The sequence below is a fragment of the Hippocampus guttulatus genome, chromosome 15 (genome assembly GCF_054856545.1).
Source record: "Hippocampus guttulatus isolate MCC_2025c chromosome 15, RoL_Hgut_1.0, whole genome shotgun sequence".
Lineage (NCBI taxonomy): Eukaryota > Metazoa > Chordata > Actinopteri > Syngnathiformes > Syngnathidae > Hippocampus > Hippocampus guttulatus.
Window position 1 is genome coordinate 7,524,350 of NC_141275.1, and position 143,361 is coordinate 7,667,710.

General features: G+C 41.8%; 9 protein-coding genes and 1 long non-coding RNA gene across 17 annotated transcripts; 2 read left to right on the forward strand and 8 right to left on the reverse strand.

Moving 5' to 3' along the window:
- Positions 1–372: 372 nt before the first annotated feature.
- LOC147193641 (uncharacterized) lies at positions 373–34,907 on the reverse strand. Its single transcript, XR_015103081.1, has 3 exons — positions 34,881–34,907; positions 13,038–13,156; positions 373–1,052 (listed from the first exon to the last, which is right to left on the reverse strand). It is a non-coding gene; the product is annotated as an uncharacterized LOC147193641 (long non-coding RNA).
- On the forward strand, positions 8,651–34,610 carry fgf11b (fibroblast growth factor 11b). 2 transcript variants are annotated; one of them, XM_086131208.1, is made up of 6 exons: positions 8,651–8,877; positions 9,156–9,584; positions 21,086–21,196; positions 21,904–22,007; positions 27,385–27,583; positions 28,276–34,610. In XM_086131208.1, exons 2-6 carry the CDS (start codon positions 9,392–9,394, stop codon positions 28,410–28,412), a joined length of 744 nt encoding a protein of 247 aa, XP_085987334.1. In that variant the 5' UTR covers positions 8,651–8,877; positions 9,156–9,391; the 3' UTR covers positions 28,413–34,610. The 2 variants fall into 2 exon arrangements, with proteins under 2 accessions (XP_085987334.1, XP_085987333.1); XM_086131207.1 differs by having other exon boundaries at positions 8,651–9,584.
- A 3,037-nt stretch (positions 34,908–37,944) lies between the features above and the next one.
- Positions 37,945–41,068, forward strand: LOC147193643 (claudin-7-B-like). Its single transcript, XM_086130885.1, has 4 exons — positions 37,945–38,426; positions 39,668–39,832; positions 39,909–39,993; positions 40,144–41,068. Exons 1-4 carry the CDS (start codon positions 38,204–38,206, stop codon positions 40,295–40,297), a joined length of 627 nt encoding a protein of 208 aa, XP_085987011.1. The 5' UTR covers positions 37,945–38,203; the 3' UTR covers positions 40,298–41,068.
- A 1,352-nt stretch (positions 41,069–42,420) lies between these two features.
- On the reverse strand, positions 42,421–46,552 carry npm1a (nucleophosmin 1a). The gene is made up of 11 exons (XM_086130884.1): positions 46,385–46,552; positions 45,312–45,391; positions 45,093–45,212; positions 44,706–44,799; positions 44,472–44,608; positions 44,255–44,307; positions 43,802–43,850; positions 43,667–43,735; positions 43,343–43,453; positions 43,178–43,252; positions 42,421–43,086 (listed from the first exon to the last, which is right to left on the reverse strand). Exons 1-11 carry the CDS (start codon positions 46,440–46,442, stop codon positions 43,036–43,038), a joined length of 897 nt encoding a protein of 298 aa, XP_085987010.1. The 5' UTR covers positions 46,443–46,552; the 3' UTR covers positions 42,421–43,035.
- Positions 46,553–47,443: 891 nt separating this feature from the next.
- kcnip1b (Kv channel interacting protein 1 b) lies at positions 47,444–62,096 on the reverse strand. Of its 3 annotated transcripts, none has more exons than XM_086131640.1 (8): positions 61,955–62,096; positions 51,384–51,508; positions 51,223–51,292; positions 51,087–51,157; positions 50,883–50,990; positions 49,353–49,457; positions 48,771–48,833; positions 47,444–48,407 (listed from the first exon to the last, which is right to left on the reverse strand). In XM_086131640.1, the coding sequence occupies exons 1-8, from the start codon at positions 61,971–61,973 to the stop codon at positions 48,360–48,362; spliced, it is 609 nt and encodes a 202-aa protein (XP_085987766.1). In that variant the 5' UTR covers positions 61,974–62,096; the 3' UTR covers positions 47,444–48,359. The 3 variants fall into 3 exon arrangements, with proteins under 3 accessions (XP_085987766.1, XP_085987764.1, XP_085987765.1); XM_086131638.1 differs by lacking the exon at positions 61,955–62,096 and adding an exon at positions 61,373–61,939; XM_086131639.1 differs by lacking the exon at positions 61,955–62,096 and adding an exon at positions 54,220–54,596.
- A 1,749-nt stretch (positions 62,097–63,845) lies between these two features.
- Positions 63,846–68,659, reverse strand: hrh2b (histamine receptor H2b). The gene is made up of 3 exons (XM_086131077.1): positions 68,538–68,659; positions 66,281–67,070; positions 63,846–65,387 (listed from the first exon to the last, which is right to left on the reverse strand). The coding sequence occupies exons 2-3, from the start codon at positions 66,974–66,976 to the stop codon at positions 64,914–64,916; spliced, it is 1,170 nt and encodes a 389-aa protein (XP_085987203.1). The 5' UTR covers positions 66,977–67,070; positions 68,538–68,659; the 3' UTR covers positions 63,846–64,913.
- A 1,526-nt stretch (positions 68,660–70,185) lies between these two features.
- LOC147193647 (uncharacterized) lies at positions 70,186–75,934 on the reverse strand. Its single transcript, XM_086131151.1, has 3 exons — positions 72,984–75,934; positions 71,951–72,025; positions 70,186–71,294 (listed from the first exon to the last, which is right to left on the reverse strand). The coding sequence occupies exons 1-3, from the start codon at positions 75,932–75,934 to the stop codon at positions 71,030–71,032; spliced, it is 3,291 nt and encodes a 1,096-aa protein (XP_085987277.1). The 3' UTR covers positions 70,186–71,029.
- Positions 75,935–82,538: 6,604 nt separating this feature from the next.
- LOC147193648 (protocadherin alpha-C2-like) lies at positions 82,539–98,978 on the reverse strand. Of its 2 annotated transcripts, XM_086131631.1 has the most exons (5): positions 96,195–98,978; positions 94,126–94,184; positions 91,203–91,288; positions 90,208–90,286; positions 85,879–86,026 (listed from the first exon to the last, which is right to left on the reverse strand). In XM_086131631.1, the coding sequence occupies exons 1-4, from the start codon at positions 98,742–98,744 to the stop codon at positions 90,222–90,224; spliced, it is 2,760 nt and encodes a 919-aa protein (XP_085987757.1). In that variant the 5' UTR covers positions 98,745–98,978; the 3' UTR covers positions 85,879–86,026; positions 90,208–90,221. The 2 variants fall into 2 exon arrangements, with proteins under 2 accessions (XP_085987756.1, XP_085987757.1); XM_086131630.1 differs by lacking the exon at positions 90,208–90,286 and having other exon boundaries at positions 82,539–86,026.
- Positions 98,979–104,011: 5,033 nt separating this feature from the next.
- On the reverse strand, positions 104,012–111,177 carry LOC147193649 (protocadherin alpha-C2-like). Of its 4 annotated transcripts, none has more exons than XR_015103107.1 (3): positions 110,559–110,702; positions 107,382–107,418; positions 104,012–106,750 (listed from the first exon to the last, which is right to left on the reverse strand). XR_015103107.1 is itself a non-coding variant. In XM_086131764.1 (3 exons), exons 1-2 carry the CDS (start codon positions 111,001–111,003, stop codon positions 107,407–107,409), a joined length of 2,445 nt encoding a protein of 814 aa, XP_085987890.1. In that variant the 5' UTR covers positions 111,004–111,177; the 3' UTR covers positions 104,012–106,747; positions 107,382–107,406. The 4 variants fall into 4 exon arrangements, 3 of the variants coding, with proteins under 3 accessions (XP_085987890.1, XP_085987889.1, XP_085987888.1); XM_086131764.1 differs by having other exon boundaries at positions 104,012–106,747; positions 108,571–111,177; XM_086131763.1 differs by having other exon boundaries at positions 108,571–111,177.
- Positions 111,178–113,808: 2,631 nt separating this feature from the next.
- On the reverse strand, positions 113,809–119,548 carry LOC147193650 (protocadherin-10-like). The gene is made up of 4 exons (XM_086130220.1): positions 116,873–119,548; positions 115,016–115,077; positions 114,817–114,929; positions 113,809–114,729 (listed from the first exon to the last, which is right to left on the reverse strand). Exons 1-4 carry the CDS (start codon positions 119,399–119,401, stop codon positions 114,419–114,421), a joined length of 3,015 nt encoding a protein of 1,004 aa, XP_085986346.1. The 5' UTR covers positions 119,402–119,548; the 3' UTR covers positions 113,809–114,418.
- Positions 119,549–143,361: the final 23,813 nt, after the last annotated feature.

The following is a 143,361-nucleotide window of genomic DNA, read 5'->3' on the forward strand; positions in this document are numbered from 1 at the left end:
TTGCTTTGATTTTTTAAAAATGAGGCATAGTTGAGAATACTGTACCTTCATTCAAATGGCCCGTACATAGTTAGATGAGGATGTACAGTAAATCATAACTGATATCGCTTGTGTACTGGCATCATCATATTAGCATTGTCAGTTGGAAAACAAGAACCTCTCACCAAGTCAAACAGACTACAGTATTGCATTATCAGCAATTTCCATCATTCATTAGCAGCAAGCAGCAGCAGCATCGCCATTATCGCATAACTACAAACTATTTAGATTCTCACATCCACTATAAATTTGAAGAAATAGGTCAACTTGTACAAAAAAAAATAGACCAAAGGAAAAATGTCATAGTAAATAAGCAATTTTCCAAAGTAAATATAAATTCATTGTCACTTTAATAACACTGCTCTCCACTGCTAAATGTTTACATCATATAACAAACAAACAAGCTGAAAAATTAAGGGAACTGAGAGAGAGAGAGAGAGAGAGAGAGAGAGAGAGAGACCAAACTCCATATTTTATCCATTCTCAAAATTTCTAAATAGCCTCATCAAAACATCACAATAAACAAAATATGTCATTATTATAAAGACATTACAGTTGGGGTGATAATACCACTTCATAGGTTGATTACATTGATTTCATGACCCGTTAGAGCTCTCCACATCTGTACAGGTCATGTTGGTGTCACTGAAGATCTTGAGCTTTTTAAGGCGTTCATGGCACTCGGCCGTACCATAATCCTGTCTGCACCGTCTCGGTGTAAACACATTATGTCTCCGGCTGTAATCAGACTAAAAATGTCCAATGGCTTAAAACTCACTCTTCATAAAAAGCTCCCAATGCATTTTGACTGAAAGGGGGGCTGTGGGAGGGGCACATAAACACTTAGATAAATCCTACCCATACCCCCCCCCCCCCCCCACCTTCTCCTGTCCTATGCCTGCAGCTGTGAACGTGAGTAGGGACCTTTGGTAGGGGGGCGAGGGGGCGGGGGAACTGTCACTGCACCCTGGTACGACCGCCTGGTAGGTCTGACAGCTGCAAATAGATGACACCTATAAAAAGAAAAGCATGCAATATAAATGTATATATTTTGTGCACCTCATAAGGAGGTGAGCGTTGACAAATCAACCATTGTCAAGAGTGAAACAGACCGAACCATGCAGAAGACCACATGCTAAGTTTCTCCATGAGTCAAGACCTTATTGACAACAATATACATTTTCACAAGCAAAGTCATCTTTGTCAAGGGTACAGTCTGTATCTACTGGAGTGAACGTGTGTAACAGAAATGTCATAGGCACTAATTCATTCAGGCCCTGGTAAACAACTGACAATATAATGTAAGATGTAAGAGTAACCGCGGACTTGGTTCCATTGAGATATCTCTCACAATGTTTGGTTTTGAGGTACAGTGTTCCCTCGCTAGGTCGTGGTTTTATCTCGCTATTTTCCGGATTTTCTTGCTATTTTCTTCCTTCTGATTTGGACAAGTCAAGAAATGTGGATTGATTGATTTTTAAGGAGAAATCTGTTTTAAATTTGATTTGTGTTCAAACCGAGCCCATGAACATGAGGGTCGCAGCAGCGGAAATTCACTTTGCCGCCAGTGCACTGCAGAGCACGCTGCCCTCTCATTGATTTCTGAACGCAGCCTATGTTCGAAACCAATCAATTGAACTGTTTCCATCTGGACTGCCTGACTAGTTGGAGTGTCGAGAGCGCACCCTGAGCCCCCCCCCCCCCTCATTCCCTAAAATAAAATGAAAAATAAATACCCCAAAAAATTGTTGAAACTCAACCCCTAGTTTGTGAAAATTAACCTTTTAGAGGTGCTTGGACCATATCACCCGTGAAAAGTGAGGGAACACTGTAGAGTGAGAACATTGAAAGGCAGACAAATGTTCCAAATGTTTTTCACATTTCATCTTATATGAGAACAGATGGAACTTGTGAGTGTCTATTAATTGATTCATTGAGCCACATCTAGCAGTTGTCATGGGATTTCATGGAATGGATGTTGAAGTGTTGATGACGTCACCCTATGGTAATTGAGCGGAAATGATCATTAGCGATCGTTTTTTTTGGGGGGGGGGGGGGGTTCTTTCTTTTTACAACAGACAACAACGGCAGTGGGCAGGAATGAACGAGAATGGGAATAATCAAGCAGGATGTTTGGCAACCAAGACTCCAGCATGCACAACATGAAAAAAATATATACAGGTATATTGAGAAGTTCCTAACTGATAATATGGAGATTTGCCGCTCAGCTTTTGTTTTTTAATGCGATGTACTAGGTCATTCTAAAGGTATGCTTTCAAGTTCTTCCACAAGAAACTCATCCTATCATGCCTTTCCGTACTGGGGCAGAACCAGCCTGGGACAGAAAATTGCCCCTATCAAACTGTTTCTGTGATATTGGCAGCATGGGATTATGGAAAATAATTACAATTAATGAGATGTAAATATCAAGAGTCAAGTAAAACCCTTGAATTAATTTTGTTTGGGTTCAGTGAGAAATTATTGTAACTAAACCTTTAAAAATAAAGAATTTGCATTCCAAAACAAACCCTGCCTCAAAAATATTACTCTTGCATCAATCTACGAACACTAAAAAGTTTTCAGTAATGTTACAGAGGAATCAATGAAACAAAACAAAACAAAACAATCAAGAATGAAATAACAGGCTCAGGGTCAACACACAGTTGTGGAGTTAAAGGAAATCTAGCGGTAGTTTTGATGTCAGAAGCTAGCTTTCAGCCTTCTGGAGATGTTACGATGTTAAATCAGCAGACCATCTGTGATGGGAGGCGCTCATCTGATCTCCCCAAAGAATCCTCAGCTTTCAGCTACAGAACCTCTTCTACCACCCAAATCTGCATTTCTTCTTTACCTCTGTTCACCCTCAATTGGGACGTTCTTCGCAGCGAGCGGGTTGAAGATCAACCAAATGGTTCATCAAAAAAGATATTTCTCTCAACTCAACTCAATGGTATTTCTAGAGCACGTTATGACAACCACCGTTGTATACAAAGTGCTGTACATGGAGCAAAAATTATTCATCCAACAAAAAAAACAAGAAATTCATGACAAAGACAGTAATTGAGATTAAATAGAGAGTAAAGGTGCCAGAAGACAAACCAGGACTTGACAAATTCCTCCAGACCGTGCCACACAACTTTCAAAGTCATTCAGTTACTGTATCATTCACAAGTGGCTGTCTTTTAATTTGTATACAGAACTCACAACCAAAAATGTTCTTGATCAGTTAACTTAAATCATGATGTAATTCTTCATGAAGCCCTTTCTTGCATCGCAATCAAGCCACTAAGTACTCTCAAGCTGACAACTGACTATCGGATACTTCACCTTGCTCAAGCCATTGTTCATGTGCAATTTTCTAGACGTTCTAGATTCTACTTGTTTTTTCTCATTCCTTGTTTATTGCTCTGCATTTTATTCTAAGTAGCCATTTAGTTTGGTACGTTATTCTCGGTTGGTATTTGTCATGATTTGATTTTCTAGTCCTTTTGAGACAGGCAATTTCCGTATTTATTTTCCTAGCCTTTTCGCAAGAGCCTTTTGTTCCTCTCGTTTTATCCTGTTGTGTTGACCAGCATTATTTGTACTTTGTCGGTCTTGTGTTTTGGTAATCAACCTTTTTGTACCACAATCTTATCCTAGTCTACGTTTGGTGGGATCCACCTCTACCCGGATAATATCGGAACGTGACAGAATGAGTGAATGAGGTTTATTGTGTTAGTCAAAGGCGCAAAATAAGAGGGGGGAGGGCGGGATGCATCACATGCGGCAAGAAATTATCATGTTTAAAACGAATGACCATATAATGATCCGAATCAACCAAAATAAAGAGGAAAATGGAGACCGTTATGTACAGCTCAGAGCTAATGAGCAACCCACCCATGGGTCAAGGACATTGAAAATATCATTTCTGCATGCAAGAAGCAAGCTTCAAATTCCACATGGATGCATAATGGAGGGGGATTAGCAAAGAATGCCTCCTGTCATCTACGGACGGCGTGATGAGCTGAGGAGTGGGGGATTGAAGGAGAGAAAGAGCGATAACGGGAGGAGGGAGACAAAGACAGAACTAGGCCAATTGTTTTGATGCGCTTAACTCTTTCTGGCTTTGCGTGTGTGTTTGTGCATGCATTTGTATTCTTATGTAAACATACTTATACGTCACCACGGCTATTGTGTTTCATAGAACAAAGCAACGGGATGCTCATTATCCAGCTCTATGAGCTCGAGTGACATGTACAAGAATTATATATGGAAATGAATCGCTCTCAATTGTTAAATCTGCCAATTATTTCCATTAACTTGATGATGAGAATTATCGAAAATCCTCACAAACACCACACCACGTAGGTTAAGGAGGCATCTTTTGTCCTCTGTACTAAATATAATTTAGGCAGGATTGCCACTGTGGGGGTCCATTTATGTCGACAGGCACATGTGCTCTAGGCTATTACACCCCCCCCCCCTACACACACACACACACACCCCTCGGCGCACCCAACAATATGATGTCAAAAAGTAGACTAGACCTTAGACCAACTATAAACAGGTCTAAGTTGTGGTGCAGAATTGATCAAATGTGACAGATTCTGCACTGCACAGAAAGAAAACTCCAGCCAAGCGCGCAGTTAGACTGCACTTCAGGTTTGACTTGTGTTGGGCATTAAAACAGGCCCCCATATGACCAATTCCTATTTAGTGCCCAATTCCAGTTTATATGTACTTGCAGGTGACCCATATCTTTAGGGATGGGAATCAAAAACTTTTTGAGGAGCTGTTCTCAGTAATTACTGTAGATTCCTGCAGTATCTTTTTGCTGAACTGACAATTCTGCTTCTCAATTCATCGCGAATGAATAACGATGTCACTTGTCAGGAATTAATTTTGGTTCTTAACCATTCCAACGTAGCGCACGTAAAATCCTTCAACTAGTACACTATATTATTACCGGTACTCTGTTGATACATTTTCATATAGCCTCTGAGAGGGAAACATAACAGTCATTTGTCTATGAAGTCATCTCACTCTCAGCCTTACTCTCCAGGCGGACCGATCAACTCACACTTAATCCAACTGTTTCATTCGTGTAACTGTTATGTTCGTGTAACAGATGGATTAAGAGTAAATAAATCAAGTAAAAAAGTATGTATATTTTCAAAATCAGTATCAAAAATATGTTATTGGGACACCAACTCATGTCTGATGAAGATTTGAGACTGACCAGTGTTAAACAATTATCATCTCAAATCTACTATAACATCTGAGACTATTTTTACACATTTCCAACCAGATAAGACCCAGTCATCAAATAAAAGAAATAACTTTTTTGGCCAAGATATGAATAATCTTTGGCTTGCACATCCACTGCAAAAAAAATGGTGTGTTGAATTCACTCCATTTTATTTTGTCAAGTGGTTGCACAAAATAAAATCATCTGGATCCAGATACTAAAGTTGATCTTTAGTCTCAGATTCATATTTTGATGTCAAAACACAGTTCGGTCTGCAACCAAAAACAAAGGGATTGGTTTCTCTGTTCCAACACTTTTGAAGGTATCCATATGTGTTTCCAAAACTATGAACCCAGCAGCGCGAGTCGATCTAGGTTACTGAGTCTTTACCAGTGATAATAATAGATGAGCTGCACCTTCTGGCCTACTGGGAAGTGTTTGCTCCTTCTGAGTCACTACAAGGACATTGATAACTATTAGAAATGGGCCATTTCATGGACTGATACTATCCAAACGTGCTACATTTGTTGGCTGAAGATTTGCTCTTCATAAACGCTTGAAAACGAATGGATTGCTAAAATTCACAAAAGGTAGCGGACATTGACAAATGTACAGCAATTACGTTTTGGAAAGAAAACAACTAGTAAAAAAGAAATGTGATAAACAATGGCAATAACGCACACAAATAAGAATTTAAATGGGGGGAGTCTTAAATCCCCGTAGCGAGGCGGTGACTTGACATTTAAGATGCTGACATAAGAGCACATCATTTCATCAATTACAGAGTTCCATAAAAATTGAATATTTTCATAACCTCGAGAAAGGAAACCATCCCAAGAATACACAGGAAGGCTTTTTTTCTGGAAGTAGTGACACAAGCAACACACACACTAACCTTTGGCAACAACCATCGTATCCATTAGGAGATTGATTCTTAACCCAGAATACAAAAGTGCATTTCAGAATAGGGGGAATATTTTAGGAATGAGAAGAAAATGTTGACTTCTCTTGACTTGTCAATACAAACTACATTATCTTATCTGTGCTTCCGCCGCGCCGTGCCCTTGTCCCTCCAACCGAGACCAAACACCCGCTGTCAGTTGTCAATCATGTCGTGACGGACGATGACCTTGCACGGTGTTGTTTGAAACGATTTGAATTGACCTTGCCTTTTGCTTCTCCTCCTGGTTTCCTGGGAAAATTGGCTTGCAAAAAAGGTGCCAAAAAATGGCAAGATTGATTAGCCCTCAGATCAGTTGCTTTCATGGAATCCAAACCTGCAGGTTCCAGGAATATTTTCGTAGGATTTCGATGTTCGATCACAGCTTAGCATGATGGTGTTTGACTATGAATTAGCCATTTGCATCACGCGCATGTTGTTCTTCAACCACCTAAAACATTTATTTCCAAAAACGATTTTCCTACGTACACAATCAAAAATGTAATACACGCTAATTTCTGTTTATGAGAAAGAAAGAAAGAACACGTTTGATTTTCGCAAAAGTAATGAATATCATATTAATCCAAATATAATATTTGCCTTCCAACAGACTGTTTTACAAAGTGAAATAAATCAAATATCTTATTTAAAATCACAGCAGCTACTGCCTCTCAGCATATTTCAAATTAACTTGGACTTAATTGAATGAAAGATCTGGAGCACCTGGCCCACTGGCAGGAATTGAGACATGAAATAAAATCTGTACATGCTCGCCAGCCTTTCAGTCTGGACATCTTTAACTCTTCTGTGAACTGTTGGTGGGAATTTTTGTCCACTCATCCAGAACATTTGTGAGGTTAGAAGTCACTGATGTTGGGTGAGATGGCCTGTCTCGCAATCTCTGCTGTCGTTGATCCCAAAAGTGTATGATGGGGTTGGGGTCAGGACAATGATTGGCACTAACAAGATCTTCAGCATCGGATTTCTCAGAATGGGGGCGAGAACTCCAGGGCCGGAATTAGATGTATATGACATAATTTCCGGTGCACCTCGACCGCACTCCATTGGTCTTCATATTTTCAGAGGTTGATGTGAGCAGAAGTAGAGATGTCAACATAATCTGATTGTAGTTTACGCATATTGGGCATTGTTTAGTTTCCGACATTATGCTTTCGACCCGGGCTCAATCACTCCATGGCAAGTGAGGAGGGACATATTACATTAGTCTCGCCAAGTAAAGAGCCATTTGAAGCCGTAACAATTAATTAAACTGAAGATCAATTTTCTTTTAATTTTTTTTCTTTTCATTTCCCATGCAGACACCAATGAGGTGGTCCGTTAAAAGCGATATGTCAGCGCATTAGCCATATTCGATGTGCCACAAAAACCGGCAAATAATATTTGTAAAATTGAGTTAAAATGCAGTGAGTTCTTGCTTGACGATACTTTATACATCTACAAGGAGCAAGCGAATGAGGCATCTTCACAATGAGCTTCACTTTGCCACATCCAATACGGCTGCGGCGTCGACTTACTCAAGATGGCGTAGATGTACTGTAAATGTTGTCTAAGATAATACTTGCCAGTGGTTGTTGGAAAGGGCACCATTCAACCCGATTGACTGGGAGCCGCACTGATACATGAATATATCCAAATATATGGAGTAAGTGCTGCCTGGAGGACATTAATAATTGACCCCCCCCCCCCACCCCACCACACCCTCCCCCCAATGAATTTCATGTGCCCCCCTTAACGCCGGGCTCTGGCGACAGGTCTGATGCCAGTATCAGTAAAACATTTTTGAATCGTAATATGTATTTATTGCTTTAATTTTGGGTTCGAGATGAATGAGATAAATCACAAGTGGAGCGGCAATAATGACTTGATTAGGAGGTTCTTGCTGTGGGAGCAGAGTACTGACAGAGACACAGCAGCAGGGAAGTCTCCACTACAAAACAACCGATGTGTGTGTGTGTGTGTGTGTAAGGTTAGACATGGTAATTTTGTTCTTCCAAAAGAGATGGCAAACTGCCATAATCTGTTCCTTTCACCATCAATTCTACTCAACAATGATTCCAACCACCCCCCCCCCCCAAAAAAAAAAGAACATTAACAAAGAGACAACCAGCAGCCTCTTCAAAGCTGTGAGTTTCTGAATTGGTCACTTACAGTGTTTTTAAATTGATTTATTTTTTGGCAGACAATTTCATTCTCACACATCGCAGCTTCGCACTCACTACCCCCCCCCCCCCACCCTCCGCACTCACTCACTCACTCTCTCTCTCTCTCTTTCTCTCTCTCTCATGAATGTCACCTCTACTGATGGTGGCTGCCGGAATTCACACACACATCCTCTCAAAACCACTCGCTGACTTTGGATGAGGAGGAGGAAGAAGCGGGCAAAGGAGAGAGAGGGGGAGCCGGGGGGGGGGGGGGGGGATTCGGTGAGGACTGTGGGAACAGAGCAATGCCATCCAGAGGCAGAAGAGGAGCCTCTATCTTTCTGAGTCCATGTCTCTTCACTGTTCCCACAAGCGTCGTCAACGTGCTGCCTGCTGTTCTACCTCTGGATTTAAATCCGCCGGATTACCACTCGGACTCCCGCATCATTGTTGGAGGCTGCCACGTTTAAATGGGAGGCAAAGTTCCCCCGTGGACCGCACAAATGGTGACAAACACATTGATTTTTCTTCCTTTTTTAATATCTTCCTAGCATTAAAAATGATTTCAGTTTTCCCGAGTGAAAGTCTTTTTATATGTGGAATCATTTTTTTGTAATGCGTGAAAGTAGTCGACTAGTTTTTGGCGACATTAGAGTTTGAGCTTGTCTATGGAGGGATTGGCATTCAAGATGTGTGAAGAAAAGCATTTTCACCCTTTTCCAATGCCATCCTTGCTTAATATGATCACAACATGACTGTTCCCTTTCTGATATATTTGTGCCAGTGTGGAGAGCGTACATTGGACTGCAGGTGAACTTGCATCTCTCCTCGTTCCTCCATCTCAAAGGGAACCCTCCCGCTAAACTGTTCCCTGTTAACCCATTTAGGGTTCCCCTGTGGGGACTTCTCTACAACCTTTTGTCCTACTCCAGATTTTGCGCAAAGCAAAAGCTACAACAGTAAAAGGGGCACCTGGGCAGGAAGACACCCCCCTCCCAAAGTTGAGAGGGGGGTGGGAAGATGGCAGCTCTTGCTAGCTCACTCATCAGACAGAAACGTGCTGTCAAGGACGACCAAACCAATCGACCGGTAGCCAACAAGCGTAAGCCCTGTCCAAAGAGCAACAAGTCTTTGTGCCAGAAACAGATCCTGGTTCTCATCTCCAAAGTAAGACTGTGTGGGGGTCGCAAAGGTCGCAACGAGAAGAGACCAGGTGAGTCATTGCCACCATAAAACTAATATACTGTGCATAACATTAACATTTTATGTGGCATTTTATTTGCCTCTGTTTGCCATGAATTTGGTTTATATAGATTGTGAAAAAATATGAGTGTTTTGCCCCCCACTAAATTCCATTCTATTTTGTTTCCAGCCCAAATAACAGATCTGCATTGGATCAATGAACTGTTCCTCGGAGAACAAGGATTTATATACGCGCAAATGTATATAGTCTCCTATTTATAAGGCTACTAAACTCAGCATGAAATATAATTAATGACCGCAAAGCTCAACAGAAACATGTGGTAGGAAGTCTGCCTGTATGGATATATCAATGCTCAGTTTGTTTTGACACTGAACAAGATTTAACAGTTGATGCTGGCGTCCTTTAAGAGATTAATTATAATACGTATTTTGCTACTGAAGTTTATTCTGTTTGTAAAGGCCAAATTCACAACGCAGCTCGTGTATTCGATGTCATGACGTGCAGGAGTACTGAATCGTCTTGGTGTGTCTGACATGAGCTAAAATTGCTGATGCAAAAAACAGAGATGGGAAAGAATGATTAATCGGTTTGAATGTTCTTGTTTGAATGATTCACGCAGAGTTGTTCATGTGCCTGATTTAACGATGTTTTGTAACCATTTTGCGGAGATTTAGGGTACATTTGCATGAGAAAAATGTCATAAAAAATAGAAGTTTTTGTTCTCGGCATTGGTGAAAAGTTCTGCTGAATTGACAATGAGCTGCAGAACTGCCAGAGGACACAAAGATTTGCATCCGGCGCATGCGCACCGGGTGCTCGTCCTCCCTCTATTGTCCAACAGCATGTTTGACTTGAGAATTTATGGGAGTACCGTTTCGCCTCTGGCCAAAGAAAAGCTACACTTTGCTACAGCAGTTTCATCAAGCTCATTATCTTGAGCTACACACGCACACACCCACATCAGTCCTGTCTGCTGACATTCTTGAAGCAATGTGATGTCCGCATCCTCATGATCGTGAAATGTTTTTTCAAGTTGGCGTTTTTGCCGTTCAACATGCTGTCATAAACAGAAACGGGCAAGACAATGTCATTGGAATCTGTTGTGATATTGAAAGTGGCTCCTGTAGAGTGCTCCGCAATAATTGTCATAATAACATGTTTCGGTTGCTCTTCGGATGCCAAATTGAATGGAAAATTACCCAATCGGTGATGCTTTCTTGGTATTTGCAAGCGCAAAACAAGCACAGACGGAAAAAAAATGTAAGCTGTGAAACAGTCAGTTTCTTTGATCATCTTTCACTTTGAAATTCCCTGAATGATAGACATAATCCTCAGCAACTTATCAATGAAAAAGACAAAAATGCAACTGAATAAAACTAAGTGGTCAAATTCTACTTTTTTTTAATAACTATGTATATTATAGTCGACTCACTAAATCCATATTTCGCTTTTTTGCTTTCGTCACATACGTTTTGAAAGGACATTCAGTGATCATTTTACAGTGTGAGCCCTGCGAGTCCCAGGGACTCGCTGATCAGAAACTTATGAGTCCCGTTATGCATTTAGAGAGTCCCAAATTTCGAATTCTGAAATGGTCTACTTATTCAATTGCATATGATAATAACACAAACAATGACAATATACAATGATACTAAGTTTATTTCTTATAAACAAATGCTGCAAAAATGTAAATAATTCAGGCATACAAGATTTGCTGAGAAATAGGTTCTTATTTCATCCCATTGTTCAGTCTTTGAGTTCATAATTTCTCCTCTCTTTACTCTGCTTCTAATGATGCAAGGCTTTCTCAAAGTCAACTTATTATCGCAAAAAACTATTCAACTTTAGCTGCTTCCTCTGTGATATCTCCGCAATAAACTTTCGCAACACTTGTTCGCAACGCTAGTTTTAACGTTGCACAACTTGGCAATCGTCTGCCGATCTCGCCAATCTCGTCTTGCGAGAACGGAAATCTCGTCACGCGAGATCAAAACAACAATGGTGGCGATTGTCAAACTGCGATCGTTGCTGGGGAAAAAAAAGATGTACCGTAGGTTTTTGTTTTGACTGAGAAATTTCCTTGCGTCCCAAAAACGCACATTATTTGGAACTGTGCGTCCCGCGGGAAAATTATGCGTCTAGGACGCGGGACGCAGAGGTAGCGAGATGGCTGACATTCCTGTATTCCATCATGTTGAGAGAGACAATAAAAAAATAGTTCAATTATTATAATTCTCCTACAGTGATATTTTCCATTCAATTGTCTTGCTTAATAACTGAGCCACAATAACTATGCCCAAGCTTCACAACGCAACTTGTAGACATGCTGCTGATCATGTCCTCCGTGACGAGGCCACATACCGTCGCAGTTGATTGGAGAAGACAGTGATCGTTTGAGTGTTTGTTTGCCTGCAGCGCCAAAGGCTGTTTCGGAGCAGATTTATTGTGGCGCATGAGGAGCAATTATGATGAGGACTTTCTACATTATGTCTGCAGCATTTGATTTCCAAATCCGAGAAGTTTGTTTGATGATCACAAAACTGCCGCGCAGCAGATCGTTGATGACAGTGTCAAGTCATTGTATATTTTCACCCAATGCGGTGATCGTCCACGCAGTCGTAACATCATAATACGGTAACACGCTGCAAGATTACAGCTTTGCGGATATTGTGCTCTTTATTTCTTTTGCGCAGCCTGGACAAAACAACCCAAACCAAAACAACAGCGACAAAAAAAAATATTAGGATACCAGATTTGTCCTATGGATGACGGTGTCGCGACAAAAAGGTGAAACGGAGACGGAGAAGATTCTTTTTCTTGCCCAGATTTGTAATTAGCATTTTGACTGCCTGAGCCACTGCTCATCTTCCCCGCATGCTGTTGAAGAAATGCTGCTCTGTGTGACACGCAAAGGCTTCGAAGGAGTCTTATGGAAATGCACTTGTCAAGACTTTTGGGGACTAGAATATTGTAATTCGCCGGCGACCGGTCCAGGCTGTACCCCGCCTCTCGCTCAAAGTCAACTGGGATAGGCTCCAGTTTCATCGCGGCTCTAATGAGGACGAGTGCCATACAACATGGATGGATTGAAATGTCGTATGGAGGAGCTGCAAGTATGTGTGCAATTCACATGAAAGGCCTTTCAAGCATCGTTTTGTGTATTCAATATATGGACAGATATGAACCACTTTTCTAGGAATTCATGGCACAAAAAAGCAAGCATTAACACCAATGCTGCTGTATGTGAGAAATATATTTTCCCGATTCATAGTGCTTCATTTAGTAACAACGTCGCTCAAATCAACAGCTGATAAAGAAATGGGGAGCTCATTCATGGCTGAATTTTTGTAAATATTTCTTAGCCCAAATGGCTATTATGGTCAAAATATTGACGTTTTTCCATCTGGGAATAGCTCTGATATGCTGCGATGGATTAAATAAGCACTGAGTTAATTCCTTTACCTGCAAGAGTTGCTCATCCTGACAGTAGGTTGGCACTTCCATCCACAAGCAGTTGGATGACACCGAGGAGGATTTCCTTCTATCTTGATGTCTTGGGGCAGCGTGGAGCCATACAGTATCTAGTGACAAAGAATACAGTTTAACTAAACAGGTGGAGGACTTTTTTACAATTTACATGCTGCAGCGCAGATCTATTCGTCATTTAATCCTGATTATAATTAGCATTTGTTCTACTGTACTTTATTTCACATAGTTTGGCCGAACAACGCTGGACTCAAAGTCTCCGACAATCAATTGCGTGTTGGCAGGATATGTTGACTTTACAATATCCTGTGGGTGGGAAAACTGATTCAAGATTAACCTCCTACATTTATACAACTCAACTCCATGTCATTTGCACACACAATAGTTTCCCCGTTTGCACGGGGCTCGAAGTAGAGCTGCGTTTCCACAAAACAACCAGGGGCACTGTGGATTATTTGATCTCCTCTCTAATCTCAAAGCCTCTCATCTTTTTCCAAGAGGGGGAGGGTTGTCTCTACAATTGATCAAACCAAGCATCACATTTTCCCACACGTGGGCGTGAAAAACAAACATAAGGGAAATCAGCGATCGATCAATCGATCGATCGATCGATCGATAATTCTCTGACAAGTGCCGACTTGTCAAAATTCAAAATGCACAAATACAATTGAGACTTTTCGCGGCCGTTCGCAGGGAGGAGCAATGCAGTTGAGGAAGTACCCGAGGACCCTTTGAGCACAAATGTTAGGCCGCAGCTGGGGAGCAGCAGACCGAGTTACAAGGAGAGCTTTGGCCGAGGATGGCATTAAGCTGACCCCAAGAGATCAGGGCCGGGCAAAGTCGCTTACTCGACAACACCTGATCAGACGATGCAGTGTTGGGTAGCTTCTCATCAGAACTTTACTGAGTGTGACAGGGGTCAGAGCGAGTCAGAGGGAAAGCGGACGAGACGGGGAGGTGGGGAGGAGGAGTCTGGCGAAGGTAAACAGATACTAATAGGAGAAAAGTCAAGATCTTAGCGATGGGAGAAAAAAGATTGTGTTTCTAAGTGGGGGCTGGATGGGAACGCTAAGCAAAGAGACAGATAAAGGGGGTAATCAAACATGCAGGAAGAGGAGTAAAGAAAGATAGCAGAGGAGATTAAAGCAAGGTGGGTGGAAGTGAAAAGAGCTGTGAATCAGCCCGCCGAACAGAAAATGTGAGATAGGAAACCACGAGGCTGGATATTAACTGTCACTGCAGAAAGCTCTCATCTACATGAACTTTTCACTTGTACCTTTTTTTTCATTGTTATTTTTTACTCTCCAAAAGTTGGAAGTAAGGCTCACGTGATTGCCTGAAAATTACAGATTGTCCCGGAAACTGTGATGACATGCACAAAAAAAATAAATTTAAAAAACTGCCAGCAAACGCAGTGAAAAAAATGGTGTGTTGAATTTATTCAATTTTATTTTGTCAAATGGTTGCATGAAAAATTGCATGAAAAAATGTGTAGGAGCAAAGGCCATGTGAGTCTCATGTGGGCAAGACAGAGAAACATGGTTTCAAACCAACACGTTTACCGAGGCTTGTCTGCGACTTGTGTGACAAGTCCCAAGAACAACAATCATCAACGTGTTTGAACGATGAACCTCAACGATGAACATCAGAAGACTCAAATTATCTGGAACCAAATGGTGTGAAATGACATGGAGTGATGATGTCAAAACTCCGTCATCTATTCTATCCTTTAAAATGTCATCAGATTAGAGCCAAGCAAAGCAACAACGTTTCCAACCCTAATCTTTTAGGTCGTTCTTCATAAAAGTAGGAAATCTGCACAAGATTAAGAGTTTTATTTATGCATTTTACTTTCATTTCATGGCTTATCTACTTCCTCGTCTCTTGATTGCAGAAGCTTCTCATCACTTGGTGGGGGGGGGGGGGGGGGGGGATGGACATGAGCGGATTGTCTGTGCGGCTTTCTGAATTGAGAGTGGGCTTGATATTTAGCTGTGGAGAAGCTGTTGACAAAGCTCTTAAGTCGTATTTAAAAGTGAGGCAGCTGAGGGATGCGTATGCATGGAGCATTCGTTTGTTTTCCGTCGTCCTGAAGGTAGCACCTTAACCTCCCACGCGTACTTGCTAAGTGGAATCAGTGGGCGCTTTGATGAAACCTGACAGGGACAGACTGAACTTGCCTCCAACAAAAGAAAGTCGGTGAAGGTGGAGGACACCGATTGGGGTGCTGATGAGCAGACAAGGAAGTGGGAAGAAAAGGGGGAATAAATAAGCATGAAGTCCTAGAAGTAACCAATAAAAGCTCTCAAACGACCAGAGTTATGTAACGTGTCTGGTGTGCACTTACATGAATAGTTCATGAATGCAAATATAAACAGAATAATAACATCTGATTCAACTACTGTAATATATCCCTTGGCAGTGTTCACACGGGGTGTGTTTGCTTACTACTATGCAGAGCACACAGGATGAAGTTTTCAAAGAAAATTAGCTAATAAATGCATCGATACATTTAGATTCAAGGGAATCTGAGCGCAAAGTGCAACGTTGGCTCTCACGCGGGATCACAGACGATGTTTGGCTGAAAGCTATCATAGATGCACTCGGCGCATCCTGTGCCAATCTGCTCTTAAGACACTCTCCCGCCATATAGTTTTCTTTTCTTGGGAGAAAGGGACTATTTCAACAGGTGCGCTGGCTGCGACCATGGCCAAAAGATCCATTTAGTACAATGGCAGGACAAGTGGACCTGGGAAGCTTTAGGCGGAAACAGACCAAGTATGACCACACCCCGAACTCAGCTTTGTCTGTAAACTACACACAACCATATTGTAAACTAATGACTGCACATTCGCACCACTTACCGTGTTTTTCGGATTATAAATTGCTCCCGATTATAAATCGCACCAGCCAAAAAATGTATAATTAAGGAAAAAAAACCATATATAAGTTGCACTGGAGTATAAATCGCACTTTTGTGGGAAATGTATTTGATAAAATCCAACACCAAAAACATACATGTCATCTTGAAAGGGAATTTAAAATAAAAATAAAATGGAGAACAACAGGCCGAATAAGTGTACGGTATACTAACATTACATGACTGACATGCCTGGTAATGTCAGTAACGACGTGACATATGAAGAGTTATTCAGATAACTCTAGCACGAAGAACATGCTAACAAGTTTACCAAGCTATCAGTTTCACTCCAAATCACGAAATCCAATGAAATCTTCATGCTCGGTGTCACTTTTAAACAACTCCCCCAACTCGGGAGGTAGACGATGCGCCGCTTCCTCTTCTACGTCGCTTACGTCAGACTCATCGTCGATTTATCAACACAGACCGAGAGCGCCCTCTCGTGTTTTAATGTGAAAATAAGATAAGATATCCTTTATTTGTCCCACACTGGGGAAATTTACAAATTTACAATAACAAACAACATGTGAAATGACATAATCATGTGTTAATAATTTCACACATAAGTCGCTCCAGAGTATAAGTCGCACCCCCGGCCAAACTATGAAAAAAACTGCGACTTATAGTCCGGAAAATACGGTACTGTATGTACACGCCAGAAATAACTACACCAGGAAAAACAAAGTGACAGTATCAATCATAAATTAAGCACTCCAAGCCACAAAGTCCAAATCAGTCAAATCTGGGAGACATTTGAAGGATAATTCAGCCCTGGCAGAGGACTGTGCTCTTGTGAATTTCTTATAATTAACTCGGAAGGGGGTGGGGGGTATTTGATAGATGTATTTGATCTCCGTACATGTGCACGTACGGCGGGAAAGAATAAGAAAGGAGGTGTGGGGAACAGAGACGTAATCGCCAAGGAGGTGAGAAAGTGTAGGTCTTGAAAATATAAGTCAAGGAAAACCCCCATTGTTTGATTCGGTCAGAGACAGCGATCAAATGTCCTTGGCTGCTCTGTCATGCAGCTCCAAGTAATTACCTCCAGCCCTCTCAATAGAAACTCAGCTATTAGCAAGCAACATATTGAACTTGAATCAAGCCAGATAAATATATTAATGCAATGATAACTAACACGCACCTAACACTGATTAGTGATAAACCTCAACTAGTGCTTATTTTGCAGAGCAATTACATCGCAGGGAAGGGTTTAAGCATCCTTGATGGCTGCAGTGATGCGCGAAGTGATTGCCTTGGCGTCGGATGCGCATTGAACTCATTTGTACAGACGCACATCTAATTGCTTGGTGAATGGTGGTACTATTAGGACGAGGCCTCATTCCTCCCACGGGGTTTTCAATACGAGTATTGGTGTTGAATGTAAATTGATGAGGGGCGTCCCTGCATGCGTAGACGGCGAAATGGCTATCGCCGAGGTGTAAGACACGCTCAGGTTAATCAACGAAATATTCTCGACGCTCTATTTACTTGGATGGTAGTGATTTATTTATTTATTTTTATTGTTGTCGCAGTGAATCTTATCAAGCATTTCCATTTGAAGAAAGCAGCAACTTGCATGTTTTTCTTCCTGTCAACTGCTATTGTTGTTTCCGTTCATATGTGATGAAGGTCGCTCGGGAAACGGGTCCGCTGAGGAGTCGACATGTTGTGTGTACCACTTGCGCCAGTGATGTACACAAACAGACAGGGAGGTCTCTTTTGTGACCCACACTCCACTGACCTGGATCGGCTAATGTTTTCTGTCACTCAAGCCCCACATGGGTCTTGTGAGTGATGAGCGACATCATACACAGCCCCTGCATGGGAAATATCCACATGTCCGGGACAGCAGAATGTGCCTCGGGCATATTTATCTAAAATTTTACAAGAGAGATGTATGTGCTGAAAGATATCATGCTGCTGCAACCAAATCAAAATGTGTACAATATTTAGATTTATGAAAGACAAACTACATTTTTTAACAAAACAAAAAAAGATTTTCAGGTGACTTACACAAAAAGAGAGATAGAGCGCTGATGGTCTTTTCATGTGAAAGTGAAAGCTCCCTAAAACAATAGTGAATGATGAATCTAGTGAGTCTGGAAAGCTCCGCAAAGGATGAGATATCATTTAAATGTAAGTGAAAAGTCAAAAGTATTGTACTTTCAAGCAATTACGGCTGGGATGACAGCGTCCCGGTATACAGTGGACACGAGTACACTAGTGTTCAAGGTTGTCACTTATAAACTGCGTGTCGATCGATAAATCCATGCATTTTCTATCCACTCGCCCTCATTAGAATGGCGGGTCTAACTGGAGACTTCTCCTAGGTGACTTACACAAAAGACTGGTTGCCAGCCAATGGCAATGTTATTATGCTAACAAAAATTTAAAAAAGTTTTATTTTAAGTTTTCTCGCTTGCAAAGGGAGAGAGCGTGGATACCTTTGCGTTTGCTGTTGGAATACATCTGTAATACCCAAAACACAGAAGAGTCACTTTCTTTTCTGGATAGTCATCCTCTTTTTTACCTACAGTCTGCGGTGCAACCCGGGCTACATTTGCATCGCTGTGACAGAAACACAGCCTTTCTGCTCATGTAAACAAATGTGCGTTTTGCTAATCCGACGGGAGGTAGACTGCTGTCACAACATGTTACTTTCCGTCAGTGCGTGCACTTCTCCAGGACCTTTGGGAGCAGTAGGGGGTATGACAGTCAGCAGGACACAAGCCATTAAAGCTGGAGTTCAGCATTCTTTGAAAAAGGAGCGTTACATAAGGATGTTGCATGCTTGCAAGGTACGTGCAGACTAGAAACAATTAGTATTGTTGAGTAAAAAGACCGTAAAACAAGTTGGGAATCTCGCTAGTGTCTATTGTCATGTTGCATTGAAACCAGGAATAGCACTCAGTATTGCAGACGTTCGCCAAGTTTGCGATTTGAACTTTTTTTTTTTTAACATCGCACCAGTCAAAAAATACATCATGAAGAAGAAAAAAAAATTGGTGTGAGGAAGTGAATTCCGAATGCACGCCTCTGTGTTGACAGCAGCAAATGAGTACCTGTTGGATGAAATTTCCACTTCAAACGAAAAGTTTTTCTTTTTAGTTTAAAATGGCTTACGCAAACAAGATGTCATAAATGTCATATTGTGGCCAAAGGTAGAATCCTGGTGCCCGTGCCTTTTGGTGCTATTAAGCCTAAATTATTGTGTGTAAATTGCAATACATGCTTGGCACTGGTTTTACCAACCATCAATCTTTATTCCAGACGCTGTAAAGCTGTTGATGTGTTTGTTTTGCTATTTTGGGGAGGGGGGTTACAGAGTATGTTCGTACTGGCTTGGAATTTATTGTCCATTGTAGGTGGAATGGCTTGAAACTTGATCCGTAGAGGCATGCTCAGCGAAACGAAATATTAGTAAAAGTGTTTCTGTGACTAACATGGATATCTTAATTGTAGCACGACTACCATGAGCTTAAGTCTGCTTTTGTTTGTGGTGCACAGAGCTGCCATTCTGAACAAACTGACATCTTCATTGCATGTCGCAGCGATCTCTCTATCTATCCCGTGCCTCCTTAATTCCCCTATTTTGTTATCTCCCCTTTTTTCATCCCTCACTTTGACATTTATTGAGTGCTCTGATTGGATTGTATGTCATGTTGTTGGAGGTTCAACTCAAGTACAGTATATTATTCAAAAATATATAAATGAAATAAATGGGCAGGAGGGTATGGGGGGTGTAAGGAAGATGGTGTATTTGAACTAGCAGATGCGAAAGATACGATGGGGCCGGGTCGCAATTTCAATGATGCTTCGACCCTGGAACATTTCCTGAGGGAAACGGTAATTCAGATCTCATCACTGCATCATCGTCGTGCCAGTTTGTTGCCCCCTGTACTAGTCACCAGAAGACAAGACATATTGCACAGTTTACCAGGACACTCCTCGAGGGCTGTGCACGAGGGCATAGGAGGAGTTTGGAGGAAGAGCAACACCCACACGACTCCCTGATCCTGCTCCTTCATCCGTGTTCACCTCTCTCATTTGACATACATTGAAAAGGAATGGTGAGATAAATAAATGTGAGCAGTGAAAAGAAAAAAAAATGAGATGAGTCACAGAGGACCTGCAGGGTTCTCCTTACTGTTTGAATTACCAAGAAACAGGAGGTGAGGTTATGTCTGTTTCTTAAATTAAAATGAGCTGCGGGGTGTTCGCTCATTAAACATTCACTCTTTTCACCCCATCCCTTCCTGTTCTCCACCACCAAGGTTCCTGATTGCATCTTTTATGTTGCTAACTCTCCAACTAGCTTTCTAAATTTAGCCTCTGATGACCCCAGCTATAGCTAAAAATGCATGTGACAGCAAACCATCGCATTAATACGGAGGCTAAAACAAAGTGTATTATTCATCACCTGGTGTGTCTTACAAGGGTTTTGGGGATGAGTGTGAAATGCACCTCGGGCTATTCTTTAATTAACTGAGAGTCGCTAAAACTTAAGCGTTTATGCTGAATAACTGTTTGCAATGAGACTTCTCTGGAGAGGGCAGCTGTTAACTACATATTTTTTACTCACCATAATATGACAATGTGAATGAGAGTTTCGAAAAAAAGGCGGGAGTTTCTTTCCGCTACAACATCATTTGTGTGTGACCCCTTTTGAATGCCGCATATTTGAATGGGAGAGCAAAGCGCCGTGAGTGATTCTGTCGGGCACAAACAAGCGAAATATTTATGTCAGCTTGTTAACACGCTCGCAGAACTGCTGACATGCTGATGTTTATTTGCCACAGCGATTCTTATAGCTGATTTATTAGCAGGTTAAAGGTATGAAACAAAACAAACCGTTGAGCGATATGACAGCGTGTCTTGAAATGATGACATGATCAATTCAGTTGCCGCAGTTTGATCTGAAAGGAAACTGACTTGAAAAGGCATGTTAAGGGAAGAATCGTGGCAAACCATACAATTAGAATTGTAGTAGTGTCATTGCACGGTAAGCAGAGATGAAACTTTGTATCCTAAAACTCCTTGAATTTGTGTTCTGAGATTATTGCTAAATAAACTAATGGAGATGTTACCTTGTGTTCATTTGCAGAGCCGCAACTAAAAGGCATTGTATCCCGCCTGTATAGCCAACATGGATACTACCTTCAAATGCAACCCGATGGCACCATTGACAGTACAAGAGATGAGAGCAGTTTATTTTGTAAGTGCGTGTGCGTGTGTGTGCGTGTGCGTGTGTGTGTGTGCGCGCACGGTTCAGTTTAATCTGTTGCGACGTTTAAGTCAATCATACGTCTGAGGGAAGTCTATTACCTTCATAGCTACAACGTTGATAATTCTAATTCCTGCTGCTGACATGATGTGAATATTATCCGAACCCCCAGAAGTCTAATTTTATCTTTTCAGCCCCAAATTATGCAATTTATCCTGCAGGTAGAATTGAATTTGGAGGTTTTGACCCTCGGCACAAAGGCGTATACTCACACTGCAGTCGCAGTTGATTCAGCCAATTTGGAAGAAATGTTCCCCATCTCGCCTTTTTTCTTCTGTCTTAGCTTTGAAACAGTGCACTGCTCGGGTGCTGTGTCGAACTATCCACTTTTAGCTCAGCTCCAAGCCCCATTTGCTGAGGTAGAGCATCCCGCTCTTATTCAGTTTTAGAGGATGCGTTAAGCTTAGTGAAGGTGACACGGTGTAGAGTTTGCTGCAACATAAACTCTGAGAGGTCACGGCATTTGGGTAAAAAGGGAGCATGCAGTAGAGAGACTGCAGCCTCCAAGACTGCGACAATGCAGAAAGAGAATGCAGAGGTTTTTAGCCGTGTGTAAGTTTGCCGTTTGAATTCAGAGTTGTCTGACTTTCTATTTTCTCTCCTTCTCTATCTTCCCTAAACTGTTTTATCCAATTTAGCGCAGTTTAACCTAATTCCTGTGGGACTGCGGATTGTGGCAATCCAGGGTGCAAAGACGGGGCTGTACCTTGCCATGAATAGCGACGGATACCTCTATACTTCGGTAAGTATGCTGTGCAGATCAGTCTATGAAAGCCCAAAATATTGCTGCACGAGTTTGTGACTTTGAGAGGTAAGCTTCGCACCCCGCTCCGCATGATCCTGATCACTCCAAAGCTTTTTAGTGGCTACCGATAAGCGGTTCTCTGTGTAATCATATGAACAGAGGCAATACACGAAAAGCCTTTATCACTACTGTCATTTTGGATTTAGAGATTCACTCTGCCACTTGGCAGTTACACGTTTCGTATTGGTCTTTTGTCTAAACTGATTCAAATGTTGGATTTCCGGATAGAAACTGTCAATAATAAAACTCATTTTAGCCTTTTTTTTAAAAAATATGTGTGGGAATTGTGGCATACAGTATGTATTGACTAAAAACATGAGGCCCCACATTTCTGTCAAAATTCACTTTCAATGTTAAATGACACCTGACTTGGGAAAATTTTACTGTGTGACTTTGACCACGAAAGGTGATCCTGATGAAAGGGGTTGTTTTACTATATTTCGGCATTGCTGTGCCTCAAGGGAAGATGTGCGGCCCGTTACGTCTGGGGTAAAAAAAGGCTCGGCGTTTGAGGAAAAGAACATCATGCCAACAGTGAAGCATGGTGGCGGCTGTCTAATGGTCTGTGGCTGCTTTGCTCATCCAGGACCGAGACAACTTGCTGTGATATTAAAATTGGTTGGATGAAATTTTGTGTGTGATAAAATGCAAAGAACACAGAATTCAGGAACGGCGCAAATACTTTTTCACGGCATTGTTGTTCTGTACTTTTGCTCTAACGTGTAGCAGATCGAATTATTTCTGGATGAAAAAACCCTGGCGGTAATCAGGCCAGGATACGGCCATCTGTCCAAAAACTAAAACTGTGGTTAATCACAATTCTTCTTCTTTTACGTTTTACTTACTTCTTCACATATGGGGCATATACTTTTTTTATTAGACATTTTTGTCTGAACTTCATTTTATATTTATTGTTAAAAAACTAAACTTAAAAAATCAGGACTAGGGAAAATAATCACGACACGGTCGATGCACAGTATTTTGTGACCAGACATGGTTTGTTCTTATGTGTTGGTTTTAGTGCAGGATAGAACAATTATGTGCAAACGCATGTGGAATATGGCAAAGGCACAAGCTCTCATTATCCTCTGAGCTGCACTGGTTATTATGCTTTTCCTCCACGAACAGTGTGGGGATTTCCTCTGCTGCAGTCAATAGCTGTAGTGCAGCCCACATTTTTTTTTTCCCAGAGAAACACACATTTACATACACGCATGCACGCACACACTCCTATCTAGGTGCTTTACAACCGAACACCTGTCTTTTGGTATAATATCATGCATATTTGATTTTATGACCCCATATTTTCCTCTCGAGTGTGTCTAACGTTCCGATTTAACGGTGCAGGAATGGATTGAAGGTAGAACGCCACAGTGCATATATTTCCGCTCAAAGGCCACGCTCTGCTGTGCTTTGCTTTTCCATTCAAAAGAATCCCAAGAGAGTGAAAACATTTTCGTCTGACACATTTTCTTCCACAAGCTCATCACTGACCCACTCGGAGAGGCGACAAACAAATGTTTTCTTGGCAAATGTCTTCATCCCCTTACACAGTGAATACTACCTCTTCTATTGTGAATATCGCCAGCATTCTATTCGATTGACAGGATTGGTCTATGCACACGTACATAAGACCAAGGGTTATTTGTAGTACCTAGCCGTAGTCATTTGCACAGGTATAAAATGCCTCTAGCAAAAATGATACACCCAAACTTTGTTTCCTGGGTAGCGTGGATAATTAAAAAGCTGAGTGATTACTAAAGGCAGCAGGTGTCACAGAAGGTTGGAGAGAGAATGGAAGCTGCTCCTCCCCTCTCAGCGACGTACCAATCTGCCAATCAGAAGGCCACGGGACACAAATCATCACATTATCATCCGCATGCTTTATGTATGTTACCGTAAAGCTTCCGAGGCAGTATTGACTGTCTCATGTGCGGATAAACCTTTTTAATATGCACAACCATGTCCGACTGACTTACGTAACACGGTGCGCCAAAGAGCAGCTGCATCTGGCCTCAAAACAACATGCTGGCTTTGCATCCTTTTTTGTGCATCCTTTACATGCACGCGTCGGTTTGCGCCATAAAGAAAAATGCTGTGATAATTTGGTTTCCATGACATGGGTTTTATGTGAAGTGGGTTTGCTGCGGTGGTATTATGGAAACGTGGTGAATTGGGATGTTTCGGAGGGTGGGCAAACTCATGCTTTCAGGGTATGCCCACGAAGCTGATGGGATAGTCAATAAGCACAGAGAGCCCGTACGATACTGTGACCCATGTTGTCTAAAAAGGAGAATGCGACTAATTGCATGTCGGATTTGCAGCCAGAACATCTTGAAGATTCGAGAAGCGCGTCTACGTTAGCAAGGTATCGGTTAATTCCACACATGAGGAAAAAAGTGCAAATAAGACATTTGAAATTAGGGATCAATATTCATTCTGTTCTTGATTATATGCACCGTGACTATCCAGTTTTGGACGTTTTGCCCCGTGAGTTTAAATATGTTTAACACTTGTCCTGTTTGGACATACAAGAGCAAGCAAGTCTGATGGCAAGGAGAGTTAAGCGTTCTGAAGGAGGTAGGGGAGACGTAATCAGAAATGAGGGTTGTGTATTGGCGGGGATGAGGAGGCGCGTGCATTTCTTCATCAGAAAATGGTTTGGTCGTATCTTGTCGATTCTCAGCACGGACGCCACATTGTACCTCTCTCATCTGATTTCATTTAAATTCATTTTGGCATGGGACGCATGAGGGAGGCACCGTCTGGCATTCACATATGGAAGGGCAAACACATTTTTTTATTGAACTTTCAATTAAATAAATATACATATAAACAATACGGGGCTAACAATTCATATGTTGGCATAGTCTCTTTTCACTTGTGTAAATGTGTACTGTGAACAATAACTACAACAGAAATAGAATATGTCCTCAGTAGTAATCTGTCTACATGGTTTAATTTGGTGAGGAAGTAAGTACCCGCTGGTTGGGTTCTGTTCAGCGTGGATCTAGAGAATACTTCAAGGGGGTTTCAAAAATAAATGTAATAACATGACAACAAATTTTGACCCTTTCTGCTAAATGGCCATGAAAAATTAACAATGATTGCATAATCATGCCTGGATTTTTGTTTTTATCAACTAATGACAAATATTGCTTTTGGGATTACATGAATGAAAGGCAGCTGATGTGGTTTCTAAAGGTTGGTTATTTTCAGCGAAATGATTATGAAGGGTAATTAAGGGGATTACTTGCAAGAGGGGGGTTATCCCCGGTGTTTCTTTTATTTCAGAGGTTGAACCGAAGGGCATTTTGTTAGAATGATGGTTTCTTTATGGAGAGAGCCGTCTTTGTCAGATCAAGGGGCATAGAATTTGTCAGCCCAAAAATATTCATTTTTCGCACTCAGGCGAGACTGCCTACTTGTCTGTGTTCTTATCTTCTACTTTCTTCATTACTTTCCCAACTTTCCCCCTTTTTTTGTCTTAGACATCTCCTGCCCTCTGCTCTCTGATCGGATTAATAATAAATGAAGCACATCGCCAATCGATCCTCTCCTCTTTGCATTAGACAAAGCAGAGGGTATCAAACCTGTCAGGGGCTCCTAAAATAGCTCCATGCTGTGGTGGTCATAGTAGTGGTATAGGTGGTTGAATGAGAAAAGCCGGGGCTTGTTTTGCTCTGTTCAGGGAGCAGGCCTTAAATGGGCATAAACTCCTGGAGCAGCAGAGTGGACAGAGAAAGGTCACCAAGTCCTGAATTGCCTTGTCAGCTAAAGGATGATGCTTCCCAGAGAAGGAGAAAGGTGATGATCTATGATAAGTGTGAAACCGGAGGTCTTGTATCACATCTCTCTCTACCGTTGGCTCTTCGCTAACGGTTTGTTTATGCCAGGTGGTGGCCCTCGAGGACTTCTCTTTCTCCCCAAAGTCTTGTAGAAACTCACCACCATTTCTGCAATGTTGACGGCAATTAATCAATTCACCAGATTGGCTTTGCTGTCTGACAGGAGAAGGACCCTGACAAGACTGATAGAGACTAAGGAAGATGTATATCTGTCTCGACTGCTTAATATCAGCAGTCAACGTGATACAAGGTTCAGATGTCCTGATAGAGGAGAGAGAACACACCCGTGGGGGAAACGGTGTGGTGTGGATTTGGGGCTGGGAGGGGGAAATGATCATTTGTGACGATTGGTTGAATGGAAGGATTGGATTCGAGTTTTGCTCCTTTGATTTTATGATGGTCATAAAGATGGAGCAAGCTATGCTTCATTGACAAAATATCCAAGATGCCATAAGTAGTCTTTAGGATGGTGGAATGTACGGTGGAGGGTTGAGTCAAACATAATTTGAAGGTATTTGTAGTTTTACCATGTGCTTCTCCTTATCCATCAGTGAAGATGACGAATAGCAAATCAGTGCCGGTCTCGACTGACCTCGACAGAATATCCAAAGTCAGGCAGGTCAGGGAGTGAGACAAGCCCAAGACTTTTGAAAGTGAAGTCCGAGACCGACCAAGACTTTCAAAATCTGGTCTTGACGCCGGTCTCGAAACCAAATACTTGAAAAACACATTTGTCAAGTCAAGGCTCAGAAAGGCTCCTTGGAAGTATCTTGAGTGTTACAACAGTGATTTTGCAATGCTTGCTTCTGAACCAAATGTAACTAAATAAGACATGATATTTTTATGACCTCATCATCATTCTGCTGCACACAAGATTTATTTGATGACCTTCACTTCAGAGGTTATATTTTCATTGGCTCGGGTTTGTTTGTCTGTTTGCGTGCTATTACTGTCAACAACATATCGTCTTGAAGTTGTTTTTCCTCCTAAATCTTATCCAGATGTCATGCTGATTTCTTGATTTGGCAGCAATGTGCATTAAAATTCGATGCAACATGTTCGGGATTTGATATTTCAGTCAAACTGTCAGATGGGGTTGTTACTTTCATAGTATTTTATTTATCACTGTTCTTTTAGATCCAGATGAAAATTCTTTATTTGTATCAAAAAAATCTGTGTTCATTGTATAATGGTTGTTGCGCGTATCCTAAGATTCCCTGTGGGAGGTTTAATGATCAATAGAGATGTTCATGTTGTTTTGCCATGTACGGCATGAATGTTCATGTTTTTATACCCCAAGGATAAGGATGTCCATGCTTTCAAACGTGCTCTCTTTTTGCATGTTCAAAGACTCCAATGATGCTTCTCTGATCTCATGACAATTGCCCGTAATTTGGCTTCCCTTGCAATCGTTGCTAATGTGAATGCACCTCTGCCCCGTTCTCCCTTTTCATGTTTATTTCTAGGATCACTTCACTCCGGAGTGTAAGTTCAAGGAGAGTGTGTTTGAGAACTACTACGTCACATACTCCTCAATGCTCTATCGGCAGACCCAGTCTGGCCGCGCTTGGTATATCGGTATCAACCGTGACGGCCAGGTCATGAAGGGCAACCGGGTAAAGAAGAACAAAGGAGCCGCGCACTTCCTGCCTAAAGTTATCGAGGGTCAGTTTCCATTTTTGTGAGCCTTGTCTGTAATTCGGGATGGGCATTTGAATACACTAAATAAACAACGGCAGGTAGAATTATTGATCCGATCTTTTTAGTTTCATTTTTGTGAGCCTAGTCCGCTGTGTGCTTGTCTACTGACCCAAAGAACAAGCTGCTGAACCACTAAAGAAGAACGCACGTCGGCACTTTGTGCGTGTGGCATTCGTATGCTGAATGAAAGAGTGCCTTAACTTTGTAACCAGTTGCCTCTGTGCAATAAGATATGACGTAAATTAACTCAACACCATTGGATAGAGAAATGGTGTAGAAGCAATGACGTGCTAGCTCTGGTGTTAGCAGGCTCCAACCCTCGGCCATCACGCGAAATCTACAATCAGGTACACTAAGTTTCCCTGCCGCGTTGAGCAAATTAATCATCTCCAATGACTAGTGCGTGTGCACAGGGAGACCGTCATGTTAATTTTCAATCCTGTCTTGAGCCAGCAAACTTGACACTGAAAGGATGGACGGCAGTTTTGCCTCTTGTTTGAGATATTAATGACTGCACAAGATGCCGATAAAAAAAATGTTATCTCATGTCCCAAATTGTCAACACCTGATTTGTGCATTTTTAATGCCCATCCCTTCAATATATAACAATGTCAATATTTGTCGGTAATTATGGGCATTATTTCCTTGCTGTACAGTTGCAATGTATAAGGAGCCATCACTACATGAGCTCACGAGTGAGCCTGTGAGTCCTCCACGGAAGACAACCAAAACATCAGATTCCCCGTCCTTAAAAAATGGACGGAAAGAAGCCCCCAAGGCTGATGCCTCATAGCACAGGAGACGGAGGGTGGGTCAGAGGGCAACAGTGACACTTGGAACAAAGTCAGCCATCATGCTCGGAGGATGGCCGGGTGAATGTCTCTCATGGTCCAGAAGTGCACGATATGATGCTGAGGGATGAAGGGTGAGCAGTCCATCAGCAGACAACACAATGAGAGAGGAATCTTCCCTCCCCGCCCTTGTCACCACAGAATGACAGACCTGGACCCTGGCCGCAGCAACTTTCAACCGCCATCCCAAATGTTTGTCTCCACTGAGCCCCTTCGAATTTCCTGATACACAGGCTCATTAATTTCTCTGTTATCATCATGCTTCATGGTCACCGTGACACTTTTGTCTTTTCTCCCGCGCCTGTGCAGCGTTTGCGCTATTGCATTGTGATATTCACCATCCGCACGTTTACAAAGCAGTCTCGACTTCATAATCCTCACCCATGAGCCCACTCTTGATCCCTAAAGTTGGTGACTGTGCCGCCCAGCCGGCTTTCCCCACACCATCTGCCGACCAGCTCGGCTAATCATCAAGGTCAGCTAAAGCTCAACATGAGATGAAGCAGCTCAAAAGAGTCAAGATGGCAACTGGAATCCTGGGTCAAATCAAGTCAGATGAGGATCAGGGAGAAAGTGATGACACAATCTCACAAATACGATTCCTTCGGCCACGCAATAGCCATCAATACTTCTTGGCCATTGTTTAGAGAAAATCGAAATGAATTCCGCGATTTGAAATCTGCGACGGCGGCACGGTGGTCAGCTGATTAGCACGTTGGTCTCACAGTGCAGAGGTGCAGGGTTCGATTTTGGCTCCGGCCTTCCTGTGTGAGTTTGCATGTTCTCCCCGTGCCTGTGTGGATTTTCTACGGATACTCCGCTTTCCTCCCACATTCCAAAAACATCCATGACAGGTTAATGGAAGACTCTAAATTGTCCCTAGGTGTGATTGTGAACACAGATGGGCGTTCGTCTAAGTGTGCCCTGTGATTGGCCGGCAACCAGTTCAGGGTGTACCCCGCGTACTGCTCGAAGACAGCTGGGATAGGCTCCAGCAAGCCCGCCACCTTTGTGAGGATAAGCGGATTAGAAAATGGATGGATGGAAATCTGCGACTTCACAGTTTTTTGAAATAATGAAATATTTCCTGAAAAAAATAAACAGATACTAAAATACAGCAAAAGCATTCACTAATCTTCCATATACTACCCATGAGATCTTAAATCCGAGTCCTATTTGGGCATTAACTCAGTATCATCAAAAAATGACTGAGGCACAGAAAGAGAATAAGTGACATTCTCTTTCCAGCCTTTCTACCCATCAGGTGATCACTTATCATTAGAGAGCTAGCTCAAAAGCTACACACCAACAACTGGGTCATATTTTCAATGCAGTGTGGATCAGAACCTAGTCATCTAAAAAAAAAAACGAGCCGAGGTGTATACTTCACTCAGCATCTGCTGTCAGCATAAAGCAGAGTTTGAAGGCAAACATCAAAGCCAGAGGAGCCTCGGAGCAGGAGCACTTGTTATTCTGACGATGTCTAGCAGCTTATCCACCCGCTCGCTTTATCAAATCACCTTGGAAGAATCACCCTCAAAAACGTAGCCGTCCTAGTGGATGTCTTGGTGGGACTGTGCCGTCACCCCTGTGTATTGACGTCTGACTCCGACGATACACTTGATGCTCGTGGATGAGTGTCGGTGCAAGGGAAAGAGATACTGCAGGTAACCTTAACCATGTCATTCGGAAAAGAACGCAACGCTGTCTGTAGGAGGATAAGAGTCTTTTATGAACCGAGTCACAAAGACGGTGATCCGCTCGTATCCTGTTTTCAGGTTTTATATTTGGCTCTCTAAAAAATAAAGAAATAGAGACAATTTTACAACCGATATGCAATGACCTCGCGTCAATCTGGAATTCCAAGAGGGAACGTCACTCATGCAATCTACCTTGGGACAAAAGATAGCTACAACGTTTCATCATGCGCTTGGATATCACCAGCAAACATGCACCACATTGTAGAGAGAAATGTAAATGGCAATATAATCATGGCTAAATACGCAAAAAATACAGAAACGACTCAGTAAATAAATATAAAAAAAATAAATAACATTTGCGGTTGTCCTAACAAAAATTCAGTTGAGTTCTATACAAAAAGCAGTGTGCCACATTTTTTATTTTTATTTTTTTTTAGCTAATTTGAGTTTCCTCTTGGAAATAACGGCAATAGACTCCTGTGACTTTCTGTGGCAATAGATATTTGTATGCATTGTAAAATATATTTAACACATTTGCAGATTGGGCGATGGCAAACCTTGACATTGTTTTTGTGTAATGGTCTCCTAGATTTTGTTGCAATTAGGGCCGATAATCTTTTACAGAAAGTCAATTGGAGGCCTTAACAATTGTTATGTACACAGTCTGGAATTGAATGCTGGACTGTAAAAAACAGGATGGAAAAAATACATATAGATGCTTACATACAGTAGATGCATAACGTAAGCTGTTGACGACGAAAGGCCACAGATTCTTGAGGAATCCTGATATAGAATTTCTATCGTAAGGTATGCAAGATGTTTGCCAGGGACATATGAGGCATGTTGATATGATAATGGAGCACGCTTGGCACAGTGAGTTATTTATGACACGAAGGCTATGGATGGAATGAATTGCATATTTTAATGAAGTCCTCTGTTTTTTGTGTGTGTGTGTGCGTGAGTTTCAAGGGCAATTTGTGTCCCCAAACGTGTGCTTTGTCATCGGTGCGGAATAGAAAAGGAAAACGCAAATGATCCCTACTGAGTCCCCGCGTAGCAATAATTTTAAGCACTGTATGATTTCAAGGTGAGAATAGGGAGTATGGAATAGGTTTATTTAGCTGTCATCCGAACAAAGATGGCAAACTTTATGACTTTCTATTTCAAAATATCAGACTTTCATACCCCTACCCTCTTTATAAAGCACTTAAATAAGCCCCTAGTGCTGCTCATCGTGCTGAAGAATGCCCACGCAAGTTGTCAAGACAGCAATACAACATGTAGACAGACAGGAAAAAAAGAATGTTAAAAAAAAGGCAGTTTTTGAATGTGAAGTAAAGAATGACTTTGTTTGGAAGTAAGAATGTAAAAAAAAAGAAAAGAAAACAGTAAGTTGTAAGAATGTGGAGCAATTCAGGAAAAAAACGCTTAAACACGTGTTTGTAACGTGTGTGCATGCACGCCGTTGATTAAGAATTGGGCAGGACAAGACAGAGCGGAGGAGCGAAACAAAGGGCATGGGAAACAATGATCGATAGACTCGATGAATCACAAACAAGAGACTTGTGATGGTTGCAAAAATTACTTGAAGGTCTGGCAGAGACAGCAAAATCCATTGGTTCACAAACAACTCAGAGGCCAGCTGTGTGGAAAACACACTTTCTTGTTTCCGCAGAGCAATTAGAAAGACACTCCTGTCCTGCCGACCTGTATCCTCTGGTTAAGAAAAAAAAAAAAAGCATGGCCAGACAGACTAGACTCTCTTTTAGGAATTACATATAAGTTGAGGCAAAATTCTTCGAACAAACCACCTCCGCCCACTCGGATCCCTTTTTAGAGGAATTGACTATACAAGGCCTGGACATTGCTTGAAACATTAAACCATTAACCGACTGGCTCAAAGGACGACAACCCACAAACTCACTAGGCTTACGGACAATAAAGAATATGAAACTGCTTGTCCCAGTAGTTGTGAGGAACTATTCAGTTGATGGACTTTTCAACTGCTGTGGTCAATTCAAATCACTGCATTTTCCACTATAAAGGAGACAAATAAGATTTTCATCGGAGGACCTGGATTGCTCTCACTAATCACAGCGTTTTTTAAAAAAATCACAGCAGGGATTAAATCCATTCCAAGATACAATACATCTTTATTAATATAGTGCTTTCGCAACAGCCGCAGCTGTAACAAAGCGCTTTACAAAACAAATATAAAAACAAAAAAAAACTAACTCACAACAAGAAGGCGTTTGAGTCACATCGCGCTCTCGCTATTACGCTCCAAAACACAAAATGTCTCTTTTGCCTCAGTTCATTGCAAAAGCAGGCAGAATATCAGCACCAACATTGCAGTATCTGCATGTTCTTTTGGTTTGCAACGCATGCATGTTGAAAACATTGACATCAGATTAGGGGAACATTTGTGTACTACTAGCTCCCTCTATTGGAAATCGTTATTTGCTTCCAAAGCCACTACTTCAGTTGGTGTTCAAAACTGCGCTATGATGTGATTTCGGAATCTTGGATCAAATGTGAATGAATGAATGATTATTTGAACGCGAAGAAAAACCAAAACAGCAAAAGTAAAAATGAAAATAATACCAACGGCAACAAACAAGCAAAATTAGCCCAAGTGCACCTCACAAAATTGTTCATGCTAAAAGCGGAGTGGGAAGAACTCGACTTATTAAATTTGAAAATAGCATTTGCATTTCATTTTCAATTGATTTATGCTTGATTGCCTGTGATAGCCTTTTCAACATATTATTTCAATACAGTACTCCAAAATAATTTCTCTTTTACACCCCCACGGAATAATTTGTCACTTACAACACATAGGCTATTTACTTGCACTTGACAGTCAGTATGTTTAAGAGTAACTTTTACATATGCATTACATGCAAACTGGAAACTTCAGAACGACTGACTGAGGTATAAATTCAATTCATCAACCAAGTGACAAAATGATCATTCTGTTTGAGAAGGAGGTTGATTTATTTTGAGTGATTTTTACGTCAAGGTTCCACAAAGAAGTTTTGTTTTCCCAAATTTATGCAAATGGTAAGGATGAGTCACAAATTCTATTCACTGCGGTGGGAAAGCAGAATATGAACACGGATTATGACTGTTGATACTAACAACTCTTCATCATTTTCCCAGGCTTCCTAACTTGAAATGAACCATTTTTATTTAAAAAAAAAAAAAAAAAGCTTTGCCGCCCTTGATCTCACACTTGCAGTTTTGCAAATTTTCTTCAGAGTCATTCTGACAACAAATGGAGAGATTCTATGTGGTCTTTATAAGCTATTTAGCCGCGTGCTTTACTATAAAAATGTGACTGTGTCAGAGTTCTATCATACGTAACGTATGCTATGTCGATTATACATATGAATAGTGTACTATATGTCAAGTCCTTTTTATTCTGTTTATAGCTCTCAATGCATGTTGTCCGTTTTTGATTAGTTGTGTTTAATTTCCAATGCAAAGTCCTCAAACAAAGCAGAGCGGTTCTCCCTCTTCAAATATGATCTCTTTTGGGTCTGTTTTTGGCTTTTGTTAGCACTGCTGCATCTTTTTAAAGATGTGCCCGCCTCCCTCGTGTGATCTTCATCCCAGCTGAATTCTACTATGTTACTAAGTTATGTGTTTGGTTTGTGAAAGATGTACTCAAGTGAAAACACAGAGAGGGGGAAAAAAAACGACCAAAGCTCACATGTGCTCTGTCAAAAAAGAACTATGACCTTTGTGGGCTCACAGTTCTGGTCACGCACGTCTTCCAAAAAGTTCCCTCAAACGACTTAAACCCCCCCCCCCCCACCCTACCCCGAACTCTGGGTGTCTGACTCTCAAGTCAGTCTTCTTGTCTTCCAGAAATTAAAAACAACAACAACAAAACTGACGTTTTCAGAAAAAGAAGAGCTGATTAAAAGCCATAAAGGAACATGGGCATTGGGACTGAGTGGCCAAAGAGAGATGGTCTGGATCTGCAGGCATCTATGGATTTAGACACGTAGTGGACTCCAAAAGAGCCAAATTAACAAAAACTGGCTTTTTTTTTTTAACAATTCCATAGGAATGAAAACCAGCAATATGCAATGGAACCTTTTACCCGTTTGAAATCAAGGACATGAAAAATTCAACAGGGGACTGAACTGCAATGGATTTGCTATGTATGGCAATCTGCAATCTTATCTGCAATAATAATTACTAAATGTCGAAAATGATGAATGATTTTTTAAATGTTTTTTTTGGTTTAACAACTCTGGGGATGCCTCCCTCTCAGTATCAACAGACACAAGCCCTCGATTTACCCTCTCCAGTAACCTGATGTTCCATCACACCTGTGCATATTTCTACAACTCCTATTCCTGAATTGAGAGGAGATCTGCTATTCTGGAATAATATTCAATAAAACATAATATATTTGTATTGTTGTAAGCAGTGCTGTTAGTTTTTTTGTCATTAACACCACACCCCGCCCCCGCACCACAAACATACATTACAAACAAACACATACACACAAATCACACAAGCACGCACAACACATGCAATCTTGTCTTTCCGCTTGGCATGAACGCTTTCGTGTCGTACCATGCGTAACATATTCATGTTACCAAACGATGTGCAAATCGTGCATTTGAGAGTAAATTGTAGAAGCGCTGTCGCAATAATAAACAGTCAATTCAAACTAAAGTTTATGTAGCCTACCTGAACTTGGACAGAGACGTCAGCCATCTTGTTGACTCTATGACTGCAATGTGCATCAACTTCCACAAGGTGGCAGAAAAAACAATCCTCCACTGGTTCCAACTTGAGCAAACCCACAACCCTGATGAAGAAGCAATACAATGGATGGATGGATGGATGGATGGATGGATGGATGGATGGATGGATGGATGGATAACCAACCTACAATGCACGCAATCTCAAGTCCACATGACAGGAGGGCCTGAGCCAAGATTTGGACATGACTGTGTAGCAAATGTGTTAAATTGCCAACCACCACTTCACCATGAGGCCAACGTTCAATTTCATCTGCCTTATTTTCCAAACCAACTCCATATCGTGTGTCACAAAAGCCTCAGTTGTAGATCTCATATTTCTTCAACAGGTGTATAGTACAGCATGGAATGAGTACCGTGGCATGTTGAAAGTGGAAACATAAAATCAAACCTCTGCTTTCAAAGCATCTATCTGTAGCCAAGTCAACTGTCTTTTTAAAGAGCCAGGATTAACCCAGAATGTATCAGATGGATGAATAGATGCAATTACAACTAGTTCACAGCCCAGCAGTCGATTAGGCAGTAAAATGTCAGAATGATTACCATGCTAAATGGATAGCTCATGTAGCACGGATTAGACTAATTAACTTACAACTCATATTCATGATCAAGCTGAGCAGCATCCGATGCGGTAGATTACTGTGCATGGGTTCCACATTGACACTAGCTTTCAAAAGACATTCCCCTTTCAGATGTCCCTAACTAAAGTCAGAGTTGAATTAAAAACAATAACAATTTTTTATTTTATAAATTATAATAATAAAAAAAAACCACTTTCTCTTTACGACTCTGATCCCTCAAGCCAGAGCATCTCAAATCTCAACATTAGCGTGGTTCTACAGTAGCAATAAGATATAATTCCCAGTTAAAAGTGTGTAAAGCAAAGCAGTCTGAGCTCAGACAGAATACAGCTATTCATAAGGATTAAAGAGTTTGGCCAAATATAGCTCTCAAATTCACAAATTTTCAACTGATGTGAGGAAGAATAAATGTTTTTTGGGCACTATGATACATTTAATTTTTTTACTTATGCTGAGCTTTCTGTTTGAGACTCAGATTTAACTTGGTCAGTGTTTTGTTGTATTTATAAGTCCAACACTTAATGCCACTGTACTTAAAAGCTTTTTGCTCCAGTTCAGATCCAGATATAACCTCTTCATTCAGATTCCTGAAGATTCATTCAGGTGATGAGTCATTGACAGATGAGTGAATCTTTATTACAAAACCTTTGCCCAGTATTAGCAGAATTATCTTTGATACTTAAGCCAATTCGCGTCATCACCCCCTCCCTCATACATTCCCTTGTTTCACCGTCTTCATTGTTTATGTCTTGTGACCTGTTGTAACTGTCATATGCTTGTGCAGGAGTTTTTTGCCTCACTCAAATTATCCTCAAATGAGGGTAGTTCGAGCGTGGGGGTTTTTTTCTCCCCCTCTCCCTCCCTTGTTTCTTTCTGACTTTCGGGTTGAGTGAACGCTGGCGCGTTTTGGCTGCCGCTGCTCAACCCGTATTGTTTTGTGTTTTTTGTTATTGTAAAGTGTCCTTGGGTGTCTTGAAAGGCGCTTATAAATAAAATCTATTATTATTATTATTATTATTATTTTGGAACATTTGTGCTGGGAAATGCTTTGATGTTCAAATTATATGCCAAAGAGGGTGAATCATTTCATGAAAAATTAAATATTCAGCATACATTAATCTTAATAGAGTTAATTGCCACTACAGTAATCAGAATAGCAGCAGCACCCAGACCGTAGACCTAGAAAAGTCACAACCCTTGAAATAGTAAACAGTCCGATCATCCACTTTGTAATGGTTTCAGTTGTTTCTCTTCAGGTGAGTAATTCTGTTCGTCATCATAGTTATGACGGTTGACAAACAAAATTATAGCCCGCCTCTGACTCAGAGAGCCAGTGGGAAAAGTCTCGTAGTCAGTATCAATGTAGACAGACTAGGCCAAAATTCCAATGCCTTTTTGCCTGTGTTGTGTTTAAAACCCTCTCAGGCTCAAATTAAGTTCTTGTTACAGGTAAAGTAAAGGTATTTGGTTGTTACAAATCTGCACCACCTGCCCTAAGAGGGTTAACTTTGAAATAAATACAAATTGAATGACACAAGTTTGCGGAGGAAATACAAAGTAAATGACAGAAATGTGGTCTTTCACGTGAAGATGTCAAATAAGGTCCCCAATTAAATGAATGATTATTACCTTAAATATCGTTATCTGCATATCAAAGATGCCCATGTCGTTTTTCAATATTTTGGGAAAACAAGAAAAAAAAGACAATATTTAGAACACAAGTTGGGTTTTTTTTTTGATTGACATTGTAACACAGATGGCGGCCCGGTAGTCCAGTGGTTAGCACGTCGACTTCACAGTGCAGAGGTACCGGGTTCAATTCCAGCTCCGGCCTCCCTGTGTGGAGTTTGCATGTTCTCCCCGGGCCTGCGTGGGTTTTCTCCGGGTACTCCGGTTTCCTCCCACATTCCAAAAACATGCATGGCAGGCTGATTGAACTCTCTAGAATTGTCCCTAGGTGTGAATGTGAGCGTTGATGGTTGTTTGTCTCTGTGTGCCCTGCGATTGGCTGGCAACCGATTCAGGGTGTCCCCCGCCTACTGCCCGAAGACAGCTGGGATAGGCTCCAGCATCCCCCGCGACCCTAGTGAGGATTAAGCGGTTCGGAAAATGGATGGATGGATTGTAACACAGACTTCAACCAGATTGATGAACAAGCAAGCGAAAGGGAAAATAATGAATAAAAAATACCAAGGTGATTAGTTAAAAAATTGTTGGGTTTTTTGTTGTTGTTTTTTAAAATATATATTAACCCCCCCCCCCCCAGAAACTCGGCGTGCACTGCAGTATCGCGTTTGTCTTGTCGCGGGTGTAGCAAGATTTTCCCGGAAATGCTTACGTCATGAAACTAAAGGCGTGCGCGTGCCCGCCCACCGGCAACAGAAACTGCCTAAAAGCTCGCTTCCGTTTTCCCCTCCCCATCAAAGGTGCGGCAAAGCAACAGGTGCTCAAGGTGCAATCGCCGGCTGAAGCAATACCGCCATTGGAAACATTTTATTAACACTTTTTAAGTGTTAATAAATAGTTTTTACATAATTTAAAATAAAACAGGATTACTATTTTTTATTCTTTTACCTTTCGATTTAGACTTAGTGTGAGATTTTGAACAGGTGGACGTCGCCTCCCCCATTTTAGAAGTCAGGTCGTCGTCGAAGAGGAAGAAGAGAAAATGGCCAACTCCGGGTTGCAGATGTTGGGATTCGTGCTGGCGCTTCTGGGCTTAATTGGCTTGGTAGTGGGCACAATTCTGCCCCAGTGGAAGATGTCGGCCTATGTCGGGGACAACATCATCACAGCAGTGGCAATGTACGAAGGCCTTTGGATGTCTTGTGCCTTCCAAAGCACAGGCCAGATCCAATGCAAAGTCTACGACTCCATCCTCCAGCTCAACAGTAAGTCATACAACTCGTTACTGAGTGTTATTCCGCCGCTATTCATACTTAATACACTTTTTAAAATGAAATACTCTTCCATTCGATGAGACATTTGTCTCGGCGAAACTGATTTTATAAGCCAGCTAATTTGACTTAAATGTGACCATACGAGGAACCGGAACAAAAGCAAATGAACCACACCTGTAATGGGGAAGTCACCGACCGAGTCCTTAAAGCCACCGTTATACCTGCTCCCTGTTTTTACCACTGCACTCTGGTTCCTGTTGCTCGTCCTAACCGGTTTAGTCACTTATTGACTCTGCTCCCCGGCGAAAGAATAAGAATGCCGTTTAAAAAGAAAAAGCTTCTTCCCCTCACCAATACTAATTGGTGTACTGTACAGGGTTCATGACATAGCAGAGATTTGAATGTTAAACATTTGTTCAGCTTCTGTTGTCTTGAACCGTATTTCTAAACCCTCTATTCACTACCGCACGCATGTTGTTTTAAAATGGTTCCTAGTCATCTGGTTGGCCTCACTTTGCTGTAGCAGTCAGTTCAAGGAAGTGGCTATGCATGCATGTACAATGTGAAACAAGGTGCATTGAAATTGGCTCCGTTAACTGCGTTTTATGGTTGTTATCTGTCTGACGGTGTTTTAAAAACGGGGGCTAAATGGGTCAGTTATTTTATTGCTCGTCATTGTACCGTTGCAGGGCCTGTTCACCATAGTTTCCCACATTTTCCCAATCTTTACAAATATGTGCATCCACCTTTGATAAACATTGGTCGAGTAAAGTTCGGCTCTGAAATCAATTGGTGAGTCAATAATGATGTTCAAAAATACCAACTCAAAGAGCTAGATGCAGAAACACTGCATGCCTGAATGCACAGAGAGGCTCTTTGTTTACAGAGGTCACAAGCCGAAAATGTTAACCTGTAGCCAGTATGTGAAATTCAGAGTGTCCTCCATGATGCAACCTGAAACCTGGTCAGACCTGTTTGAGTTGCGCTTGCACACCTGAGGTCCACCCTCCTCCCCACTCCTGTATGGGTTGGCGGGAGCAAGCAACTGAAGTCAATTTGTTTGCTTGAATACCTTTTCCTGCAGCTGGAACAAAAAAAAATCGAATCCACAAATTAGGAAAGGTCATCACATGGGCTTTGAATTTGACTATCCTTTTTTTTTTTTTAAACAGGCATTGTGGATATCAATGGATACACTTAACCCCTAAAACAATCTTGTCCTTTTGACTCAGGTGCCCTTCAGGCAACACGCGCACTCATGATTGTGAGCATTATCGTAACGCTGGCCGGCCTGGGCGCAGCCTGCATGGGGATGAAGTGCACCAACTGTGGCGGAGATGATAAAACACGCAAGTCTCGCATTGCCATGACAGGCGGCATTATCTTACTGATTGGAGGTAAGGGGTTATACGCACATGCATGTACACACACATATACAAAACCTTGTTGACTGCATTCTTTGGTTACCCACAGCTTTGTGCGCCATTATTGCCTGCTCTTGGTATGCTCACGATATCATCCAAGCCTTCTACAACCCTTTCACTCCAGTCAACACCAAGTGAGTACATGCCAATTCAGGATAATTGTAATTTGGTTTCCTCAGTTCATGTTTAAAATCTAATCATGTGATAATCTGATTGAGAGGTGTGTGGGGGAGGGGTCACATACTCTGCTTCCCCTTCGTGACGAGTTTGTGTTCTTTTTGAAGGTATGAGTTTGGGTCGGCCGTCTTCATTGCCTGGGCTGGAGCCTTTTTGGTTGTAATCGGGGGTGGCATGCTGGCAGCTTCTTGCCCAAGAGGCAAATCTACACCAAAGTATCCCATCTCCAGACCTCCTAGCAGCACCAAGGAATATGTTTGAGCAAGATGAGAATGAAAGATAATGACTTTAGGAACCCTTTACAAGCAGCATAATTAATCTCGGAACTAGTCAAAAAGACATCCGTATTTTCATAACTTCAGGGCAATGTTTAAATGTTACTGCAACATTTTTAAAAGTGTGTTAAAGTTGTTAGTGACTCAAGAGACCACATCAACATTTACTGTCTGAATTTATGCACTCAAATCTTAGATTTGTATAATCTTAATCTTGGGCACACAATTTTTGAATGAATGAAGGCCAAAACCCTCTATCCCATTCGGCATGCTTAAAACTAGATGCCATGTTACGCTGTGTACTTGGACCAGTGCTTTATAATGTAGGCGTTATAGAGAAAGAGAGTAATGAGGACATATCGAGCAGCAAAGATTCAAAACGTTTCACAACTGCCAGGCTGCTTACAAATCAATCATCTGGCACCTGAGAAGCAAGATTACGAATTTCCTTTGTTTGGGCTTTTTATTTATATGAACAAGAACAATGATTTACGACCACAGTTGACTACTTTAATCAAGTGCCAGAGTGAAGTTATTAATTTCCAATGTTGTTTTCGTTCAGCAAGTTTGCCAATCGTATTTGCTCAGTCACAACAGCACATCAGTGTTGTTGTTCAGTGAGATAATTACTGTGTATGTTCATGGCTTTTCACTTGTATTCCTGTTTTTAGGTATGGATGTTGCACTCCTTTTTTTAAATGCCTTTTTTTATTTGTTAAAATTTGTGTTGTACATAAAGTGGAAATAACAAAAAGAATTGTCTCTTCACTGTTACTTGACAAAGCCAGCAGCCAAAGCATGAAAACAGCCACAATATACATGCCTCATATCTTTTTCACACAACTGATACAAGCCGTGTGTAAAATTAAATATTGTATTACTGGGATATTTAAGTACAATGTTGTAGTTTTGCAGAACTGCAACAGCATTTCACAGTTAATCAACCATAAAACATTGAAAATCTGTTTCGGAGTAGGTAAGGGAATAACTATTTGATCACAACTTTAACATATGAAACATGCACAAGCAGGAAAAGGTTTGTGGTATGAAACTTAACCATCATGACTCAGGAATTAGTGTGGACCAAATCAATAAAAAAATGTTAGACGGGATGAGAAGAAAGGGCAGGGGGATATATGTCGAGTAGGTTATGTAGAATTGTGCACAAATGGAAGAACAAAACATCCCATGGGAGGGGATGTGTATGACCTTTGGACTGCAATTAGTGAATCATTTATCTTAAGAAATGGTGAAGTGGTAGCATCTGTAGTATAAATGTTTTAATTTATTCTTACTCATTTTCCGACTAGCAGTAGCGATACGTTTTAGTATGGGGATGCTCAGGACCTCACTTTCCAGTTAAGAGGCAGTCTTCTCACACAACAAGAGCAACGGTCGATAGATTTGATTTTACTGCCACCACGTGGTACAATAAACTTACGACAGCTATGCGTTCGACTGCGCATAAACTGGACGAAATATGCCTCCGTAAAATATAGCCAGTTGACAAGGTGTTGCAAATCTAAAAAGAGAGGGTCACTATCGTGGAACAGTTTTGGTGGCTCATTCTACTCAACAATCACATGATGAATTTGCGCTGTCCAATCATTCACTTCAATTTGTCGTTTTGTGTATTGGGATTATAGGAAACGACTCAACACTTATTTGCTTTTCCATGCAGTCCTATATTTTAGAACCACGACGTCTTTAAATATATATAATGACTATTGTTACTGCTATTCTGGACATTCCACCTGGAATGCATATGTCGGCTCAGGGAACTTTGCCTTGTCATTCATTAAATGTAGGCCATATCCCAGAATGCACCGGATTTATGAATTATTCACGACTGAACGAAAAGAAAAAAAAGTCTACAGATGAAATAACACATTGCTGAAAATGACATCTGTCATGCCTATACCTATTTTGTGACTGACACGGTTATGTTTTGTGCTATCACCTGCATGTTAGTATCACTAATTACAATATGTGTAGTGTTTTGTTGCAGCTGTAGCTCTTGTGAAATGCACTGAAGTTGTATAAAACTATTTTTAACACCCACAGGCATTTTTAATTGTCTCAATAAAATCAAAAGTTGACAGAAACCCATCATTAGCCAACCAACTTTATTGAGAATCTGGAATGGCCTTCACTTTAACTGGCCTTGTGCATACCTTTCAAACCGTTGAAATACAAGTGGTGCAAATGCGGTCAAATGACTAAAATGCATCAGAGATACATGCACAAGGCAACATCATTTGCTGAAGTGTGTTTTCCTTTGCGAGTGAATGAAACTGTGTTGCTAAAGAAGGGCCAGAAAGAAACAAAGACAACTTGAGCTACAAATCCAAAATCAAAACACAAGACCTTACAAAAATCACGTTTCCAAACAACCACAATTCGTCTGTGAGCCAACATCAAGGTAGACTAACTTTTACATTTTGTTACACTGCATGATATTGTTCTTCCGCATATTTAACTCCTTGGTATCACAGCTTCTGGTATCAATCTACAGGGTGTTATATTTACATTTCTGGACGGTCACAAGCCAGTCCCTGATGACTTATTCATTAATTCCAGTATGATTGCGCAAAAGGTGGGAGTGAAAACGTGTAACCTCTTAATAATTGATGACACTTAATGAGAGAGAACAAGGGTTGAGGCACAGAGGGATTTTGGGTACAATTAAAAAAAAAAAAAAAAAAAAAAAGACTAAAAACTGGTTTATTTTGGGTCCACAACAGTTTGTCTCCACTTCCAGAGCTCAGCAACAACCTGAGGATGGACACAAAACAACCAAAATACTAATCAAGTCGACTTAAGAGGCCACGTTAACAATAATTATTTACATGCCGGCGACGCATACCTTAGTATCAGAGACTCTAAAAGAATTCTTCACAAAGTTCTCAAATTTGGCCTGGACTTTGGGCAGCGTTACTCCCTAAAACAGAGCCAAAATGATTTACAGGACCAAGACATTGGCTGAAGGTATTATAGAAAATTGAGCAAACATCAGAGTGACATCACCAACCTTCTTCACTGCTTCAGTCATCTTTGCTTGGATTTCAGGAAGTGGCAGAGTTTCCTTGGGGGTCGTTGGGGATTTTGGTGATTTTGCCACTTTTTGTTTGGGGGTCTTCACCTTTACAGAGCAATGGACGACAATTAAGTAATGAATTGAGCTTTCCTGTAAATTTGCTCATCTTTTTTAATTTGGTTGAATTTCAAAGGATTCAACAATATGAATAACCGCATAGATGTAGGAAAAGGTATACTCTATGCTAATGAGGCTAAGTGGCAATTCCTTTTTTTCTTTAAATCCCTTGAGAAAAATGAAAGACTAAACACCAGTTACCTGCTTTGGGGTGGGAGGATTGGCTTTTGGGCTTTTGCCGTTCTGACTGGATTTTCGTACGGGCTTGGCCTGTTGAATGCAGACTCGTTAGACAACTGTAACATCAGGCCTCGCTCAAATATTCTAAAAGTTCACCTTAACAGGGGTTTCTTTCTCCTCACCGTCGTCGTCATCATCATCACCGCTAAGCAAAAGAAAAAAGGTCCTCATGAAACTATGGCACATGCAAAAGCTTGTTTTTCCATTTTAAGATAAGAAGTTAAGAAAACCTTTATTAGTCTCACAATGGAGAAATTCCCGATTCACAGCAGCAAAGTTATGAAAGGAAGAAGTAGAACAACAAAATATAGGAGCTGCTGGAAAGGCAGCCACTCACGCGGCGCCATTTTGAAGTCAAAATAACAAAAATAACACAACACATAGGACACAGACAGTCGTGCAATCTTCACCACTTTTCTGCATACACTTTGTTGTCTGAAGCAGTTATAGAGGAGAGGATCAAAGTGTCCTTTCACCAGTGGATCATACAATTTAAACTTCACTCAAAGAGAAAGTGAGTAATGCAATACAAATTTGATGAATACGCACTCGTCATCATCATCAACGTCTTCATCCATATGAACGTCCATCTTCATTTTTTTCTGCACAGAGTGTTCAATGCGAATGAGAGCCCGTTTCATTAAAGCGTCAAAGCACAGAACATATAAAACATTCCATTGTACAGGGCGGAGTGAAAATAATCAAGCCAGCCGAGTCCACACAACAGGAGTGCGTAGCATAGTCGTTAATGTCATAATAAACAAACCTGAGACTTGGAAGCAGGAGAGGCGGCAGGTCTTTTCTTGGAAACGTTGACATCTTCTTCTTCCTCTTCCTCCTCCTCCTCTTCTTCACCATCATCATCATCATCATCATCATCACGCAACTGATTGTAATCCATTGCTGCAGCGGGAATTCAGAAGAGTTCAAGAAATAACGCGCTTTTGGTATTTGATGAAACACACAAAAAAAAATTCGGAGCATGTACAAACACACTTACAGACAACATACTGCCCACTGATGTGGATGGGACCGGCGCCACACTTGAGACGGAGAACTGCGGGCGGTGGAATGGAGAAACCTCCAAGGGACACCTGAGAAAAATGTCACAATCAGAAAATAGACCTGGAAAAAAGAACAACTTCAATCTTGTGTTTGCAATTAAATGAAGTTCCAAGTTAGGACATCCTTTCAGCTATTTTGGATAGACGTTACGCATACATATTTCCCATTATCGCCACGTTGCGATTCAATTATATAGAAGTTCTAAGGAAAATTTAATGTTCTCACATCATCTTTGAAAACCTAATTCAATACATGCTTGCGTGTTTAATGTGCTGGCTCAAGTCTCATTAAACACGGAACCCGTCTTGGGGTGGAAACTCACACTTGGCAGGGTGGAAGGCTTCAGAGAAGCCAGTGTCGCTGTCACCTTCTGACCATTACAGTCTTTTCCTTCCACCTCCACAAGATGAAGCTCATCTTTTGTAGCCGGGTCAGTACACGCCTGAAAAGATCAAAATTCAGCTCAGTTTCGAACTTTAAATCAGCTGTTGTCTCTTAGAAAACCCGCAATTATGTTATAAGCAAATATATGCATGGTTACCATCCGCAGATCCAGCAGATGGTCAAAGCCATCGTCCGTAGGACAGAATTTCACTTCCTTTCCAGATTCAAGCACACAACCTAATGAAGCAAAGCTCATATGAGTCAAGACACAAAGAACCCATTTCAACCTTCATTTAAATACAGTATAAAGAAATTCCGGTTCGGTATATCAGTTATCCTCGCTGGACAGGTTGCTAATGGTTGTTATCAAGATACGGGATTTTATGATTGCAAAGAGTTTGCTATTAACTAGTTTCCATAGCGGGGCAAAAAATCGATCATGCAACTCAAGCTAGCATGTTCAGTGTGCACTTCCGTTACCGATTTTCATATTTTATGGGTAACAAATGATTACTCGACAAGTATTTAAATTATAACAGATGCATTTGGTGTTTTTTGTGAATATCTCAGACTATAAAAACTGTTGTTCTTTTCTCTGGCCTTCGTTCGTTCAATGAAAAGAAAACCTCGCGTGAACACGTGGGTGCGCCACAGTACCAACGTGGATATTTCCACATGGCCTGGGCCTTACCTTTACCGATGAGGAAACGTTCCATCCAATATGAAAACGAATTTGGGAAAGTAAAGCATCCTCACTCAGTAAGCATACTTAAAAATACCGTACAAAATAAATCGGCAAGAAGAACAATTAATATACGACACTGCGAGCACAGTCTTTGTGTTGAGTACATAGACCACTACGATACGTATAAAGACAACATCAACGTCGTCACCGGGTTATTGGATGTTTACATCAGATGGTGGGGGAAAGTTAATATCAAGAAGGGGCTAAATACAAGTCAAGAGATGACACGTTTTAATAGGAATACTTCTCGTGGAAATAAGGGAGACGCCATGCTTTGAGGCCGAACACGTGTGTAGCAAAATTGTATGTGACAAACGTACACTCACCTATTTGGGCAAAACGTTTTTGCTCAACATGTTATCATTTCACGATATACAATGATGCGTATGAAAGCGAAGTATTTTTTTCATTTTCCTTTGTCTACCACTCTTGCACGAAGAGAACACACGACATTTTTCGCATTTACATCAATTAAAGTGACTTACCGTAAATAAACATTTGCGGTGGCACTGTTTCGTCGTCTAAAACCTTTAAACCGTTCATTTTGTAAAATTAGGAGACAACTGCAAGGAGCTGAAAAGTGGAGGAAAAATTTGATGCTGGAGAGAGACGCGAAGCTTCTGCACGAGTGAGCTAACTGACGTGTAACTCCACCTCCTTCCTCACTTCTTCTTTTGCTGTTTGCGACGGTTTGTGGACTAAATCAGCGCCTTACCGCCCCCACAGATCTGTATTAATTACTGCTATGGTTTAATTCGTTCAACTTGTTTAGATTCTCAACACTTCTTTAAATTTGACAGGATAAATAAAAAGTACACAAAGACAGCTTTGAATCCACTGTGCTCAATCGTGCATTCATAAATACATAGATCATTAAAATACACAGTATCAACGCTAAATGGGAACACAACTGTGAAGGGAACAAAAACCATGTGGTATTTTAAACATTTTGTGAGAAATAATTGACTGAAAAGTGGGCCGTGCAATATTTTCGGCCACTTGACTGTCAGTGCAGCCAACTCATTCCAGAAGTTCCCAGAATTTCAGAATGATCCAATGTTGACCGAAATGACCCATGATGATAAATTTGGTATCCATGATGATAAATTTGCCCATCCATCCATTTTCCGATCCGCTATATTCTCACAAGGGCCGCGGGGGTGCTGGAACCTATCCCAGCCGTCTTCGGGCAGTAGGTGGGGTGACACCCTGGACCGGTTGCCAGCCAATCGCAGCGCACACAAAGACAAACAACCATCCGCACTCACACTCACACGTAGGGACAATTTAGAGTGTTCAATCAGCCTGCCGTGCATGTTTTTCCATTGTGAGAGGAAACCGGAGTACCCGGAGAAAACCCAAGCAGGCCCGGGGTGAACATGCAAACACCACACAGGAAGGCCAGACCCAGGATCCAACCCACAACCTCTGCATTGTGAGGTCGACGCGCAAATCACTGGACCACCGGGTCACCCAATTTAGTATGTCTTTTCGTTTTTTTTTTATTTATTATGAGACAAACTTTTTAAATAAAACACATTACATTGAAGAATTTACATTTTTATTTGTATGGCTTAGAAATTTATTTGTGACAATCAGACAAATCAATTGCAAAGTAAGACCTGAGGCTCGGACATCCCACTGATACTGTACGTGAAGGAGCAAAAAGCTGCATTGCCTGTAAAAACAACCATGATTAATATTTCAGTGCTCCACCCACTATGGCCTGTGCATTTCCAATGACAGTAGCATTTTTAACACCACAACAGACTAAAATTGCGGGCAAGTGGAGAAATCGCCATACTCGATGTTTGCATTGTTTACATTTTTGAAACACACTAAAATCAGCGATGGAAAAAATATAGTATTTAAAGAATGTAATTCTCATATAGACATTGGGACCAGCATGTAAAAATAAATAAACAAATAAATAAAAAACGAACACGACTCGAAGACCCAAATACTCTTCCCAAGACAGTTTCGCTTTACACTGCAAGCTTTACATTGACACACACAAAGCGTATAACAGATTCGCCAAGCACATTACAGCCAGAGATACACAAAGAATGAAACATTTTACAAACATTCGGACAAATATTTGCAGATAAACCCAGATCTTTTGGAGAATCATACATTTTGAAAGCATCTTTGGCCAACAGTAATAAATAAGCATAAGCAATTACTCATGTCATTTTCTTTGACTGGCCCAACTGAAAAACGCAAGACTGTTGTACTACCATGCCTTTCTCAGGGGTTACTTCGGGACACCCAAAACGCTGCAACAAGAATTCCAGTCCATTACTAACATCCAAGTCTTTGCGGGGAACATGTCTGCACTCGGTTCACAGCTTGATACAATGACCAGAGGAGAGACTGGAGCCACTGCTCAGATGCATCCACACATATTAACTAACAAATAGCCCTCTGAATTTGAGTATGGCAATATCATCACCTCCTGCCCTACATCACATTCTCAAAAAGCTGCATTGATTTCATCATGATTTCATCCTGTGAGGAGAGAGAGAAAACAAATGACCATTGTGAAGGATTGAAATGCAATACTGTGCATCGATATGTAACAGTCACCCACAACATTGGCATAACTGGAACTTATGAAGAGAAATTATTTTTTATTTGGGTCGTAGTTTACAGTGGCGTAGACGTCTATTGCATCATACTGAGAGGCATCAATGTGAATACCTACAACCTCATTCATTTTTATACAGTATACAGTATATTATGATTCTGTGACAGTGTTTAATTCACTAGAAGTTTACTGCATATGAATTTTGGACATACAGCTCTTGTCATGAGGTCAAATGTGTGTACGACTATAAAAGAAAAGAAGATTCCCAGTGGGAAAGCACATACCTCCTGGCAGGCTATTACAAATTCCTCTAAAGTCACCACTCCATCTTTATTTTTGTCCATTTTCTGTGGTAAAAATACATAATGTTGGTGAGTAAACATAAGAAAGTTTGTGCTCACACTCACACCTAGGGACAATTTAATGCGCTCCATTAACCTGCCATGCATATTTTTGGAATGTGGGAGGAAACCGGAGTACCCCGGAGAAAACCCACGCAGGCACGGGGAAAGCATGCAAACTCCATACAAGAAGGCCGGAGCCGGAACTGAACTCTGGATCTCTGCACTGTGGCGCGGACATACTAATCCTCCGACCACCGTACCGCCTTTAATAAAGCCATAATGAGAAAAATGATTCGCTTCAGTATATAAAATAAAAGCTCTGTTTAAAAACTACAGACGCAGAATATCCTGATGATCCTGGAGACTTTACTCCTTTCCAACTGTCTCATCTTGTGTCCCCATTTTTATACTATCTTGCTTGCTCTATGTTTTTACTGCTCTCTTTTTTTTTATCTACCACTGCTGACTATTGAAATTGTCCAATATGAACTCTTCTCCTCGGAAATTGATTGCTGAACTCACTTGAAAAAAAGCATCCACATGCTGCTGTGGCACATCTCCCTTCATCGCAGGGTGAGTGTACTTTCCCATCATGTCGTAAATGGCCTTCACAATCTCTGTCATTTCCTAAAAGAAAAAAAAAACATGCAGAGATTGACTTTGAATCACAGGAACTGAATTTTTCCTTCCTCAATTACTGATAAGATGAATCGTGTATTTCCTTTTTTAAACATAAATAAATGGGGAAGTGGGGGAGTAGGGTGTTCTCAATATTATGTTTAAAAGTGAAATAATCCACAAACGTCCACAAAATTTATGTCCATATATTTTTGGTGACTCCAAAAGCATGTTTTTTTTCTTGGACTATTTTCATTGCAAAAACATTTCGGTCACAACACTTGATGTTGCTGCCACCCCATGGGACAAAGCACTGACCCTGTATTGAGTGACTACTCTGTTTCAACGATATTTCTTTGTCCAAGACGTGACCAAATTATACCTAAATCCAACACAAATGGCTCCTGCAACAATGTAGACAAGACACCAGACAGTTGAGCACTTTGACACTGGTTCTCCATTCCATGAAAAAAAAGAAAAACAACCCAAAAAGATTCAAAGATCTTCTGCAGAACTTATAGTAACCGTGCCCCAAAAATGCAAACACTTTAAATGAAGTCTCTTTTATCTTTATGTTGTCTAAAACTAACGTGCTGTGGAAAACATCAGACAAATGGAGAGGGGAAAAAAAACATGCAAAGGGGCGAAGACTTGGGATTTTTGTTGGTCTTTCGAACACCTAGAGCAGAACAAAGAGTAATTTATAGTACCTATACAATTGACCAATCTGATCACCCGCAGAATGCGTCTATGCCGTATAAACTTTGCACCACCTGTGTGATATCGAATCTTTCGAAGCAGCGACGCTCACCTGACCTGGACTCCATGACATGTCATAACACATCACCCATGAAGAGGCTCGCTCCCCCTGCCCTGACCTGCTGTCATCCCAATGGTGATATGATAGAGGTATGAAAATAAAAATACCTATCAGGACTATATAACACAGCAAGGTTACTCTAGGGAAGGACACAGACTAGCTGACAACATATAACTCTGTCGCTGATACTTTGCCTTTTCCATTGAGGAGCCATCTGAGTTGGTTCATGGAAAGAAAATAGACACACTGAAGAATAGATTAGACCAGTGTTGCTTCGTCATTTTTCGGGGTAGTTGCTGAAGGCGAACTTATTTGTTGCTAAAAGTTGCCAAATGTCACTTTGTACGATAGAAAGTTATAAATAGATTGCATAGAGCCGTGCCTCAAACGGACCAGCCATCCAATCCCCCCAACACACACACACACACACACACGCACACGCACACGCACACGCACACGCACACACACACACACGCGCGCACACACACACACACACACACACACACACACACACAAAAGATGAGACATTTGTTCACTTACGGTACATTAGTTTGTTCAACATCACACATTTTTATTTAAACTCCCCAATGAGCACAAAGTTGTACAAAACTCACCTCCCTGTTTATGTAGCCATCTCTGTTAATGTCATAAAGGTGAAACGTCCATTCAAGTTTTTCTCTCAAGGTTCCCCTCAGCAGGATAGACAAGCCCATCACAAAGTCCTGACAAGCGAGAGGACAAAATGTCAGTGCACCCATGGGACATCCTAGTAACCTATCTTGTGCCCCATAACGTTGCACGTCTTTTGCGGCCCTTACCTTAAACTTAATGGAGCCATTGTTAGTCGTGTCAAAAGCATTAAAAAGATAATGTGCGTACATGCTTGCGTCTGCAACACAGGAAGCAAAACCATATGAGATTTTGAAATACACGAGCGATGACGCAAAAATTTACCTCCGTGGGGAAAAAACTGTGCGTAGATATGTTTAAACGTCTCCTCGTTTACGATTCCGCTTGGACATTCCTGTAAAACCAAACAAAACAAAACAAAAGTAAAATAACCGCTTTAAAGATGCGCGGAAGCCTCTGAATTTGTGGACGTAAGATATGATTACATTCTTGAAACCACGATAGAGGATCTGGAGCTCCTGCTTGCAGAAGTTAGTTTGGGATTCCAGTTGTTCGAGAGCCTCTGGCCTGTGACACACCATCGTCATCTCCAGCTCATCATCGGTTTTATCTGCAGAGAATAACGGCAAGCGTTGACGGCAATTCAGGACGAACTGTCTCCATGTTACGCTTTCAAGAAATTGTAGAACCGTGGAAATTATAATACATGTTACAGATATGGCTCTGTGAACACACATTAAATCTGATTTGGCTGCAGAAGAGAATGCTTATTGAGGGGGGGGGGGGAAATACCATGGAGTCACACTGCACGTACTTGACAAATTTGATTCCCTCTTCAGAGTTGAGGGAATTTTATGAAGGGTAGCAAGGTTCTCAGTGTCTGCGATACTGTTGCGAAAGACGGCGGTTAATATTATGAAGACAAGATGGCTAAGGCCTGCCTGTGGGTAAATGTCAGTGGACGTCTCCAGCGGAAAAAAAAACAACAACATCTAGACATCCGTCAGCCGTATTATTCACACGTAAATACATTTGCACACCCGAACAAATACCCAGAGGAAAGCAACTACATTAAGTGTTATTTGTGGCCTCTTTCTTTGTGTTTCACACACAGAGCGATGAGAGAATAATACTATTTGGGTTGCAGCGGAATATTTTGGGCAAGCAACAATCAAAACACAAACAAAAGAATCCCTCTGCAATATGTTTGTGAAATAAACACTTTAGTGTTTGACTTGAGCAATGATTGCCTTGCATTCATTTTAGCAGTTAAATGTTATGCTTGATTGGTGTATTCCCTTTGCTCAGTAATTCACCCGTGCGAACACAACCGTGTGATTAGAAAATAAAAAATGGTGAGAATTGAAATTGGCAGGTGTTGATAAAAATGAGGGTGACACGGAGTGTGAGGAAAACGCATAGCGGCTTGAAGGTCGCGTGACAAACCGTCTGTTGACGTCAGAAGCATGATGAGTTATTTTCTGTCAAACCGCCTGGAGGATGCGTCTTGAAATAACTTCCTTTGCCAAAAGCCAAAATTGAAAAAAAAAAATCACAATATCCATTTCTTGTCGAGAGAGTCTGACTGCTCACATTCACAAAGGAGCATGTGCCCGAGCACATGCTCGATAATTCGCGGCCCAGAAGAAACGAGATCACTTGTTAATGACAACAGCGCACGTTGACACAAACAATCATGTCGTTTGTGTCAACGTGCGCTGTTGTCCGAGTGTTTGCCCGAGTGCCGGCTGCTCGCTCCCATTGGTCCAACTACGAGGTCCGCTAATGTTGTCTTCTGACTGCCGCCACTTGTAAACCACATGAAACAGGTGGACAGCCATCCACTGAGGCAAACCAAGCAAGAAAAGGCTTCTTTATCTACGTTACATCTTTTGACAATAGAATAGCAATTCAATTTTAAGAAATAGATGCGATTGTGTCGCTGCAAAGATAATGCTTCACACTTTCATTGTTATAATCCGAAAGGTTGTAAACTACAAAAGTATGCCTCTATGGTGTATGAAGTGTTCCCATGACAGTTTAGTAGATAATAATCACACCAAAAAAAACCCCCAAATCATGTGTATAATTTCAATATCCATCCATTCTCTGTTGTACTTATCCTCTCTGGGGTTGCTTGTGTGAGCCTCTCTCAGGTGAGTTTGGGCGAGAGGCGGCGTACACCCTGACCCTGACCCCTAACTCTCTGCATTACTTTCGATCTTGTAAAATTGCATAATATAGTAGTGCAGAACTGCATTCCGTGAATATTGACGATCGAGTTGATCTCCGGAGTACAACGTGCGTAGTTCAAATGCAACACAACTGCAAATGACCATCACAATAATACAAATGAATTCAAGAAGTTCCTTTTTTTTTTAAACATTGACATCATCAACCAAAATCTTTGTTAACGCGTCCATGGCTCATAGGAAAATGACTTCATTGTTGACGGACTGCTGTCCGAACACTTTCGTATTTTTCAAATGGATGTTTCACAATAAACTCTATTCGTAACATTCCATCTCTTCGGTGTAAACAAACACACTGCATGTGTTAGATTCAAATCAGTGTTGTCAGTGAACATCCTAACATCTCTTTCTGGTACACAGTTCCAAATATATCATTCATCCTGATTCCTGACAGATTGTTGTTCACTTTCTCATGCCCCTTCAACCCAGTCTCCATGACAACAGGCTTCTCATGCATGACGATGGGAGAGAGGTAAGATATGTGAGCTGGGTGTTAATTCACATGCAGCGCTTGTTTCTCTCTTTCGCGACCTTCTAAGTGGAGGAGCCCATGAGTACACTTGCCCCCCCCCCTTCCCCGTGCACATATTTGAGGGTCAGTGACAGTGATTTTGCTCTCTACTTATCTACGAGGACAGTCTACTTGACGGCACACTGTCATCTCTCTCTCTCTCTCGTAACCATGGCACATGAGCTACGACTCTCGTTCCAGTATCAGCCAGAGTGGCTCGTCATGGAGTTGCTCGATTCTGTTCATTTGACTGAACATTGTTCTGATTTTCCTGTACAAGGAACAGGGTGCTATTAGCATATCTCCTATGTAAATATATTTGGTTGATTATCATAGCGTCCAGTAAATAGAAAAAACTGTTGCGGTGTTGTTTTTGTATTTTCACAGAAATAGAGTACACACATGCACACGCACACGCACAGAAAGACAATGAATGTGTACATTATTATTGATCTATTCAGTCAGCACATGTTGCGCTTTGTGCGGCAAAAAAACAAGAGCCTGACTTCCATAAATTTCTCTCCCCTCTCACTTTTGGTTGGACGAATGTTGACATACCTCTTGACGGTCTTCTCTGCTTGGTTTGCATGGTCAAAGTTCCCACCACTGCACCCATGTTGCCACAGTGGTAACCAGCCTGGCCAACCACAGCCCGGATTTGTTGTCGTCCTTTTATTTCTGGGACTCACTCACTCTTTGCCTCCTTTCGCAGCAATGGATCTTAAAAGGGATTTCCTCTCGCAGGTTTTCTCTGAGAGTCGATTCTCCCTGGCGTGATGATTCCCTTGGATTTCTGAGCTCATTCTCAAAGACGCACATGAGCTGCTCCTGCCTTTCCAGCACCACTCCCTCTTTTCTGTGGCTCCCTTCGCTCTGTCCTCCCCTCTTTCCAGTTCCCTGCCTCCTCGTGGTCTTGTGTTGTTGTGGCATGCTGCTATACTAATGCAGTGCTCACGAATAACACTACTGGTAAGTGAATGGCATCGGGTGAACGACAACTGAAGCCGATACAGATGAATGTTCAGGGCTGGTCATCGTAAACTGTCCGACTATCCGTATGTGTGCAAGAGAATGACTGCAGACACCGTCAGCCATGGAATTCATTTTGTACAAAATAAATCCACTTTGTTTTGGTGCTGCATGTTGTTGCTCACAGGATGAGAGGGCCATTAATGACGTTCATGTTACACATCATTCATTTCATTCAAATGTGAACTGCTTTGAGGGAAGGAAAGCTGTGAGTGATCCTGAGCTTTCTAGAATCCATCTTTTTTTCTATACCGCCTATCCTCATATTGATTGTGGATGACCTCAAGTCTAACCCAGCCGACTTTGGGTGAGAGGCATTTTACATCCTTGACGGGTCGCGATACAATCACAGTTTTTTTCCCCTAGAAAAAGCGGCCACTTATAGAATAGTCCTGCTTATGTGATAGAATACGGAACAATCTCATTTTCTTAAGACTTGAGACATGTTTATTTAAGAAATGCAAAGCATAAAATGATACCACTGTGGGGTTCTGTGCATGCCCGTGGTTAGCCGAAGCCCCCCCCCCCCACCCAGTAATAGAAAACAGACCTGAGATAAGAATCACATAAATTGTGTATGCATGACGTTGTTTTCTCGACATTTCTATAGCTTCTGTCTGTTGCTCTGGAGGGAAATCCAGTTCTGCATTCACAAGCCTACAGCCGTGACCTGCGCAATTCCCTTGACAGATGTTTGCTATCTCCAACTGCATTACCCCCTGCACAGTGATGTGCCAAGGTTGCTGCACTGCAATCTATAACTTCATTATCTTTTCATTAGCTTCTCAACAACTCACAAGCTGCAACACAGCACTAACACACAGGCGACCTCGTCACTATTTCTTCCTCAGAAGCACTAAGTAAATGTTGCAGGTACATAAGAATCAGGGCAAGTACACTGAAAAAAAACAACAACTCTTTATTGAATTTAGCTGATTATATTTCATGAACTGGTTGCACGAAATAAAATCATCTGGATCCGGAAAAAAAATGTATCTATATCCAAGTGATTTTATTTTGTGCAACAACTTGGTAGAATAAAATTGAGTAAATTCAGGGCACCATTTTTACAGTGTAGATCAACACTGCACACAGTATCAACCGTGGTACTGCAATAATTGATAACTTCTGGTCTGTTATTTATACTTTTATACATTTTTTTGTACTGAGCATGCAGTATTTTGTGTGTGTGTGTGTGTGTGTGTAGTATTCATCATATTTTGGGAGCAATGATCTGTTTTCGCTGTCACCCATGGGACCTCTTGCGGGAGATGTGTGCATAAGTGTTGATCAGAAAAATCTGTGCTATTTCAAAGATGCAATTCAATGCTTTGGAAAGACTGAATTGCCGTATTTAAGAGAAGCAAAAATATATTGTTGAATCCTAGAATACTTGTAAGATTTAACATGCATTGATTTTCACTACGATTATGGAGTTAGCCGAAGGCTTTTTAAGCAAGCAAATAAAGACGTGCAGAGAAGCGACTCCATACGTTGTTGTGTATACTATTTAGGAATTTTTACACGAAATGTCATGTGGCGGTGTATTGACCGTCATGCCTTTCACTGGAAATGTCCAGAAAATGCACGTGCATCTGGACCAGTGGTTCTTAACCTGGGTTCAATCGAACCGTAGGGGTACGGTGAATCGGTCTCAGGGGTTCGACGGAGGGTCTGCAATACAGGTTCAGACACACCCGACTCAACAGGTCAATTAGTTATGACACGCCCACTTGGCCATCATTGGCTGCAGATGATCACATTACATTGCTTGCCCAATCAGTGCTGCAGGAAATTTGGTTCGCTCAGTTATCAAAGTGTGACTGTTGCGATAGTACGACATGCTTGGTTCATTTTGTGCTCAATTAAAAAAAACTTATACTTATGTCTAGAAATGTAACTGACTTTTTTCAGTTTTTAATAAATACGTTTTTTATGTGTTGAATTTATAAAATATCTTATTCTTCTATTTTTTACTCATGAAGGTTTCGATGAATGTGCTTATGAACTGGTTGGGTTCAGCACTTCTAACGAGGTTAAGAACCACTGATCTGGACCAACATATTCCTTGCTCAAAGCCTTCCTACCAAAGCTTGGCTGGAGCTAACAAAGGTGTGCCTCAACTGAATGGTTCTCCTCAACCGGTAATGGGAGGTTGGCGTTATGGGCCATGCTTTTGGCATTTGTAGCAAAAGTTATTGCTGATCCCCACACAGATATGGACATGAGAGGACATGACTCAGACATGACAGTCCATCGTGAATGCCATTGACTCACAAGAAGATCTTGATGGTCACCAAGTTCAGCACTGTATTTTTGATACTTGATATGCAGTTCAAAGCCAGAACGTTTTGCGAGGGGTCAGTCTTGTCTAGCTGTCCGTTGAATTGTTTCCACAAAAAAGGTTATTGACACGAGTGATGACAAATCGATGCAGTGGGCGTTGCAGGGGAGTCAAGGAATGCTGAAGCCAATGTCGGGGTAATTGTCAGGGTGATAAAGCACAAGGCAACTGATGGTAATGGAGCGACTGCTGGCAAGTCTGATGTCACAGCACCACATAGGAGGAATACACGCGGGAAATCACAGACAGCAAAAAAGCACTCGTCATCTCATCGCCTCTTGCATTGTAGAAGCAAATAATGACACACGAAAAGAGTTTAATATCTGAACCAGAGACTCTTAAGGTCCTGTGCTGGAAAAAAATCTTAAATTCTACACTTACATTTATCTCAGTCGTATAAAAGTTCTATTAAGAGAAAGTTCCAAAGCGAGCATGTGCACCAAAGTGTGCAGAGGCCTGTGCATGGACTTCCACTACCCCCATCACATCCATCCATCCATCCATTTTCCGAACCGCTTGATCCTCACTAGGGTCGCGGGGGATGCTGGAGCCTATCCCAGCTGTCTTCGGGCAGTAGGCGGGGGACACCCTGAATCGGTTGCCAGTCAATCGCAGGGCACACAGAGACGAACAACCATCCGCGCTCACATTCACACCTAGGGACAATTTAGAGCGTCCAATCAGCCTGCCATGCATGTTTTTTTGGAATGTGGGAGGAAACCGGAGTACCCGGAGAAAACCCACGCAGGCCCGGGGAGAACATGCAAACTCCACACAGGGAGGCCGGAGCTGGAATTGAACCCGGTACCTCTGCACTGTGAAGTCGACATGCTAACCACTGGACTACCGGGCCGCCACCCCCATCACACCAAAGAGAAAAACAAATACAATAAAAAAGAGAAAAAAAACATTAATAATGAATAAAGAGAAAGAAAAGTCCAGCAACCGATCACTTTATTTGAGGTTTAATTTGCACTAGGGATTCAAATACCCACAGAAGGCAATTAAGCGGTTCACGCCGACCAAAGCAGTCGGCAAGTGTCCCTTGAAAAGAGGCCGGGGGCTCAGTCAAAATGATCATAGGCCAGCGTAATGTGCCCCGAGTGGCGATGAAACGTGGCTCCATAAAGTGGGGGAAAAACGCACGGTAACCGCCGTATACAAGAGAGTACCGCAGAGCTTATTTAGTCCACACGAGACATCAATCCAAGAAAGCTTTTCATTTGCCTGCATGCATTTGTACCTCAATTTGAAGAAGAACAAAAGACATTTTAGGAATCCTTGCTTTTCAGCCACCTCATGCACATGATATTGTGGCATAGTTTTGAAATAAAATCTTCCATCAACCCTAACCCAAATGATAAGACAAACAAAGACGGGCAGAGAAAACTTAAAGGCAAACATTTAAGCAGTAGACGGATTTGTACAACTTAAATTTGACAGAGTATAAATAACACACTGAATTTACAATTGTTTCATGACACATCTTGTCATTATTTCATGAGCTATACACAAACATGGTCTGGGGCTTCAAATAAACAATGTATGTTGTGTATTGTACGTGGTTTCTCCAACGGGAGATCAAATAAAAGTCAAATTCAAATTCAAATTCATACATGGAGTTACTGGACAAGAGTTGGCATTACTCTACTGTGTGAACAGTAGGTGACAGCAGAGTAGGAGGTACTGGACAAGATTTGGCGTTACTCTACTGTGTGAACAGTAGGTGGCAGCAGAATACCGCATCATACTGAGATGTGCGCATACACTTCAAGAAGATACATTGTCATACTGCAGATATTTCTCAAGGTCCCTAGTATGATGCAGCGCCCTTTGACCCAACTACAAAAGAAAAATGATCATTGTAAAAGATTATGCTTCATTCAAATGTTAAGATGGCGCTTACATTGTGGCAGGAGTGTACGATGAACAATAAGATGACATGCAACGCATTCAAATGAACATTTCAGAAAGGAGGAAGAGGAGACCGGGCTGTTAGCGAAGAATGCCAGGGAGTGAGAAAAGGCACAGATAAAAATACATCTCGATGTCAGTTACATAAAAGGAGGCACAGAGGTGATGTAAAAAATTAAAAGCTGTGAGACACTACAGCGCCAGTTCACTGCCTTCGCAACCAGAGCGAGGAAGACAAGAAAAAAGAATGAGAATAAAATGATAAAGAGTGCAATACAGACTCTAAAATAACCTTAGGCTTGATGCAAAAACACAGGCCAGTGAGTCGCATTGTTTTTAAACAGCCTTCATTTTGAGAAATGTTTATTTAGTGTCCTTGGCTCCCTTGAAAGGTGCTCTATAAATCGAAGTTATTATTGCAAATAGGTTTTTACTGTGTGAGTTCTACTGTCCTCTTTGTACCCACTAATGCTTAGTTCTGCCCGGTGGCGTGTTTATTGTTTGCTAAGAACGAAGAATCCATCTCCAGTGGACATAAAGATACGAGGTTCAGCACAAACAGGACACAAATGGTTCTTATCCCGCCAAGGGATCAATGAGGCATGGATAAAACGTTTTCTGGACAATCTACCGTTTCTTTAGGAGGATGCGTGGAAACAGCACAAGCATGTACTTACATTAAATTGTGTATCATTCCCAAATATTAGTTGGTAAGAAGCACAACGAGTACAAAACATTTTACAAGACATTGCATGGTGTTGCATATATAACGTGCAGGTTCAATTTCAGGGTCTGTGAGAGTATCAGCGACATGAATTTTACACAATGCTATTTAATCACCAGAGATTTGATCATATCCCCAAATAAACGTTATAATCTGTCAAATCTCGTATTCTTTCCTGACTAATCCACCTTTACGGCAACATTTTTTGTGGGTTTCAGCACAAGTATTGTTCACCATGTTTGAAGCGTGTGACGCTACTTCATGACTCATCACTGTTGGAGTTCAGTGTTGTGGGATTTGCACATGCACACTGAGCTCAGCCGTAATGTTCTTGTTATTAAACAGGGTCTGTTATAAAACACCAGCAACCAGGTGCAGGTTTTGCAAACTGTTGTGGCCTAAGTTTTTGGGGGAAGTGGATTAAGAGCAGTGTCGCTTGGTTTTGGTGGGTTATATAGTATAGCGGCCAGGTACAGTAGAGTAATCCGTATAAACTCAGTTCCGAGTCTTATACTGTACGTTGTTGAACACGTTCCCCCCCCCCCCCCCCCTCTGCAATTTCAGTCAAAAACGAAAATGACACTGTGTTCTAATTTTTGGGATCAGTCTAGCTGGGTCTCAAGTCTTGTCTCTGAATCAAGACATTTTTACTCGGTCTATGTCGTATTTGTATCATTTGTACTATTTCAAAAAAACAACAAACCAAAAAAAAAACAGTTTGCTGTGATGGATAGAAGCTCGTATGAATAGTAAAAATAAATGACACGTGACAAACATTACAACGCGTTGAAAAGTAAATCCAAGCAACGTGTTAAAGTAAGTGGGATGTCCTTACACATCAAGCCTACAAAAATTATTTGGGCTCTTTGCCATGGCATATTGACATATAATGTATTGAACGCAACACTTTCAAAGCTTCATTGGGGCCCCGCCCACAAACAGGGCAACATTGAAACAGGAGTGTAAAATAGAGATGAGGCTTTCAGGGTCATGAATTGCAGTCTATCAGCGAGACAATCTCCCTCAGCCCAGCTCTTTTTAGCCATGAATGTTTAAATGATGAAGATGAATATGGATGCTGCTGCATTTGCAAGTGGAGCATTTTAAAGGTGACTAAGCTGAGTATCATGGTTCACGACACTGCATGTTCATAATGTGGAATGGCCCAAGGGATAAAAAATGAAAAAAAAAAGGATGAAATGAACACGATGTGTGAGTCTTTACATTTTATAGTCTGCCTGACGTGTTTGCGTGCATGAAGCTACATTTGCGTGAGCAATGTATTCATGTTTTCCTCCATGCATATTCTAGTATAGAAATGCAGAGGCTTGCACTAAAAGATGATCACGGGCGAATTGTTCAAAGATGTTCAATATGGAACAGGACAACAGACAACACACCTCGGCACCTCACCACCAATTAGCTTGCTGTGGTCACTTGTCACACCTTTTACATGACATTTTTTTTATACTGCAAATGCGAAAAATATTCTAATATCCTGGGAAACTCATCGTCACTTCACAATCATAATATGAAGTGATTCAGAATTGCTTGTACAATTATTAAAGGTATTGGTGATTAAATGTTGGTGACAAGTTGGCATCTTGATGGATTTATTGATGCAATTCATTTGCTTATTTTTTCTATTGAAAAATAAGCTTTGCATTGTATCCAGTAAAAAGTCACAAAAGTCGCAGTACCTTTTGTAAGGCTTCCTGAAAGCAATCTCTGAACAGACTGGATCAACTTGAGCACCCCCTGTCGACAGCGAGTGCCGCAGCCAGCCATCTTTGGATCGAAGCAGATGGGCTTGAGGATTGTCTGGAAAAGATCCGTTTCCTCCACTGTACCTCAAAAAGGATATGGGCTGGCGCAGCCTTTTTTTAAAAGATAATATTTCAAGGCGTGCGCTCGAGAGGAATCTACTTCAGTAGTTGTTCCAGTATACACTCCAAAGGGATCATCGTCATTCCACGTTCAAGGAAAAATGAACCAAAAACTGTTTCTGTGCAAATCCAACACCACTTTCAAATGCACTCAAGAAGTTGCAATGCTTTTCCTTTTGAAGTTCCATCTATGAAGTTCAAAAACACGGCGGAGAAAGTTGCGAAGAAAAAAAAAACTAAACGGAAAAATGAAAAATATCCACCTGCTCAGAAGAAATGATGAAAAACTTACTTGAAACCTTAATGTCCCCAGCAGCTCATTAGACAGAGATAAAAAGTTATATTTTTCAGTCAGTTCTGCTCTAAGGGAGAGAACAAAAAATCGGTTCTACTCACATTCTTGCAGATTTATCATAAGTTTTCTCTCCTGAGGTACCCGTTTATCCTCAGGCTATTTGAACGGTAGCGCGGGGCTCAGATGAGCCTCGATGGAGGTCTGTGGAACATCTCTCCTGTGGTGCATGTCACACATTCGGACTTGAGAGTGCCAACAACACTTAACCACCCCCACTACCACAACATGCTCCCTCCTCCTCCCTTACATCTGAGCTTCCTGCCTCCATTTGGTCATGTCCAAACTTAAAGGTCTGTTTTTATCATACCCAGTATCCATGAAGTTATTCAAGATAATATTGATCACGGTGGGTTTTCAACATGCAGATTTAGAAGACAGTGTGGGCCAATCATGCTCCTGTGGCGGCGCGTCACAAAATAACCCAAGAAGGCAGTTGCGATCAATGGAGTAAAATACGGAAGGCATCAACATCAAGAAGTTGGGCATAGATCAACATCTGAAAGAAGCGCCAGAAAAATATGACCAAAGTGTCAACGGTGTTCAAACTAAACTGAGCATTTATGATCACAACATTTTTTATGAAGATTTTTTCATTTTTCTTGTACTCGAAGCCATTCGATTGTGTGGGTGTACCGAAAGTTGCGACTGGGAAAGTGCTAAATTGAAGTGAGCATAAACACAGTCTGTTCTATCAGGGAGCTATTCCAAGACAGGTTATGTAATCTTGCAGGTTGCTTGTGGAGACAGGAGAGTTTTTCTCTCTCCCTCTCTCCAATCAAGTGAGAAATCTTAAGGGACACTTGGACACTCCCTGTATTTCTTTCCTCTTCTTACTATAAGTTGTTTTTATTCAATGGTTTTAGATTGCCACTGTGGTGATTTTTGTTGTTGCTTTTTTTTTTGGTGGAGGGAAGGGGGCAGGCGGGGGGGGGGGGGTGGGGGGGGGGGGTAAGGTCCGCACCAGAGAACCCTACAGATGAGTCATTGTGATAGGATGGGCGAAAACAAAGGAACTTGTCAACACAGGCTTCTTTGGTTGCTTTTTGTGAATGTAATATGTATTTCATATTGTGCTGGATGAATTTCGTTTCAGAAACATGCATACTTTCAACAACCTCTGGTACTTAATGCTCATATTGGTGCCTATCTGGCCACATTCTGTCTTCGTTATAAACATGAAGGGGGAATTAGTATTATCCTTGACAATTCCTATCATGTGTGCTTTGCTTGGGCTCCACAAGCACGAGAGTCAACTTTTTTTCAAACACAGCTGGGCAGTATTTACACGTTCCGTTTGCACCCAAAATAGCTGCAGAGAAATTAAGAACTTTTTTTTTCTCGTCCTCACTACCTCCACAAATACGCCTACTATAAATGGTTGCATAATATGTGAATGTATTTCAACACATGGATACCATTTGCAGCGCATAAACATAAACTGACGAAGGTGGTATGAAGATTCAACTATTTTCGAAAATGTAATACATGTATTCACTTTTTTTTCAACTTAAAAATATTTTTGGGTGACGGAATTGATTTTCCCTTTGGTCTTTGTGCTAGAGAATGTTTGCCAATTATCAATATTTTCTTGAAAAAAGCAATAACACCCCCCTCCCCCCTTCCCCTTTTTTAAAACATGTTCTGCGTTGAAAAGAGTTGTTTTGCAAAAGCATTCAATGGTTGGCTGGATGTGACAAACGGCAATTTTTTTACTCAGCATCTGTTATCGCCATCTAGTGGACAGATAGACAGTAAACCGTGTTGATCATTTCATTAATTTGGTTTCCTTCTCGGTCTCCAGTCAAAGGAAATAGTCATAATTGTCAATGTTAAATCGGGATCTGATAATGCGCAGTTCTATTAAGCATCTGGGATTTTAAAATTTCCCTGAAAGTATACTTAGTATTTTATTGAAACATTTTTCAGCCCAACATGATATTTGTGGTCACACTTTTGTTAAAACGTAATCATAGGCAGTTTTTCTTTTAAAAATAAGAGTGAAGTATTTCATTATTCAGTCATTTACGACAGTGGTGAATAAATAGTGAACATTTTAACTATTTTTAATTGCAGCTAATCCCTTCAGTCATTCATACCGTCTTTCTGAAGTCAGGCACTTGAATACCACACATTAAAACAACTTGTTGGTCAATCATTCACTTTCACTGGCAGAGTTGAGGAAAGAAGAGATCAAAGTTGCAAACTTTGAACTGCTCCTGTCTCCAAGTAGCCTGCTTGTCAAACAACTACAGTTATCAATTAATTCCTGTTGTCTTTGCTATCGCTGCTGTGCCTGCAATTGACGTGTTGCAAATTGCTTTTGAGCACAAGCACCCAATTTTGAAAATGGTGCTCCTTCTGGGAGAATTTACAATACATTCAAATTGTATTGTCATTAATTTTGGGTTCAAGCCTGGGTTGTATTCCTATTTAGCAAAGTAAACGTGAGTGTGAATTTCTGTCTCATTTTGTTCGATGAACGTCATCTGTTGCCTTTTGCCAGAATCATTTGGGACTGGTATAATTCACTGATGGAGAACACAATAGACACGGATCTTTCACAACAAGTGCAATGGTAGGAGACCCAAAAAGCAGGCAGGCAGGAGAAGCTAAGTGGACTGAACAAAATATATCAACAAAAAAACACATGCAGGGGTACGCTTAAAAAAAAAAAAAAAAAAAAGAAAAAAACCCACAAAATCAAAAACACAAAGTCATGGAAGCCACATGAAAACAAATTAGCAAACAATCAAAAACCTTATGACAGAATCAAAACAACATGACAGGAACACAACGATCTGACAAAGACTTGAGTGGACGCAGGGAACTAAATACAAGCGAACTGACGACACAACAAGAAACACCTGGACGTGACACGAAGGTTTGATGGAGCTGATTGGTTAACACAAGGGACCCGGATGACGAGAACAGGTGGTGACAAAAAAAAAAGACACATGATGCAACAAAACCAAATGTAATCTAAACCAAAACACAAACTGGTTAGCAAATCTGGAGCTGTGGGCAACGAAGCAGAGATTCGTTGGGTACCGCTTTCTTGCTATTCAAGTTCTTCATCTGAGTTTCTTGAACTGTGTCACCAGACAATCGGGAATGCCTTTTTCCATTCGAGAGGGTCGATCTTTTGTGCCCTCGCAGTTTTCTGCGTGACGATCCCCTACATAAGAGCAGCTCCGCATACGATTTTCTAAAGTCTCTGTTCAAAGCGGGATACAGGATGGGATTGAGGACTGAGTTAAAGTAGCCAAGCCACAGGAGGACAGAGTGAAGTGTCGTCGGGGGGTTCATCTGTTCTTTGAGTCCCGTTCGGGTGAAGAAGGTGAAATAAGGGAACCAGCAGATGATGAAGGCCCCCAGCACGGCGGCCAGTGTTACGGTAGCTTTGTGCTCTTTGGCTGTGGCCGCAGTTGATGCCATGCGGGCGAACGACGGAGTGGCCGCACGGATTCGTTGCACCTGAGAAAATCAATCAAAATTAGACTTTCATTTCAACCGCAAGTTGGTTGATCATACTGAAAGATTCATTTTTTTTTTTAAAATAAATTACTTTTTTTTTTTTTAATGAGGTACCCAGGCAGCAAAAGGCTTGCATGTCGACCTGCATTTTCAGGACACTACAACATCTGCAGAAGATGGAGCAATACTTCTCTTTTGTTATGTTCCTTTGATGCCTAAAAACAAGCCAATAGATGGCAGAAGCCCAAAAAAATTTTTTTTTCTCAGCGCTGGACAAACTGTATGCTCACTAGCTATAACATAAGGTACACTATGTAAACATAAGCTAAACAAAAGGGCAAAATCAAGATGTTTTTATTTTTTACAGTCTATCCAGTGGCAGCTCTGGATATTTTGGGGCACTTACAACATTGACACCTCAGGAAATATTCAAGATTTAAAATTTTTGTTTGGTGGTGTGCCGTGTGGTTTTCAAATTTAAAATATGTGCCTTGGCTCAGTCAAGATTGGGAATTACTGCTCGAAATGACAACATAGTTTCGAGACTAAAACAGCAACATCAATTCAGTCAAACAACTAAAGCAACATCAGACAAACTTACAATTGTGATGTGGTGTCTTCATTTTTTTTCCCCTCAAACTATAATGCAGCCTTTGGGATCCGTAAAACGGGAGAAGAAACCGATGATTATTTTTTGATTTTTAAAAGTGGCTTAAGTCGCAGATTTCGATCATCATTAAATTCAGATGATCAGATTGACACTATGATATGGTAGCAATTTTTAAAATCTTTTGTTTTTGTTGTTGTAATTTACCCAGACATGAATTGCACCACGACTGTAACTTCAGGCCACTGGATTTTAAGGAATCCACTCAACCTCTCCAAATACTCACCTGTTGGCGTGCCACTCTGAATATGCAGAGGTACATGGCGCACATAATCATCAGAGGAAGGTAGAAGGAGCACAAGACATAAAAAACGATGTAGTTGTTATTCCATTCAAACTGGCAATAGCGTCCCTCCTCGTGGTCTCGCCCCATGTGCCAGTCCGAGTGCTGCACCCTGTAGTCGACTGTGTTCCAGCCTAGGTGAATGGGCACAAAAGACACGGCCAGCGACAAGGCCCAGATGCCGACGATGGCCAGCGTCACCCTCGGAGGGGTGATTCTCAAGGAGTAACTGAGGGGCGCCGAGATGGCAAGGTATCGGTCCACGCTGATGGCCAACAGGCTCAGGATGGAAGCGGCACACAGCATGACATCCAATGAGACGTAGATGTTACACATGGTGCCTCCGAGGGGCCACTTCCCATTGCGTAACTCCAGAGTTGCAGAAAAGGGCAGCACCAGCAGGCCCATCAGGAGATCTGTCACCGCCAGTGACACCACAAAGCAGTTAGCGATGCGCCACAGTCGGCGGCTGAGGCCCACGGCCAAACATACCAGCACGTTCCCACCAACGGTTAGGATGATGAATGACACCAGAATGATCCAGTGGAGAGCTGTAGAAATCATGATGCTCTCCTTGCGCTGAGTCGATGCAACAACGCTGAAGCTTTGGAGTCGCTTGCTCTTGTGTGTGAAGTTCATAAGTCACAGAATGGAAAAATCTTCCCAGGCACGGCGGGCATTTTTTTTCCTCTTAATTTTTCCCCTGCTGTGACTCTCTGAGGTCAACAAGTCCCTGTTGAAGGAAAAAAAAACTTTATTTATCATTGCAAGTGCAACAAATGCTCTATGAGTGCAGCAACTATTGCAAATAAAAAAAATGGGATTTTTTTTTCATGTGTGTAAACACACACACACACATATGCACTCCCTGGTAAAGGGGTTATGCCTATCACAATTCCGTAAACTTAAAAAAAATGGGGAACGTCAACTTTTTAAAGACAGCGTGCAGTACTTGCATGACGTGATGACCATCAGAAACAAACAGAGAGCTTTTAAGTTGTTATTTGTAAACTCATTGAGGATGCAACATTTTTACAGGAGCACAAATGCATTTGCCTAAGCGTGGGTGTTCTGCTTAAAAAAAAAAAAAACAACAACCATAAAACATCCAGTCAAAGCCGGTGGAGTAAAATAAACATACGCAAGCTCTTTAAGGACATCTTGATTCAAAACTCCTCATCCTACCGGGAAAAGAAATAGATGGAGCGGGGGGTGGAGAGATTTGTCAGTGCAATCCCATGCTTTTAAAATAACCGACTGGGTGCATTTTGGAAGCGGAAATGTCACGCGTATCTATTCGGAATGAGAAACACAATAACTGGACTATAAATTAACTTTATTTTTTGTAAATTAAATTTTTAAATGAGTTAATTCGTGTGATCTAATTAAATCAGGTTGTGATTGCAGATTTGCATGCAACATTCTTGTTGGCTGTAAAAGGTCCTTTGGTTATGCAGTTAAATAATTGCCTCATAATATTTCTAAAATACAATGCTCCATTTTTTCGGTCAATGTTTTAGGTTTTTATTTTACAGTGAATGTCTCTTGTTTGCATTGTAACTGACTTAGTTTTCTCTCTTCTTTTATTTGGCCACACATTGAAGGTAATGCACAATGGCCCATTAATGAAGGAGACACACAGCGTCATGGAAAATTGAATTTTTAATTGCTTTTATACAAATAGTTGCGTCCCTAGTAGGTCTGCCCTCCCATCAAGTTTGAAATGATACAATCAAGCACTGTAAATCTTTTCCTAGTTGCCTCTTCATGAAAATGTGAAGCAAGAAGTGACTTGGTGACTTGGTAGGGTGAAAACCTGCCATTTTCAAGCAGGGTCCATATTTCCTTTAGTCTTTCAGTCTGACAGTTTCCACATGAATGAAACCCCAAATAACGAAATGTAAATCTGTATAATTGTCTAAATTAAAAAGAGCGATGAAAACGTGATCAAATTCTTTACTCAAATCAGTAACCATCTGCTTCTGAGGTTATCTTGTCAATATATAACCACCACAAGCATTACTCAGCAACATATTTGTTTCTGTGTTATAGTTGCCTTTATTCCCGTTAGATGGAGTTTACAGCGTGCTCGAATTTTCACAGGTGGTCATATTTGCAAGATCATAACGTAATGCATACAGCACACTTAGTTTATCCTGGTTCTCCTCATTCAAATCCACTAAAAAAAGGGTTGACTCACCTCCCATTTTGGTGAAAACTTCTTCCCGGATCATAAATAATGGCTGATGACAGCCACATGCAGTTTATGTACTCTTTCTCTGTCTCGCTTTCCCCCACTTGCTTTGTTACTGACCCTCACACTGAATCGTTATGTATTAATTTTTTTCTCAGGCTTGTTGACTTGCATAGCAGTCAGCCAAATATGCACCTCCCGCCCATCTCTGGTATACTTATTTATGGTTTCGGATTAATCGGTCACTGTTGTCTCAACTTGAGAAAAAAAATGTCATTTTATCAATATTATTTAGACAGTAACTGAGATGTATCCTTTGTTTCCCGTATCATATTTTGGTTTAACTTGGATTCATTATTTAGGTTTTTGAGCATTTTCAAACAGAAGTAATGTTTGAAAAATCATGAATAAACAACAGTAGGACTAACCTGCAGTTTGTTCTAATGTAGGATGAAGTCGACCTCCCAACCCAGGTTTGGGCATGTAGTATAACAACACTCGCTTATTACACATTCATCGCAAGTTACATCTTCACCAAACTAGATGGTAATAATGGATAATGGATGATGGAAACGTGTTTTGGAAAGAGCGCAAACAGGCAAGTTTGTGATGTTGACCCTTTGTCCAAACGGAAGCCATAATATGAACATATTAAGTGCAGAAGAACATGTCCAAATGCCATTTTGGTTGTTGTGCTATTGTATTGCTTATTGTTGGAGGGAGGTGACCATTCAAAAGTATTGTTCTTATCTGCTCAAAACTCTTCCATTTTATCTCATGTGTTGACACCACCTGCTGGACATGAGTGAGTACTGAATGGGTGTTTCGTATAAGCACGAGGCACCTTAAGGGTGTACAGTACTTCTCCGGTCTCATAAACGCAACTGAAACAGACCCCATTTTACCTGCGACTCAAATGAGGACGGGCAGTGCATTAAATGGAGAGCTGGATGGATGCCTTACCATGCGGCGATACAAACCTGACAATATATCCGTAGTCCAATTAATATTAACGTGGTCCTGCCAAATATTGGGATTAGTTGAAATGAAAATACTTTATATGACATACATCTGTATTATAGTATGCTGCTGTTAATCACATTTCATTAAAGTTGCTTATCATGATTCGTAATGTTGTTGTGGTTGCAGACTATGGCTGATTATAAGCCAACAACAGTAATTAAAAGAGGCTCCAAGCGGTGTTGACTGTCAGTCATCCTCTTGCACGCCGTTGAGAGAGACGTGAGTGAGCCTGAGGTGATGTTTGTGACTAACAAGCTAATTCGCAGCCTTTCAAGGATGCCGGCCTGAGTTGCTTGATGTTTTGGCTGCACTTCAGCATCTAAGCGGTCTCTTATTAGCAATTGTGCCGCCTTTAACATCGCAACCACGTAGTCGTGAATTAGCAAGATGAAAAAGAGGATGGAAAGTGCTGACATTATTCCTCAAACCGGCCAGGCGTTTTCACATATAGGCTATCCTATTGCACATTCTATCCTGTTGCGGTGAAAGAGTGGACGAACACTTGGATGTAGATATTTTTTTTAAGTCGATGTATAGCCTACTTCAAAAAAATGCATCTGATTCCAGATGATTTTATTTGGTGCAGCCACTTGACGAAATCAAGTTGAACAAATTCCACACACACGTTTTTTCTCAGCGCATAATCAAATGAAATCTAAAACAAGGTGCTGAATTTATCAATATTGACTATTGATTGAGGTATTAATTTCATCAAACACATCTAATAAATCCATCCATTCATCCATTCATCCATCCATGAGCTGGATCTTTTCCCAGTTAACTATGCGCAATGTACATGCTCAACCCCAAAAATCAAATATTTTACTCCTATAACGAATATATCACAAACAAGTGCACAGTGCAGCAATACAAACACGACCCCCAATCATAAAATGAATGAATGAAAATATCTCTGATTAGATTCCTCATACAGCCCATAAAATTAAACAAGTTCAAAGTCTACCACAAAGGCCCAAGGCGATCACTTTCTCCGTCTGAAAAATTCCACCATTGTGTCTCTTCTTTTGTGGCCCGTCATATCACATTTTCATCCCAGAGAAGCTGATCTCTCACATCTCTCGTGGATTAGTGCTCCTCCAAAGCCCCCGCTAGAGGACACTTGACCCTGGGAGGAGGAGTGACAGTAAACCCCAAGTCTTTGTCTTCCTCCGTCGTCCCCAGGGAACACTGCCAGTTGTTCCCCGACGTCAAAATGACTCATTAGTCGCGTCTACGACTCAAACGGGCAGCGGCAAGTCGATAAAATCAACAATTTTTGTTCATGCTCTCGATCGCTATGGGCATGTCCACTGGATGTGCTGAAACCACGCCCCGCTTAGGTGTCGACTGTCAATCAAATACACTTAATACGTGCTTTCAACAAAAGTATACTGCGTATGCAAATGAAAATCATGACACTCAAAAACAAACTCCATCTTAGAGGAATAAAGGGTCAAAGATGATTTCACTTTCAATTAGCACATCTTGTGTCCGTGAAAAAAGTCTTTGGATTTCGAGTTCGAAACCTGCTCCATTTTCTTGGGCAGCCACTTTAACAGAACTTTGTAGAGCTTTTCGCTTTTCTTCTTTGACTTCTTCACATTCCTCACGGCTTTTCTGAGCAGACTGAAGTTCAGAGCACGAGATTGGTCAACACGGTTCGCAGTATTTCTTCTTGTTAAGTGTAGATTAAGAACCTCCAAGAAGCACCTTTCCTGCTGCCTGAAGTCATACTCCACGCTGAATAGAAAAAAAACATGTTAAAACAGAAACATGTTAATCACAAACTTTAGGCGTGATTTAACTGGAAAAAACATTTTATGATAGCATGAAACAGTTTGGACCATCAATTTACAATTGCGCTAAAGTTGACTCTGACTGCATCATTTTTTTTCTTGTATGTTTAAAAAAAAAAAAAGGCCACGACACAACTTGAACTTCCCAAATCTTCTTTTAAAGATAGATGAGATCAAGAGAAACAGACGGGCTCTTCATCTTTATCATCATCAGCATAAAGGTGTCTCAGCCGTTGCTTTGTAAAGCACAGGGCATTTTTTTCTGTTTGAAGAGATCAGAAGAATTTTAGATTTCCAAGCCTTTTTTTTTTAAACTCCCTTTTCACAAACAGAATAGCTGTCTCAGGGGATTATAATTTATTATTCTATTGCCTCTACCTGATGCAATGTTCCATTTTGAGGGTGTAATCTAATCTAATCTAATCTTTTAGATTGGTCATATTTTCAAAAGCATCCCACGAGCAACTAATTTGTTGGATTTAACCCTTTCATGCACCCTGTAACCTGATAACACGATAAAATGTCCACTGTTGTAACCACTGTCCCAAAAAAGGGGTGAAGCGCAAACTTTGTCAATTAAAAGTTCGAAACATCACCAACCTGTAAACAATGCAAGCCGTCTTTTGGCAAGTGGAACAGTTTTTGAGGTCCTGTCCTGTTTTGTTGTACTGCTGACTGTAAAAGACACACAAAACACATGCAGACAAGATTGATTTAGGACCAGTTTATGAACACTTTTTTGTGGTCTGAAGTGCCGTTGGCAGCGAGGAATAGTAAACACAAATGTAAAACCAACTCTGGTCTAAAACAGGACCTCAGTACAGTCACAACATATTACGGGAGTTCTTCATTTTGGATGAGAATGATTGACAGAGACACATTGCTGGAAGCCCCTTTTAAGCTTTGTCATGTCCTAATTAAGAAACACGTCAAAAGTAATTTTGAAAGAACATGCATGAAGGTATTACAGAAATTGCCTTACTCTGTATGGTACTGGATTAAGTCCAAACTCAGGAAATGTCCTTTTACATTATAAAATGTGCATCATTCATTTTTTTTTTCATTTTGTCTTTTGTTTTAAAGGACACAATACTGTATCGTGTCTTTTAAAACGGCTGATAGTGCGGAAAAATATGGGATATATACAATACTGTATCGTGTCTTTTAAAACGGCTGATCGTGCGGAAAAATACGGGATATACTGTATATACAGTATGTATATATATATATATATATATATATATATATATGATTATTAGCTCTGTTGAGCTTATCATATTTGCGTACACAGTAACTCTCACAAATAATTCTTCAGACGGAAAAATACGTTGTCGGGCATTTGAATAAGGAGCCTCTTCAGAATTCAGGCCAGTGCAAACGGTGACTCACTTGACAGGAGCAAGACTGCGGGACATTCTCAAACTATTTGTAAGACTGAGAGCACCTGATGTGAGTAGATTGCGTGAATATGTAACACGGCAGATTTGAATCTGCATGTTATATTAGAAATAAATATTGTGCTTAAATTTTCAGTGAATGATGTGAAATGCTTTTCCAGTGGAACAGAAAGAAACGGCTATCCTCCCCACCGTGATTGTGGCGCACATGCACACACACACACCCATCCACTTACCCGGGGGCAGTAGTGTGGCTGGCCTCCAGGTCATGGATGATGTTCAGCAGAGTCGTGATTCTGTCCTTGTTGGCTGCCAGACTGGCCTCCACACTTTCAAGCCGATGTTGCATGGTTGCTGATTTACCGCACTGAGGGGAAGAAAGCAGAAACTGGGCTGCTTCACTCGGGTGGGAATGGGCCAGGATGAAGTCCGCTGTGTCCCGCTTCGGGGCGCGTTTGGAATCCCGGCTGACGATTGCCTCAGCCTCGCTGGACCCCAGGCGTCGGAGGGATGCGGAATTGCAATGCGTGCAAAGTTCTCCCTCACTGCAGCGTAGCACTGGTGCAATTAAAGACAACTTTGGCCCTTTGAGAGATTGTTGAAACGCTGATTTGTTTGACTCAAGACTCCACATGTGCTTGAGATCAGAATGCGCATTTCTGTTTGGCAGTGTGGAGATAATGGGCTCACGTTTCCCTTTTGAGGCTGTCGGATGATTTGGATGCTTCTGTTTATCTGCGTTTGAGTCAGTCCGACTGTTTGCATGCATGGGTGAGACGCCCAAGGCAAACTCTTCTGTATTTGAATCCATCTGCTGGGCTGTTGTTCCTGTTGGGCATGTAACACACTGTCCCTTGTGTTCTATTACTGTGCTTCCTTGATAATGTTCACCCGTTTGTTGTTTTGCCTTTATGCAACCCCGCAGACGCAAACTGTTGGACTTAATTGGGCAAATGCTACTTTGAGGGGTTGCGTCCTGTGATACGCATCCTGAATGTTGCTTTGACCCATTGCCGAGTAAATCATTGATTAGATCAACGCTCGATAGCTTTTCACCAGGATGCAATTCACTATTCAGCTTGCTGGAATTGTCAGTTCTGTTTGGAACGGTTTGGCTCACAATTGACACATGATCGCTTTTCGAGACCTTTGACGCCCCGAGCAATGCTTGAGCTGTTTTTGAGATGTTTTTCTGATTCGGAACAGCAGGTGCAGAAGTGGGCTCGGATGTGATGTCAGTTGTTTGTGTTTGGCAAGGCTCGTCAGGACGGGGAAATGTGTTATGATTAATTGATTGGTTGTGTTCGTGTGACATATTACTTGTTTTAAGCAAAGAATTATGTGACACGCGAGAGTTTGTTTGGTTGACTTTTAAAGTAGATGAAGGGTGAATATTTGAAGAGCTCCTCAGGGCTGTGTTTCTGTACAAAGCATAATTAGTAGTTATGGAGACGGGAGCTGACATCCCCAGTGTAGAATCAAGCGTTGCACAAGATTCATTTAGAAATGTTGCCTTCCCACAATGTGTTACTTTGGAATTTGAGGACACGGGTTGTTTATTTGCATCCAGAGATTTCGGATCATGCGTGCCACATGCAATCATAGCTTCTTTTGAGTTAACATTAAGGTTGACAGGGCAAGTTAACACCATGCTGCTGTACGAGTTTAATTTTGCTTGAGCGACTGATGTATGGGATGGATTTATGGGCGTGGCTTGCGTTTCGGATTTCTGGGGGTCTGATAATCCGATCGGCGGTGATACTTGCGAGTCCTCTTTTGTTTTTATTTGTCGTGGCGAATTTTGGAGTCTGATTTCACGGTGCGGAAATGCCGTGTTACGTTTTGTGGACATGAGTGTTGTATTGAAAGCTTGGACAGTTTTCGGAATGGTGCCTGTTGCGTTTCCTTTGGATGTTGTGTACAAATGAGATGGGGTGTTTTCTTGCGTGGCATGCACAGATACACACACCTTTTGCAGTGCATTATGATGGAATTTTGAATGAGTCTGTATGTGCGGGTGGTTTGATTTCGTAGCTGTGGCCATAAGAGGAGTGGATGGGAGAAGTCCTTTCTGGGGGATTTTAGTGTTAAGAGGTATGTTTGTTAAAGTGTCGACAGTATCAACCTTTTTTATATCAATGGTGGCTTCAGTGACAGTGACTGAATTAGTGTGGATGGTCTGAGAATCGGTCGAGGCGACGGAAAGTCCGTGTGTGAAAAACTGTCCTTTAATTGAATGGACCGGACATGCAGGGTGTCGTATTTTTCCATGTCTTGATGTTTCTTGAAGATGTGATCCTTGTTGAGGGCTTGTCTCTTTTTCTCTGGAATGGGAATTCTCAGGGAGTTGATGGTTGCTTGGTTGGACATCGGTTTCATTATGGGACAACTGAAGACGTTTGCTGAAGTGAAGCACGTCGTGGTCCGCATGAAATTGATTCTCTCTTTGGCAAGCAGACGGAGGAAGAATTTTCTTCCCTAAAATCTCCACTCCCGCTGTTCGCCTGCCTCCACACTGGTTGCATATTTTTTGTGATCCACCGAAAGGTTTGGGAGCAGAAAACAGCAACATTTTTCTTGACTCCGTGTAATGCGTGTGCATTCTTTTTCGGTGTCCTTCGTGAGTTGGGCTCGATTCACCATTCTCAATGCTGATGCCACCCATCGCCTCTGAATCAACCACACTACCGTTAGCGTAGCGGACAGTCGGTTTTGTCCCCGGACCAACTTTGGTGACAGTCCTTGCAGAATGTGGGGTGGCCTTGATTGTTCCAGGCGTGCGGGAAGTACGATCCTGATTGCACGCAACATCCCCCAAGGTCTCACCTACAAGTTCTTGAAAAGACACTTCCTTTTTACCTTTCAAGTCCCCACTCTTTGCCTTATCACTGTTTGTTAGCAGTAGTATCTCTTTGTACTCCTTGGTAATGTAGCTGTTGGCCGTGCGGGCACTATGAGCTGATTGCGTGTGGAGTTTATACATGAGCTGTGCGCACTGCTCTGAAGGTGCTCTCCTTATCCCCGGGGATGTTTGCACGCCAACGCTGCTGCTCTGAAGACCCCACGTTTGCAGCTGCGCTCCTCCGGTGGTGTCGCCTCCTGTTTTGCTCCAGCTACGCACTCCAACCAGCGCTGGGACGCCCAGGACTGGTACGGGAGTGGTCAGGTCAGCCGCTCGTCTCCCCATCCTCTGGCTGATTGCTTGCAAAGTTTCACAATTCAAGGTGACTTTAGGATCGCTTGTGTACCATCAAATACATCTGGAAGAACAAGAGGAAGACACTTACAGTTGAGACGAGCTGCCTGTAAGTGATTGCGCAACGCTCTATCAAACTATTAGGAACAAAGTTATCCAAGGCAGCAAAACTTTAGGTTGTAGTTGTACGAATGAACTGAACATTTGACAATGAATTTGATCAACTGTGACTTTTGGAAATAAATGGCCCATTTTTGTGGAGCAACACACACAAACAAAAGGCAAAGCTCTCTCTCGTGCTCACAGCCAGTTCAGTCTTGGTGCAATGAAAAACAAAACAAAACAAAGAAAAAGGATTGTCATTGGGTGGGTAGTCATAAATTACAGGTGATCCTCTGTTTACAACGGAACTAATATTCAACATTTCAAACTGACAAACGTGAATCAACTGTTTGAATATGTGGTGAAAAGACGCAAGAAGACTTTCTTTCATTTAGCGTCATACTTCCACTTTCGCATTGGATTTTTTCATTTCTACCTTCACTACGATGATGGCAGACACGAGTCAGCCCTAAGTATAAATAATTTTCAATCCAAGTTAAAATTTTTATTTTATGTATATTCCCTATACAAATGATTATGGTTTTTCAAAGTATCTTGAAATCATTTCGCTCCTGCACTGTACGTTCTTTTCGTATTTTTTAAGCTACTTTTTATTTTTTCCTGAAAAAAAAACCCCTTCGTCGTTTAGAAATACTTTTAAATGTTGTATTTTTAATTGTGTGAAACACATTGAGTTATCTTGTGTTTATAATGCACCATTTAAATAAAGCTGCCTTGCCCTTGCCTAGGTATGACTTTGTACCAGGCAGAGTTCCCGCATGGAACACATTGCACATCTTTTTCTTAGTTTTTTTTGGGGGGGTGGGGGGGTTGTAATAAGGTGCTCTGAAAAGCACTCTAAACATGTAAGCATATGAAGTCATGTTGGAAAAATAGGATAAAACCAAGCATGGGTTTTCAATAACCTTTTCTGAGCAATAATTTGGCCTTAATTGTTGCGTCATTCCATTGAAGGGGTAGAAAATATCAATACAGTAATCAGTTTTGGCGAACACAAATATGGAAAATGGTCGATTTTAGATGCTTGACACATGGTGATCCCTGGGCATCTAATCTTATATAATCTCCATGAAATTGCCTACTCTTTGGTTTACTCATTAATACTGAATACTTAAAAGCAATCTCTTGAGCAACAAAACATTTCTTTTATGCTCATCGGTAAGTGGAACAAAACTGAACCTGAACACCTGAGTTATCATTAGGTGTAATTTTTGTGCATTCGAACCCTTCATAATTATACCCATGGGGTCCGTTAAAGTAGATTGCACATAAAAGGAGTCCTCCTTGTTCCACGATTTCAGATATGATAAATAAAGTAACATCTCGTGAAACAGAGACTGAGGAAACTGGTTTAAAGCTATATTAGCATTTCAGACTAATGTATAGATCTTGATTTTGTGTCTGACACCAAACGGAATCATTTATTGGCAAAATAAACTGCTGGCACTTACGTAGCCCTTATGGTCCACTGCTTGCATGCAACATCCAGTTTATCTTGGACAGGGGCCCACAGTAATGCCAACGGTCCATATTCAGTGAGAATTTATTAGGAAGTACACTTTCAGAGATATTGTGCAGTTATTGTATGCAGTGTATGGCATCTATCATTATCACGTCAGATATGTTATTTGAATGGTCTCTCAGGGGATTCACAAACTCTGGCACTGGGAACCGGAGGGTCCGCGAGTTGTGGTTAACCACCGCAAAATAATACACAATAAATGATTATGTCATGTAATACCGTATTGGCCCGAATATAAGACGGCCCTGATTATAAGACTGCCCCCTCTTTTTCAAGACTCAAGTTTGAAAAATGACTTTTTGAACACCACATTATTTTTTATACAGAAAATAATTATATTTGACAGAAAAAGCATGTTACTTTACCTAATTCAAATCTTAATATCTGAACATTTACCGGTATATATTTTTAAAAGTCTGCATACGTTCACTGGCGCCCCATTAAAACAAACATATACAATATTAATTAGTCCCTACCTAAGCTTTGGGCCAATTCATGTTCTTATATGACTGTGACTGATCATGTAAATCTGACGTCCCGTCATCAGTCTCTTCACTTCACATTTCTAGCTACGGATGAATGAAAAACATTTAAATATGTCAAGTAGTGCTCACCGGCTAAACAGAGAATTCTTTGGACCAACATGAAAAAAACCCTGATATATAATTCCTTATTAGTGGTATATATGTTCAGTACCATAATGTTTGAGAACCACAGTTGTCTCTCGACAACACCAGTAGCCTTCAAGAGGTCAAGCTTTCACAAGTGTTTGCATACAAGCAGGAATCCGTCTGTGAAATATAACGCGTAAACAGAATGTGCGCTTGCAAGAGTTGATATCCATGTCATAACTTTAACAAGAATACATTCTGACAAGGCTCCTCTCACCCTCACCCTCCTCTTCATCCTCATCACTGACTGCCATCCAGTCATGTCAGAACTGCAGAAACAACATCGAGTAGGATATCGCTGCAGGGAATATTAATTTGGGTGGCCGGTACTTGAACTCAGACGAGTAACATGTATGTATGTGTTGTCACTGAACAACTAACGAAAGGTTAAAGAGATGGAAACCAGCTCTTTGCAGAGTCAAGACCTAACTTCATGCAATACCGTATCCTTTTATTAAGAGTCGGCTGAAATGTCATACCTGATGGATGTCTGCATACGAAGAACTAAGTTTGCACTTTCTCTTTGTTGTCTTCCAGAGTCCGGGAGATGTACAGCTTAAAACTATTCAAACTCAGAGGATGTTTTCAGGTATCCACTCCTGCAAGGTGAACCCTGTTTTCAAACATTCAAATTCTGACCGACTCAATATCATATTGATCAGACAGAGTCCATTCCGAATATCATCTACCTTGACTTTATGTTGGTACTTCTCTTTGCTCGCGTCAGGAACTAAATGCTACTGTATGCTGCCCTCCAACACACTCTTGGTCTCCAGTTGCTTGCATCTTCTCTCTCATTCGCTCCCTTTCTATTATTGCCCTCACAGTCCTCTCACCTCTCAGCATCCAGCTCTACAGCTGGGGGTAGATTTAGGGGTGGGGGGTAACAGAGAGAGAGAGAGAGAGCGAGAGAAAGGGGAGGGAAGTGACTTGCATCAGTGGGATAGGGACTGTGTCTAAATTACCATGCGGAAGAGATGGGAAATGCCTTCATATGAAACAAAAATAAACACCCACACAGATCCAGAAAACCTGTGATAAAAAGCAGTGAATGTGACAAAAAATCTCTAAATTCTCTTTTTAATAAAGGTAACAGAGAAAAACTTGGTCATTACATGTGGACTACACCGCAACCAGATGGTTAGGGTTTGAGTTTCTGTATTTTATGGCTATTTGAATCGTCGTTTGTTCACATCTATCAGGATTGCAAAAAAAAAAAATTAAATGGGAACTTTTTGAAATGGTGTCATGTGCTGGACAAGAATATACCTTGCATTTTGATACAAATGAGGTTTGAGTCACAAAGGAACTGCTCCTTCTGCCCTAGAATGCAAATATAAGAGCCTTGTCCGTACGACGACCTTTCCCTACTGCCAGTGAACCAGAAAGTAGCTAATTTAATGACTCGTCATTTGACACGTGATTAACGGATTAAACAACCACCCCACACTCTATATGGAACACATTCCATCTCACAAATGTTATTAATTTGTTTGCATAACTAAGGCAATTAACATATATGCACACAAACATTTCTTCAAGATGGATTTGCAACTGCTCGTTGCTTCATCACTTTAACATATCAGGTTCTGAAATGTGACCAACACTTTGTTTTCAAACCCCCATTTTGTCCGCCGACAAATAGTACACATTGACGCTGCACCCGCCCAGTTAGCTAGCCATTAGTTAGCAGTTACCTCTCCTGTCGCTGAAATTATTAAACCTGCACTGACTGCACTGAACAAGGTTTTATATGACACGTTTGTGTGTTGTCTTCATTAGAGCAGGCTCATATTCTCTTACTACAGATGTGGGGAGCAATAAAGCTTCCTTGGTGCATGGAAAATTGTTCCTTAGCCCCATGGTGAACACATACAGTAATAATGTAACACTGAAAATGTTGAGCCTGGCATTATTTCCCGGGTACAACTGTACACTGTAAATGTTTACTGTCTGTAATTGTTTATGTGGATCACAATTAATCATCCTAAGATCTTGTTTTTCTTTTGAAGAGTAGGCATGGTCAGTTGTTTTTTCCTTCTTTCGTTGCTATATATACATTATTAACCAAACCTTTCACTGGGGATGTATGCACACCACAAGGGTATAATGATTGACATATAGATCTTAAAAGACAGTGATAGTTTGAATCCATCCCATCCATTTTCCGATCCGCTTATACCCACAAGGGTCGCGGGGGGGTGGAGCCTATCGCAGCTGTCTTCGGGCAGTAGGCGGGGGACACCCTGAACCGGTTGCCAGCCAATCGCAGGGCACACACAACCATCCACGCTCACACTCACACCAGGCTGTTCATTCAGCCTGCCGTGCATGTTTTTGAAATGTGGGAGGAAACTGGAGTACCTGGATAAAACCCACGCAGGCACGGGGAGAACATACAAACTCCACACAGGGAGGCCGGAGCTGGAATTGAACCCGGTACCTCTGCCATGTGAGGTCCACGCGCTAATCACTGGACCACCGGGCCACCCTAGTCTGAATAAGATTCCATTTTAATGATAAAACCTGCAAAGGTTTTATGTACAAGACTCGTCTAGTCTGAAGTCGAGCGAGAGCCTGGCCGGCCCCCGATAGAAAGTATGATCCTGTACATATGCATGATATAAATTTATTGCAGGAGGAATAACAGCGTCAATCGGTCTTCTTCACGTCTAAGGACATGATACAACTGCAAATAATAGACAGCATCTGGCTTATTAACACCAGTAGATGTCAGCATTGTAGGAGAGATAGACAGTAGGAGAAGATTGGGGAAAACCCATGCAATATAATATCAAGGCCGGGAATGTGCTTCGGTCTACATACAGATGGCGCCCACACAACACACTTAGTCGTAGACGCCCCCTCACAGACAGTAATTAACATGAAACCCCCATTGTTCAAATGGAGGATAGGATTAGCCTCCCATGTGAGTGCGAGCGTCCTTGAATACCCACCAGCTTGTGATGTAGATGCACATGCTGATCATATATTTGAAAGCCATGCTTTTAAAATCGATTATTTTGATGGAGTGGTTCATTTTTATAAGGGCTTGACCGTCATATTATTTCCCGTCGACAGCATTTGAAACGTTTTCGGTGTAAAAATAAACATCCACCTGTTTCCAATTCATTATGTGCTGAAACTGTTTTTGGTGAGGAAAAGCTCTATTCTTTGAAGTATTGATGTCGCCTCAAAAATATGTTGCGTAAATGCCACATTTTATGATTTCGCTGAAAAAAACAACAACAATATCTTAGAACTACTTACAACATTCTACTGACGCATCGACCTCACAGTGCAGAGGTACCAGGTTCAATTCCAGCTCCGGACTCGCTGTGTGGAGTTTGCATGTTCTCCCCGTGCCTGCGTGGGTTTTCTCCGGGTACTCCAGTTTCCTCCCACATTCCAAAAACATGCATGGCAGGCTGATTGAACAGTCTAAATCAGGGGTGTCAAACTCAGGTTCTGGAGGGCCGCTTGTCCTGCATGTCTTCCAAGTCTCCCTGTTGCAACACACCTGATTCAAATGAACAGGCTCAATATCAGGCTTGCGCAGAGCTTGCTGATGATCTGATCATTTGAATCAGGTGTGTTGCAACAGGGAGACTTGGAAAACATGCAGGACAGCGGCCCTCCTGAACCTGAGTTTGACACCTATGGTCTAAATCATAGGTGTGAAACTCAGGTCCTGGAGGGCCGCTGCTCTGCATGTTTTCCAAGTCTCCCTGTTGCAACACACCTGATTCAAATGAACAGGTTCATTGTCAGGCTTGCGCAGAGCTTGCTGATGATCTGATCATTTGAATCAGGTGTGTTGCAACAGGGAGACTTGGAAAACATGCAGGGCAGCGGCCCTCCAGGACCTGAGTTTGACACATATGGTCTAAATTGTCCCTAGGTGTGAGTGTGAGCGTGGATGGTTGTTCGTCTCTGTGTGCTCTGCGATTGGCTGGAAACCGGTTCAGGGTGTCCCCCGCCTACTGCCCAAAGACAGCTGGGATTTGCTCCAGCACCCCCAGCGACCCTTGTAAGGATAAGCGGATCGGAAAATGGATGGATGGATTTTACTAATGTCACTGTACATTATTAATCATTTTTGCCGCTCTATATACCCTGGTGAATTGAGACGGGTCTTACTATAATATATACGCTGTGTTCTACAGAAACACAGTTTATTTTTTTCGACAAAAAAAAAGTATGGTCTAATCCAGTCTGAATTTCACCATAAGCGGAGAACTGTACGGGAGACAGAATCAAAACTCGAGTCAAAAGAAAATTTGATATTTAAGAAAAAACTTTATTTGTGACTTATTAACAAAACACATTACCAGGTTGATGAACTCATTAGAACCACTATAATCACCTTAACAATAAGCAGGTGTACAAAATTAGTTTATGAACAGATCTGCACTGTCACAGTCGACTAGCATGTGTCACTCACTGTCACACCCAGTGACTGACAAATATTCACTATACACTAGCAGAGAATACATCAACTTGATTTTTTTTTTTTGGACATTTTATCTATTTTGGATTTTTTTTTATCCTCTTTTTCATCCGTTTTGTCTTCATTAAGCAAGGAATGGTTATGGAGGGTGCGCACATGAGCTCACAACAGTGTTTGTTTGATCATTTCAAAGGTTAACACAAGTTTACGGGGCAATTTTCTTAACAAATATAACCATGTGCCAAAAAAAAAGGATTTCATAGCGTAACACAATAGGATCATGAATATATAGACGAGCCAATGCTAGTTTGCAGGATTAAAAAAAAAAGTGATCCTTTAAGGTTTTGCTGTACCATTTGTATTGTGTTGTGTGTGCATGGATGTGTATTCAGATTTGTGGTTTCCAATACACATGTCCCAGTGGAACAAAAAAAAAAGTATAGGTATATATAGTATTTTTATAATATCTGTTTCCTTTGCTTATTACATGCAAACACTCGGTGATCTGACAGCACGGAAGTACATCTGACGGATGGGCGGGGGGCGGGGGGGTTGGGTTGAGGAAAATCGTGAGCATGGTTGATTTTGAGCATGATAGCAGTGCCGACAGCGACTGGAAATAGGAGAGTTCCAGAAAAGTAACACGAACAGAGATGAGACATCCCCAGTTGCATTGCCTTCAGCTCAAACAGCACATTTCGTCCCATACTCGGCCAAGATTCCTCAAGTAAGGGCAAAATAAAGTCAATCTTTTTTTATACACTAGCAAAATGGCTAATGAAAAAAATACTGCTTATTTGCAGTAATCGTGCAAATGTAAAATAAGAGGTTTATTTATTTATTTTTGCTTATTAGGTTCAAACTCTTGTTGGCGCTGACGGTAAATACCATACTTTCCAACTTCAAACTTTTCCAGATGTTGCAGTAACACATTGCAATGGATGAGACACAAGTATTCAACACAACTTCCTCTGATGACATCAAACGGGAAATATGTGAATGTTTGACAATAGGCAGCACAGTGTCCTCCGTTTATGAATATGCAACAACATGACACGACTGTACAATCCCTTTAGTGGGGGGTGGTGGGGGGGATGACTTTACAGATGTTATTACCGACAAATGTCGATTCGGGTCGATGGGAAGAAGGGGAGAGGAAACGAGCAGCGGGCAAGCACGTCCAACGAGCACTGAAGCAGTCGAAGCGGTGGTGATGAGCTTGAAGAACATCTACTTAACATTCAAAGACAGAAGAAGAGGCTTGAACAGGAAATGTTCCTGCTTGACAGCCTTAGAATATAGTCTCATCATTAAGAATGCCGTTGACCTTCAGATTTTCGAACTTAAAGAATAGGGCGCAGATTCGATATTTTTGCAGTTTGTATATGCAGCACTGAGAAGAAGAAAAAAAAAGCAGCGTAGTAAGTATACAGCTTATGTCGGGGAGTCTGTGTTGACGCTAAGAATGGACGTCACAGATTGAGTGTGGTGGCGCACAACTGGATTACAATGCGGCACGAGCGTACAAGAGGCAACAACAAAATAGTCAAGCGAACAAGAAAGCTGGCGCAAATGATACCAAGTCACATCATCGTACTGGTGGAAATTAAAGTATGGGGTTTTCAATTTACATTGTACCGGATTTTGAAATGACTGGTGCTCATTTTGTATGCTTCCAAATCATTTTTGCAATTTGTTTATACTTTTCTCGGTGTACTATTTAAGTTCTCATTTAGTTCCGTTCAATACAGAAGGAACCTCCTGGCACTCATCTTTTCTTTTTTGTATTTATTAATTTATTTTTTATTTTTAACCGATGTTTAGATTGGCCAAAATAATCTAAACTTAAAAGCTTTTTTTTAATGGGTGTACTCATCTTATCAAATTGTGTGTGTTGAAAAACCAATTGAACAAATGCCGAGTTGAGGTTGATAGACCGAACGTGAATTTTAATGGAATAAATCAAGATTATCTCTTTTCCAATGTAGCATGATGTCGGCCGATTTAAAAAAAAAAAGGTATTTGTAAAGGAAGGACTGAAAAAAAAAACTATAACATGGTCTTATCCTTTATTAGTCCAAAAATATGGACCGTTGACAAACCACGAATCAAATTTCCTGACAATGACTTGGGCCATTTAGCAAACTGATTCTGGTTTCCCGATTGGGTATTTTTTCGTTAATGTTTTTATGCTAAAACAGGCTACATCCTTAATAAATATATAGGAGTACAATTAAGTGGAGTAAATTTCAAACAAGTTGTGAACATTAACCTGGTAACAAACTTTGTACAGTTGTCGCAACCCAGTTTATGTCCTTAACCTCGTCACTGTGCTATGTTATCCTGACAGATATTTCTTGGTTGATGTTCTTGTCGTCTGGGCCATCTTGTGCAAATAATTTCAGTGTCTGCATACCAGTTATTTCTTTACAATGTTTTCATTAGGTGTTTATTTGTTTTTTTTTTCGTTTTTAATTGAAAAAAAATCACATTTGCTGAATTTCTAAGATGTCTACTTACTACTGATGAAAAAAAGTCATATTTTTCAGTTTGGCTTTCACTTTATATTTATATGTAGATGAGTGTGTGAAGAACGGCGGCTCATGACTTCAAAGGCGCCAACACAGGCATCCTTTGCTGACAAAAGTCAGGTACAAATCACTTTTTAATTATTATTATGATTATTTTTATGGCATTTTGATTTTAATTCAAGAAATTTGGGTTAGGCATTGATGGTTTTCCAAACCCCCTCAAAAGCCTTCTGACTGTACATTTGAATAGAATGAACTTATACTGGTCAAAGTTGAAGGCCAAATGAGCCATCCAAGAGAGGAACATTTGTTGAGAAGGTTTGCTTTGTGCAGCGAGCTAGGCGACTGTACAATGTTAAGTATGTGATGTATTGTAATGCATATGCTGCAAAGAGACTCCTTCATTCATAGTGATTTGGCTTTTTGGCCCTGTAATCGGGATGGCATCTTAACAGCTTCCATTCACCCCTCTTTAATCATCCCCTCCGTCATCCTTTCCTTTCTCCTTCTTTTCTTTCTTATCCTTCTTCTTCTTTTTCTTCTTCTTGGCTTCCTCCTTCTTGCCGAAACTGATAAAGTCCCCTTTGTCGTCAACGGGGCCGGGGTCATGGCGGATAGAAATGATGGCCGGGGATCCGGGGATGATGAAAGCTTCGGGAGGAATCTCGCCAGGCTTCAGGCCCTGCGGCGGGCAGTAGCTTTGTCCGGCTCCGTATCGGAAGTGCCAGCTGTTGCTGTTGACACCAGCGCCTACTGGAGGGGAGAGCTCTCCGCCACCCTCTCCATCTATACAGATAGATACAAAAAATAAAAGATGTCAAATCAGCTGTACGTTCAATGTTACACTCAAGAGTGATTATACTGAACAAAGAAATTTGCTTTTAAAATCATTTGGATGGTTTGCTGATGTCTCGAACCATCCATCCATCACACTCTCCTCTCATTCACGCACATGTATACTATTTTCTGTCTTTCTCCAGCTAATCTTCATTCCTCTCCTTTCCAGCGCATGCTTCCACCTCTCGAAATGTTCCTCCACCCGACCCCACTGAATGCTGTCACTGCAGACCACAATGCCATCTGCAAACGTCCTGGTCCATGGGGATTCCAGTCTAACCTCATCTGTCAACCCAGCCGTCACTATTGCTAACAGGAGGGGGCTCAGAGCTAACCCCTGATGCAGGCCAAGCGCCACCTTGAACTCCTTTGTCACATCAGCAACACATCTCATCACAGCTCCCCATATATACGCATTGTAGTGTTCTAACATACTTCTCTGCCAATCCCGACTTCCTCATGCCATACTATATCGATCCTCTCCACCTACCCCATAGGTGTCAAACTCAGGTCCGGGAGGGCCGCTGCCCTGCATGTTTTCCAAGTCTCCCTGTTCCAAAACACCTGATTCAAATTATCAGATCATCAGCAAGCTCTGCGCAAGCCTGACATTGAACCTGTTCATTTGAATCAGGTGTGTTGCAACAGGGAGACTTGGAAAACATGCAAGGCAGCGGCCCTCCAGGACCTGAGTTTGACACCTATGACCTACCCTGTTGTAGACTTTCCCTCGATCTCCAAAAAAATGCAATGCAGCGCTTTCTGACCTTCCCAGAACTTCTCTAAAAAAAACATTTCATCCAATACGTAATGTATCATGAATATAAAGTTGAAAATCAAATATTTTAGCCCTTTCAGGGACAGCGGTTACTACAGCGGACAGCTTATCAATGTTACCAGGTTACAGGGTGCATGAAAGGGTCAATTCAGACAGATCAACTTAATGTGTCTGGATAAGTCACAGTGTTGTTATTTGAATCATTTCATTTCTATGTGTATTTCTGACTTCCTGTTACTGCCGGCTTTCGATCTAAGGGTATGGAACCATCAGTCCAAGTTTGCCATTCAAACCACCTCGTCTGACGGACTGGCATACTGGAACTCATGAGCGGGGCATAGAGTATAATGGTAGGACGTGACATAGGAGGAATATTATTTGTTTCTTGATATAAAATGCTCCATCCACGCCAAACTCAATCTTGTATTTGTGGATAGTGATAACGATGAATTTGCAAAATTAATAGCATTGGAAGAAATCAGCCATTAATGTCCTGTTATTGTAATCAATCATTATTGGAAAGTAATGTTGTTTTCCTGGTATGTAGCATCCATCCCTATATTAAAAAAACAAACAAGACAACCGTTCAAATGATTCGGATCAGGTAGAGCTGTAACAGAAATCAAGCCAAAACGCAACCGAACATGAGCCGGTGAGGTTAAAAGGTCACAAAAGCACAAATGAAAAAAAAAAAAAAAAAGCAAGGGAACGTTAGATGAGATCCAGTGAGATGCAGACAGCGAGAAGCAAAGCAGGAAAGGAAGATGGGGGCGGGGGGTGGAGACAGTGCAGACACGGTGCTTGCTCTTCAGGCCCACACCAGTTCTCTCTTTGCTCTGACCTACTTTCCGGCAGGATTTTATTTAGATCAAACAAGCCCTTGCCAAAAGATTCTTTTTGATTTTTTCTTTGTAGGCTATTTATGACATTACTGGAATGCTGAAATGGTTTCAACTACTCTCCCCCTGGGAAGTACGCTGTTACGCGTGGTCTGGTATAAATCTCGGCCCACATTTTGAATGAGTTCATCAAGTTCATTCATGCACCTGGACCGACCCCACGACGGTTGACAACTTGGCATTGTTGACCAATCAAAATATTGTTATAAAAGCACCCTAACAAGAGTGGACACCAATTTGGACCAGCGTAACTCACTCTTCACGTCAACACGTTTTGTCGATATTTCGGTGGAAAAGGCAGTTGTAGAAACTTTCATGACACGTGAACAAAAATGACTTTATTGTATTCATACATAGTCAAGTAAGATTTTTAGTACAGTATCAGGATAACAAATATTTATAAAATGAAAAGAAAACGTATAAATATTGAAGAGAAACTAAAATACGGCATGCGTATTTGGATTTCTTTTCCACAATGTGCTAAAATGACGAGCAAGTCAGTTAATTACTCCATGTAAATGAGCTTGTTAATGATACGTCAGTGTCAGATTAGATGATTTTATCTCCCCATTAGTCGAGTAGGTCCCGTAATACTGTAAGGCTGTTCTGTTTTTGAGGATTATGACATTTGGCGGTATGCATTTAATCCATCTGTTAATCCGCGGAAGGGGCCACGAGCGCTTGAAACATTGTAGAAACATTGCAGGTCTTGTTCAATTGCTATTCAGTGGCCGGCGAAGAGGAATTTGCTCGCCCTGACACTCAATGCCTGAAATGGCCATGGTGAAAGCAGAACCATGGAACATTCTAGACCGTTTTCGCTTCAAAGTTAAACAAATAAAAGGCATCAATTCTATATTAGTTTCAGACACAGAACAGATTACAGGTACTGAAGTAAGAAGGCCCTTATTGAGTTCTGTTGCTTGACATCAGTTAGCAGGAAGATTTTACTCGTAGTAACACGAGCAACCCACGCGATACTGTAATTCTGCTTTCCTCGGATGTGCCTGCCGCAGCATTTGATATTCGAATGCTGGACCAACTGAGGCAAAATGTCAAGTGGCTGAGTTTAATCAAGTGAATGTTGTCCGAGTGTCTTGAGACGTTCCCGTGCTTCCGGCGGTGGCTCTGACAAATCTTGTCAGAATCCAGGCACAGGTATCGATAAGAGATCTTTCCGTGCATGTGTTTCGCCTGCGAAAACCAAGTATTTGTAATTCTGCCCCTGGTTCATGCTTGCCTATATTTCACAGACAATGTCCATCAGAAACGGATGAAGGAGAAGGTGTTACAAGGGTTGTGTTAATACACCGCATGGTGTCACATCAGATATATATTTTGCATTTTCTCCAATGCTCTTTCTTAATTTTCTTTCCTTCTAACTGTCCTCGTCGCCGCTCTATCCTCCTCCTTTTTGGTCTCTAATTCTTCCATTCAGAGGTATGGCTGGTTGCCATGGGAACAGCCTTCACCCACTCCCCGCTGATGGAGGGTGCGGCTGCTGCAGCAATTTCTCCGTTAGACAGTGTTGCCAGGCAACAAGTCACATGGTGTTCCCTAGCAACAACATTACTGCAGGAACTTGCCAATCCTCTTAACCTTTCTCATTCTCCATCCCACCAGCACCCCAAACCTGCCCCCACCCCTCTTTTGTACCTCTTCTTAGCTCTTCCGCTCCTAAATTACTTCCAATATTAAGAGGTCTGTTTTTTTTTTCCCCCACTGCAGACTCATATCACTGATAATAGCTTTTGTCACCGTCTTCATGGCATGAGACAAATGTCTCCTCTTTTGGGCCACTGGGCCAGTTATATAAACACCGTTTTGAGGAGGCTGCAATTAAAATTCATCACACCACGTTGGACAAATTCATCACGATAATAATTCACTGCAGACCTTTCATTAAAAAAAAAACAAAAAAAACTTTGCCTTTTGATGCATACGACAAAGGATCAACCTGCAAGCCGGCGCGTCAATATGCTTCCGTATTAAATCACCACTAACAAAATAGACTCCTCATGCAACAATACACACTGGATACGCAAACTGCTCCCTCTTCGAAAATGACTATTCAAGGATTTGCATTGCCAACAGAAGCAGATTTCCGTTTTAACAAATACATGTTTCTCTTCAGTACATCAACACAGAATTTGCGATTGCATTTCGAACACATTCTTCCATGACAGTATTTTTACACCTAAATATGCCTTGGGTGAGCTACAGCAAGGCATATTTTACCACTGACTCACCAACTGTGTGACTGTGACCAAATGTCTCACTTTGGAGGCTCTACCTATGCTCTAATTCCTAATATCAGACAGAAAATCAATGTGTAATAGGCCGAAGGAAGGAATGAAACAGATCACAACGTATGTTCTCTTTTGAGCCAACAAAAGCTGTTTCTCAGTCATTCACGCTTAGCTAGTGTGTGTAAATAATGAAGCACAAGTCACCTTTGAGGTCAGCACTATTTACATTGCTTGTGTTGCCACAGATGTTCAACTTTACCACCCACACAGTGCAAATCATTTCCTATTTGGATAAAAAAAAAAAAGGGGGGGGGGAGAGCAAAAACATCTGTGTCAGTATGCAAACCCCCATGCAGCAGTTGTTAATGTGTTGCAGTCTCTCAGATTTTTGTAGCCTCAGTTTACCCATGAACACACATGTCACATGTAATATAATGAAGATGATAGCAGGCTGTTTATTTTTTCTAATTCAGACAATTTTACTACAAGGACTCGCCTGTTTATGTTTTGTCTTTCTTTTTTTTTTTTTTTTTTTTTTAGAACAAGTACTATTTTTAATAAGCAGTCTTGAAATATGTAGGAGCACACATGACCCCAATGGCCTACTAAATTAAAAAAAATAATAATCATGAAACAAAAAACTCCATAACCAGAAAGCATGGAAGAGAAATCCATTCTACAGTTGGTTGCAGAAATATTTTGAGCATAAAAATTATTTTATGGAAATGTCTATGGAATTTGTTGAAACAAAACAATGAATTTACAAATGCCATAGAGCTCCGGGATTTGTCTGTTGAGCAAAAGCAGTATATTATAGTATAAAGTACAAACCCGATTCCAATAAAGTTGGAACATCGTGTTACGCTTAAAGAAAAACAACTTTCTTGTTTTTGGCAAATCATCATTGACTTCAAATTTTACAGCTGTAACACGTTCATATCTCCCACCTTCTTCGGAATTGGATTTGTGTATAATATTGCCAGTGATTCTATTAAAAGGTTGCACTCAATTGCCTCTTTCAATCCAATCCATCAATAATCCTTTATCCCAACAATTAACTTGATTGAGAGGAGTAAAGGATTTCATATTTATTCAGTTTCAGGTCATCTTCAGTCATGTGAAAGTCATTTGGTTCCCATGCATGATGAGTTTCCTGTCATTACTCTGCAAAACTACACTTTTCTCATGCTCTTTCTCACCTGCAGCACTGGACACAGTGGGCCAGTTTTGGACCAGCATGCCCTGGGCTCCCTGCATCACAGAGGCCTCCTCCATGTGGACCGAACTGCAAAGCACAACACAATAAGTGAGAGGCATGCAATAAAGAAGTGCTATTAACAAGTTATTAATAGATTTTAGTCCTGAATATTCATTCAACCATCTCTAACATACTGTATATGTTTTGGGTTCGGTCTGCTACCAATTATGTATAGAGTTCAGCAGCATGAACCCTTTCATGCACCGTGTAACCTGATAAGCGGTCCAGTGTAGTAACCACTGTCCCTGAAAGGGGTTAAATAATATTGCGGTGTCCTACTTCAGGGACCATGGGTATTTTTTCACTCACGATATTAGGCATCGGTATGCATTATTTCATGAAACAGGCAGTCAATTCGTTGCTTATTGGTGGCCATGAGCCGACACAAAACAATGTAACATGTTTCAAGGCGTTTTTTTTGCGGCCATAATTATCGCTACTGATGACCGTGGTGAGACAACCGAAAAGGCCAAATGCCTTCATAAGCCACTACACGCCCAAACTGCTGAGATACGAGGATAATTCACTCATGATGGCCCAGCTTTGGGCAATGGTGTTTGTTCCGCTTCTTTCAGTGACTCTTTGTTGGATACGGGTGCGCTAAAGCACAGAGCACCTGCTTCACAGCGAAAGATTTCTAGCAGCAAAATGACTGGTACATTAGCATCATCATTTCAGTGTTTTATCCAGTGGCTGGTTCATTTAGCAGTTGCTGTGTTAGATTATACACAGAATTTAGGTTGACGTTTTTAAAATAGTGAATTGGATGTCAAACACAGACCAAATGAAATCACCCATAAAAGCATTTGTGTTCCTGCAAACGCCACACGATATAATCTAGTCTGCATCTTCCATGGCTGACATTCTCCCTCCCACAATGACACAATCAGCGAAGTTATCAGAAAAGTCGCCCAACTCTACCAGGGCCATCTGCAATGCAGTACATGCAGAATCTGTTAAGTGCAACAATTACGTTGGGGAAGGATGTGACATGAATACAAAATTTCATTCGGCGTTCCCTCTCAGGAGTGTGATGAATGTTTTGCTTTTACGTGCTAAAATGCTGCTTTACTTTGTCAGGGTATGGCACCAACAAAACGGGTGTGGTTTGTTTGTACCCCCCCCCCCCCCCCGACTCATTATTCCAGAAATGTGGGTTTGTGAATTTGGTGCCCCATGCAAAATGTGTAAAGAGGAAAAGATTACAGGATGCCTGTCTTGGGGTTAAGTGTTAATGAGAGCATCTTTCCTGTCCATGAACATTACAGGCTATGACATCTTCGAGACGGCGGCAGCAAATTGCAGTGATGGTTTCTGTTAATCCACATCATGTTACCGTCACTGGTGACATGATGCACATTAGGATACTTCCACGCCATAGAAATTAACACTAATTTCCAATTAAAGTAAACTTGAATGGAGCCGGAGAATGTGCAAAAGAGCAGTCAGCATTGTTAGCGTGAAATTATGAATATTTTGTGCAAAGGAGAGGCATGTGGAAGAAAAAAAAAACCCTCATTAGTCTGAGGTTCCAGTTGTCCTCGGATCACATTAGCGCAGCGTTTGATTCCATATATTTTTGCATCTTTTTGTAGCCTGATTATGACAAAATTCAAGGGCCAGACGCCGATGAAAACAACTCGAACTGTATTCAAAATGCTTTGGTTCGTTGCTAATGAGATGCTAATGCTCCCATGAAAATTCCTTCATTACCCAGACAAAGATGGGAAATGTTCTGTTCTCTATTTAGACCTTATATAAACTCATAACCGCAGTCTTGGAAACGTGTTTTCGTCGAAAATATTTTGAAATAAGACCGCCTAATGACGTTTTAGATGCAAGTATTTTGATGATGCTGCACCCTATTCCATTTTTTTAATCTACTTGTACTTTGGATTTAATGAAACTCGTGTTGGGATTTGTTGACGTTGAAAAGCATCATTAAAAAAAAACTCATTGCACGCAAGTACATTTTGTAAACAACACTGAGTATTGAGATTCGCGCTTTATCAGTCATTTCATCAATCTCGACTCGTGTGTCTTAATTCTCCAAGAATGTTAATTCTTCAGCATGCTAAAAATAACACAGAGTATGCATTCAGGAGAACATCCTGTTCTGTTCCAGCACACACTGTACCCCAGTGTGCAAAGTAAAGTTTGGATTTTAACAAATCAGTGGCACTTTTTTTTTAAGTCAAGTTTTCATATTTGAACCTCACTGAAAATTCCCTGAAATGTAACTTTGAATACATGTTCAATATTTTCTTCAGTTACATTTACTTCTTTTAGGTGTAACGCCCAAGTGTCCCAATAATTCATATAGCATATTAGCAAGTAGAACTGCAGTCCGAAATGTCCCATGCTGTCTGTGTTAACAACTTCACACCTCCAGAAAAAAAAAGTGTATAAATAAACACAGCGCTTGCAGGGTAGTTGTATGTGCAGACACTGACGTGCGCGTACATCAGATAATCTGCAAAAGGTCGTAACTCATTTGTCCTTCATGCTTCCTGCTTAAAGGCTCGAACTGGGGGGGGGGGGGGGGGGGGGTGATGCTCAGAATGTAAATGGCCTATATATTGTTACACTGCAGAGAAGATTCACTGCATTCACTGATGAGAGATGCCTTCAAGGAGTGAGAGGGCTTTTGGGGTTAAAAGAGATGCTGAGGGTCAACTATTTAATCTTGACAGTGGCAGATTCCGGTGTGAGGCGTTATAATGTAATTCTAGTTTTGGATGGCTGTTTGTTGTTATGTTGGAGTTTACAGAGAGATGACATACACGTGTAAACAACCTAAGCTGCTTACGTTGGAGCTTTTTATTGAGAGCAGAAGTGGAAGAAGTTGCAAAACAGTGACTTACCTCTGCACCCCGGCCCTCAAAGACGCAGAATATCGCCAGTCAGCGTTCGGGGCTTTTGGCTGAGCGTGCAAAAGGTGAGTGGGAAAGCAAATGATGGGGAGAAAGAGAGACATGGGGAGAGAGAGAACACCAAAGAGAGTTTAGTTCAATCTCATACAGTGGAGAGTGAGGCCGGGCTACAGCCTCATCAATTAATAATGATACGCATCCCTGCTCTGGATGTGATCGGAGCACACGCGCACACACCCACAAACACACACACAGAGGCATACATATTGATATCAACCGGAGCATAAATGCTAAATGACACGCATGTGCTAATTAAGGTTAGAGATTGACTTTTGGAGTTTTGCGTTTTTGCCTCCCAAGTCCTGGAAATGACGGATACAGGCATGTTCTGGTCTTTCTGGTTCGTGAGTATGTCATGTTCCCAGCGGACTTGTGGTAAATTATTGCCCATAAAAATAATATGCAAGAGACATCATTGCCCTGGTAACCACTCCCTGTGCCTCTGGTCTGATGAGAGGGCTTTGAGAGGCTATTATGTGATACAAGTTTGTCTCATAACCTACACACTGTAAAGGTAGAATGTCGTTTTTTGTAGACTGAAAGTAAATTTCCCCAGTGTGGGACAAATAAAGGATATCTTAAAGGCGTTGACTTAATTTTGAAAAAATATCATGTGAAGGGATCTTTCGTAAAAGCTCGTTTGAGACGACTAGCCCTTTAAGTTCCGTGAAGTCTAGTTTAATGTGTTTAATGAGCTTCTTTATTCACGGACATTAATTTTGTTTGGCCCTTTCAGATTAAATTTCAGTGTGAGTAACTGTGCTACTGCACACATTCATGACTGAATGCCACGACTAAACTTGTTTCAGGTTAACACTTCATGGATAGTAGATGAGGGTTGCGACATTGTACCTCAAAAACACCTTGGTTAGCGATACAACCGCTCAGGCAGTCGCAAGTGTCCCAGATAAAGACGGCACAGTGTTCTGTCGCTACAATTCATAAGGGAGTCTTTTTGTGCTCATAGGCACAGCCTCTTTGCCTAAATCTAATTTGCAGGGCTGAGCAACAGAGGCTGTAGGTTAATCAAATTTCCTTTGCTAAACTTGACTCAGTGAAACATTTCCTCAACATGTCACAGATGGTAAGGAAATGGAATTGGCTCACCGCTTTATCGAGATCCTTAATAATAGTAGCCTAAACTTCCAAGCCTACCCAAAATGTAAACTGTGTTATACATCCATTCATAACATTTTTCTCCTTAAGAACTGTTTATCACGTGCGATTGGATTGACTTAAATCACAAGCATGTAGTCAAGGTTCGTCAACCCACTCGATATATGCTGTAAAACACTACGGGAGTGTTAAATCTTCATAGTCAAATTGAAAACACTGATGCAATTTTTCAATGAAAACAGAATCTCAAAGGTTGCCTGATGTCATCATCATTGAGTTGCTAATTGCATATTATATCCTTAGAGCAAATTAGCCAAACCGGGAGGCCTGATCTTAATTTTGCTTGACAGCACGTCTTGTCATTGGCCTAACTTTTACTGAGTCAATCAACTGCGCGAATCCAACTCGAAAATCTCATTCAGGCACACACATGCACTCTTAGTTCAAGCTCACTTGGTCAGATATCAAGAGCGAAGAAGTAAAGGCAACATGACCCCCTATGAGAGTGGATGTGATGACAACCTCAAATGGAGACACAAATCTCTGAATCATCAGAAATCACACAGGGATGTAGAAAAGCATCAGGACTGACGTTAATGCAGTGTGAGTGCTGAGCCGGGCTAGGCTGAGAGACTGCACGGTATAAGGGGAGAACTGAACCAAAGCGAACGAAGCTAATCACTTGATTCAGTTGTTGGCTTCCGTGCCGGAGGGGAGCAATACGAATGTGTCTCAAATGGGGATGTCCCCACAGTACCCATCTAAATTTAAAATAACTTAATAAGAGCATATTGACCAGTAATAAACGGTTCCACCTTCAGCTGGACTAAAGTTGAGTACTGCAAGGTTGTCGTGAAAATGCACATTTATAGCTACATACATACCTCCGGGCAGATTTGAAGTGAGGCATCCGGCATGCTCAGCCTTCGTACGAAACCGCTTCCACTTGTGAAGAAACGATCGGCACCGCTGCCCCAGGTGCCACTGATGGGCCTTCCCGTATTGTAGAACATGAAGGTGTCACTGCCCGAGGTGGCCGTCAAGCAGGTCTTGTAGCAGTAAGTCTTTGTTAGTGAGCCATTCCCACGCACTTCAATGTAGTGAGGCTCAACTTTAAGGTCCCTCCGGAGCACGACGTTGTTATTAGGTTGCCCTGCTGCTCCACCGGCGGCCCCGCCTCCACCAGCACTCACACTACTGTTCCCACCGTCTGGAGGGGGTTTCTGTGAGCCACAGCAAGGTGAGCAGGAGCCGGGTTGTGAGCAATAGGCATGGCAGCGGACAATGGCCAGCACCACCACGGTGACCAGGAAAACAAAGGTGGTGGCACTCAGAGCGACAATCAGGTAGAGGGTTACGTTGGAGAAAAGTAGTGTACTGTGGGGTCTAATGATCCTCTTGGGGTCTGGGACAACCTTGGGGGGCACCTCCATGACAGCCACGTTGATGGTGGCAGTGGAGGAGAGCGCAGGCTGCCCGTGGTCTTTCACCAAGACTGTTAGAGCAAACGAGGTGGAGTTGTCCTCCAGGATCCTACGAGTGGTCCTGATCTCACCCGTGTGTTCGTGCACCTTGAACAAGTCCAGGTCGGTCGCAGTCTCCAGCATGTACACCAGCCAGGCGTTTGGACCGGCATCTGCATCATACGCCACCACTTTTGTCACCAAAGCACCAGGATCTGCGTTCTTTTGAACCGTCTCCAAGGAGCGTGTGCCATTACCCGGAGGGTTGACAATGAGTGGCGCATGGTCATTCTGATCCATTATGTAGATGTAGACGGTGGCGACGCGACTAAGCGGAGGAATGCCCCCATCTTGGGCTTTGACCTGGAAGTGAAACTCTCGAAGTGACTCATAGTCGAAGGCTCGCAGGGCATAAGCCTCGCCAGTATCAGCCTTCACAGACACATAAGACGTGACGGGGATGCCGTGGTTATTGTCATTGAGCACCGTGTAGGTGATGCGTGCGTTTTCCTTGATGTCTGCGTCTTGAGCTTTCACAGTACACAAAGAGGCCCCATGGGCGTTGTTCTCAGTCACGTACACTGTATACGACGTCTGCTCAAATCGTGGTGGGTTGTCGTTGACGTCAGCCACGTCGACCTGGATGGTCTTCTGAGAGGAAAGAGGGGGATTTCCTCCGTCTGTGGCACTCAGAGTGACATTGTAGGCATCAGTGGTCTCGCGGTCCAAGAACGCTGAGGTAACCAGGGTGTAGTAGTTTCTGAAGGATTTGATCTTGAAAGGAAGGCCTGCTGGGATCTCCAAAGTCACCTGCTTGTTGGTGCCGGAATCCCGATCGGTGACGCTAATGAGGGCCACGACTGTGTCGGCGCGGGCATCCTCCCTCACAGGGCTTGACAGGGATGACAGCACAATCTGAGGGACATTGTCATTCACGTCCACCACTTCGACCACCACCTTGCAGTGTGCTGCCACCGCTCCGGGGCCTTTGTCCATTGCTTGGATGTACATTTCATAGGAGTTGGTCTCTTCATAGTCAACGTTGCTGCTTACTCTTATTTCTCCTGTGTTCGTGTCCATACTGAACATCTGCCTCACTCTCTCAGGGGTGTAGCTGCTGAAAGAGTAATATACCTCTCCATTAGTGCCCTCATCCAAATCGGTAGCATTCAGTTTGATCACCAGGGTGTTTTTGGGCGAATTCTCCAACAGTTTCACCTTGTACACGGAGTTGTCGAACATGGGAACGTTGTCATTGGAGTCCAGTACTCGCACATTAATGATAGCCGTGCCTGTTTTTTCGGGTGTCCCACCATCAACAGCACTTAGAATTAACTGGTGGTAAGGCGTTTGCTCCCGATCAAGGGGCTTCTTGAGCACAAGCTCGATGTGCTTTGTATTTAAGGAGGGCTTGTTGGATACCAGCGCAAAATGGTCGTTTGTGCTCAGCTGATAGATACGAACTGAATTGGACCCAATGTCCGGATCCTGGGCATTTTCAATTGGATACCGAGAGCCCGGTAATGCCGATTCTGTGATCTCAACTTGATACTCATCCCGAGGGAACTGCGGTGCATTATCATTGACATCCACAATCTCCACCACAACATGGTGCACCTCAGTAGGATTTTCGACCAGGACCTCCAGATTGATGAGGCAGCTGCTGGATAAATCACACAGCGCCTCCCTGTCGATCCTTTCATTAACAAGCAATTTACCGTTTTTAGGGGTGACAATCACGTAGCGTTTACTGCTGCTGCTGGAGGTTACCTTGATTTTTCGGCTGGCCAGCTTTCGAATATCCAGCCCCAAGTCATGCGCCAGATCACCGACCACTGCCCCATTTTCGAGTTCTTCCGTTACAGAATAGCGCAACTGTCCAAACGAAAGGCCACAAAATAAGGAGAATATCACAAAATAATAAAAAGGCACATTGCTTCCTAGCCGGTTGCGTATCCCCGCAACAGCCATTGCAAACTCATAGGATCCGCAGACGGATTAAACGCAGCCTTCCGCCTTTTTAACTTGCAGTACCATGCGTCCCAGCACCTCATTAAGGTGGGCTAAATGGACTCCAGCTGAATGAAAGAGAAGTCGCTCATCCATTGTTGGACCCGGCGGTGGCAAATCCTCTCCAGCTCACCCATATTTCCTTTGTCCGTGATGCGCTTTTTTTCGTCTCCAATGCGCGCTGCTGACGGGTGTGTTTCCTCGCCACTGGAGCTGTGAGGTCTCTCAAACCTGCCACAATGTCCCACACTACCCTTTCGAAATAAAACTAGGGGAGTTATAGGACGTATTTGTGGAAGACGCATGTGCTGTTCAATCAAACCTGTGTGTGTGTTTAATTGGGAGAGTTAGTCTGATCTCTGTAACAACAACGTGTATTTCCAATATCACTTTACAGGGTGAATTATCCTCGTTGACTCTTATTTTGGAAATAAAAACCGGAATACAGCGCAACGAATACAGATATTTGACTTTTTCAATGCTCCATCCCACCCTTGCGCGCACTCAGACTCCGGTCCCCCACCACCACCACCACCAATCTCTCTCCTCCCAAACAGCCAATGTGATGTCGGTTCTGAGGAGTGCTTGCCTTGTACACGTCCAAATATTAAAGCTACTCTAAAATAAGGCGTGGAGGGCACACATATAATCTTGCAGCGATATTAATGACAGTTATAATGAGCTAATATTACAAACAATCGCCAAAGCATGTCTTGCACACGGAGTGTCGTGCAAGGTAAGCAAAATGTATAAATGTAGGGAATGCATTTGATCAAGTGGCACTACGGGGTGAATTGTCCGCGGAAGCATAACGACCATGATGAATGAAAACGTGAAACGTGAAAATGTGTCAAGCGCAGACACATGTTCGAGACCGGCTTATGTTTGTATCCCATTGTCTGCACTGGAGTCGCAAGGATGCTTCATTTGCCGGTAGCGATTCTGTGGTGCAGCCTACCGCATGACGATCATTTGGGCAAGGCGCAGCAGGGAGAAAACATTGCACTGACAATCACAACCTTCCCTCCACATGGATCACTGTCAGTGGTAGACCCCAGACTGTCAGGTCACATCATCGCATTGGAAACGCCCGTGGTGGACCCCAGAAAGCAGAAGTATCACGTTCCCTCTGGTCCATTTGCCAGGGAGAAAGATGATATAGGATTCTACATATACCGAGACTGGCTGTTCATTTCGTAAACAGCTTAATTAGGCAGGTATTGCACCACGAATGGATCACCCGGCAATTAAATGTTTTATCGATTGAAGGAGCTCATTATATTTTCATACTAGGAAGGATGCAAGAAAAATAAAATCGAAAAATCAACCATCTAAATGAATGGAATATTACATTGTGTGAAGCGAAATGTTCCTACATATGTTACGCGTGGTGCACTGCTTATCTTGTCTACAGGTGTGAATGGGGTTGTACATCTGTGTTACATCATAACCTGACAGAGTTTTTTGTCTGGTGCTGCGCTGCTGCTGCTGCTGATGCAAAAACTAAAAAAAAAAAAAAAAGATTATGTAAGCTTAGATCGACGGCTATTTGAAGTCAAAGTGATGGTGAATATATTCTGACTGAACCGCAACACTGGGTCCAACTGCACACTCCAATTAGACCAATTACGTGACCTGTCTAAAAACTCTTCATTGATAAAGTCTTAATTTTAGAAGACAGTTAGAAGTTGTGTCTATGTTTTGCTATGGATAATTTTGTTAATACTGTGTACTTAATCGAATAGCGAGCGAGTGTTTCGTACAAACTGTTGCCCTGCCCCCCCCCCGCCCCCTCAATGTTGCCCTACCCCCCTCAAACGGAAATTGGAGTCAAAATCCCTTTCAGCACCAAGGAGAGTTACCTTTTGTGCCATGAGAGAGCTAAGCACAGTCCTTCTTCCTTCTCCAGTGTACACCTAATTAGATTAATTAAAATGAATTGTACACAGTCACACCAGGTCATGAATGAGGTTATCACCTTCATTTCATGATGTTCTCCATGTAACTGTGGCGCGTTTCTATCACGAATAACCATCACATACAGGCGGCTATGGAAAATTCGTTTTAGACTATGTTTATTTATTTTATCTTACAGGTCAGTCACACCCTGGAATGTCTTTGAAGATAGATCTGTACAATGATTAAAGCGATCAGAAGTAGATATGAGCCTGTTCATTGCAGGGAAATGACATTTGGAGTATCAGCAAGCACGTGTCACTCAAAGTAGGGCAGTGTTCCTCTAAAAATGGTCATCTGGTCAAATGGTGTGAGATTACTACCGTTCTAGCTATTGTTAAAATAGTTCCTGCAGGTAGATTTCCCTGTTGAAAGGCATATCGTTTCTGCTTACATAAATCATTTTGGGATCCGTTGCATAAAATCAGAACATTGTGTTTCCATGACAACCTGCAGTTTGCTGCATGTTGCCGTGCCAGTTGTGATCACTGTCCCAAATTTGATGTACATCCCTCCACATGGAACTGCCAATGTGCTATTTCCAAAGCCCTGCGTGATAAGCAATGGTATTGCACCACTGTTGCTTGGCTTATAAATCACTTGTGCCGGTTGCCTTGTTTTTCTTCCTGTCACTGACCACTTTTGCGCAGTTTATTGAGATGTACAATTACGCATTCTAATGATGTATAATCCCGTTGGAAACTCAAGAGGCAACAATATTTTGTAGTTGTAACGGCAGTTGATTACTATGATTATTTGGATTTCTTTATTTAAGGGCAATCAAATGGGGTCAATCAAAAAAAAAACCGCAGCATTATCTGTGTCAAAGTGAAAGTTTAATAGTTCCTAAAATATTCCATTAGCGCGCAGATGTTTCCCTCTATCAAGAGTCCAGGTCGTGTACGTGACATGTTCCCTGAAATGTAGTTTTTATGTGGCTATTTTAAGGAAAAGAAAAAAAAATAATGGCCAGCATCATAATGCAGCACTGACCCTTTGGCAAGGGCAGACACACATAAATAATCTGCCACAGGCATCACTCAAGATGGAGTCCAGGCTGCACTGCACTTAGCTCAATCAAAGTGCCCCGTCAGACTGTCGGCAAGATCAACATACACTACTTCAGTCACTTGTTCCTTTGGGAAAATGAGGCCTCTTCCTTATTCGGGTGTGGGACTGAGAAATCATCAAATAAATGCATACAATAAAACTTCTCTCTCATCTACGGCACCGTGCTCGTCAAACAATGCGAGCGATGTATCATAAAGGCAACCTGACAGAAGTTGTCTTCGGAGGTCTGGCATTTCACGTGACATTCTTGTTGCACATGCACTAACACATTTGTATTCCTGTCTCGCTCTGTGTATGTTTTGAAATCGGAGTGACAATCTGTTCATATCTGTTTCTGCAGCTTTGCAGTCACTGACTTATCTCTGCACACACACACACACACACACACACACACACACACACACACACACGCACCCACAACTGATTCTTCCTCTGAGTTAAGGCAGAGCTGCACATCACGGCTCTGAACAGAGTTGAAATCCTCTTCATTGTCCCCTTCCAGTGATGCTGGAAACCGAGACTGTTGATCGTAAGACTCATCAGCTATCTTCCCTCTGCTGTTCTGAATCTCTCACACAATTGAGTCAAATGCCCAAATTCTGCTTTACACTTTCAATTGAAACCTTTAGTTTTGTTGTCGTCGTTGTTGCTGTTGTTTTTATGCTAGATTGAGGTCAAAATATGTCCCAAAAAAGGCAGTAGGCTTCTTTCATAATTATATCAAATCTTGTCCTGCCATCATTAAATATTTGACGTGTATAATAATAGCAAGTGTTTGCATTAAATATGCAAGTGCTAGACTCTGCTGACACAGTAAGATGAATCACGAACATCCTGATCTTTTACACTTTCAGGGCTTAAAGACACAGACAGATGGCGCCAGAGAGCATATTCCTGCTCAAATGCCAGCCCATGCAAAGGCTTCAATGGACTTTTACCATCTGGAACCTGAAGCGGGGAGTTTGTCTCGAGATACCCCCGGACAGATATTCTCGTAATTTGACATAGAATATGTTAACAGCAGTAATCAAATTCTGCAAATAAGTGTTATGATTGTGTACACTGAAGAAACGGCTCCATATTGACTTTTGAAGAGTTGAGATACATAAAATTGGCAAATCAACATAATCTGTTCGCAATCCCCTAAACCGCTTGTATCTAAATCTGAAAATCTACATCTTTTAATAACCTAATCCACACACACACACACATACACACCCAAACGGTGAAAGCGATACCAAAGCTAAGCGGATTCTCTAAGTCTCTACGTGTAACTGATCATTTTCTTGGTTGGGTTTCAGCTATGCCCTTATTTAATATAATTGATTTTAACATTGCATTGATAGACTGTTGATAATCATAAATGTGAATTTTAGAGGTGATTTTGTCACTCCAAATAGAAGTAATAGCACTTTTGTTGCGTGCCCATCGAAAGTCTCCCCCATCTAAGATGATGACAGTACATACATCCTCCAACAGCGTCCGCATCAAACATCAGCATGTAGTCTCTTGGCAGGGTCATTCGAGGTCGTGGTACCAGGCTGGCATGCAAGACAAAGTCGCTGCGCTGGCTCCACACAGCATGGGTTAGTCCAGCTCTAGGTCAGAAAATGAGGATAGAATGCATGCAAAGTACTGCTGAGGGCTGTGACATTTTGTTCACCACGTGTGCAAGAAGACATCCTAGTTTCAAGTCTTCCATTTTTTTTTCTGTCATGACTATCTATCTATCCATCCATCTATGGCTGAGTTATTATTATCGACACAAATGTCCAAACAGCGTGCCCTGCATCCTCAGCTGAACAGATCATGCAAAACTATTAAATATGACTAATGATTAAATAATATAATATATTCAATGTTTGGCTCCATTTTTTGTCTTTTCTGAACCCCCCCCCCCCCCCCCCCCAAATAAACACACTTTGGACATTATTTTAGGAATGTGTCAATATGGACAGTCAAGAAATTAACTCAAGAGGTAAATGTTAGTTTTAAACAGAAAAAAAACATTGTTCACCTACGATAAAAGTAATTAAAAAATTGCTTGGAGTGAGTTGGGGCAGTATATATATATTTTTTAATTAGCTGTCCAGTCAGTTATAGCAGAACACTTGAAAGGGCTCTCACATCAGTTTTGTGCAAGACAAGGCATAAATGACTGAAATGTAACGATGGATCAAATTATGCAAATATAACAGCTCTTCAGGTTTTAATGCAGTCTGACAAAGCATTTATTTGTGTTTCTGCAAGTTCAAATGGAAGCACAACTCCCTTATTTGGTTTCTAAGAATGAGCACACAGCGTTTAACAGGGAAAGTGGGTCAGAATGTGTGTGTGTGTGTGTCAGAGAGAAAGAGAGGGAGAGAGAGTTCAGGGAGAGAGTGCGTGTCTTTGACATCCGACAAGTCACTTCTGATAACTTCACATTTTTTCTTCTTTCTTATCTGTCAGAAGCACAACAGAGAGACCTTTTAGAAAGAAAAAAAAAGTTTATTCAAATGATCATGATCAAGCAGAACATTAAAAGCCAAATAAGCAACATCAAAACCTGACAATTAGCTGCACTCGAAAAGAAAAAAGCAAGGCCATTCTCTCCCGTTCGGTCTTTGATCTGCCGAGTGAAATGGAAGTCTAATACATTTTGATGCAACTCTCAAGTATACCGTCCAATCCGACTGGTGATTAGATGAACACAAAATCCGGCGCCGCGTTCACTAATGAGTAAGGACGACAACACCAAGCGAGAACAAGCACCCCTGCGTCATTAGATCACAGTGAACTTACAGAAGATATCAAAAAGTCTACATTATGTAAAAAAAAAAAAAAAAACACGTAGAAAGTGTTTCAATTTACATTCTGGAAAACAAAAGGCTGACTTGCTATGTGCCAATGCCCACACTGGAATATGAACGAATACGGTACTTCATAATGGGAGCTATCAAATTTCTTCAACAATTTAGTCCGCTCATTGGATTTGAAAATAACATCTGTTAAACTCGTCTTTGGCAAATGATAGCACTTTTCTTTTTAAATGTTCACAGCATATTTTCCATGTGCTTATCATGCACGTTGACACTCGTTCGAACAGGCGTTGCCAAACTTTTCCTGTTGATTTACAATACTGCTTCGTTCGTCAAAAATCACATGCAGTAAATCTTTTTTCCAACGCCGAATGGCCCACAAAAAGCTTTTCAGACGTGCAGTTACACACTTTAGGAAGTGACTGGTTGCAATAGATCCGTTGTCATCCAGAATTTCTCGTCTGATGTCGTAGGCCTCGACGCAAAAGTGACAAACAGGCTTTGCTGCCTTGCTCAGTATAATTCCGGACCCGTGATCCTCTTTGTTGCATTGTCGAGAGCGCTGCAAATCCCCTTTAAAGTTTTTGTGCATATTTTAAAACGCCGCAGAACTCGATACTGCTTAATAATGCTGACGACTCATTTGTTCTGGCTGGTGCATATTCCGTACTTGAGAGCTGTCATTCGAACCTTGTTCGGTGCCTCTTAACGCTAATAGATTTGATCACCGAGCACCCAAATAAGAAGTTGCTTTAATCAGCCACTTGTTTCTGAGAAAGGAAAATCATGCGCCTTGCTGGAGTGCATTGGCGGAGGTCAAAAAGGTCAAGAAAAGGACAGCGTCTTCAAATCTCTGTGAAAAACTACAGAATACCAAAACATCAATTCCACTAAACTACACGTATGCAACACAAAATGCCCTTGAATAAGACCACAGAAGCAGCATTAAAAGTTAAGACACAACCTATCAATAAAACTAAAAAATAGTCAACCCCGTACGGACTTCAATTAGGACCAGGATTAATACAGTTCGCTATTTTTTTGACATATATCAATAGCTTCATTATTAAAATTGAAATACTAATATAAATTGTCTGCTGTATTTGAAGGGGTTTTTTTTTTTGCAACTTGTGTTTTATTGCCAGTTTGGTCAGGTTATTTTATTGATAGAAAAAAAATGAACAGCCTTTTTTCTTTTTTTTTGAAGCAGTGGTATGGATCAGTATTTATGAATGTACAATTCACACTCCTCTCATTTAATTTCATATTTCCTCAAATGCAATATTTCAAAAATGAATAAAGATGATCTCATGTAATTTGTCCCCAAAATACAGATAAATACGAAGAAATGGCCGTTCAGACTAACAGTCCAGATGCCAATAAATTATCCACTTGATACTCAAAGCATTCAAAATGTTACGAAATACAGCCGACCACAGACACGCAAAACCCCAACGCAACCTTTTCCCACTTGTGATCTTTCATTTTTTTACACCTTTGTCACGATTGAGTACAATATGACAGAACGTCAAATCACCATTTGACAACAGGAGTGATATTGGACCACAGCTCCTCACGTAAAACAGTCAAAATGTCATTTGAAAGGAAAAACCGCCCCGCGTTCAAATGCATGAACGAGATGACCCTGATACATTTCAGTCATCAAATCGTCAGAATCATATTTCACCCTGATTCTAATTGATTCTGCGTGTTTTGCACGTGGCACTATCTGCTTCTGTCCTGAAAGAGAGAACAGCAACGGAACCCGTTGAGTTTGCATTGAAGGGGATATGACAATTGGCGACTTAACTCGTGTTTCGGCGAATCTTTTAAATTATTTGTCCAAATGTGACATATTTTAGAATCATGCAGATTCATGCTGTAAATAGAAGAAGGTGAGGGGGGGGGGGGGGGCGAAGCTGAATGCATTGAGGATGATTCCGTGACATCTCTCGGCGGATGAATCAAAGTATGCAGGATCGACTTGCCTATCTAGCTAATGACAACGTTCGGAGAGTTGAAAGATAGAAAAGTTGGCTTTGGGAGAGGCTCATGGAAAACTGTTTTACATCTGTTGTACGAGTCAATGACTGCCAGGAAGAGATGATTACATCACGGCAGTTCTCTTCTGGTTGCCTGCTGAGAGACAGAACACATAATTAGTCCTGACACGAACACGCCAAAGATTACGGAAAGTCCTCACTCATGCAACAGTGGATCGTGACTGGTTACTGCAAACGTCATTGAAATGTCATGATGGCACAACATTAAAAAAAAAAAAAAAAAAAATCACTATAAAGGCAATCACATGTATCGTTATAAAAAAATTAATCGAGCTGTAAAATCATCAAGGAGGAATCACAAGGGTGGACAAAGCATGCATAAGCAGGCATCCTCATGTGATTTTTGGCAATTACGGCTTGGTCAGAATGTAGGCCGGCCAGATGTGCACAACACGACCCTGACCGGCAGCCAGTTTCCTTCTAATCTGTGCTCTCGGTAAGCTGAGAGGTTTTCTTACTTGAGAGCCGAGCCAATTTGAATGTAGCATTTCAAATGGAACGGCTTGGTGCCCATGTTGGACAAACAGGGGCAACACTTCATCCAGGAAAAGGTCAATCAGAGGATTTTAAACATCACCAAATTCATGAAGAAATTATGTCTCAGTCAAAATATACATGTGATTTTTTTAGGTCGAATAGAATCATATGAAGAAATGTTCGCAGTTCTATGTTGTGTACATATATACAGTATATAGCAACCATCATACCTCCATGTGTAGAATAGACTTCTTTTCATTTTGAGTACTTAAGCACAAAAGAAAGAAACAAATTGCACAATGAGTATGAAGGTCAAACACAATATACAAACATGAATAACGTCACCATCCTGATACTACACTAAAACATTTGTAGTCATTTATGTTTCACCTTCCTGTCTGCAGGTTGTCAAACAAAGTGATTACTGGTAACTTAAAAAAAATCCACTGTCTCTGAGGATAAGTAAAAACCGCAACTGTAGTTATTTTACACTTGGGACAGTTAACAATGTGAAAAAAAAAAACATAACTCAAAAACAAACCAAATTTTTTTCTTTGTGGAACAAGTTTTGCGAAAGAATGATTTCATTTGAGGAGCAACTTTTTCATTTTTTTGAAACTATTTCTTCTCAGCTTTTTACCACACTCTGTCACACATAGCTGTGTTGATTATTAACAGCATGCTAACTTACAAATGTGAAAATAATGCAAAAATAAAATATATACATAACATTCCTGTCAGGTTAATAAAGGTGCTTCCATGGCAACAGTTTTCCCTCTGGAACTGATTTTTTTCAAAATTTCAAAGGTGTGGTATTTGACCTTAGAAGTTCCACCGTACATATGCGTGAACTGCTTCTGATCCGCCAGACTTCCCCGCATGATACAGCTCATTTAGCACATCTTGTCCTTGAAGAGAAACACTCTGTGTCGACGCTCTTTGAAGTATTCCCGTGCTTCCGCCACCCACTACTGTGATATGCATCTAGGATAAATGACCTACATACTACATTAGACATTGAACAGTGGAATATTTTGCGCGTGCGTGTGGTGGTGGTGGGGGCGGTGGGGGGATTTGTTTGACCTAATTATTCAATGTGATTGCTTGTTGGCTCTTCCAGTACTCTAATATTTAAAAGTATCCGGGGGTCTTTCAGTTAATGACCATTTCCTAATTATTGCATAGTTATATATAGTGTATTACAGTTTTCGATTCATAACCATAAAAAAATAGGATTGAAACAATATGTGCACATCGTGGTAGACCGCATGTTGTTCCACAAAATTTGAATTATCTTTCAATTTGTTTTTTTGTGTTCTCATGATTTGTGGTCACGGCTACGTTGATATTAAATGACGAGAAGCTCTTCCATTGCCCGATTCGTCATGTTAGCTAAAATGCTGTACACGTTCTATGTACCTCCAGCGTGGATGCTCTGGACTCCGTGGTCTCACTCGGCCCGATGCTCCTGGGTATACTGGACACAAAGTAGCCAGCTCCTTTGGGAATTATGGGCTGTCTCACGACGACTTTGCCTTTCCTGGTCTCTGCGAGAAACAGACTGTACCAGTAGGCGTCGCTAGAGATCAAGGTGGAGTCCGCAATGGTGGAGCTCCGTTGGCTGATCACACTGTTCCTGCTGATCACACTGTTCCGATTAGCTGGGGGAATCTTGATGGGCTTTGGCTTGGGTTTTTGACACTTCAGCACAATAATAACCAAGATGGTGATGAGCAGCATGAAGGACACGGCTCCTAAACCGATGACTAAATATAAGTTGAGGTCTGTGAAGACGTCATACTCGAGTGGCAATTCTGTTGTCTCCGAAAATGCCATGGAGTGTTCCACTGTGGATATTTTGATGGTGACCGTGGTCGAGAGAGCGGGGTTGCCGTTGTCTTTTGCGACAATGACGAGACGTTGTTGCCGGGGGTCTCTGTAGCTGAACATTCTTGTCGTCCGGATCTCACCGTTGTATTGATCAAGACTGAAGAGGGTGGTGTCACTGATTTGTAAGAGCTGATACGTGACCCTGCCGTTCTGCTCGGAGTCTGCGTCGATGGCAATCACTTTGGCCACTAAATGTCCCTTATCCGTCGACCTCGGTATCACCTGCTCCACGACGGAGCCTTGCGCCCGCCACGGTGACACTATGACAGGGGTGTTGTCATTTTGATCCAAAATGATGATATGAACGGTAACATTGCTGCTCAGTGGGGGGACGCCGGAGTCCCTTGCCTCAATGTGGAAAAGATACTCCCTCTCTCGTTCGAAATCAAAGGTCTTCAAGGCGTACAGGTCACCATTTTCTGGATTGATGGAGAACAGCATTGACACGGATGTGTTCGCTATCTCTTTCTCCATTATGAAATATACCAAGTATTGGTTCTCATTCAGATCTGGGTCAAACGCACTTAGAGACGTCAGCAACGCTCCCGGCAGATTATTCTCCAGAACGTGAATGGTGTAAAAAGACTGAGGGAAGGTGGGCGCATTGTCATTGATATCATGAATCTCTAAAGTGAACGTCTCACTTTCGGTTAACGGCGGCATCCCTTTGTCCGTCACCTTCAGGGTGATTTCATATTTGCTCTGTAGCTCTCTGTCCAGTGGCTTTGAAACCAAGAGCTCAAAGTAACCCCCCGAGGATCGATTGAGGATGAAGGGGAGGGTTTCCTGCTGACTTAAAGTGAGCAGCACTTTCCCATTGACTCCGGAGTCCCTGTCGCTGACGCTGACCACCGCAATCATTGTCCCCACGGCTGTGTTCTCGGCCACTGCGCTTTTTAGAGACTTGATTGTCAGCTCGGGGTAGTTATCATTCAAATCCGTGATGGACACCATCACTTTGCAGTGTCCCAACAGCGGCGTTGACCCTTCGTCCTGAGCTTGTATGTGCATCTCAAAATTCTGATTCTCCTCAAAATCAACGGGCCCCTTTACCTTGATCTCGCCTGAATGTCGGTCAAGCGAGAAGAGCTCCTGGGTCTTCTCAGAAGTGTAGAGAGTATAAGAATATAGCAACCGTGCGTTTGTGCCTTCATCCAAATCTGTTGCATTGAGGGTCATGACAACCGTCCCCGCACCTGAATTCTCTGGAACATTGACTTCAAATACCGGCTGACTGAACAAGGGGGCGTTGTCATTGATATCGAGGACGTTGATAATAATACTGGCTGTGCCGGATCGGGGAGGAACCCCTCCATCCACCGCGGTTAAAATCAGATTATGCACCACGTCCGTCTCCCGGTCCAAATTGCCATTCAGAACCAAATCTACATATTTGGATCCATCGCTGCCAGTTTGTATGTCAATGTTGAAATATTTGCTCTCACTGAGATAGTAAGTTTTGATTGTATTAGCACCAACATCCGCATCTACAGCATTTGTTAAGGAGAATCTCTCACCGGCAGGGGTTGCCTCGGAAACATCCAAATAAATGGTTTTCCTCCGGAACACAGGCGCGTTGTCATTAATGTCCATGATCTCCAATTCGATGTTAAAAATACGAATAGGGTTTTCTAGTATGACATCCATTTTTAGAAAGCACGAGGTTGTTTTAGTCATGCAGATGATTTCCCGGTCGATCTTCTCGCGGATGATGAGCTCTCCGGTTTCTTTGTTGATGTCAAGATAATTTTTGCTGTGAATGACATCCAGCTTTGCTTTGCGCTCCACCATGCTTCGAACATCTAGACCCAAATCGGTGGCGAGGTTGGCAACAAAGGAACCCTCTTCCATCTCCTCCGGAATAGAGTAGCGAGTGATTGAAAGCACGGAGCCCCATAACGCACTGGATGCAAAAGCGGCGATCAGCAGTTGTGTCCGTAAACGAGCCACAAGAGAAGCCATTACGCTACCTTTTAAACGCAGCAAGCGAGCAAATTCGTCCCAATGTTCAGACTGTCTTGATGCACGGAAGCGCCGGTGTCATTCTTGCCTCCACGCGTGGGAGCTGCAGCAAGCGGTGCATGCACGCGCGCAGCACCGCCGATTCCTGCAGGGGCGTGTGCAGCGTTTGTGTCGGCTGGCCTCGGGTGGCCCAGCTCACGTTAAAGGGGTGGTGGGCACGTTAAAGGGATGGGCGGAGGGGGGCGAGGGAGACAATTTATACCACCAAACAAATGTACAATAATAACTCCTATCAAAATTGACAGCCTTTTTAGTGTGTGTTACTTCACATTAACCCATATGTAAAAGCGAATCAGTCATTTAATGAATGAAAACTGTTTCCAATACAAAATTGAATGACTCAAATTGTGAATGATGCCAGCATTACATGTGTGAAAATTTTAAGAGCAAGAATAAAACATATCTAACCTTGAGTAAACACAAATTATTAGGAGCCAACCAGGTGAATCAAGGTGCGCCACGCCGTGCTTATTGCTTTATATTTTCCCTAAAACTGCAATTTAGCACGTGTTCATCTTTTACAAGCATGTTTTCTCATGGCATAGTACTACGAAGTACTGAAAGTTCCCAAACGTAACATACACACACATTGACACACAAGCCATTTCATAAATAGAGTTTTCTTTTGATGTCACCATGGCAACCATTAGTTCTTTGTCATTGTGTGTGCTTGCATGAGTGATTGAGCGCGACTACAGAGGATGGTTTGCCTGAGATTCTGGAGTTTGTGCCTCCCTTTGTCTGTATTGTACCGCCATCTAGTGACAAATTTAAGAATTACAGGAACATCCTGGATTATGTACACCGCAACCCCACTTCGGTGTGCCTGTCTCACTCACTCACACACACACACCCACACCCACGTAATGCCATCTCTGATGTATTAGAATTCTTTTGTCCCCAAGGAGCAATTGTCCTCATGTGTTTTATCCACTACCTTTCTCGGTTACTCTAAATGGAAGTAAACAGACACATCTGAGGCTACATGAGATCCAATACGCTGTATGAAATAAAATATGTTGTGTATATTATTGCTCAGTTCGGATTGACAGGGAGGAATGACAGTAATAATATGTAGAGGAGAGAGGAGCAGGGGTGAACTTGACCATCTGTTTGAACAAAACACTGAGAAAACTAAATCCATAACAAACAAAGTCCTGAAAACAACACGAACCCAAAGTAACAAACAAAAACCCATAGCACACACAAAAACAAGGTGAAAGCAATCCAAACAAAAATCCATGGCAGTAAAACACAAACACTAACCAACAGAAGCAATGACAGCAACAATGACTCGACACGAAGTGGTCTGGCCTGGAGTCCTTTTAACAGAAAACCTACTAATGAGATGATGACCAACAGGTGTGCCGCTGTAGGAGGAGCCCGACAGAGTCACTCGTTAGCCCCAAACAGATCAACCGTGACAATTTATTGCCAACACACAAAATGAATTTTCCTCATGTTGATGCAAAAGCAAAGCAAGAAAAATACTTTTCAACCGGGCAATATGATCACTTTTCTGCCCTTGAAGTGGATAATGTGCACTGTGCATTGTTATGATTGCACAAACAATATCTGAGTTTGGAGTTCAAAACTTTAGGATTGATTCGGTGTCTTATTGAAATGGGGGAACTGTTTCAGCGCTCAGAGGTTTTGGTGCCTCTTGCCAGATGGTAGGGGTGTATCAGCCACAACCTTCGTTACCTTCAAAGGTCTGGAAGAGTACAAAACCATCAGGGGATAGCATAATGCAGCCACTTATCTTCTCTGCAGAATGAGTGATACACTGCAGTGTGCCTTTTGTCTTTGGTAGGGGCAATGGAATCACTCCTCGTTTTCAATTCAAAACTTCAATTCCAGCTCCGGCTTCCCTGTGTGGGATTTGCATGTTCTCCCCGGGCCTGTGTGGGTTTTCTCCGGGTACTCCGGTTTCCTCCCCCATTCCAAAAAAACATGCATGGCAGGCTCATGGAACACTCTAAATTGTCCCTAGGTGTGAGTGTGAGCGTGAATGTTTGTTCGTCTCTGTGTGCCCTGTGATTGGCTGGCAACCGGTTCAGGGTGTCCCCCGCCTCTTGCCCGAAGACGGCTGGGATAGGCCCCAGCATCCCCCGCGACCCTTGTGAGGATAAAGCAGATCGGAAAATGGATAAATGGATGGATAAATGTTTTTCCATTCATTCAATTCAAAACCCAACTTGTTCGAACACAGGTACAGGTTCTGCGATGGAGGTACACCCCCTCGTGGCAAAATGGGATTCACTCACCCAGTTCATGGGCCTAAATTGGAAATAAAATCATGAAACAAAACGTGATCTATCCATGATTTACTGTATGCGAAACATAACTTTTCCATATGCACTTTCCTGGGCGCGCACTGGATATGTGCTCTTTTTGTCTGTGGGGCCAGGCTGTTTTGGTCCGAGTTGTGATACAGTCAAATATTGAATCGAGGCTCTTTTCTCTGTAAGAATTGGCAGGAGAAATGTTTGCAGTCTGTCAGCATTTGTTTGGATGTGCATCAGACTGACTTTAACTGCCAGGAATTTCGACCACTTTAGGATACATGCGGTATGAAACTACACTCATATCTATTTTGCTGCTGTTCCATGCATGAGATGTACATTTGATCTGATCCATCTGGAACCAAAGTGTGCTTTAAATTCTTGCAGCTTTAAATTTAACAAGCCCCTGACACATATCATTGACCTTACGGAGATTTCAAATGATGACATTTACACGGTGTTAGGAACCTGTAAAACAAAACTGCGCTATTCATATTGACGTGTCCACCATGAAGATGGTTGAATGTGAATTTTATTAATTTAATTATACAGTATATGCTATACACCCTTTGTACAAAGTGAATATTTCTACTTTACATGAATATGTACTACAATGATGATGAATCATGGCTACTGCAAGTACAGATCACATTACAATCTGCCGTTCATCCCACATTTAAATAATCATGTATTTATATCATAACCTAGAGCAAACCAAAGAGGACTATCGCGCGTGTCCTCCATCTGAATTGTATTATGTGTGATATGAAATTAAGAAGCAACTTTTCCAACATATACAACATCTCTTGAGGAGGAATCAACTGTTACTATAGGTTGACGTAGTTAATAAATGCGTACTCATGAGAAATTAGTAAGAAATCATATGAACAGTGGACATTTTACCAACACATCAATGAATTTCGGCTGCAGGTTGAGCCTGTTTTCCTCTAGCTACACTGAATTGCTTTTTGAGGTATATAAAAAAGAAGTTCTCATGAGAACAGACTTATTAATTACAAATATATCATCCTGTGCAATCATACACAATGTGAAACAGAACGGTTGGTATGTTAGTTAAAAATACCACCGCTTATGAGCCCATCATCTTTGTCATACGGCTGTTCATATTTAGAGACTAATTTCTTCTTCTTCCCGAAAGTAGAAAAGGTGTTATAGACATCCAGGTCACCTCGAGGCGCAAGCTTGAGTGTGCTGTAGCCAGATGTGGTGCCGGGAATGTACACGTTGTGCTGATAGTCTGCTGCCTCAGAGGGAATATACACATTGCGTTGGTAGTCTGGTACCTCAGACTGAGGTTGCGTATACTTTGGAGTCCAAGTGAAGTTTGGATTGGTTTCGTCTTGAAGAGGCATCTTGCAATCTATAAAAATGAGTATGGAGGATGACAACTGCATGATGAGACCCAAATCTGTACATAACAAAAACCGACTTAAGAATTGAAACTCACCACTGATACGGTTTCCCCACGTCCAGTATTGTGGTGCCACAGAGCAGAAATATTCATCAGCGTCATATTGATGTGGACGTGATAATGTGCCTTCCATATTTCCAGAGCTGTATCTGAAGACATAAAATTACAACAGTGGTATCAATTCATACATCTGCATGCAGTACACATGTGTATCACAGTTTTTTTTTACAGTCACCTTTTGTATGCTGAATTCCGTTGATTCTTGGTCCAAGTCCAGTCCTTGCTGGAATACTTGAGCTGCATGGTTGAAACACATCAAATTCAAATCAATAACTTGCTCAAGTACAGCAAATGCCTTTTCTGCTTGACTGGTGTGCCCTTTACTCCTTCGTTTATATTGACATTCAATAGCTCAATGGGTCCGTTCATGATTGAAAAAGACAGGCAAAACAGCTAAAACCCCACGGGGAGCCCCGTTTTCATGCCCAGCGCAAGTCTAGCGCAAAGTGCAGTCTAACTGTGCACACGGGTGGAGTTATATTTCTTTTGAGGTTTTCCGACACTCGGTGGAATTCGGCAAAATGGGGCGTTTGTGCCATTGTGGGATGGCACGTAGCTAACACCCGGCCAATCGTAGCGGCCTCAGTGTGACATTATGAAAAAAGAAATAAAATCGCTTGAGTTCGTGCATGACACTGGTAAGACAAAGTGCATTTACACAGTCGAACTGCAAGATTTCCCTTTGCGGATGATATTGTCGGCCGCGCGTGTCACATGGGTAATTGGAGCATGCCTTGCACCCACGACTGTTCGTCTATGTGCGCCCGCCTCCACAGTAGTTGTGCCGCGTGGTCTGGTGGGTGCTGACAAAGATGTTTATGATACGTCATTCAGTCTTACCCGGCACAAAAACGATTTTACGCCAAGCGCATGAGAGGCTGTCCACCAAAATAGGGCCCAGGGTGTTATGTTGCTTCCAAGCATTCATTTTTCAAAGCCTTTATAATAGTTATGCTAACAGTCGTTATTAATATTGTGGCTGTATGCACTACTACAAATATGTAAATAAGGATTTTATAATAATCTCCTCTGCAACAAAGTCAGGGGGAAAGAAACATTTCACAGGTTTGAGCTCATCATAAAGTAATGAGGGATAAATTGATTTGGTGTGAAGTATCACACTACTCGGGGCGCATGAAATGACTAATGGAACGGATAATGAATGCGGTTGCAAATTTCGCGGTGCACAGCTAATCAGACACTGCTTGTTTTTTTTTTACATTCTACTGATGACATTTATACAAATGAAACTTCAATATATTCTGTATATATAAGCCAAGAAGCCTTTTCTTCTTTGGAAAATGATGAATTTTACATTAAATGACTGCTATACAGTATGTTCGCTAAACACCAAAATATATGTTTTGTCAAATATTTAATGCTTTAATCCTAATTTAGGATTAGGGCCAAATTTGACCCTTTGGGATTTAAGGGTAGCATTTGAGTAGCAGAATTTATAGGTGTCAAATTTGACCCCGTGGGTTCTCCAGGGTTAAGATCCACAGAAGGATTCAGATTAACGTGTGAATTAGAAGGTATTTTTCCTGCCCCACTTTATTTTAGTTTATTAAACTGTACTTTTATAATGTCGCAGTTGTCACAATGTCGATAGTTGCCTCCCGAAAAAAACCTCCCCGCGACGCATGACCAACTGCTTTAGATATGCATTATGTATAAGATTCACACAAAATTGTAAAATATACTACAACCACTAATTATGTTCATGCGCTATCAATATTTACTTTTCCAGATATATGAGACGCGCTTAACAAAAAGTTTGTTGGAGTTTGCAGTACAGTACAACGACACAGCATAAAACCGAGAGCTTTCATTTTTCTATTCCACCGCAGTCTTTTTGCATAGGCCCCGCCCATTAACATAACTGAACAGGATGAGCAGTACAGAAAATGGAATTAATGCCTGCGTGGAAACAACACTCAGAACACTGTTCAACTCAGCGTGATGCAGTGCGGGTCATTCTACACAACAGAGCAAAATGGATATTTGGTTTCATGAGGCATATTTGTGTTACCTCCTTTTGAGTTGAAGTTCTGTTGTTGGCCAGCTCATTACGGTCCAGCGTGCTCCAACCAGATGTCAGGTAGTCTGTACTTTTGGCATTATTCTGTCGAACAGACAACACCGGACTGCAGGGTTTGAGGAACATGAAGTCGCTTTTTGAGGATTCGGGCGTCAGACACATCTTGTAGCAATAAGCTTGCGGGAGGGCGCCGTTGCCGCTCGCCTCCGTGCAACCCGCCGACTCCGTTGACATTCTGATGTTCAAATTGGACTTTTTGAAGATGTCAGTGGCGCCGGGTGTGACCGAGCGACGACAGCAGCAGCACGTGTTCGTCGTGGAGGGGAAGTCGGAGTCTTTGTCGGGCACTCTGTCCTTCAGCCTCCTCACAGTAACAATGACGATGATCGCCACTAGAAATGTTAAGGAGATTGCCCCGAGAGACACGATTAAATAGAGGCTAAAGTTGGAGCTGTGATGGGGGCTCAGTGACAGGTCACCCGAATCGGGCTGAGATTCTGGCAGGCTGTCAACCACTGACAGAATGATGGAAACTGTGGCCGAGAGGGGGAGTTGGCCATTGTCCTTCACCAGAATGACCAATCTGTGCCTCGTGGGGTCTTTCTCCACTAATTGTCGTATTGTCCTAATTTCCCCCGTGTATAAAGCCACGCTGAACAAGCTCGGGTCAGTTGCTTGGAGCATTTGGTAGAAGAGGCGTGAGTTCTGACCGGCGTCTGCATCCACCGCTCGGATTTTGGTGATCAGGTAGCCAGCATCCACGGATCTCGGCACCGCTTCAGTCGGGGGCGTCCCGTTTTGAGAAAGAGGTGACACCACGACGGGCGCGTTGTCGTTTTGATCCAAAATAAATATCGTCACCGTAACGTTGCTTATTAAAGGCGGGAATCCGGCATCTTGAGCTTGCGCTGTGATTTGAAAGTTTTTTAGCTGCTCGTGGTCAAAGGACCTGAGGGCGTAAATATTCCCGTTATCTGAATTTATCGAGACATACGTCGAGGCAGGCATCCCTTGAATGTCAACCTCGATTATAGAATAAGAGAGGTAAGCGTTTTGGCCGAAGTCTGGGTCATGTGCTGTCACAGAGCAGATGGAGGCCCCTGGCGCATTATTCTCAGTCAAGTACACGGTATAAGCGGGTTGCTTGAACAGAGGCGCGTTATCATTCACATCAGACACTTGGACCGCAATCGTTTTCCTTGTAAATAAAGGCGGCGAACCCATATCTCTTGCAGTGATTGTAATGTTATACTCCGCTACCGTTTCCCTGTCCAAAAAATCACTCGTCACTAACGTGTAGTAGTTTTTAAAAGAGGAATGCAGCTGGAAGGGGATCATATTTGGGATCTCACAGTCGACGTTGCCGTTTTCTCCCGAGTCCTTGTCCGTGACGCTGATGACGGCGATGACGGTGCCCGGGGGCGCGTCCTCGTGCACAGGTGAAGACACGGACGTCAGAATGACCTCTGGGAGGTTGTCGTTCCGATCCAAGACGTTCACCAACACTTTGCAGTGGACCGCGACAGCGGAAGGACCTTTGTCCTTCGCCTGGATGTAAATTTCATGCATCCTTGTTTTTTCATAATCGATTAAGCCCTTGACTTTGATTTCCCCCGTGCGGGCGTCCACGCTGAAAAGCTGTCGCACTTTGATGGGTGCGTGCCCGCTGAAAGAATAGCTTATGTCTGCGTTGGTGCCCTCGTCTAAGTCGGACGCGTTTAGTTTAATGACAACCGCACCTTTCGGTGCGTTTTCCGCCAGTCTTACTCGATAAAAAGATTGGTCGAACACTGGCGCGTTATCGTTGGCATCGAGAACGGTGATGTCAATTTGCGCAGTTCCGGACTTCTCCGGTGAACCTCCATCCACCGCGGTCAGAACCATCTGATGCGCGCTCTGCTGCTCCCGGTCCAACGGGTTTTGGAGGACGAGTTCGGCGAATTTACTGCCGTCACTTCTTGTCTGGATGTCCAAAGTGAAATGCTCATTGACGCTCAGCAAATAAGTGCGCAACGAATTGGAACCCACGTCCAAATCTTGCGCGCTCTCAAGTGGGAAGCGGGACCCCGGCAATGCAGATTCCGAGATGTCCAGATTAAATTCGGTCCACGGGAAACTCGGGGAGTTGTCATTTACATCCAGGATTTCGACCTCAACTCTGTACAGCTCCAAGGGGCTTTCGATGACCACTTGCAAATGGAACGAACACGCCGAACTCTGCTCGCATAGTTCTTCGCGATCGAGCCTCTCGTTTACAAATAAAACTCCATTTTCCAAATTCACCTCCACGTACTGTCTCCTGGTACCGGAAACGATGCGGAATCTTCGCGCAGAGAGTTTATTCAAATCCAAACCCAAGTCCTCTGCGATGTTTCCCACAAACGCGCCGTGTTCCAGCTCCTCTGGGATGGAGTAGCGGATCTGTCCACATGCCGAGTCCAGCAAACAGACCATCAACGCAAAACAAAGTATGGAGCGTTTGCCGCACACCATTCGTCTCTTCACCCCTTCTGTGTCCATTTGGAGGCTGTCTCTCAACTCCCATCAAAACTTGACACTGCCGACAGAAGCCAAATTGCGCGCAATGCAGTTTGGAGGGCAGACAACAACATCAACAACAAAAAAAACTTGACATTGGTGGAACTGATGCTGCTCCGGTCTGCCTGAGAGAAAGCAGAAAGGAAAGGGGGGGGGGGGTGTCTCGCAAGTGGGCTATCACTGATTAACGTGTATGTGTGCGCGCGCACGCGCCCTCGTATCATTGGCCCTACTGTTTCAATTGGAGGCAAAACGACATCTGCTTGGATAATCTGCACTGCCGACTAGTCCGATCCAATACATGTCACCATTCAGGTTATAAAAGCAATACAGCAATCCCTCGTTTATCGCGGTTAATGGGGACCCAAACCACCCGCGATAACCGAAAATCCGCGAAGTAGCGACATATTAACATATACATAAAAAAATTGCCCCACGTGGGCCTTTGCGCTCGAGCGCGGACTAACACACACACACACACACACACACACACACACACACACACACACACACACACACACACACACACACACACACACACAGGACAGATCCCACTGCTGCAGCAGACGTTTTTTTAAATGATTAGTCAATTAAGGATGATTAGACAATTAAGAATGGAAGAGACCTGCTTTTGTTCTTATAAGCGTCCTCTTTCTCTCTCTCTCTCTCTCTCTCTCTCTCTCTCTCTCTCTCTCTCAGCCACACACACACACACTAGCAGCATCGTAAACAACACTTATTAAAGATCAAAAAGTAACCTACTGATAAGACAGAAAGAAGATGCACAGCCAATCAACATGGCTTAACATCTTCTCAGCCCCCCCGCCCCCTAACCCCACATGTACTGTATATGTTGCACTACTGTATGTGACTCACTGTTGTTTTGTTGACTTTCACTGCTTCTCGCGGACCGTTTCCGGACTTTTTGCGGACTTCAAAAAAAAAAAAAATTTTTAATGAATATGTTTGAAAAAATCCGCGATGCACCGAAGCTGCGATAAACGAACCGCGAAATAGCAAGGGATCACTGTCGTATCATTTCAATGTTTGTAGATATCTGAAAAATAAATCTGATTTTGAGATGGAAACGTCTGAATACAAACTTGCTGTACGAAAAGGACACAGAGCTTTGCCCAATACTGTTACAACTTTTCCAATAAAACAGTTCGATTGTGCAATGGCGGTAGGAGTCAAGGATAGTGTAGTGTATAGGTCTCAAACTCAGGTCCTGGAGGGCCGCTGCCCTGCATGTTTTCCAAGTCTCCCTGTTGCAACACACCTGATTCAAATAATCAGATCATCAGCAAGCTCTGCGCAAGCCTGACATTGAACCTGTTCATTTGAATCAGGTGTGTTGCAACAGGGAGAATTGGAAAACATGCAGGGCAGCGGCCCTCCAGGACCTGAGTTTGACACCTATGGTGTAGTGGTTCTCTCGTTTGGCTACAGTTCCCATTGAGTTTCTGTACGAATGGTTAAATCCGTGGCCTGAAATTCACTAGCGACCAAACAAGGGGTGCTCTGCCTTTTATCTCAAGTCAGCTAATATGTGAGGACCATGAAAAGGGAAAGTGATATGTGGACGGATGCATTTCATTTGTTCGTTTCACTTTCATCACATGAAAGAAAAAGAAAGCCATGTTTATACAGCTTGTGCCATTATTTTTGAAGAACACAGTGCTCCAAATCCTTTGAAAGGGCCTATTTGAAGTTTAGACATCTAAAAAACTCAGGCTATTCAATCCCACTTTTACACCAATTATTCACTCTTGAGTACTGATCGATACTGAGTACCCATACCTCTAGTATTGTTGATACTGTATGTAAAATGTTATTTCAAGCCTTGACAAAAAAATTGTGACCGAAGACCGTTTTTTTCTGATGCAGATGATGATGTGCTACATAATCCAGCATCCACTGGAACGCATTGAATTGTGCAAGTGTACCGAATGTTGTGGACTGTGAATGAAGGAGAATACAAAGAACGACACATTACCAGTAAAACGGAGCAGTTTTATCTCTTTGGGTCTACTCAACGCACGCTCGACCCATTTGCTCCCAAAAAAGAAAAAAAAAAACAGTTACCCTGGCTGAAAGCTGAAAACACAATCTGTCTGCAGCATTGAAACCGCAGCAGATGGCGAGGTTTTCCACGGGCTCATGCTCTTTTTAATTAATGGAATGGAGATTAGAGGGCATTTTCCCTGGATCATTAGTGAACAGAGGAATTAAGACATTTTGTGAGAGAAATAATCCCAAGGCTATACATGTAATGCACATGTGGTTTCCTCTCAGTGGTCACATTGACCTGCTTTTCACAGCCTAAGTGCACGGCATCACTTACCCACCGTACAACTAAGTAGCTAGGATAAGGGGACACAACCGCCACATTTAGGGATCAAAAATACAAAAGAGATTATCTCCCTGTCACTCTTGCTCGCCTTTCCAAACACACGCGGCAACGCTGACAATCTCCCCCTTTTTACTCACTCAAGGGCAAAAGTAGAATACCAATCCTTTTGTCTTTAACCGCTTTTCGGTTTTAAAACCTTGGGATTTAAAAAAAGGTTGGCGCCATGTGCTGCTGCGGCTCCTTGCTATTAATCGGTTTTAGTAGGAAAAAAAACAACATTTAACGTGCATTTTTCTAAAATGGTTTCAAAAGTATGTCGTGCATTTTGGAGGCCAATTAATTATTCTGAATTTGATGGTTTAACCTCAGAGGGGGCAAAACACTGCAGATTCGATGCATTACCTTCTCTGAACATGCCATTGGCAAAAACGATACTTCTCACATGATTGACTGCTCTGGTTATGGGGTTAATAACCGCTGCCGCCACTGACCGCTCCCTATTGTGTCGTAGCTGCCATGCTACGATTTTACATCGATGCGACGCAACATAAGGAAAATCGAATTGAATACAGGCCAAATAACAAAATGCCTGCATACATATAGGCTACTGAACAAGACTATGCATACGTAAGAAGAAAAGCATTTCAGTAGAAAAAAAATACTCGAATTGACAGTTGTACACAAATTTCATTAATGGATTAAGCCATTCATTATGTTTGCAAAAAAAACATCAACAATTGCTTCTTGCACATAGTTGATACCGTTTTGTGATTAAACTCTTTCGCCGCATTAGGATATACTGTATATTTTTTTCTATTTACAGTATATAAAGTAAAAGGAAGCTGCCTCTGAAGTTGTTTTGAGGCTTTTTGAACTTGTTGATCATGAAATGAAAAGAGTCTTAATGATCAGTTCACTCAATTTGTCCTTCAAAAAGTAGCTTGGCCGTATAACGTAAAGCTTCTTTGAACTTTCTGCTTGGGTTTTCAAGAGGTCATCACCTGTATTATGAAGCAAAGGATGACTGAAATGAAAGTTGGACAAAAAAAAAAACCATCCGGTAGATCTGTTATTGTGTTGCCACAGTCGGACCTTCAGGCACACATTTTTGATAACTTCCAGAGTCTTTGACATTGAAAGCTTTTCTGAGGAAGCCGCAGCTGTAGCATCGGCAAAATGAGTTTTACCTTACCTCTTAATTTCTTTTTCATTTCCTGGTCAAGAAGGAGAAGTCATACTGTATACCAGATATTGATTTTTTTTTCCTGTTGGTATTTGCAAATCAACACACACTTGAGGCAATGCCAGTGAAACACGGCATTGTGATTTGTCACTGCTCGCAGGCGCTCTGTAAATAACCATGTGCTGGCTACAACCCTGGCTAAACCCCATGTAATATAATGTCGTCTCAGTCTGCATGATAATGCAAAAAAAACAAAACAAAACAAAACAAAAAACAATTACTAAAACTGTACTTTTGGGAAGGAGGGAAAAAAATCACATTGAGAAAAGTTGAATGAATATGGAGGTTATTCCAGCCCATCTTGGTCAAAAACGATTGTATGCTCATGCCATTGTGAGGAGGCGCATTGAAGGTCTCAAGTTGTCCTGTCACAACTCAGGTCTTTTTGTGCACTGAAAGTAGATTTTGAAGGATTTCTTTGTGCACAATGAAAAGGAAAACTCGCCGTTTGAGTTTCAAGGAGTACTGATTCAAACTTGACTTTAATGCCATCTAAACATCACGTTCCTGTCGCTTTCACAATAATATTAAGAATTATAACAACGCTAGATGAGCTAATGATAAGAACTGAGAAAATGCATCTTATTTATTGGTGAACTGGAGACTTGTGGGGGTTTTTTTCAGTTTAAAAAGAGAATTTTTGAATGCCAGATGCTGATGGGTATGAAGCAGGCACAGGACACATTAGCCACAAATCGCCATTGCTAACTACAACAACAACAACAACAACAACAAAAAAGAGGAAAAAAAGGACAGTAACAAATTAGAATTGGGGCCTACTTTATTACTTCGCTCCACTGCTTAATTGTTCGGTCTTGACTTGGTTTTACAAGTTTTATTACCGCAATATGTTTCTCATATTTGCTGGTGAGGCTGCACCACTTCGTCTTTGCATGACTCGTTATTACCGGTAATCTCTCTTGTGTGTTGCCCTCATTTGCTATGATCCTTGAGTTCCTTTCCCTATACAGGTCCTTTTTGTTTTTTTCTGCATTTGGGTCTCCATTCTCTACCATGAAAACTATTTACCCTAAGAAGATAAAACAACGTGCCTTTAATCTTGGCTTTTCACCAAGCATTTCATTCAACACATTATTCATGCATGGTTTACTTGCATGCGTAGTTTTCTGACTAAATTTATATTGTAGTTCATATTCGCTAAGGCACAGCACATTTAAAAAAAAAAAAGCAGATAATGCGAATACACTTACACATTAGGAAAACATAGTGGCTCTTTGGCTGGAGATTACAGCACAATTGAGGTCACTGGCAGATGTGCAGGGGCGAAACAACAATTAACTGGCCAACAAGCAGATGTCTCTCCAATACAACACAGCAACCACAAGTATCAGTGAGAAAAGCTCTTTATGAAGACAAGCCACTGCTTTTTAGCCTGTCAAGTTCCCCTGTCTTGCTATGATCCTCACTGCACGCGGATGTTTCCTTTTTTGAGGTTTGTGTTCAATGATTGATTATACCTTTTCACAGCCCTCGCGTATGATCGATGAAATATGAGGTTGGTGTGCGGTGATGTTAAGCATCTAATTAAATGTACCTGATATAAAATCAAATCAGACACGCTATGAAAGTAAAGCATCTAAATCCGATGGTGGCTGCTGGCCTTGACTGCCGACAAGTCCAGGGTGGCGACCTGCATCTCCCAGCGCATCCCTGATCCTCATGAGAGCAAGCGCGTTAGAGAATGGATGGATGAATTTATTAATGAGGTCAGCGTGTTGATGGAATGACTTGCGCTGCATGCATTTAATTTATCCGCCCCTGTCTTGTCTGCCAATGAGTGAGCCAAGATATGACGAAATTCTCCTGACAGGGGCATGAAAATATTTTTTGTCGCGGAACACATATATGTAATTACGGTCTATCTCGGAGGGCCGTTACGACTGAAACTTTTTAAAGGTAAGATTTAATGCGCTATTTTCATTGGATCACCTTGGTTCGTCTCGTATAGCAGCAGTGGAAAGGGGATGTGCAATCTCCGAGCATGTGACCTATGAAAATGTCAACTGCAACTTTAACATCTATTCTTATCACACAGCTTGCAAATACTGCATAAGTTTGCCATTTCGAATCTACTAATGCAATCACATTTGTTTCGGAGAGTATAGAAATGAGATGAAGAGACAGCAAAACTTCAAGGTGCCATCGCAAATTAGCTAAAAGACCCCGCATAATTCAGAGATTTATTTAGAAATATCACAAGTATTCAGCGAGGTTTACATGATGCTGGTGTCCATGCAGGAGCTCATACACATCTGCGGAGCTCCAAATCTGTCTGCTTGAGCTTCAATCAAAATCGCGACAATACACAAGATCTTGGAGTCGCTTTTCGAAAGTCCAACACCTTGTTTACTTACGCCAGAATGCCTAGTGAGGGACAGCGCAGTCAACCAAATCCATAAATGTGTAGCATACACTAGACTTACACCGGCACGAAAATGAAGATGTCCCCATTTTGACCAAATTGTCAGGTGCGCCGGGGGCATGCCAGCTCCATTCGCTGAAACGTCCACTGAGATGCAACATTGTCAATTTTCCAAACAAGGTAAAAGAGACGTGCCCCGGCACAAAAACGAGGACAGATTTTACCCCGAGCGGATGGGCGCCTGTCTCTGAAAAAAGGCCCCAGTATGTGCTATCATGTGTTTTCAGTATAGATCGTCTTAATAGCATCCTCTTTTGATCAGAATCTTTGGTTCCTTCATTATCTCCTCTCAACTCCCAAAACAGAAACCAATCAATATTTCGGCCCACTTCAGAGTTCAGAAAATGGATAATCATCACTCAAATGTTCACCAAGCATAGCTAAATAAGCCTGCTCCCCCACCTGCTTAGCTCTGCTGCTCCTGGTAACGTCCTGCTGACGACAGTCTTGTATTCATGTGTAAAATACAGGTTTGGCTTGTCAAATAGAATAGAACATAAATATCCATTGTTGCGCGGCAATAAAAAGCCTCCCAACAGCTTGGGTCTTGAACATCAAACTTCATTAGATCTCTCAAGGTGCATAATTTACTTACTCGTGTTAGAGACCTGCTTTAAAAAAAATATGGTTCGACTTTAGATAATAATCTAATCAAATATATTAATAATAATATAACAACAATGTAATATATTAATAATAAATAAATAAATAATAATAATAACGGATTATTGTGGTGATGATGATCACACTGGATAGCCTACTTAGTTATGACACCGCTATCTATATTTTGGAGGTAAATAAAAGGGGCTGTATTTGGGGTTCTATTGAGGGGCTCGCTGTTTTAGAGTGTCAAAGACTTGCTGCTCAATATTTCACCTTTGTTAGCATCGTAATAGACCTATGCAAATTGATTGCATTGGTCTGCATTGCATTGGTGTTGTGTCTCTCCCTGCTGGCAGTTTGATAGAATGCAACTTAATGGGCTTGCATTCATAGCCACCTGAGACAAGTCATTAGCTCCTCAACTGCCCAGCAAGCAGCTAGGTGTGCTCCATAAGAGGACCTTTTGCATGACACCGCTGCCCATGGTTGATGGAACAATCAATGCTTGTTGCACTGCTCTAACTTTTCCCTCTCCCGACCCTCGTTCTACCCTCAACTGCTGCCACTTATGTCCTAAAGGCTGTCATCGCCACTCTGTGCGCTGAGGCCTACGAGGCACCTCTCCTCTGCTCTATTTTCCCCAATTCAGTCAAGCCCCTGGTTGTTTGTCAGTAGAGGATGATAGCCCAGTTATTCACTTTAGCTTGCAGCCTCCCGATAGCTTTGCCGTCTCATTTTGGCTGCCTGCCCCAATTCTGATGATATCGTTCTCATTATCTGGCTGACTGTAAGGTGTGCTGTAGTGAATCATCAATGGATATATATACTTACATAGAATTTCTGCTGCAGAGTTTACAGTATGATGGCTATTTTTAATTTCAATAATATCCTGAGATGTGTGCTACTTAGTTGGAAGTGATGCCTGTCATGAATGCAAGGCAGGATTGTACCTGTAGAGGTCAGCACATATCTAATCTTTTTTTTTATGATGGAACATGGATAGTGTAAACACAGCCCTAAAGTCACTCTCCACCCTCTAACAGATCACCTTTTTACATAAATATTGGCAACCCATTAACGATAGTAAATAGACCCAGGAAATATTCTCATTATCATTGATTATTATGTGTGACATTTTAATTTGCATAAGTACAACGCATATAAACAGGAGATGGTGTTGAAAAAGATAAACAAAGCTGTCTCAATTGAACGTTTAAGCTGTCGTTTTCTTATAATCATCCAACTTCATTCGCACCTTTTAAATCATCACTTGTCCAAAAGAAGCCTATCACCTACTCCCACGAGTGTGTGTGTGGGGAAAATCTCACGTAAACATGTAATTGTATACATTATGTAGATTCAAAAAGCCCATTATGCTTGACACTGCATCACCCAAAATGCAAATACTAAACACACGCAGCGCTGGAAGCAATGTTTTGTACAGAATAATAACCATCTGCTTATTTGGTTTCTTCCTTCGAAAAATGGAACGCAACAATCATTTTGACACATGGATATTGTATTCAAAGAGCATATTCAGCCGAAATAGAAATAAACTGACAAGCAAATGACTGTCACAGGTTACTGTGATAACCTGGGTTAGTGAGGTGTTAACATGCACCCCCCCCCCCCTTCTTGCTGCAAATGAACATAACACATATTTACGTGTGCACTCTCTGTAGCAACCATGTCTTGAGTGCCATTTATCATCTTGCATTCTTGATTTTCTTATTTCGACTATTTTCGAACATCACCGTTTAAAAAATGAATTTGTTCAAACTATACCCTTTCAATTTCAGGAGCGTTCTGCAATTTACCATTTCGAGACGGTATTCACCATTTTATATCCAAATTGGAGCCTCACTCTGCTACGGCAAAAAGTCAGAGGTCAAGAAATGAACCCTTTCATGCACCAATAATGATAACCTGTAACCTAATAACATGATAAACTGTCCACTGTAGTAACCGCTGTCCCTGAAAGGGTTCAACCAGTCAAACAATCTATTCAGGTATGTAACTATCTAATTTGAACTCCTAATTCAGAAATGTACAGTATATGTATAATATAGATTTTCATGACAGAAGAGCTGTATTCACCATTACTGTGCTTTTAAAAATAATAACCAGTGTCAGAGTCAGCAGAGGCATACAGTGAGTGAAGAAGCAGCTCCTTGGGGCCCTCTGGCTGTGGGTGGGTGATTGCGTGTGTGTGCGGTCGGTGGGATGGTGGCGGCGTGAATGCTAGGGTCAGTTTTGACCAATTGTTGATTTAGGGCAGCTGTGGCGCTGCTCTTACATTGGATGGTGGGCTAACGCATTCGTTAAAAACTGTATATATTAATGCTATTTTACATAACATATTCCATCTTGAAATTCTACCCCACCTTCGGAGCTGTTTTAGGAGTGCTTTATCTTGCCAATTATAATAAGCTGGAATCCGTCAATGTCACAACATGCCAAAACGGATTATTGACTAAATTTATAACTGTTCAATGCCTCAGGTTAAGTCTATAACAAATACATCAAATCTTTCTAATTTAATTTGCAAATTAATTTCCAACTAAATGGGTCACATTTAGGTGGCTGGATGCCAAACTTTTTATTTTTTTAAGGTCCCAATAACTGAATGACTCACAAGTTTCCAGATCAGGAATCCAAACAGTTTTAAGAATAGAACAGTTTAAAACATGCTGCACAATACTGAATTTACAAAATAGGTGCTGAAACACGCACACTATTACAGACACTGCAACTGCTTTGGCAGATTAAAAGACAAACGACATACACCGTTTTAATACTTTTGACCACCTTCTCAGTGTTCGGTGTATAAAGGCTTGAATGGAGTCAGTCAGTTGAAAGATGTATTTCAGTTTAGTAGCCCGGCTTTGTCGGTGGACAAGTATTGGATATAGAAACTGCCGAAGCAGTCAGCAGAGCCAGTGAAGAAGGACTAATTCCTCCTCCCACAAGTCCTCCATCAGTTGATTGCCTGGGTAGGCAGCATTGGAGGCAGTCCCGTCTGCCCGCCTCTTTACTCACTCACTGGGGAGCTACTGGCAAACAATAACTCCGTCATTCAGAAAACACACTGTAGTTTTTCTCCAGCTGCAAGAAAAAAAATGGATTGTGGTTCATGTAGAGGAAATATTGTGTGCCTTAAGCGGCTACACATATATATTTATTATGAGGACCAGATTTGAGTTGAAGCGTGAGGCTCTGACAGAATAAACCTTTGCACATAAATTCATGGGATCCATTTTATGAACCGCTTATCCTCACTAGGGTCGTGGGCATGCTGGAGCCTATCCCAGCTGTCTCCGGGCAGAAGGCGGGGTAGACCCTTAACTGGATGCCAGGCAATCACATGGCACACATAGACAAACGACCAGTGATCAATTAACCTGCCGCGCATGTTTTTGGAATGTGGGAGGAAAACGGAGTAGCTGGAGAAAACAAACACACCATCCTTAAGAGAAAATTCAAATGGAATTTGCTGTACACATGAAATACACAAGCATATGGTACTCCCAGTGTGCCTATTGCAGTTCAATATGGATATTACGGACGTGTTAATATGCAAATACCCTAAGAGAAATGATCCTGTACGAAATGAGAGTGTTCGATGGGCTGTGTAAAATTTACACAATGAATTGGGACTGCGCTGAGCTACTGCGGTTTGACAGAAGCTCCAAATCTTGGCGCTTCAATATTACATGACATGACAGACTGCACGGAGGCTTTTGCACTTGTTAAGCCTTGTGATGCAACTTCAAAAAAAACAAAACAGTAGGGCACCTATTTTTGACTCCTTACACTTCTTTGGGTTCAATTTTTTAAAAATATACGGGATTAATACTCAATATCAAAAACGGATTAGACCACTCATAATACCCGTTCATGAAACGCCTGTCGAAATGTCACATTTTGAAGATCTGTGATTCGTCTACTTGTACAAAGTACATGTGATTGTGAATATGCACTCAGGCTACTGGCCAAAACTTGAGGGACACTTTTACAATTCAATAAGCTGAAATAAAAGCACCGTATCGAATATGCAGCCATTACAAATGCAATAATGCTCACATTTGACTGACATAATGAACGCTATGAAATCAAATGCGGCCATTATTGTGGTTGTCGTTTAGTGACTGGGGTAGAGTTGAACTGCAGCGCGCTGAGACCTGTCAAGATGGTCAATGTTATGAACACCTCAGTATTTGTTAATCAAAGAATTCAATACCCGCGTTTGAAATCCCTCACGTAGAGTTTTCATTTTGTCTGGTGTATATATACAGGTATATATTTTTTCTTGCACACAATGAGAGAAGCAGAACACACACGCCGGAATGCAAGGATTGGTTTCACTCATAAACGCTGCTGCACCCCTTGGGCTGACAAAAAGCTTGGAGAGGAGGTTGGAGTGCCTTGCTTGAGGACATCTCCATTGTTCTAACCGGTTCCAAACCCAAGTCCTTATGCACAAGGTACTTATCTAAATATTAAAAAGGATACTAAAATCTTAATCAATGAATAAATACATGTGTCATATTTAAATGTCTACTGGAGACAATAAATCATTGTAAAGATGATATCTGAAATTATATGATATAGATGGTAACAATTTAAAGTCGTTACTGGTAGTTACTATTACAGAATGCTTTCACTGGATCAGGTGCCTCACGAATTGTGCGACAAATGCATACGAATAATCTGATAAAATCTCAGCACATTTTATCAGGGAAGACGAAATAACTGGTGGTTGTCTGGATGAGGTATACAAATAATGGGTTCAACTTCCTTGTTGAGTTAATGGGGGAATTCAAAGGCAAGGGCTAAAAAATACTGCAGAATCAATACAAAGCACTTATTCTGATTGGGCGCAGTACCCACAAACAACTAGCCGAGAAGGTGTTGGCACGCTTTTATCTCCCAGCCTTTGTGCTGTCTCCTTTTCATAAAACTCATGTCCAGTCCAAAGAAATGCATTCAGAGACATTTAAAATGACACACACAGACATTCAAGGCGTTACATGCATTATCGTAGCGTTCAAGGGCATTCTTTTTTTTTTTAACACTTCACCTGCCAAATTTCCCTTTACTCCATGTCTTGCTGTCAAATCTATTATGTATCTATGTTTGCTCTAAAAGGGACATTAGCCCTGGCTTTGAACATGTAATTTGTGTTCATTTACCAAATGTTGAGCATGTGACGGCTCATCAATAGTCATGCCATTTTTTAAGTTGTTCAAGCTCATCAGCCTGGAGGGTAGGTTTGATGAAAAAGTATTCAACTTCATTTGTTGTTCAGTAGAAAAAAAACCCCACAGATGGGGCAGTCAATCAGCTGCCACTCTGGGTACAATATTCATCCCCAGCGCAAGTATAGCTCAATTTGTCGGTTATACTGTGTGCCCGGGTGGAGTTTTCTTTCTTTCTTTTGGTAGACCTGAACAGGCAGAAGAGGGTATTTGCACCGTTGTGGGAGAGAGCGAAGCGGCGCCCAGCCACGCGGTATCTTCTTGTCTATCAGTAGGCAAGTTGTCAATATGGATCCAACTCGGTTCATTATTATCTTCTCAGTTGAATCAATAGTACAATATCTATATTCATCCTATTTGAATTATACCTTTTGCCAGGATATATTCCTTCACACAAATGGCAAGGATTAGTCAGGGTGAGATGGAAATTCTTTCTGGTCAAGTCCACAAATTCATCTAGAGTACTTTCAGCAAATAAAGGTTACCGGAAAGGATCCTTCCAACTTTGATTATTGGAAAATAGCCAAGTGAGGGAAGAGCGGAAAAGCTTTCATTGTGTATGAAAGCCGGATGAGTGCAGTGACGGGATTGATGAATTTACTTCTTAAATTGTCAAAGCAGAGGATTCAGTGATGGGGCGAACCCTTTCAAATATTCAAAAGGGTCAATGTTCTTGTGAAAAAAACGATTAATCACAGAGATTTTTAGCTGTGAGGATGAATCGCGGCATCGTGATTCCGTGCCCACTTCCACAGATTCATTAGCTACCACCGTTGCTCTGCCCGAAGCATACGTGGCAGCTAATCAGCAGCTCTAATGGACACAGTTCATAACTGTCAATCTCGTTGGTTGAGAAACCCACACGGGAAGACTCGGAGCCTGCCAACAATCGCAAGTATGCTTTACCGCGTGAACTAAGGTACCGGTAATGTGAACCAAACTCATTATTTTACCATCTCATTTAACGCTACAGTAGATTCAAACACCGTGTCGTCCTATTCTTACACTTAGTGAAGCGAGGTGAGCTCCCGATAATTAAGGTAACCTTATAGACGCGGTTCCCGGGTGAGTGCACGTATGAGTACCTGTGTTGTCGATGTTTCATCTTTATTAGCTGGAGTATGGTAAGCCTAGCTCTTCATGCACTAATCCCCAGCTAAAGAAACAGCTTTCAAGGAATTAACATCAAAAGTAAAGCTTTGCATGCCAACGGGGGAGCTTTCAATAGAGCCTGCCTCAACTATCTTCTAAGTATTTTCAGAGCCTCAGGGATAACGTGGAAGTTAAGTTTAACTTGCTCGGTGCTCTTCTTCAAGTCTTTGACCTTGTTTTCAGGTGTCTTAATAATCCCTGAGATGCTTGAATATGAGCAGTGTTCGGGGCAGTTCCATTGGGCATGGGCAAAGGGTGATTTTTTTTCTTCCCTTTTGGAGCTTCAGGGAGCAGTCTTGGTGAAAAATCATACGTCCTTCATCTTACCTAACTGTATCAGTTGCATTTTCATTGGCCTTGGAAGAAATTCACATACATTTTGCAGCCATATTCATACCTGTCAACTCATACGGTTTAGCCATAGTTCATAGTTGTGGTGAATTTCCGTTTTAAAAAAGTAACGCAGGAATACAACTGAACACAGTAATGCCACTAAGTAGAATGATGATTAGACATTAACCAGACATTGTATTATGGAGATCTACAATAAATATCATTGAAAATTTCGTGGGTTTTTTTCTGCCGTTATTTTGACATATAAAATGCTTTGGTATGTTATAAGGATTTTTTGCTCTTTATAAGGATTTTTTTGGTAGTTTATACAGGTTGGCGCTCCGAAAAGTTGACAGGTATGCATATTTGTACCACTACTGCACACAGCTCCGAGGAAATTATTTTAGTAGCGCTCGGACGTTCATCTTGTCTACTTAAAATATAACCTAATTGTTGTAGTAGAAACCAGTGAGGCACAAACTCTGACACATCCACGTTTTAACATTTTTCAGCAAATTTTGTGCACGTCTAAAATAAATATGCGACATGAGCCCGTTTCCATTTGGTGTTACTTTGCCAATATTGAGAGGAAAACGACTGCGCCATAAGATGACGTCATACTTTAAATGAGAGCATCTGACTCAAGACACTTGGCTGACTGTCAACAAAATAATAATGGACAGATTGCTGATCAGGCGTTTCTGGTTTGGAATAACCATAATAGTGTCAGTATTCACCGCATCCCGATCAATCAGGAAAAGGAGATGGCAAAGAAGATTTACGTTAAGATGATGTTTATGTTAAAAAACTGTCAGTCTGTATCGGAATGCAGGTGTGCTCCCGTGTTTATGTTCACTCCGTTTAATAATTCCAGAAATATTAAAGTTAATTTTCAACCCCCCCCCCCCCCAAATATACTTCAATTTATTATCCGCCACTATGTTTTATGACGACAATATGTACATGTGATGTAATTTCTGTTCAAATCATACCACGTGGTATCCGGTCCTTTCATAGTTTTTTTTTCCTTGCAAAATCTGTTTCCATTGCCAAAATTCACATTTTGCTTTTGTTGATAGGCTGAAAAATCCACTCCCCTCAAAGCATAAAAAAAACTTTTATTTATGAATTTTTTGTTTATGGAACCTTTCCTGCTTTTAGACTCACATTTGAGTTCAATCAGCACTCATGTGGCATATAAAATAAGGCACATGCTGTTCAATTCAATTCTTCATGCAGCTACACAAAGTTAAACCTCACAAATCAGTACTCCATGTAGTTCCTTTGATGTGATATTTCCGGCTGGTGATGATTGCTGGTCTCCTGTATTTTCCTGTAACACTTCAAGTCTTTCAAAGAATGTGTTCAGGGACAACAGTGGTGTTTCATTTTATTCTCCAATGTGAATGGAAGCAACGTGGCAGTTTGATTTGTAGCTTCAAGCAACAACACAACCTTTGACTTGCATCTTGTGAGGTCCGGATGGAATTTACTTTTATAAGACGAATTGCTCCTCTCATCTTAATGTTCCACGAGGCCGTTATCAGAAAATCTTTCTTTTCTCTTTCTAAATCTGTTGTCAACTCTCTTGACAGAAGGTTATTTAGGTCATTTATTCTTGATTATCCAAATCTCTGTGACATTGTGACAATCCTCTGTCTCTTTCATTCAAAATTCTTCTTGATCTGACTGTGCATCAACCTGTTTTTGACTCTAATCATCGTTGTTCTTTTCATTGGTCAACGGAGAAATGTAATCATAAAACCAATGTAATTTATTCCCCATCAATAACCCCACCACTACAAAATATATTAAAAAAAAGCCTGATTTTTTTTAACAGCTTTTAGACTTTAAATGTACTACTAGCTTCTGGACAAAGGCATTGAACTCATAGCATTTTAAAAGCTCTAATTATGGCACCCAATTGGGACCTACCGGATATTATTACCAGAGTGATGAGAAGCTCACCAGCTATTTTTTTTATTTTATTTTATTTCTCCTTCTTGAGCCCGTCTGTGCAATCATTGTCTGGATTCACAGTTGGGTCCAAAGAATTATTCACACAAGTCAAATCACTGCCTGGATTTGTGAGGCATTCCTTTCCTCAGTGAATACTAATTTTTCATTTTTGCTGTGTGTGCTGCCAGAAAGACTGCAGTTCCTGTATTACCTTATTTCAAACCTTACCTATTTTCACGCAACACATAAACTTTGTACGGTCAATATGGTTGTAAAGTATACAATATTATTGTCATTTTTTAAATTTCTGTTAATTACACATTTGTATTGCAGGAGCTGCCCTCCTCCCAAAAACTACCCTGAGCTTGCCAAAGAGGCTGACAGGGTTTTCCTCACAAACCAGCAACAGTTTGTCCCTGTACTCCTTCCCAACTAGGACACCGTCATCCCCAGAAGAAGTTACAGACACCACTGCTGCTATGAAGGCCTGCCGCCAAAGTACCGACGGGTTATGTTCTGACCACACCAGTTTTGGCACCAAAGCCAAGCAGTGTCGCAAACCCTACAGTTTCATCGAGCTAAGCAACCGTTGGCAGTCATTATCAGCTACGGGTGTCGGCCTGGGCTGCAAGCTATTTTTTATTACAGGGTCCATATCCAGCCGATGTCTCCTGAGAGACTGTGGTGCTCAACGCAGCATCCTGCCAGCGCAGCCGGTAGATACCATGGTGGGGAGAGACATGGCTTCCGGATGGACCCCAATAATTTGATGACCATACGCAGAGTGCTGTGAAATAATATCAGCTCCCCTTGCCGATTTCTGTGTTCTTTGCATATATCACATACAAATGTTTCAGTTCATCAAACCAGTTTTAATATCATACAGAGACCACCCAAGGAAATACAATACTGGGATCTAAATCAACATCTGCTTGCCAAGTTCAACCCACATTCTCGGCGGCTGTGGATAAGCACAGCGTGGAGCAGTACCTAACAACTAAAGGTTAACCGGGCTATACCCTAGGGAAGAGTTGGCCACAATAGAACCATTGCCCACACAGCTCACATTATGTAGCCCTTGCATGAGGTCCTGCGGGGCAAAGGGCCCGAAGATGAAGTGGACCGGTGCCCGGGGATGGATGAAGCTTTTGAGTCTGCCAACGGATCTCTGTTTGCACAGCCCTCGCGCATTGCCTCGGTCACCCTCATGACAGACGCATCAGACTATGCAGCAGGAGCATCCTGCACAGGCCGAACAAGGACAACTTCATTGCAAACTGCCTCTCCGGGTCTGTCGCAGGGGCTGTTCCTCTGTGGACTGATTATGCTGCCATGGCCACCAACTCTGACATTCAAGCTTACGGTATGGCCCCCATGGACTGCGTCTGGGGTCCATCACGTTTGATCATATGAATGCCACACTCCTCTGTGATGTCTCCACCGGCCAACCATGCCTCATTGTGCCAACTGGCTGACAGCACCTTGTTTTTGAAACCATCCATGGCCTTTCCCACTGGGTGTGAAGGCCACCGTGAAGCCAGTGGGGGCCAAATTTGTCTGGCCGGGTCTCAGGAGAGATGTCAGGATATGAGTTGGCGACTTTCTTTGCTCCTTTCTGTCTATGTAAGCTAACCGTGCCGCTCGTACATACCTAGCTCTAAAAGTGCTCAGAAAAATCAGTGTTCTGTGTTGCATTTGTACTCATCCCCTTGGACTCTGATACCCCTTGATACAATCCGGTGCAATCAATTGCCTTCAGTGGTCATCTACTTAGTAAAGTCCACTTTTTTTTTTTTGGCCTAAATGCAAAGCGCAATATGTGTTGGAAAACTAAGACTACTCACTAAACTGGACATACGTTTTACTCCTTACTCATATATTACGTTGAAACATCGTGGTGGCAACATCATGCTAGGAGATTGGTTTTCTTCAACAGGTACAGGGAAGCTGGTCAGAGTTGATAGGAAGATGGATGGCGCTAAATATAAGGCAAATCTGGCAGAAAACCTACTGGAGGCTACAAAAGACTTGAGACATCTTCCAGCATGCGAATGACTCTAAACAAAGCCACGGCTACAATGGAAGAGTTTAGGTCAAATAATATTCGTGGGTTGGAGTGGAATAGTCAAAGTCCATATCGAAGCATCTGTGGAAAGATTTGAAAATTGTTCATCACAGACACTCTCCATCCAATCTGGGTGAGCCTTAGTTTTCAGTTTAGAAAGAAGAAAGAGACAAAATCTTGGTGTCTAAATGAGCATAGAGGGTAGTGGCATACCCAAAATGGCTTGCAGCTGCCATTGCAGAGAAATCTGGTTCCACAAACAAAATAGAGCTGAATAGAAATGCACATGATCTTGTGTTTAAAATATTGAAAATAAGGTATGATTTTCATTCTACTTCATTTATCTGATAGTTTGTGTTGGTCAATCATCTAAAATCCGTTAAAAAAACAAACAAAAAACCCCAAAACTGACACTTGTTGTTCTAAGGTGGTAAAACGTGAACACATTTTCAAAGCATTGTATAAAACAAACCCAAAACTCATGTAGCAAAACTTCAAGTGATGTACCGTATTTTCTGTACTATAAGGTGCTTCGGAGTAAAAGCTGCACCTTCAATGAATGGCCTATATTAAAACAGTTTTCATATGGAGGGCACATTGCATTATAGGACTCATCGAATAGAAGCTACAATAGTGGCTGTGGTTGCCTGATGTATCCACTAGCTGAAGCTACGCTAAAGGAAATACAATAGTATAAAACACACAGCTTTATTTATCGAGTTTTCACAAGCCTTACAGCTGTAACAAGGTGCTTTACAAAACATTGAAAATACTACGTTCAAGAAATCAGAACATTGATCCATATATAAGTATTATAAGATGCACTGTCGGTTTTTGAGAAAATTGAATGCTTTTAGATGCGCCTTACAGTGCGGAAAATACAGTACTTTCACAGTTTTAACAGTCGTTGACACCAGTCTCACGATGACTTTGTCTTTTATGCAATTTTGTGGACTTTCAACTTCATTTGGATCAGTTAGTGCATAGGTGTCAAACTCAGGTCCTGGAGGGCCGCTGTCCTGCATGTTTTCCAAGTTTCCCTGTTGCAACACACCTGATTCAAATGAACAGGTTCGATGTCAGGCTTGCGCAGAGCTTGCTGATGATCTGATCATTTGAATCAGGTGTGTTGCAACAGGGAGACTTGGAAAACATGCAGGACAGCGGCCCTCCAGGACCTGAGTTTGACACCCCTGAAGTCTTTGTGTAAATGGATCACTGATCACTCCGTGATGTACGTCACCACACTTCCAAGCTAAAGTGGAAACATGCTATATGGATAATGGCTTGGCCAACAATGCTGATGACGAGGTTTGAGATGTTGCTCTACATTTGACAGAAGACAATGAATTCTCACAGAGAATATTGGAAACAACAACAACAAAAAAAAAGAACTTGCACAGGAGATGAGTTGATACATCCAGATGTACACTGGGGTAAAAGCAGCCCTGAATAGAAGTGATTTAATGAGTAGTGGAGGGGTCTGACAGGCATGTCTCTCATTAGACAGACAGAGTTTTAATTAGAAGGAGCACAGTGGCACAGTAGGTGTTTACATTTAGGGAGAGAATCTATGCCACGAGCAGAGGGGATCACATCGCTCACACCTTCACAGAACAATGTATGAGATGAGGATGTGAGAAAAAAGTTGAACAACTTCACTCAAGTAAGCACTGCAATGACTGCATTAATTAGATTTCACCCGCATTCATGTAGCAAAAAACGAACAGGATGTAATTTTGAAATGCATCTTCAAAATGCATCACAGGGGTGACAGGAGTTTATCTGTAGGGTCACTGACTTTGAAGAGATATTGCAACTAGTTGGAGAGGTGCTCCTCCTCAACCTTACCGCTGTCAAAGGTGCTGTTGTGCAAGGCCCTTGATTCTCAGCTCAGGTTTGGACACTCCTGACATCTCTCCATACATGCCTGAGTGTAAAATGGATTTTCCCTTCATGGATCGTAGTGAGTATAAGTCATGTAAAACTTTAGGGAAACTAGAATGTTTTCAATTCATAGTACAGTACAGAATAGGCATGCACATCGCCTCTGAGTCGCATCAGCTCTTTGTTCGGCATGCAGGGAAACCTCTGTCGCTTATCAACATGAAACAACACATTTTTTTCTTTATTTTATTTATTTATTTGTTTAAATTTTTTGGGGGTGGGGGGAACCCCGCAAAACTTAAAGCATGATGTGATGAGATATCACTGTACTAAAAAGATAGTGTGTTCCCTTCGAGGGCCAAAATGGAAGCATGTACCACACACTGCCATGGAGTTGACATTTTGAGATTATAAATGTTTTCAATGACTCATTTATACATCTACGAACCGACTCTATACCACAAATGAATATATTAATTTACATTTAAAAATACAGAATTCATTGACTCATTCATTAATTTGAATAAGGAGATATTCCTTCCACATAAGTGAGTGAAACACCTCTACAGGTATAGTATTTATGAAACCAAATTCAATAAATCTTTGACTTCATATGGTGTCTTGTTTCGGGGACTCAACCGTAATCAGGAAGCAGTACAGTTGTTCTCTCCAACAAGTAGGTCTATCCCTGTGGTTATTTATTTATTTATGAAGTCTGCAGTGGGACCGAAAAGTGATCCTGCGCTTTTAAAGCCAAAGTCGTGACAGATGAGCTACCCACGAGGGTATACACATATAGTACTGTGTATACGGTATTTGACATCCGCTGAGATTTGTAGCTGGTGAGGCACTGACTAAACTGAGTCAAATTTACTAATATATGTGCCAAACAGAGGGGTGTGGCAGCCTGACGGGTGGTGGGGGAAATTAAGAAATTGTTTCAGCCACATATTTGGCCATTAATAATAATAATAGATTTTATTTATAAGCGCCTTTCAAGACACCCAAGGACACTTTACAATAACAAAAAACACAAAACAATACGGGTTGAGCAGCGGCAGCCAAAACGCGCCAGCGTTCACTCAAATTAATGTGTTACTGACTTATTCTCGCAGTTCTTGACAAAAGCAGAATTTGTGATTGTTCCGTACATGCTTGTCAAATCAAATACAGGAAGTGCCAAGTCCCGGGCTGATTACAGTTCTCTCGCCAAAACCTCTGCTGGCATCGACTCCATCTTAGGTGCGACTCTAATGAGGACAATTGCAATCGAAAATCAATGGATGGGCGCATTTGCATGTTGCAAACCACCCACTCGTCCCCCCTGTGAGTTTCATTATTAACCCCTGACACACATGCTCTGCAACACCGCTGGAGTACCCCAGAAGGTTGCATTTCCAGTGGCTAAGGGAGCACATATTTGTCATTGCAGTTCCTTCATGATTCAGGCTGCTCATTAATTTTACTAAATGGTGTACAACAAAAAATAACTTTCAATATTTTTTAATTTTTCAAAGTAATTATACCTACCATGTTTGGTTTTCATTTAGTGAGTGCGTGGACTGCAACTGCGTAATCAATTTTACAGCTTGGCTGGGTCTCTGCCTTGGAGAAGAACGGCAGCAATGTGACACAGTGTGCTTTTTGTGCGAGTCCTTTAGTGTCTCAAGAGTGTTGTGATTTTGTGCCGTCAGCAGGACTAAATATGTGACACCGAGACAGACACATATTGAATTATCACTTGGGTGAATTGGAGTATAGATTAAGGGTGTTTGGAAACATTGTGCTGGAGATGCGAAAAAAGACACACATTGGCACTAAAAAAAACAAACGAATTTTGTAAACAACTGTGGTTCATTTTTATTTACTCTTCATGGTTTGAATCTTGTGTTGTTGTTTTTAAATTTAAACATTAACTATTACAGTTGCAGCTGATGAATGTTTCAAGTCAGTCGGTACAACAGCTGAAACTGAAAGTAGAATACACATTTTATATTACAAATCGACTGGTTACAACACAATGGACAGAAACATTTCGAGGGCTACAATGCTGGTACATTTAGTTTTTGCGCAATCTGGATTTTGGCAGCCGATCATTGATCGGCAAGTTGAAAAAATACGATCACTGATCCGATCAGAAGGTGGAGCAATGTCTATTACCCTTGTGTACTTGTTCTGACTGATTATGAAGTATTCTGTAGCATTTTTGCCCATCTCGAACAATTTTTACCGTGACCCAGAGAAGGAAATGCTTGCCGGAGTGATGTGGGACCAACACTGTGTGAGCTGTTGACGCCTTTCGTTTGATACTTCAGTCATTCAAGGCACTGTATTTACAGAATCGTACCAGAAAGGAAAGCAGTACAGTATCGACGCACACAAAGACCACCCGAGGAGCACACACAATCTCTGTGCAGCAAAAGAAAGCTAATACAACCGTTACATACTGACAGGTAGCACCAAAATCTGTCAGTGGCATACAAAATTCATTTGTGGTACTCCGGAATGTCTATGTGGAAATCCCTGCAGCCGTAATGTCTCAATTCTCAATGTCATTGATCAGACAAGCAAATGTTGACATTAAGGTCAATTATAAAATCAACAAAATATGCAAAATATTGTTGGAGAGTCTAATCTACTGACAAGAACCAATACTTTGGTAATGTTAATGAATCTCACTTGGGAGGTTAGGAGAGGTGGAGCAACTGTCTTTCTGTTCCAACGCAATAACACTGTTCATGAGGCCACGCCTCATAGCATTGCCATCACGTTCAGTCTGTGTGGCCACACACTCACAAGATATTGCAATTAATGCTGTGCTAGGTGCAGGCGGCTAAACTGGTTTGATACCTCGTCTCCATGGTAGCAGGTCTTAATGAAGCAAAGAAACACTTGAGTAGTCCTGTTCTTCCACCAAGGAATACACTGCTGGTGCAAGCGCTCCTTGATACTGTTGTTGTATACAATAATGCTCGACAATTACAATTAACAAGGCTCATTACGCATTCAGACAAGGAGCACGGCACAGCAGCCTTGTAGAATGGCCACTGGGTGGAGAAATAAAGCCGTATAAAGCTGTTGGAGTCCAGTGGTTGTATTAAAAAAGGGCACGTGCTCTGTGTCATCCATTAATAGATCAATCCTACTCTTATTCTGCTGTGGTGCGCTTTTTGGGGAGAAAACAAACACATACCTCGGTGTGGTGAGATAGCATGAGCTTCGTTCTTGTCCCGACATATTTACAGTTAGTTCCCACCAAGGACAATTACATGATCGTATCGATGGTCATATCAGAAGTTCTCTATCGGCACAGTGGAATTGTTCAAATGAAATGAAGCTACACTGAAAAACATGTGATGATTATCCATCCATTTTCTAATCCGTTCATCCTCACAAGCCTATCCTAGCTGTCTTCGGGCAGTAGGCGGGGACACCCTGGACTGGTTGCCAGCTAATCACAGGGCACACGTATATAGACGAACAACCATGCACACTCACACTCACATTTAGGGACAATTTAGTGTGTTCCATTAACCTGCCATGCATGTTTTTGGAATGTGGGAGGAAACTGGCGTACCCAGAGAAAACCCACGCAGGCACGGGGAGAACATGCAAACTCCACACAGCAAGGCCGGAGCCGAAATTGTACCCTGCAGCTCTGCACTGTGAGGCCGCCATGTTAATCGATTGACGACCGTGCTGCCCTATGATGACTAATGAAAACAATATTCACCCATTAATCAGTTGTAATACCATTTGTAGCTTTTGAGGTCTTCCTCAGCTTTCCTCTTCCTGGATGGGCAGCAATGCTGAAAACAACTACCGTATTTTCACGACTATAAGGCGCCATTAAAAGTCTTAAATTTTCTCCAAAATGGACAGGACGCCTTATGATGCAGAGCGTCTTGTGTATGCGCTGAGTTCCAAAACCTGACTGACAGCCGACACGCTGTTTATATAGAGAAAAGGCGGAAGTGACTGTGGACAGGCATGCGGCAAAGAAGTCGGCCAATCAGTGAAGGGTGGGCGTGTATATATACATATATGGAGAGAGAGAGAGAGAAAAGGCAGACGTGAGTGACAGGCATGCAGGGAAGAAGTCCGCCAATGAGTGAAGGGTGGCCGTGTAAGTGGACGCTAAAGGGACGCAACAAGCAGGTACCAACACCTGTATAGAGTGTGGCTATGTGCATTGTTGCAAAACAACTTCGGTTTTGGTTTCTAAGAACCCCCGAAAATAAATTCTACAAAGAGACACGCCTACGAAGCTCAGTTGAAACTTCAAGGCATCGGTTATGCTTTTGGCATGCGTGCCCATCTCACAGCAGCGGTGAAAAACCAAGTCAAGCAAATGAACTCTGAGCTTGCCGTTATTCCCGGAGGTTTGACTAAAGAACTCCAACTGCTGGACATCGGCATCAACCGGGCGTTCAAAGTAAAGTTGCGAACGGCATGGGAACAATGAATGATCGATGGCAAACACAACTTTACAAAGAGTGAGAGGCAGCGCCGGGCGAGTTACGCCACAATTTGCGAATGGATTGTGGCTGCTTGGACGAACGTGTCTGCTTGCACTGTTGTTCGAGTTTTTGGCAAAGCCGGCATCATTTCTGTGGAGCCACATGGCAATGAGAGTGACTGACAAC

Coding starts and splice junctions, on each gene's coding strand:
- fgf11b (XM_086131207.1), top strand. CDS start 9,392: ATGGCAGCTCTTGCTAGCTCACTCATCAGACAGAAACGTGCTGTCAAG. Junction 9,585..21,085: donor TCGCAACGAGAAGAGACCAG/GTGAGTCATTGC, acceptor GTTCATTTGCAG/AGCCGCAACTAAAAGGCATT. Junction 27,584..28,275: donor CCTGCCTAAAGTTATCGAGG/GTCAGTTTCCAT, acceptor CTTGCTGTACAG/TTGCAATGTATAAGGAGCCA.
- LOC147193643 (XM_086130885.1), top strand. CDS start 38,204: ATGGCCAACTCCGGGTTGCAGATGTTGGGATTCGTGCTGGCGCTTCTG. Junction 38,427..39,667: donor CTCCATCCTCCAGCTCAACA/GTAAGTCATACA, acceptor CTTTTGACTCAG/GTGCCCTTCAGGCAACACGC. Junction 39,833..39,908: donor CATTATCTTACTGATTGGAG/GTAAGGGGTTAT, acceptor GGTTACCCACAG/CTTTGTGCGCCATTATTGCC.
- npm1a (XM_086130884.1), bottom strand. CDS start 46,442: ATGAACGGTTTAAAGGTTTTAGACGACGAAACAGTGCCACCGCAAATG. Junction 44,609..44,705: donor CAGTGGGCAGTATGTTGTCT/GTAAGTGTGTTT, acceptor TTCCCGCTGCAG/CAATGGATTACAATCAGTTG. Junction 43,736..43,801: donor AGAAAGAAACCCCTGTTAAG/GTGAACTTTTAG, acceptor TGCATTCAACAG/GCCAAGCCCGTACGAAAATC.
- kcnip1b (XM_086131638.1), bottom strand. CDS start 61,460: ATGGCTGGCTGCGGCACTCGCTGTCGACAGGGGGTGCTCAAGTTGATC. Junction 51,293..51,383: donor TCTATCGTGGTTTCAAGAAT/GTAATCATATCT, acceptor TTGGTTTTACAG/GAATGTCCAAGCGGAATCGT. Junction 49,458..50,882: donor ATGGCTACATAAACAGGGAG/GTGAGTTTTGTA, acceptor TTTTTCTTTTAG/GAAATGACAGAGATTGTGAA.
- hrh2b (XM_086131077.1), bottom strand. CDS start 66,976: ATGAACTTCACACACAAGAGCAAGCGACTCCAAAGCTTCAGCGTTGTT. Junction 65,388..66,280: donor TCAGAGTGGCACGCCAACAG/GTGAGTATTTGG, acceptor TGATTTTCTCAG/GTGCAACGAATCCGTGCGGC.
- LOC147193647 (XM_086131151.1), bottom strand. CDS start 75,934: ATGGGGAGACGAGCGGCTGACCTGACCACTCCCGTACCAGTCCTGGGC. Junction 72,026..72,983: donor AGCCACACTACTGCCCCCGG/GTAAGTGGATGG, acceptor TGTCTTTTACAG/TCAGCAGTACAACAAAACAG. Junction 71,295..71,950: donor ACGGCTTGCATTGTTTACAG/GTTGGTGATGTT, acceptor TTTTCTATTCAG/CGTGGAGTATGACTTCAGGC.
- LOC147193648 (XM_086131630.1), bottom strand. CDS start 98,744: ATGGCTGTTGCGGGGATACGCAACCGGCTAGGAAGCAATGTGCCTTTT. Junction 94,185..96,194: donor CACTTCAAATCTGCCCGGAG/GTATGTATGTAG, acceptor TTGCACGCTCAG/CCAAAAGCCCCGAACGCTGA. Junction 86,027..91,202: donor CACTGTGTCCAGTGCTGCAG/GTGAGAAAGAGC, acceptor CTATCTGTATAG/ATGGAGAGGGTGGCGGAGAG.
- LOC147193649 (XM_086131762.1), bottom strand. CDS start 111,003: ATGGCTTCTCTTGTGGCTCGTTTACGGACACAACTGCTGATCGCCGCT. Junction 106,751..108,570: donor CCAGAGCATCCACGCTGGAG/GTACATAGAACG, acceptor TCTGTCTCTCAG/CAGGCAACCAGAAGAGAACT.
- LOC147193650 (XM_086130220.1), bottom strand. CDS start 119,401: ATGGACACAGAAGGGGTGAAGAGACGAATGGTGTGCGGCAAACGCTCC. Junction 114,930..115,015: donor CGGAATTCAGCATACAAAAG/GTGACTGTAAAA, acceptor TTATGTCTTCAG/ATACAGCTCTGGAAATATGG. Junction 114,730..114,816: donor GTGGGGAAACCGTATCAGTG/GTGAGTTTCAAT, acceptor TCATTTTTATAG/ATTGCAAGATGCCTCTTCAA.